The 144,179-nt window shown below is 42.8% G+C and overlaps 3 protein-coding genes across 5 annotated transcripts; 2 read left to right on the forward strand and 1 right to left on the reverse strand.

The window, feature by feature from the left end:
- Window positions 1-41,444: 41,444 nt before the first annotated feature.
- On the forward strand, window positions 41,445-95,356 carry POGZ (pogo transposable element derived with ZNF domain). Of its 3 annotated transcripts, none has more exons than XM_036271916.1 (19): window positions 41,445-41,747; window positions 58,407-58,531; window positions 59,524-59,682; window positions 73,144-73,319; window positions 74,274-74,382; window positions 75,614-75,904; window positions 75,985-76,203; window positions 78,659-78,765; window positions 79,452-79,789; window positions 80,184-80,338; window positions 88,973-89,073; window positions 89,545-89,691; window positions 91,014-91,148; window positions 91,243-91,415; window positions 91,563-91,703; window positions 92,443-92,499; window positions 93,115-93,227; window positions 93,499-93,523; window positions 93,654-95,356. In XM_036271916.1, the coding sequence occupies exons 2-19, from the start codon at window positions 58,408-58,410 to the stop codon at window positions 95,323-95,325; spliced, it is 4,242 nt and encodes a 1,413-aa protein (XP_036127809.1). In that variant the 5' UTR covers window positions 41,445-41,747; window position 58,407; the 3' UTR covers window positions 95,326-95,356. The 3 variants fall into 3 exon arrangements, with proteins under 3 accessions (XP_036127809.1, XP_036127810.1, XP_036127811.1); XM_036271917.1 differs by having other exon boundaries at window positions 41,656-41,747; window positions 76,012-76,203; XM_036271918.1 differs by lacking the exon at window positions 75,985-76,203 and having other exon boundaries at window positions 41,656-41,747; window positions 93,654-95,355.
- Window positions 95,357-98,295: 2,939 nt separating this feature from the next.
- Window positions 98,296-100,882, reverse strand: PSMB4 (proteasome 20S subunit beta 4). Its single transcript, XM_036271958.1, has 7 exons — window positions 100,725-100,882; window positions 100,327-100,533; window positions 99,991-100,137; window positions 99,727-99,808; window positions 98,930-99,046; window positions 98,618-98,706; window positions 98,296-98,413 (listed from the first exon to the last, which is right to left on the reverse strand). The coding sequence occupies exons 1-7, from the start codon at window positions 100,862-100,864 to the stop codon at window positions 98,401-98,403; spliced, it is 795 nt and encodes a 264-aa protein (XP_036127851.1). The 5' UTR covers window positions 100,865-100,882; the 3' UTR covers window positions 98,296-98,400.
- A 20,890-nt stretch (window positions 100,883-121,772) lies between these two features.
- SELENBP1 (selenium binding protein 1) lies at window positions 121,773-129,880 on the forward strand. Its single transcript, XM_036271945.1, has 12 exons — window positions 121,773-121,857; window positions 124,390-124,446; window positions 124,630-124,742; window positions 125,014-125,199; window positions 125,846-125,966; window positions 127,384-127,566; window positions 127,832-128,010; window positions 128,439-128,517; window positions 128,610-128,731; window positions 128,968-129,060; window positions 129,208-129,326; window positions 129,524-129,880. The coding sequence occupies exons 1-12, from the start codon at window positions 121,854-121,856 to the stop codon at window positions 129,684-129,686; spliced, it is 1,419 nt and encodes a 472-aa protein (XP_036127838.1). The 5' UTR covers window positions 121,773-121,853; the 3' UTR covers window positions 129,687-129,880.
- Window positions 129,881-144,179: the final 14,299 nt, after the last annotated feature.

Below are 144,179 nucleotides of genomic sequence, written 5' to 3' on the forward strand. Positions count from 1 at the left end.
TTATCTCCTGACGAGGGTGGAGGTTGGGGAAGGTGTTAAAATATATTTTTTTAAATGTGAGATTGTTGACTTCACCCAGATTTTGGAAAAGTGGAAACGCCTAAAGTCTCCTGAGTAATTAATAATTCGGATACTTAGCTATTTGTAGTAAATAAAAAGTAAAGGTGAAGCAGACACCCACCCCAGCACTCTGAACATAGACTACAAGGAAAAACCCCAGTCCTCTGAGTCACCATTATGTCATCTGTTCCTCAAGGAAGCACTGTCTCAGAAGGACACCATCAGGCACAGGTGGTAAAGGTGACACCAAGGTCTTTTTCCAGTTTGTGGTCCCTCTTCTTAAGAAATGTTACAATTGGGCAAAAAATTACCAGTTTATAAATATGGCAAAGGTAGAAAATTAGAGCAGATACAATATCCAGAAAGAAGAAAAAGATAATGTTGATATTCAAGAGGGTACTTTTACTTTTGTGAAATAGTGTAAAGAAAAATATTCTAGGTAAATTGGAGGTTTCATCAAAGAAGTGAATTTGGAGCCAAATTACTGTTCTACAATTCTTTCCTCACTTTCTTCCTGAGTTCTCCAAGACTATTACCAGGACCACTAACAATGCCACTGAAATTGTTATCTCAAAGATCACCTGTTAATCTGTGGCCAGTTCCTAAATGGAAAAGCAGAGAAGGATACACACAGGAAAATTAATTAAAGATAAATAACCAAAAGGAGGTGATGCTGCCCTGGTCCAGTGGCTTGGTTGGTTGGAACGTTGTCCCATACACCAAACTGTTTCAAGTTCCATTTCCTGGCAGCACACATACCTAGGTTTCGGGTTTGATCCCCAGGTTGGGGCACATGCAAGAGGCAACCAATCTATATTTCTCTCTTGCATCGATGTTTCTCTCTCCACCCTCTTCCTCTCTCTCTAAAATCAATTAATAACAACGACAACAACAAAAAAAAACATGTTCTTGGATGAGGATTTAAAAAAATGAGGTGATGCCATTGGCAGGCATAGAAAGGACTGGAGACAAAAGGTTTTGGGGAGGATCTAGAAAATGAATATAAATTAACTTTGGAACTTGCCATTTTGGAGGAGGTGGGACACACACACACACCCCTAGCAAACAACTGGAAATGAAGTTTAAAAGAGAATTTAGGGGTAGAGACAGATCTAAGAATTATCTTCATAAATGTGAAAGTTTGTAAGGAGGACCAAAGAACAAACCTTGAGAAATAAGGGACAAATGGGGGCGGGGGGAGTGATGAAGCATTCATAGAGATAGGTAAAAAAAATTATGAAAGATCATCATTCTAGTAGAAGATATTGGAATTTGGCATTTGGAATTTATGGTTGATCTTCTAGATGTCAGTTTCATCAGAGTGGTAGATCCTCGGCTCAGACTGCAATAACAGAAGTATATTGAGAAAAGAGGAGAAAGGTACCTTGACTTAAAGAAAAATAGGGTGAAAGGGGAAGTTTTATATCTGTTTTTTGTGTGTGTGTGTTTTGTTTGTTTGTTTTTGTTTTTTAGGAAAGAGAGCCTTGGTTTTATTTTGAGAACAAACCAGAAAGTGAGCAAGAGTCAAGAAATAGGGGGGAGAGAGAGAACAGTCAAAGCCTGGACCTAAAGGAAAAGGTAAAGTCTGTGTTCTAGAACTTAAATTGGAAGACCAGGCATGAAAGAGTGATGAGCCGAGGAAACTGAGTCAGATAATTTTAGTTCACAGAGTACTGGACATGCCAAGGATAACTGATTCTGAGGGCTGGAGATTTTGTAAACAAATTTTGAATCACCTGCAAGAAGGCTCTGATATGTGCCCAATGAGTGGCAAAAATGAAATGGTATCAGAAAGTCTCCCTAGGTGGTATCTAATCTGGGCCTTGAAAACACATGTAGTTGAAAGCAAAGGAGGAATGAAGTCAAGGTTCTTGGAATATGAAAGTGTAATGTCTGTCATGGAAACTGGAAAAAGCACCTGCCAGCTGAGCAAAAGGACAGGGGAGTAGTGGAAAATAAGACTGGAAAGGTAGCCTGGCTCATGTGGCTCAGTGGATTGAGCATCATTCCGTGGACTGAGAGGTCCTGGTTCAATTCCCGATCAGGGCACATGCCCAGGTTGCAGGTTCCATCCGCAGTAGAGGGTGTGCAGGAGACAGCCGATCCATGTTTTTCTCTCACATCGATGTTTCTATCTCTCTCTCTAAAATATCAGTAAAAACATTAAAAAACAAAAACAAAAAGACTGGAAGGTAAAATCTGGTATAGATGCTACAAGGCTTTGAATATCAGAATAAGAAATGTGGGCTTTATTTGTAGGTAATGAGAGCCATTGAAGAATTTTGAGCAAGAAGGTGGTAGTACTTCATAAGCTTAATCTAGTTCAATATGATAAATACAATGGCAAGGTGAGGTGGTGGCTAAGAAAGGGACCACTCACTCTGATGTCCTTTTAAGCACATTCCTTATCATTTCTTTCTCAAGTTTACAAATACTTTGCTTTTCAACAGCAATAATAATATGTAATTATACTATTGCTTGGGACTTTTCCTGATTGACTAAAATTTCTATTACAGGTGTTATTAGGGAAGATAATAAGAAACGGTCACTTTATATACTCACTTGATCCTGGGTGCAGGACCTCCAAGAGTCCCCAAAAGATATTTTATTCTTTTTTTAAATGTTTGTTTATTTATTTATTTATTTATTTATTTATTTATTTTAAGAAGGGCAGACTGCCACGTGCAGCGCCTCATTTGGGCGTGCCTGGAGTCTTGGAAGCTTGACTACCCAATGTTCTCCTACAAATGGACCTTGAGAGCTTGTTTGGAGGTTCTACCAGTATAGCGCAGGTACTCGTATACCCTTGACCGAACTTGACCGAACTTGACCGAAGACTGGTCCTCTCCTCTAGGGGGAAGGTCATCCTCTTCCACCGACGGAGCGCGAGGGCGCAGCTTCGGGAGGGACGCACATGAATCGGTGAGGGAGGAGGGGGACACCCGCCTAGCCAGGCAGATCAGCCGAATCAACCCTGGTGATCAATGGGGTGACAGATGTTGCAGCCAGATCGCCCTAACATCCTAAATACCTGCCTCCTACATGCCCCCACTGGGGATCGAGCCCAATGTGCCCTGACTTGGAATCGAATCAGGACCTCTCAGTCCACTGAGCCACACCGGCCAGGTGATATTTTATTCTTTTTGACCCATGTCCTCCACTCTTTCCTCAGTCTGACTAGGGAGGCAGAGCCACGGAGATTCTATGAATGAACACAACTGATTCAGAACAATCAGGAGTCAAGAGACCTATATTTAATTTTATTTTAGGGAATAATGCTGACCAAGTATCCTAAAATCCTTGGGATTCAGTTTCCTCTGAGAAATTAAGAAAATGACCCCAGATTTCATAATTATATTGTTTCCTTTGGACTTCTTGGGGAGGGGGAGGGAGTCACATTCTATCTTCCAGCTCCTCCTTTGCTCATTAGCTGGGAACATGAATAAGTGTAACCATATCTGGTACACAACTGGGTGACTATTTAGGACAAAGAATTCCAAGCAACCTGTTGAGCCTAATCAGTCACTCTCTGACAAGGAAAAGACTTATCCCCAAGCTCCTCAAATCTCTCCATAGCCTTTAACCCCTTTATCATCCCAGCTCCCCCACCTCTAATGCTCTGAGTAACTAAATTCCAGTATGTTCAAAGTCTCCAGCAAACATTTAAAATAAAGTATGATTTAGGCCCTGGCCGGTTTGGCTCAGCGTTTGGAGCGTCAGCCTGCAGACCAGAGAGTCCCGGATTCAGTTTCCGCTAGGGGCACGTACCAAAAAAAAAAGTATTATTTAAAAGAAAAAAAGAGCCCTGGCCAGTTTGGCTCAGCAGTCAGTGGTTGAAGTGCCAGCCCGGGGACCAATGAGTCTTGGGTTCGATTCTGGTCAAGGGCACGTACAGTTGTCCCTCACCACTTCGTGCTTGGACTTTCTCAGCTTCACTCTATGGCGGTTTTGTAAAAACCACGATAGAGTGAAGCCACGAAAGTCGAAGCACGAAGTGGTGAGGGACGACTGTATATAAATAAAGAATCCTACTTCGTGGAAATTAATTTATCGCAGTAGAATCTGGAACTGATTAACCGCAATAAACAAGGGTCGACTGTACCTCGGTTGCAGTTCATCCCGACCCCTGTCAGGGTCTTACAGGAGCAACCAGTGGATGTGGCTCTATCACATCGACGTTTCTCTCTGTCTATCTCTCTCTCCCTCCCTCCCACTCTATCTGATGATAAATAGAAAAGTATCCTTGGGTGAGGAATTAAAAAAAAAAAAAGAACGAAAGAAAGAGCAAGAAGGCTACATATTTCCAGTTCCAGTGGATGTTAAAAAGAACAGATTCCTTCCACATACTTATTTCCCTGAGTTGTTAAAACACCACTCTGAGGAGACAACCCGCTTTCTTCTGCACACCCAAAGAATGGCTGATTCCAACCCCCATCTCACTTTTCTTTCCTCATCAATGAAAGAGGCAGAAGCTTGGCAGCTTGAACTTACACATACGTTCTCTCACAGGCCACTGTGGCAAAGAGTTTCAGTGGAGTCCCGCTAATTGTCTGATTTCCTCAGCTTCTTTATCTGAATTTTTGGCAAAATAGTGTCTCAAATATAGAAGGAAGATGATATATGGACATAGCACTGGACTCAAAGACAAAATACCTGCCATGAAGGTGTGCAGCTCAGATCTCCTTTAAGAATCTGCTGCCCTGGCGAGTTTGCTCAGCGGTTAGAGCATCGGCCTGCGGTCCAGAGAGACCCAGGTTCGGTTTCTGCTAAGGGCATGTACTTCGGTTGTAGTTTGTCCCTGGCCCTGGTTGGGTCGTGTGGGTGGCAGCCACTCGATGTGTCCCTTTCACAGTCGATGTTTCTCTCTCTCTCTCTCCCTTTCTCTCCCTCCCGCTCTGTCTGAATAAAAAATGGAAAGATGTCTTTGGGTGAGGATAAAAAATAAAAAAAACGAATCTGCAACTCAACTGCCAAAGTGCAATTAGCTATCAGCTTCCAGCTACATCACCTCTGGGATCCATTACAGTGTCAGAGCTAATGCCTCAGTCTCCCTGAGTGGCCCTTAACCTATGACTAGGCACAGGGTAGGTATGAGGGCCTGGCTATTTTTGCCCACTGTTGGACTCTTCTATAGGACACTCTTTGCTCTGGAGCTTTCCATTAGGTTGACTGCAACTTGAAAGGATCTACATCATGGCTTGAAGTTCTCCTTGTTCAATTTGACTCCCAGCATTCTTTCCTTTCAGTTATCAAATCTGCATCACTATCTGAAGGCTTTCCCTACCCACTCCTACTTCCTTCCCCTTTATCTTTCAAAGGCATTACCACCCAGTGAACCTCTTGCACTCCTATTTCATCTCAGCATCTGCTTCCCAGATTACCTGAATGGACTCAGTTCTTTCCAGGAGTGGTCTGAAAAAGCAGGCAGTAAGTTAGGGCTTGGGATCTGCATTACTCACCACCTGGCTTGTAGTAAGAGCCTCTCTTGGACAGTGTGTGGGTTACAGATAGTCTCTGGGACAAGATGGGGACCAGTTGCTAAAAGTTTCACTGATGGTGAAGTGGGACAATGTTCCTATGGGGCAGGAATTCAGGCATCTTGGGTAGGTGGAGGGGGAGCAGTGAATACAGGGACAATGGAACCGACTGGCTGTTAAGTTGCATTGAGCCCTTCCAAGAGATAATGAAAAGCTGAGGGCAATTAACTGTGAAAGCCAGAGAGCCTCTTTGATGGGTTACAAAGAGGCTCTTGTCTATAGCAGCGGGAGAGCAAAAATAGCTGTGGACCAAATTCAGGCAGATCTGTAATCAAGGTCAAGGCCTCAGGTTTGGGAAACTCAGGACCCTGCCACATGGAATGGAGATCTAGGTGGTACCCCCAAAGATTTTAGCGCCCTATACTCCTCTTCACCCTCAGAATTTAAGAGGGCGCCCACCCCTCCCTATTAAGAGGTAGCATTACCTCCATGTGGGAAGACACTACAGGGGCCTCTCCCCCTCAGAATCTGCCTCTGCTTCCACTCCTGACTGCCAAAATCTTATTAGGGTTAAGTTATAGCATAGTCCAGAGAAAATATGCTGGTCCTGATGAGGGACCCAAAGTAGCTGCAAGAATTAACCAACATGTACTGGTAAGAGTTGGGGAGTATCTGAGGATTAGATTTTTTTTTTCTTTTTTGGTATGTGCCCTTAGCAGGAACCGAACCCAGGACTCTCTGGTCCACAGGCCAACGCTCCAACCTCTGAGCCAAACCAGCCAGGGCTGAGGATTAGATTTTGATGGTGCTTAATCAAGGGGCTGAGATACAAGACTGGGTAAGGGAGAGTTTATTGACTGGGGCTTACTCTCTTGGAATAGAATTTCACTTCTTGGTAAGGACCTGCCCCAATGGCTCCTAGAAACATGGAGGAAATGATAATCTTTGTTGAGTTCAAAGGTTGAATTGTCACAGTAATTGGGGGAAGAAAGGATTAAATGGCTCAGTGATATGGACAAGCTAAAATCAATGACAAGAGGCCAGAAGCCTCACCAAAGGATGGTCCACAAAAGGTCTAGAGGAACCCTATTTACCAAGGTCATCAAGAATGTGCAGGTAAGCCCTGGCCGAATTTGCTCAGTGGTTAGAGCATCGGCCCGCGGTCCAGAGAAACCCCGATTCGGTTCCACTAAGGATATATACCTTGGTTGCAATTTGTCCCCAGTCCCGGTTGGGGTTGTGCGGGAGACAGCCACTTGATGTGTCCCTTTCATGTCGATGTTTCTTTCTCTTTCTCTCTCTTCCTCTCTCTCCCTCCCACTCTATCTGAACAAAAATGAAAAAATGTCCCAGGTGAGGATAAAAAAATGTGCAGGTGAGAGGAATACCAATCTCACTGAGAAGCTGCAAGTCAGAGCTAACAACAAGAGGGGACGCTGTCACAACTTGTTTCTTTCATAGCAACAGGGATAATGGGGGCCCAAAGCAATACAGGCCAAGTGGCAGCACTTAACTACCAGAAGTCTGGGGTTTACAATGATTATGATAACTGGCAAGGTCAGAGGGACAGCCCAGGGAGCCTGACACAAAGAGTCCTGTAGATGGTTACTAAAACATGGAATCCCTCGGGGCAAAATAGATGCTCAAGTCAAAACAAGAGTATTGATAAATTAAAACAAATGAATAAACAAAACAAAGACAAAAAACAGGGTATTGCTGAATATATATAATAAAAAAGAAAGCAGACAGATGAGCAGGAAACTAAGGATGGAGTCCTAGTAAAAAATCATGATCCCTTACAATGAGTCAGTCCCCCAACTGAGTCAGTTTTTAGATCCAAACTTCATTGATTAAAGAGGTGGCCAGGTCTCCAAGAATGGCAGTATATACTGTAATGATTCCCTAGTTCTTCCATAAGGGGTCTTACTCGGATGACTGCAAATGGAAGAGAGGACATTTTGAGGACTGTTGGACACAGAATCAGAGTGGACATTACCTGGAGACTCACAGTATCATTCCCACACCCCTGTTAGAGTGGGAGCTTATGTGAGCAGGTAATAGAGTCCTAGTCAAAGTCCAGCTTACAGTGGGTCTACCCAACTTAGTCAAAGCAGTCTGGACTGTTTGGATATCCTGCAGAACATCCCTTTGATCCATTACATTGATGACATCATGCTGATCAGTCAAGATGAGCAAGACTTGTTAGTATATTAGAAGCCTTGGTAAGACACATGTGCTCCAGAGTGTGGGAGATAATCCCTACAAAGAAAGTTTCAGAGGCCTACCACATCAGTAAAGTTTTTAGGAGTCCACTGTTTAAGAGACATGCTGAGACACCCCTTCTAAAGTAAAAGACAAATTGCTGCATCTTCCTTCCTTACCACAAAGAAGGAATCACAGTACCCAGAGGCCTCTTCAGTGTGTGAAGGTAATACTTTCCACACTGGGAACACTGCTCTGGCCTGTATACTAAGTGACACAAAAGACTGCCATGACTGAGTGTGGCTTGGGGCAGGAAAGGATTAGAATCACTGGCTTAGTTAACCCATGCATCCTGTCATAAAACACCACTGACTGGGTAGCTTTTAAACAACCAACATTTATTTCTCACAGTTCTGGAGGCTGGGAAGTCCAGGATCATGGTGCCTGAAAATTTGGTGTTCAGTAAAGGCTTTCTAGTTCATAGATGGCTGTCTTTTCACTGTGTCCTCCCATGGCAGAAAGAGGGAAGGATCTCTTGGATCTCTTTTTACAAGGACACTAATCTCATTCATGAGGACTTCATCCTCATGACATAATCACTTCCTAAAGTTCCCACCTCCTAACATTATCACAACGGGCATTAGGATTTCAATATATAAATTTTGGAGGGTCACAAACATTCAGACCATAGCACCAACTTACCCTCATTCTCAATGACCCACTGGGCGACTTTGTGCTTCCTGTTCCTGCAGCTCTGGGCTCTGCAGGGTTAGAACTTCTTCTAATCCCCAAAGGGCCATACTCTTTCCACAGGGTCACATTACATTACATATTATGGCAGCCATGTAGGCACTTTGGACTCCTTGTATCAGGAAGCAGCAGGCAAGAAGAGAAATTACCACATTTTCAGGGGTAGTTGACCTTGATCAGAGAAGAAATAAGACTACTGTTACACAGTTGGGGCAGGGAGGAATGTGTGTGATGATTCCTCTGGGCACCTCTTGGTACCCCTTTGCCTGGTTGTTGTGACCAAGAGTGGACAAGTGCAGCAACTCTGTCCCGAGAAAGGGCGTCTGACCCATCGGGACTTAGGGTTTAGGCCACACTACCAGGTAAGCCACTGAGAGAAGTAGAGTGATGGTTGAGGGTAGGGGGATTTAGAGTGGAGAAAGGAAACCATGAGTACCAGTAGCAGCCCTGAGACCAACTGCAGAAATGGGAGCTGTACTTTATTCCACTGACCTCCCTAATCTAAGTTTCTTCTCAGGAAGAGAGGTCCATGGAATCCTTACCAAATATGTAAGAAGAACTGAATCCACATGACACAAGGGGTGGACTGTAGCAGCCATGGAGGTGTTCCATTTGGGCTTCCATCAAGACGGTACTTTCTGTTCAGCTACCAAGAGTGCAGTGATCTTACAGCTTCTACTATTGCACCTTCAGGTTTCACTGTTATATTCAAGTTGAGACCACACTCTTTCTAGGCAGCCCCCAGCCAATGCTTTGGCACTAGGACTGGCCATTTCTGTTCAATGTGATTCTCCCCTAACTAGCAATCTCTGCCCTGGGTCTCCCCGTTGGACTGGCTATGACATTGTTAGAATTGACCATTGGACAAGGTTCTCCTTGTCCAATCCTGTTTCCTCTCTCTTTATCTTTCACAGGTGTTAACACCAATAAATTTACATTTCTAACACTTTTTAAAATACTGATCTGAGAATATGATTTTTATTTTATTTTTTTAGAGAGGAAGGGAGGGAGACAGTGAGAGAGAGAGAAACATCAATGTGAGAGAGAAACATGGATCAGTGGCCTCCCCAACCAAGGATCAAAACTGCAACCTAGGTATGTACCCTGACTGGGAATCAAACCTGGAAACTTTTGGTGTTCAAGATGACACTCCAACTGACTGAGCCACCTGGCCAGGGCTTACACTTCTAACTTTGTCTCAGCATCTGTTTTCCAAAGGACCCTAACCAGTGCACCAGGCAATAAAATAATGTTAAACATAAAAATAGAAACTACAGCCAGGCTGGTGTGGCTCAGTGCTTGAGCACTGACCCATGCACCAAGAGGTCGCCAGTTCAATTCCCGGTCAGGGCACATGCTCAGGTTGTGTACCCGGTCCCCAGTGGGAGTCATGCAGGAGGTGGCCAATCAATGTTCTCTCTCATCGATGTTTCTATCTCTGTCTCCCTCTCCCTTCCTCTCTCTCTCAAAATCAATAAAGAAAAAAAATTTTTCTAAAGACTACATATATGTTTTTACACATACACAAACACACACACTGCAATTAAAAGATTTTTAAAATGTGAATTTATATATTTATATAGATGAAACCTGAAAGAAGACATAGAATAAAACTGGTTTATCGATTAGCGTAAATGAATTGTGAACAAATTTTTTTTCTTCAGCATGAATACTTTTATATAAACAGGGGGAAATAAGCCACAAATTTTGAAGATGAATCCACTGAGGAGATAATAGTACATTTTTAAAAGAAGGCTTCTATAATCAAGTGACTATTTCATTCACATTAAAATACTTGTAATTGAAGCTTTTTTAAAAATTTTATGTACAAAGAGTTTCTACAGTAAAGCAGATTCTTGAATGATGCATTCAAGGAAGTTCACTTAGTCCAACATAATGACCCCTATATCCTTCACGTCCTAATGGAAACACTGGCAGCACATATTGAGGTGAATTTCCAGATCAGATCTTGCGGATTTAAGCAGACACAGCAACAATGAGAACCCTGGCCCTGCCTGGGTAGCTCAGTTGGTTGGAGCATCCTCAAGATGCACAGGTTTGATTCCAGGTAGTGGCACATGCAGAAGCAACCAATGGCCCTGGCCGGTGTGGCTCTGTTGTTTGGGAGTCATCCCATGCAGGAAAAGGTTGTCAGTTCGATTCCTGGTCAGGGCACGTGTCTGGGTTGCAGGCTCCATCTCCAATCTCCCGTAGGGGGTATGCAGGAGGCAGCTGATCTATATTTTGTTCTCACATTGATGTTTCTCTCTCTCTCCCTCTCTCCTATCCTCTGTCTAAAAAATCAATTAAAAAATTCTAAAAAAAAAAAAAAAAAGAAGAAGAAACAACCAATGAATACATGAGAGGGTGGAGCAACGAATCGATGTTTCTCTGTCTCTCCTTTCCTCTCTCTCTAACATCAATTAAAAAAAGAAAAAGAATGAGAACCCTGGCTGAATTCTCTCTCATGGCTCCAGTAGAGCTGCTGGTGACCCATCTTGCTCTCTTTGATGCAACAAGGCAAAAAGTGAATGAATTTTTTTACCTGTCCTTCATAATTGACATAGTGTTGTTTATACATTACACCAAAAATAAGGAGAAAATAAGGATATTGGTTCTGAATCTACTTTCTGCCTCTAAAAAGCTATGGGACTTTGGGCAACTGAGTTAAATTTCCTTATCTACAGAATATGAATAATTGTGAAAATAAAATGAGATTATAAATATGAACATATTTTGCTATTATACATCGCTATAAAGTTGCAAAGTATTATTTCTATTATCAGCTGGGATCCCAGATGTAAGAATATTGGTCAGGCAACAAGTTTTTATTGAGCATCTACCATGCACCAAGTACCATCTGTATTAGTTTTCTATAGCTACTGTAATAAATTACTATATATTTAGTGACTTACGACAACACAAATTTATTATCTTACAGTTCTGGAGGTCAGAAATCCTAAAACTAATTTGTCAGCAGGGCTACATTTCTTCTAAAGGTTTCAGAAAAGATCTGTTTCCCTGACTTTTCTAACTTCTAGAAGCTGTCTGTATTCCTTGGCTCGTGGCCCCCTCCTCCATCTGCACTTTCTGTCTGCTGCTTCTGTTGTCACGTCTTCTCTGACTCTGATCATACTTTTTCCCTCTTATCAAGATGCTTATCATTACACTAGTCCCACCTGGATAATTTAGTATACTCTCCCCATCTTATAATCCTTAACTTAATCACATCTGCCAAAGGCCTCATGAGGTAACATATTAGGAGTTCCTAGGATTAGAAGGTGGCCATCTCTGGGAAACCATTATTCTGCATTATTGTGGTGATATAGTGGAGAACATAGGAGGAAAGATCCCTACACCCATGAAGAGTCAGATGCAGGAGAGACAGAAAATAAACAGGTAAGTTCATTAATAAGATGTTGATAAGGCTATGAGGACAATTTTATTTCATTTTATTTTATTTTTTGTACATGCCCCTAGCGGGAACTGAACCTGGAACTCTCTGGTCTGCAGGCCAACACTCCAACTGCTGAGCCAAACTGGCCAGGACTATGAAGACAATTTTAAAAGGGCATTGTGATGGTGACTATGTAGGAAGAATGGTCAGGAAAGTCACTCTTAGGAGGCTTTTGAGCCAAAGCCTGAAGGCAATTACTGATCCCCTTGGCTCTGTTTCCCAGAGAGTCTTTTGGAGATTCTTGGTAAATCTGAGACCTGTTAGTTCAGGAAGTGAGCTGACTGTTACCCTTCCCACATATGAAGGAGCTCTATTAAGCAGACCAGTTCCAACTTACACAGTAAATATTGATTTGTTACCACCATCCCAGGGATTTTAGTCTCTTGTCTTTCTGAATTTCAAGTCAAGGTTAAGAACCAACCCTGTTTCTTTAGTATTAAGAACAGCACCTGGCTGCCCTGGCCTGTTTGGCTCAGCGGTTAGAGCATCGGCCTGTGGTCCAGAGAGATCCAGGTTTGGTTCCCGCTAAGGGCACATACCTTGGTTGCAGTTTGTCCCCGGCCCTGGTTGGGTTTGTGAGTGACAGCCACTCGATGTGTCCCTTTCACGTCGATGTTTCTCTCTCTCCCTCCCACTCTATCTGAACAAAATATCAAAAAATGTCCTTGGGTGAAGATAAAAAAAAAAAGAACAGCACCTGACACTGTTTCATGTATATAATCTAGCATAAAAGCCTTAATACTGCAATACAGTGGCAGAGACCAAACTGGGAGTGATTTAAGTCCTTCACCATTAAATTGGAAATAATTTCCAAATCCTCTTCAGAAAAGTTCAAAATGGACTGGCCTCAGCAAGGGTCTGGTTTGTTGCTGAGTCCTGAGGTCAGGGAAACCAAGCCCTGCATCCATCCATTTGGTGTGTTGGGCTGGTATCTCTCAAGTTTTGTAGCACATCAAGAACACAAAGAACTGGGACCCTGCCCTGGCCGATTTGGCTCAGCAGTTAGAGCGTCGACCTGCGGTCCTGAGAGACCCGGGTTCGGTTCCCGCTAAGGGCACGTACCTCGGTTGCAGTTTGTCCCCGGCCCTGGTCGGTTGTGCGGATGGTAGCCACTCGATGTGTCCCTTTCACATCGATGTTCCTCTCTCTCTCTGTTCCTCTCTCTCCCTCCCACTCTACCTGAACAAAAAATGGAAAAATGTCCTCGGGTGAGGATAAAAAAAAAAAAAAAAAAAAAAAGAACTGGGACCCTAGAGAAAGAACTGAGACCCAGCAGAGAAACTGTCTTTCCTAGAGGACAGCCATCTTTCTTTCCAGGCTGTGAAAGAGAAGACAGGGAGAGAGTCAGCCAACTAAATAAGGAATTACATTAAGTTTACAAAAAGAACACTTCATTCTCACCCAGCTAACCGAAGACAATCTCCTCTTCAGTTCTTCCGAAGGAGAGGGTGTGGCTAATTTGTCTGGTGTGTGCCTGGGAATCCTACAATGAAACTCGTATTTTTTCCCTGGCCTGTACTTTGTTTCCCCAAAATAATTATTTTATTTCAAAATGACTTTCTCTTTGATTATAAAGATAAAGTAGAACAATTTACATAGCAAGTAAGCATATATAAATTATATATCCAAATTATGAGATTATAAATATTTTACATATAAGATTCTTTTCTCTTTTTTTATCCTCACCAGAAGACACTTTTTTTTTTTTTTCATTTATCTTCAGATAGAGTGGGAGGGAGAGAAGGAGGAAGTGAGAGAGAGAAACATCGATGTCAGAGAGACACAGCGACTGGTTGCCACCCACACAACACCAACCAGGGCCGGGGACAAACTGCAACCGAGGTACGTGCCCTTAGTGGGAACCAAACCGGGGATTCCCCGGTCTGCGAGCCGAAGCTCTAACCGCTGAGCCAAATCGGCCAGAGCTTTTCCTTTTTCTTAACAGCTTTATTGAGGTATAATTTACATACAGTGAACTGCACAAATGTACAATCTGAAAGTTTTGACATAATATATATCCATGAAATACCACAATCAAGATAGTGAACAAAGTGATCCACTAGAAATTGGGGGTGGGGGTGGGGTGTTCTCCCTGGATTTTAACCTCTTGTTATAAGCTCACAAATTTGTACTCTGAGTAATGAGACAGGATGAATCATTGATAAAAAATTTTTGTACAAAGTGGGAAGAAAAACAACTTCCCATCCACTTGGCAAATAATTAGTAAGTAGTTTATTAACCTAAATCATGTCATTGCACCCTTCAGTTCCTTTTTTTTTTAATTCTCACCTCAGGATATTTTTCTATTTATCATCAGACAGAATGGGAGGGAGGGAGAGAGAGAGAGACGGAGATAGAGAAACATCAATGTGAGAGAGACTCATTGACTGGTTGCCTCCCGCACAACCGACCAGGGCCAGGGCTGAACCACAATTGAGGTACAGGTAGGGGCCCTTGACCGGAATCGAACCTGCGACTCTTCGGTCTGTGGGCCGATACTCTAACCACTGAGCCAAACCCGCCAGGGCTCAGTTCCTTTTCTTTATTGTGCACAAGACTCAGCTGGAATGCAAAGGGCTAGAAAGTGCCCAGCTGGTGTCTCAGGCCAGCTCCTCGCTGCCCTATGGGGGGGCAGGAGGAGATTTTGGCCCTCAGCTCTCTAACAGGCCTGCCTTCCTGCAGTTCTTTCTCACTGGGTACCATTCAGCCTAGGGCTTCAGGCATGAGTTCCTTGGCCATCTCTACTCTTCAATCTTCCCTGTGGTCTAAGAGAAAGAAATGATTACTTATCCTTCATTCTAAAGCCACCTCTCCTCCTAGTTCCTAGACGTAATAATTCCCGCTCTTCTCCACTATTCAGCAATATGTTTTATATTCCTACCAGGTGACAGGCACTGTTCTAAGCTCCTGGAATATAGCAGAAGTCAAAACAGACAGGAATTCCTGCCTGCATGAGCTTACATCCTAGTGAAGTGGGGAAACAAAAAGCTAGATCTTAACTTCCACCAGTCTCCCTTTCTTCTCTATCATCTTCAATAATTTCCTCTCTGACTTTCCTTCTGCCCTCAGAGATGCATAGGAGAATCGTATCCTCATCCTCTTGCAACTTGTAGCTGCTCTCGTATTTCTTTCGTTTCTATCCTCCGTTGACTAAGGCAGTTTATAATCCATGGTTCCAAGTCCTCTTGTCCCTCCTCTGCAGTTGAGCTCAGAAACTGAACTTTTCCAGTCCTTCCTCTACCGAATATCCCTTGTTTCTCTGTACCTTAGTTTTTCACACTCTTCCTAGGGTTTCTACACCACTTTGTCTATGGCCTACAGCTCCAGGCCCTCCCATGGGACTTGGGACTTCTCCATGGACTTCTCCTATCCCTGACTGTGGACGAGGTTCTTTCTGCTGCCCTCTACTCTTCTCCCTCACTCTCCTGCTTTCTACTGTCACTCCAACAGCAGACAATTCTCAAATCTCTGTTTCAGCACTGAGCTCTCGTTGGTGTACAAAAGCTGTATTTCTAATGTTCTTCAGGAGTTCTGCTCTTGTGCATCTCACCTTTACTTCAGACACATACAAACCAGGTGCATTAACTTCCCCAGTCACCAGCTCTCCATCCCAGCTTCCTTGTCTCGACAATAATAGTCCTCAATTTCTCCAATACCAGAAGAATTCCTTGCTTAGAATTGTGCTAGACACTAATTATCAAGAAAACCAGCCTGCTCCCTGAATAAAGGGAACATTTTTTTTTTTATCCTCACCTGAGGACATTTTTCCATTTTGTTGTTCAGATAGAGTGGAAGGGAGAGAGAGAGAGAGAAATATCGACGTGAAAGAGACACATCGAGTGGCTTCCACCCGCACAACCCAACCAAGGCTGGGGACAAACTGCAACTGAGGTACATGCTCTTAGCGGGAACCGAACCCAGGTCTCTCGGACCACAGGCCGACGCTCTAGCCGCTGAGCCAAACTGGCCAGGACTATTTTTTTTTTTTATCCTCACTCGAGGACATTTTTCCATCTTTTGTTCAGATAGAGTGGGAGAGAGAGAGAGGAAGAGAGAGAGAGAGAAACATCGACGTGAAAGGGACACATCGAGTGGCTGCCACCCACGACCAACCAGGGCTGGGGACAAACTGCAACTGAGGTAAGTACCCTTAGTGGGAACCGAACCCGGGTCTCTCTGGACTGCAGGCCGATGCTCTAACCACTGAGCAAAACCAGCCAGGGCAAGGGAACATTTAATCAATTGATCAATTAAGTTTAGGGGATAATCTCAACCTCTGACAATGAAGGCTAGAAAGCAGCCTTTGGCTTCAAAGGAAGATTTACCATTGCTAGGTTTAATTCTGCAGAGCACTGGAGTGAACTGGGGGAAGAGAAGGGTGATTGGAGGCAAGGGGCGAGGGGTTTAGGGACCTAGAGTCAGTTCTTTATTGATTCTGTATCCTGGGCATGGCTACTTTGATAAGGTTTTGCTCCCATTAGTCAGTGAATTGATGTGGGATGACAATGATATAAAGCAGGAAACTCAACTGTCACCGTGAAGGGAAACCGAAGAAGACATTAATAGTAAATATTAAATGGTATCCTGGTTGGGAGCCTAGAACAGAAAAAAGATATGAGGCTAAAAACTAAGAAAATCTGAATAAAGTATGAACTTTAGTTAGTAATAATGTATCAGTATTGGCTCATTCGTTGTGATAAATTTATCAATCTAATGTGAGATGTTAATAACAGGAAAAACTGGGTGTAGGGTATATGAGAACCCTCTGTAGTTACTATCTTTGCAATTTTTCTGTAAATATAAAACTATTACTAAATCATTCATTAAAAAATAAAAGCAGTAATCTTTAATGAATTCTTGATTTTGAAACTTTGGCTCCCTAAGCTCATGGAGAAGGACCTGTCACTGGGAGGATCCCTGCTGAAAGGGACTGGCAAGGACACTATTATTATTCTCCAAACCCAGAAACACTAGTGTTACCTTAGATATCTTCCTCTCCCAGTCCCTCTACTTCTAAGTTGTTATCAAGTGCTATTGATTGAAATTTAAAATATCTCTCATCTATAAGTTTCAGTATAACATTAAAAGCTTTGTTTCTGTACAGGGAAAAAAAATGCCGCAAATAAAATCAAAAGACTCACTGTCCTGGCTGGTGTGGCTCAGTTGGTTGGGCATTGTACCATGCACCAAAAGGTTGCTGGTTGGGGCACATGCACATGTTGGGGGCATGCAGGAGGTGGCACACGGATATTTCACATTCACATCAGTTTCTCTCTCTCTCTCTCTCTTTTTCTCTCTCCCTCTCCCTCTTCCTCTTCTCTCTCTAAAAATCAACCAAAAAATCTTTTAAAAAATCAAAAGAGGCCGGCCAGTGTGGCCCAGTGGTTGAGCATCGACCCATGCACCAAGAAGTCACCAGTTCGATTCTTGGTCAGGGCACATGCCTAGGTTGTGAGCCAAATCCCCAGTGGGGAGCATGCAGGAGGTGGCCAGTCGATGTTCTCTCTCATCGATGTTTCTATCTCTCTCTCCCTCTCCCTTCTTCTAAGAAATAAAGAAAAAATTTATAAAAAAATCAAAAGACTCATGAGTCAGGAATAATATTTATAACTCAAATAAAAGCAAAGGGCTAATTAATTTATATGAAGAAATTCTAAAGACAAGCAACCTACTAGGAAAATAAGAAATGGATGACAACATGCAATGCACAAAAAAGAGAAAAAGAAGAATTATTAATAAACACAGAAAAAAGTTCAATTTTACACATGATTAAATAAATGCAAATTAAAACAACTACAGGATGCCATTTTTTGCCAGTCAGATTGGCAAATTTTTTTAAGTTTGGAAATTTATGGAGTTGACAGGTTGTGAAAACAAAATAAGCATTCTCAAATATTCTTGGTAGGAGTGAAAATCAATTCCAACTTTTTTGGAGAGCAACAAGCAATAATGCTCATTTTTTGAAATACAAATATCCTTTGACTTAGCAGCAATTCTACTGCTAGTGTAGTGTATGAATATAATTTCAAGATATGCCAAAGTGTGTGTGTGTATCTATATCTGCATCTATATCTATATTACAAGGATGGTCTTTTCAGCATAATTTCTAAAAGTAAAAATTCAAAGTAATGTCCATCAATAGGACATTCAAAACATAAAGTAAGATACATCTATACTATAGACGTTACAAGGAAGAAAGTAGGTTTATATATGTCAATATATAAAAAGTAGGTTTATATATGTCAATATGAAAAGATCTCCAAAGATAGAATATTGAGGTTTTTATTTTATTTATTTTTTTAAACATGTAAAAAAAAATTTTTTTTTCTTTTATTAATTTGAGAAAGAGAGGAAGGGAGAGGGAAAGAGAAATAGAAACATCGATGAGAGAGAACATCGATTAGCTGCCTCCTGCATGCCCCCCTACTGGGGATCTGGCCCACAACCTGGGCATGTGTTCTGGCCGGGAATCGAACTGGTGACCTCTTGATGCATGGGTGGACATTCAACCACTGAGCCACACCGGCCAGACTATTTTATTTTATTTTGTATTAATTTATTTTTGTTACAGATGTTTCTCCTTTTCCCCCCATTGACACCCTTCTCCTGAATCCTTATTTTTTAAATTCCTCACCTAAGGATACTTTTCTATTTATCATCAGATAGAGTGGGAGGGAAAGAGAGAGAGAGACAGAGGAAAACATCGACATGATAGAGCCACATCGACTGGTTGCCTCCCACACGACCAGACCAGGGCCAGACGAACTGCAACCAAGGAGGTATGTGCCCTTGACCAGACCTGAACCCTCAACTCATTGGTCCGCAGGCTGACACTCTATCTGCTGAGCCAAACCAGCCAGGGCCTGATCCCATTTTTTAATTGGATTTTTTGTCTTCCTTTTGTTGATTTGTACGAGCACTCTATATATTTTGGAAATTAACCCCTTATCTGATATATAGTTGGCAATTATGCTCTACCATATATTGGGTTCCCTTTCCATTTTGATGCGTATTTCTTTTGCTGTGCAGAAGCTTTTTAGTTTGATGTAGTCCCATTTATTCATTTTTTCCTTGGTTTCTCTTGCCTTAGGCGTTGTATCAGTGAAACTTCTGCTGTGTGTGATGTCTGAAATTTTGTTGCCTACATTTTCTTCTATGATTTTTATGGATTCACAAGTCGCATTTAAGTTTTTTATCCATTTTGAGTTTATTCTTGTATATGGTGTAACTTGGTCTAGCATCAGTTTTTTGCATTTAGCTGTCCAATTTTCCCAACACCATTTATTAAAGAGGCTGTCTTTACTCCACTGTATGCTCTTGCCATGTTTGTCAAATATTAATTGAGCATAATGTCTTGGGTCAATTTCTGAGTTCTCTGTTCTGTGCCATTGATCTATCTGCCTGTTCTTGTGCCAGTACCAGGCTGTTTTGATTACAATGGCTTTGTAGTATAACCTGATATCCGGTATTGTGATCCCTCCTACTTTGTTTTTCTTTTTCAAGATTGCTGTGGCTATTCAGGGTCTTTTTTGGTTCCATATAAACTTTGGGAGTATTTGTTCTAGTTCCATGAAATATGTTGTTGGTATATATATTTTAATCTTCACTCGAGGACATCCTTCCATTTTTTGTTCAGACAGAGTGGGAAGGAGAGAGAGAGAGAGAGAGAAAAACATCAACGTGAAAGGGACACATCGAGTGGTCGCCTCCCGCACGACCCAACCAGGGCCGGGGACAAACTGCAACCGAGGTACGTGCCCTTAGTGGAAACCGGGTCTCTCTGGACCACAGGCTGATGCTCTAAGCGCTCAGCCAAACCGGCCAGGGCTATCGTTGGTATTTTAATGGGGATTGCATTGAATCTGTAGATTGCTTTGGATAGAATGGATATTTTAATGATGTTGATTCTTCCAATCCATGAACAAGGTATATGCTTTCACTTTTTTATATCTTCCTCTATTTCTTTTTTCAATGTCCTGTAGTTTTCTGAGAACAGATCCTTTACTTCTTTGGTTAAGTTTATTTCTAGGTATCTTAGTTTTTTGCTGCAATAGTAAATGGGATTATTTTTTTAGTTTCTCTTTCTGTTAGTTCATTGTTGGTGTATAAGAATGCTGTCAATTTCTTGATGAATATTGAGTTTTTAAAAAAGGAAAATATGAGAAAGAAAGGATGAAAAGAAGAAAGGATGGATGGATGGAAATTAGGAAGGGCAGAACAATATAATATGATCTCATCTATGAAATAAAAAATACATAACACACATACACAGAGGGACAGCTACACAATTTGTAGCCCAGTGCAAAATAAAAATGACATGGGAGCCTGCGTTCAAAAGTTAAGAATTTCAATATACAACAACTACACAGCTTTAAACCAAGCCTAGGGCTTTTCTGAATGTAGAGCTCTATGCGCAAGTCATAGGCCATGAAGTTGGCCTCTCTCTCTATAAAGTTCATCCTCATTATTATTATTTTCAGGTTTTATATTTGCCGATTCTCCTACTCTCTGAGATTTATTTATAATCCCCAAATCAGTACTACTCGCAACACTTTCATGGTCATCCACAGACATACACAAAGCAACAAAAAGTTTTAATAATAAGAGCAGGCACATTTGCAGCTAAAGTCCAGCAAAGCAATGCCCTGCCTTTTGTTTCAGCTCTTATACTATAAACAAATGTCCTATTTGAGGTCTAGTCACTGCCACATTTTTTGCAATTAGCGTGCTTTTTTTTTTTTCTTTTTTCTTTTTGGTGCTTTTGCTATTTAAAATAGCCCCCAAATGTAGTGCTGAAGTGCTGTCTCATGTTCCTAAGCTCAAGAAGGCTGTGATGTGTGTTACAGAGAAAATACATGTCAGAAAGGCTTCCTTCAGACATGAGTCATAGTGCTATCGACCATGAGTTCCATGTTAATGAATGAACAATAGATATTAAATAAGGTATCTTTAAAAAGAAACACACATAGCCCTGGCCGGTTTGGCTCAGCAGTTAGAGCATTGGCCCACAGACCAAAGAGGCATGGTTTCAATTCCAGTTAAGGGCATATACCTCATACCTTGGTTGAGGTTCGTTCCTCGGGCCTGGTCAGGGTCATGAGGGAGGCAGCCAATAGATGTGTCTCTCTCACGTTGATGTTTCTCTCTCTCTCTCTCTCTTTCTCTCTCTGTCTCTCTCTCTTCCTCATTCCACTCTGTCTGAGGATAAATGGAAAAATATCTTCGGGCGAGGATTAAAAAAAAAAGAAACACACATGAAACAAGGTTATATTGATTCATTGAAAATGTTAGGATCAGAGGCTTGCGAGAACCTAACTATATTTCCCCCAGGAGCAAAGGTTCAGTATTTGCTAATTCAGTGTTGGAGGCAACGTTATAGAACATAACTACCATGAAAAACAGTCAACTGTATGTACATATATACTTAAAGTTTGTTTGAAATACACAAAGTCTCAACAATTCTCCACCGCCTATTATAGCAAATCCAGTGTTCAGAGTCTTAAATAATCAGGTCTCAACCTGATCTCTCCCTGTTCCCCAATTCCAACTCTACCCTCTGGCCTTCTCTTCTCACTCCCCACCTCATCCACCCCTGTACCATGCCAGTTTCTGCCTTCATACCTTGGCCTGTTGATCTCTGGATCTGGGCCACATCTCTACCAAAATCCTGCCCACTAGTTTCACTACCAGTGAAAACTTTCTTTATTTCTTTTTTCTTGTAATTTTTCCCATTTCTGATTTCTTACGGAGCTAAACCATACAATGAGTGTTTCATGTATGTGTTATCTATGATGCTCTAGTTGTATAATGTATTTATTTATTTATTTACTTTTCTTTTTTTTTTTTTTGCTTTATTGATTTTAGTGAGAGAGCAAGGGAGAGGGAGAGATAGAAACATCGATGAGAGAAAACATCAATTGGCTGCCTCCTGAATGGCCCCCCTGGGAATTGGGCCCACAACCTGGGCATGTGCCTTGACCAGGAATGGAACCGGTGACCTCTTGGTGCATGGGTAGATGCTCAACCACTGAGCCACACTGGCCAGGCTATAATGTATTTTATTTTTAAAAATACTTAAGCAATTACTAAATTCCAGACACTATCTAATTACTTTACAAATATTACCTCATGTAATCTTCACAATGTGGTAGGTAGTATTATTACCCCTATTTTAAGTGTGGAAACTGAAGCACAGAGAAAGTTAATAAGTTGCCCAAGGTCACACAGCAGAGCCAGAATGCACACCCAGACAGTCTGACTCTAGAGTCATGCTCTTAACTACTGTATATAAATTCTGCCAGTTGATGGCTCAAGTGAATGAATTATATATGACAAGTTGCTTGAGGAAAGGGACTATATCTCCCATTTCTTGTCTTGAGAGCCCCATGTCATGCTTAAGAAAGTCTTATTAACTGCTTTTCTGGGCCTCATTTTTTTTTTTATCCTCACCCGAGGACATTTTTGCATTTATCTTCAGATAGACCGGGAGGGAGAGAAGGAGGAAGAGAGAGAGAGAAACATCGATGTGAGAGAGACACATTGAGTGGCTACCACCTGCACGACCCCAACCAGGGGTGGGGACAAACCGCAACCGAGGTATGTGCCCCCTCCGGGAACGAACCCCGGACGCTCTGGTCTGCGGGCTGACACTCTAACCGCTGAGCCAAACTGACCAGGGCTGGGCCTAATTTTTTTTTTTCCATTTTTTTGTTCAGATAGAGTGGGAGGCAGAGAGAGGAAGAGAGAGAGAGAAACATTGATGTAAAAGGGACACATTGAGTGGCTGCTACCCGCACAACCAACCAGGGCCGGGGACAATCTGCAACCGAGGTACGCGCCTAGTGGGAACCAAATCCGGGTCTCTCTAGGCCACAGGCTGACGCTCTAACCGCTGAGCCAAACTGGCCAGAGCCTGGGCCTCATTTTTATTGGGGAGCTGACACTCCTAGCTCTGGGAATGGACTTGAGACTGGGAAGGTAGGCATTGAGCTAAGCATAGTTCCCTTGAACTTGTGAGCTGCCTCCCTCCTCCTTGAATACCACAGCTTTCTCCCATAAATGAAGGAGCCAAGCCTTTGCTGTCTTTAGCCCTCCCTTCTGGCTTCCTCCTCATTTCTTGCCAAGAGCTCACAGTGAGTCTTGCGAACACAAGGGGGTAAGATGGTATAACTGTCTGAAACTAATACAAAATAATATTGAATATAAAGTGTAATAGAAAAAAACAAAAATTTTAAAAGGAGGATGAGATGGATGTCGACTCCATTGGGAAGATTCACTGAGTCACAGGAGAGCTAAAGGCATGATTTCACTCACCCAGCCACCCTCTGGCCTCTCCACCCTGTAGCCTATCCATACTGGGTCCTTCCAGGGTCCTGGAGGGAAATTCATGGTTTTAGGATTCATGTGAGCCTGGGTCTGAATCTTGGCTCTACCACTTACTGTTCACTTTGAACAAGTCACTGAAGCTTTCTGAGCTACAGTGAGACCTCTGAATTTAATTATGCTATCGCTACTACAATAATGGCTAACAGTGAGCACTTGCTGTATGCCGAGTACAGTCCTAAGTGCTTTACATGTATGAACTTGTCCAATCTTTTAAGTCTATGAGGATGTGCTATTATTGTCTTTATTTTATAAAGGAGGAAAGTGAGGCACACAGAGGTGAAGTTACTTTCCCAATGACACATAGCTAGCAAAGAGCAATCTAGCCAATGTTTATAGCATTGTCACAAAAATTGGGGGGGAAAAAGGTAATATATATAAAAAATATCTGACATGTGAAGTCTACATAAAACAGATTATCTACATAAGAGTGACTTAAAGAAATTAAAATGAATTTTTCTCTTACATGGAAGAAGTTCAAAATAGGCAAACCAGGACTGGTAGGGTGGCTCCATCCTGTTAGGGAGTCAGGCTTCTGGACTCTGCTCTACTACCCTCAGGTCCTGCTTCCATCTTCAAGGTTGCCTCCTGGAAACAGGATTTGTGGCTGCAGATACCACATCCATATTCTAGGCAGCAGGAAGAGAATGAGGCAAAGATAAAAGTAGACACCTAGCTAATTTATAGATAGAGCTTTCCAAGAAGCCCGATCTAAATATTCCCACCCTTGCCTGGCCAATGTGGCTCAGTGGATTGAGTGTTCTCCCATGAACTGAGAGGTCCTGGTTCAATTCCTGGTCAGGGCACATGCCTGGGTTGCAGGCTCAGTCTCCAGTAGGGGACCTGCAGGAGGCAGCCCATTGATGTTTCTCTCTCATGTCGATGTTTCTCTCTCTCCCTTCCTGTGTCTCTAAAAATTCAATAAAAACATTAAAAAAAATAATAATAATAAAGTAAATGTTCCCACCCTTAGCTCATTGTTTCTCCTATCTATAGTGGAGTCTAAGAGATGTGGTTTTCAGCTAGGCACCTCACTACTCTAAAAAATAGAAGGGTCCTGTTAGTAAGGACGCACGAAAGATTAGACATTAAATAAGCAACCAGAAGTCCCCCTCTCTAGGCATGGAGATGTCACACCCCATCTTCGATGCCTACATTTTTTTTGAAGGAATGAAATTTGAATTTATTGCCTTTTTTTTTTTTTTTTTGGTACATGCCACTAGCGGGAACAGAACCCAGGACTCTCTGGTCCGCAGGCCGACACTCCAACCGCTGAACCAAACTGGCCAGGGCCGATGCCTACATTTTAGTGTCTTCTCATTTGACAGTCTTTCTGAGTCTAACCTTGATTTCTTCTTTTGTTGCCTCAGCTTCTTGTCCTGTCTTGCTCAGATCCTTTATTTTTATATAAGGGACAGACAAGAAAAGTCTTCATCTTCTGGATGGTTCAAACATTGAAAACCATTCATTCATTCACTTGACAAATATTTACCAGGTACCAACTATTGGCCAGAAACCACACAAAGTTCTTAAGATATATAAATGGGGGAAAAAAAAAATGCTCAGAGACTTCATTTAGCTTATAATCTGAGGGGGAGAAATACATTTTTTAGGGAGATAGCTAATCTTTAACAAACAATTGTGATTCTTATGGAGTAAGGGCTGCTTCACCAAGTGAGGGGCATCAAGGAAGGTTTTACAGATGAAGTAACATTTAACTAAGAACTGAAGGACAGTGGGAGTAGGCCCAGTGAGGACAAACAAGTCCAAGGCAAGGAGGCATGACAGCACATGCAGTACCCTTAGAATGGCAAGGAAGTTTATAAGAGTGGGACACAAAGTGCCCAGTGTTCAGTGCCCAGGAGGTAGGACGGGACTGGAAGGTGAATAGCCTTATAGGATTTTTATGACAAATGTTTAACTTAAGCCTGTAAGTGATGAGGAACCATTAAAAAGTAATATGGTGAGATTCACATGTTAGATGGGGTTGAAGGGGTGTGAGGCTAGAGGTAAGGACCTCTGTTAGGAGGTTATTTTGGTAGTTTAAGAAATGGTGAATTGCCCTGGCTGGTAGCGACGTCTCAGTGCACCGAGGTTGTGGGTCCAATCCCCAATCAGAGCACATACAAGAATCAACCAACATATGCATAAATAAGTGGAACAACAACTCTCTCTCTCTCCCCCACGTCTCTCTCAAAGTCAGTCAAAAAATAAAAAATGATGAATTAAGGCATGGCATGGAGAATGGAACGAAAAGTTAGAGAATGAGATAAATGAGCACAGTAAATAAAGACAATATTTCTCCTTCCCACCTTAGCAGCCAAAACCTCTGGTTATAATTAATGACGGTGGCTGGCACTGGTCTCCAGGCTGGATGAGAGTAGGAAGAATGTATGGCCCAGCCTAACCTCACCCTGTGGACTTAGTCTTCTCTCTTTCATTTCAAACTTTAGGCTGTGTTTCTGGGTGTGTGAGCTAGGGGTGCCAGATATTTCTAGTGCTCACCAACATCCACATTCTCCTGTTTTCCCTTTGCATACAGCTAGACCACACCTCCAGCCTCCACTACGGATAGACATGACCATGAGACGCGAAGTTCTAGCCAAAGGAATCTGAAGGGAAGTAATGTACACCAGGGCTTCCGAAACCATATGTGGCAAAAGACAAGGCTTTTCATTTTTCCCCTCTAATCCACTGTAGACCAACACTTTTGTAAAATACAGTACAAATGATTTACTAGAAAATTAAGTTAAAATAAAACATAAATGAAGCCCCAATTTTTTATTAAATTCAGCAGACAAGTAAAAATACTCTACCAAAATTGCTATAAGATTTTCTAAAGGCTTACTTTCCATTTCTGTACTTGTCATGTCATATACCAGTAACGAATTGTTTGCAAACTGACACCAGTCTGTGAGGCCCGTTTTGGGGGATGTACCCTACTTCTAGGCCCATGGAAACCTCCCATGTGTGCACCTCCATGCCTTTTGCAGGCAGGCCTTCCTTAACCTGGCTCCTAATGGCAGCGTGGAGGAGGGTTGCCCTGCCACCCAAGGAGCAAGAAATAAACTTTTATTGTAGTTGAGCCATTTTCCTTATATGGGTCTGTTCGTTACAGCAAATAGTCTGTCCCAACTAATAACAACATGCTTCTACTCTTTCTTTCACAAGAATAATTTTGTTCAGAAAGAAGTCTCAGTAAATCTTGGTAGTGAGAAGTCAAAGACAAGTGTTAGGATGGAATGTGGTCCACATTCTCTGAGTGTTTGTGGAGCAATGGTCAATGGTAAGAAAAATGTTTTAGGTTGTGGAGGTCCCGTAAACTAAAGTATTTCTGTAGTTGGTCTCACTCTGCAGGATCTCATTTCAGGATAAAATTTCACTTGGGAAAAAGTTGAAGGTTTTTTTTTTCTGAGGTTCAAATATTAAAATGGTTTAGTAGCAAGATGTCCATTAAAAAGGGCCCTGGCCGGTTTGGCTCAGCGGTTTGACCTGCGGTACAGAGAGACCCGAGTTCGGTTCCCGCTAAGGGCACATACCTCGGTTGCAGTTTGTCCCCGGCCCTGGTTGGTCATGCGGGTGGCAGCCACTCGATGTGTCCCTTCACATCGATGTTTCTCTCTCTCTCTCTCTTCCTCTCTCTCCCTCCCGCTCTATCTGAACAAAAAATGGAAAAATGTCCTCGGGTGAGGATAAAATAAATAAATAAATAAATAAAAAAGGGACTCTAGCCCTGGCCAGTTTGATTCAGTGGTTAGAGCATCGGCCTGCAGACCAGAGCGTCCTGGGTTCAGTTCCCACTAAGGGCATGTACCTCGATTGCAGTTTGTCCCCAACCCTGGCTGGGGTCGTGTGGGTGGCAACTAGTCGATGTGTCTCTCTCTCTCCCTCCTGCTCTATCTGAAGATAAATGTAAAAATGTCCTCGAGTGAGGATAAAAAAAAAAGAAAAGAAAAGAAAGAGGGACTCTAGTACACTTCTGGTAGGAATGCAGACTGATGCAGCCACTATGGAAAACAATATGGTGTTTCCTCAAAAAATTAAAAATTGAACTTCCATTTGACCCAGTGATCCCACTTCTAGGAATATACCCTAAGAAGCCTGAAACACCAATCAGAAGGAATATATGTACCCCTATGTTCACAGCAGCAGTAGATAAGTGGATAAAAAAGCTGTGGTACATATACACAATGGAGTACTATGCAGCTGTAAGAAAGAAAGATCTCTTATCCTTTGAGACAACATGGAGGGACCTGGAGAGTATTATGCTAAGCAAAATAAGCCAATCAGAGAAAGACAAATATCACATGATCTCACTTATTTACAGAATATAATGACTAATACAAGCTGATGAACAAAATAGACATAGAAGTAGGGTACAGACTGACAAACCTCAGAAGAGCGAGGTTGGGGAGGGAAGAGATAAACCACAGAACTTATATGCATGTATGCATAACCAATGGACATAGACAACGATGCTGGGGGGGTGGGAGTGGGAGTGGGAGGAGGGTGTCAATGGGGGAAAAAGGAGAAACATCTGTAACAAAAATAAATTAATAAAAAAAGAAAAGAAAAGAAAAAAAGATGTCCATGGAACTGCCTTGTATCTAGCATCTATTTAACAAATGTTTGTTGGTTCTTAATCTCAATACCCAAGTTCTACACAGAAACATTTTCTCTAGGATAAGACTCTCCCTCACTTGTTTTGTGTTGGTGTCTACTGTGCCTTATATTTCTATTGAACAGCACCATTATAGACTGTAAGAACTGACATATTTCCAAGACCTTGCGCTTAATAAGTGTGCGTTGAATGAATAAATGAATTATATTCAGCTAGCACATTCAATTTCTAATTACAGGTATGTATTCACAATGACAGCTTTCAGCTTCAATGTTGGCTGACATTGTTGACAATGTTGACGTCACTGTTGGCAAAAAAAGAATGTACTTTCAAAACCAGCTAGACCCAAAACCTGCCCAGAATTTGCCTAAATATTTTAGAATACTTCTGCAATTTATTACATGTCTCAAAAATTCCAGGGATATGGAATACTGACAGGTGTTATGTTATGGACATAGTTCACTTTCAGCTCAACCACTCTGGAAACTGAGTGGCACAGATATTGCTCTGTAACTGAGGACCATCTTAAGGTGTGAGTTCTTAGCAACAACTAAAATATGAAACCTAATGCCTACACATTAAAAGCTGTGAAGCTCTTCTGAAGTTGTGACTTCATTTTCACCAACTAGTTCAGCACCTTGCCAAAGTTTGTGCTTCTAGGTGCTTGAGGAAAAGGAAACCTGACTCTTGTCACAGCCAGTTCCAGTCCGACCCTTGCATGTCTTTGAACACAAGAGCGCTGCTCTTGTTTTATTCCCGCACATGCACTGTGCTCAGCTGTCACCTCACATCAATCAGAAAGAACAATTTTCTGAGCCAGTAGGGGTCCGGCATGTTGTATCTCTCAGAACCCTTTTAATGAATTCACTAAAATCTTTCATCTAAGCCTTATTAAGGAAACGGCACAGTAAATCTCTTCAACAAGTTTCCACCATTTAGCAGTCTGACAGCATTAAAATAAACTAGATCTTCATGTTCTGCTTTAGCTTTTTCCAAACATGCTGAAAACCAAATATGGCTCAAGACAAAAACACAAAGAAAATTCAGTCTTAATTCCTCCATCAAATAATAGGATTTGGAGCTCCCGGCCCACACTCTCCTAATGAATGATGTAATGGAAGCTGGGGCCCACTAATCACTTTCAACATGAATAATTTGAGGAATGTGTAGAAACCTTTCCCCCCGATTGGGGGTCAAGTAAGCTTAGCTTTTCCATATTTAAACAAACTTCTCAAGTTCCATATTGCCAAAAGGTTAGACCCTACCAGTCAAATTAAGCACACTTTTTTTTTCTCCTGAAAAAAATATTTTTAATATTTTAATTGATTTTTAGAGAGAACGGGAGGGAAAGAGAGAGAGAGAGACCGATGCAAGAGCAAAACATCAATTGGCTGCCTCATGCACACACCCCACCAGGGATCGAGCCCAAAACCCTGTCAGGTGCCCTGACTGGGACTCTAACCAGCAGCCTTTCGGTGCATGGAACCACGCTCAACCCACAGAGCCACATCAGCCAGGGCTTCCCCTGAAAATTTTTTTTTTTTTTTTTTTTTATCCTCACCCGAGGACATTTTTCCATTTCTTGTACAGAGAGTGGGAGGGAGAGAGAGGAAGAGAGAGAGAGGGAAACATCGATGTGAAAGAGACACATCGAATGGCTGCCACCCGCACGACCAACCAGGGCCGGGGACAAACTGCAACCGAGGTACATGCCCCCAGTGGGAACCGAACCGGGTCTCTCCGGACCGCAGGCGGACGCTCCAACCGCTGAGCCAAACTGGCCAGGGCCCCCTGAAATTTTAAGTGTCCACATTTCAAGATCAAGAGAGCCTACATCTGGAAAAAAGCTTCATCAGTGAAATCACAGGGACCCCAACCTGGTATTTTTTCTGTGTACAGTATGGGACGTGGCATGTTCATTCATTCAACTAATATTTATTGAGTGTTTGCCACGTAGAAAGCACTTTGGAGGATATCAAGATAAATGATAGTAATAGCTATCATTTAATGAGTCCCTGTTATACCCTAGAGCCTTTAAAATGAACAACACTGCAAGGAGATTAACTCCGTTTCACTGAAGAATAAAACAGGTCCTTACAGGAATTTACATTTCACAAAGATTTCTGGTATATAGCATGGTATAGACTGTATGTATATGAAATCCTAAATGCTGTTTCTAATTAAATTAACAGGTGTGTCAGATTGTTTAATTTGTAGTACCCAATAGCATCCTAAACCAAGTCCTCCCCAAATGTTTGTTGACAGTGCCAACCAGAAGAGAGAAAAGCTACTTTCTCTCCACACTAAGGTCAGCACAGCAAAAGATACTTACCATGCATGTAGCAAAAAAAAACCCCCAAACCCCCAAATCTGAACAGGGGAAAACTAGGTAAAGTATGTACCATTGAGATTTTTAAAAAATTGCCCTGGCTAGTTTTGCACAGTGGTTAGAGAGTTGGCCCTCAGACCAATGAATCGCGGGTTCGATTCCGACCAAGGGTATGTACCTGGGTTGCGGTTCATCCCAGGCCCTAGTAGGGATCCTGCGGGAGGCAACCAGTCGATGTGTCCCTCTCATGTAGATGTTTCTCTCTCTCTCTCCCTCTCACTCTATCTGATGATAAATAGCAAAATGTCCACAGGTGAGGATTGAAAATAAAATGAAAAAATAATCTGAATAAAACCTGAACTGAGTCCGGCAGGTGTGGCTCAGTGGTTGAGCATCGACCCATGCACCAAGAGGTCGCCTGGATAGATTCCTGGTCAGGACACATGCCTAGGTTGTGGGCCTGATCCCCAGTGGGGGGAGGCAGCCAATTGATGTTCTCTCTCATCGATGTTTCTCTCTCCCTCTCACTTTCTCTTTCTCTAAAATCAATAAAGGAAAAAAAAAAAAAAAACTGGACTGAGCTAGGTATAATCTTACCCACTTGAAACATGTATTAGAATGAAGTCACACAAAACTCCCAAGTCATCACCATGGAAATGTTCATTACTTACCAGGGTGATGTTCTGGGGAGTCAATCTCCACTTGGCAAAATTATCGTCACACCAAACTCTTATTCTAAGTGCCAGATGAGAGCAGAAGACAGAGCCTTGGGGCCTGATCTTTGGACCTTTCAAGTGTAATTCACATCTAAATTCATTTCGGATGGAAAAAGTAAGTAAAACTGTATTTTTTAAATCGCATTTTAATTTTTCTCCAGATCACCTCATTTTGTGCACTCAATGTGGCTACCTTCACGCAGCCTGAGCCCAAAAAGTCATGATGACAAAAGTTATCAATGAGAAAAGACTGGTCTTGACCACCCAAGCCCGCGGCAAGGTTCGGCACACCTCGGCCCCATCCTTAACTCCACGTCCGCCAGCGCCCCCTTCCGGGCGGCGGGCACACAACAGAGGAGCGCCAGCCGACACAGCCCTTCCCTGGACTCCAGGGCTTTCTCCTCTCCCTTCCAGCCTCCCTCCCTCCCGCCCCGTCCCGCCCCGTCGCCACGCGCCCCCACACCCGCGCGCCGTCCTGCCGGGGCCCACAGCGGCCACCGCAATCCCGGCCTGGACTGCCCATCCTCCTGTACGTCAAACGCCCTCTTCCCCCCTCGAAAAGTTTCTAGACAGCGGGGACTATTTTCTCCTAAGGTAACCTTCCACCAAACTGGAGGGAAAAGTTACCCGAGGCCGGAGGAGGGCTGGGCGCTCGGGGAACCCGGGGGAGCCTGGCTTTTAAAAGAGGTCTCGCTTCCAGGAAAATGAATAATTGGTCCTCCTAAACCCCATTTTTTTGTTGTTGGGATAATTGTAAAAGGTGCACGGTGATGCTGAGTATTTGAGGTGGAGATTTTTTTAAATTGAATATGAAAGAGATGCCACTAAGAAAATGGTTCTTGTCTTCAGAAATGGTTCGTTCTATTGATTCTCGCGTTATCTGCCCCTTCCTCCTCCGGCTCCCCAATCCTGTGCTCAGCAATCGGAAAACAAAGTCCCCTGGGAATGACTTCTTAAATCCTGGAGACAAAAGTCAAACTAGGAACTAGCTAGTTGGGCAGTTAGCTGAGTCCTATCCAGAATAGTATTCTATTCAGAATAGGTAAACTAGCCTGCAGAAACATTTAATAATTAGGAAAACTCACTAGACCTGTATTTTTCAAATTGTGAGTGGCAAAATCAGTTTGACAGGGAGACGGAGGGAGGGAGGAAGGAAGGAGAGTTGGAATAAAAGGATAGAAAAATATTACATAGTAAAGAATATTCTTTCATGAATATTCTCTCTGTATCACGAGAGAATACTATGTGTGTTTGCATGTACAGAGTTGAAATGTAGAATATATTTCTTACTGTGGGTTGCTGTAAAAAAATAATGTTTGAAAACCACTACACTAGACAGTGGAATTATTTTAGGATGCTTGATTGAAAAGGTTTGAAAAGTCGTGTAATGCATTCCTCTATATTTAGTATTTCATTTAAAGAATAGTGCAGCCCTGGCCGGTTTGGCTCAGCGGTTAGAGTGTGGCCTGCGGTCCAGAGAGACCAGGGTTCGTTTCCCACTAAGAGTACATACCTCAGTTGCAGTTTGTCCCTTTGGTCGTGTGGGTGGCAACCACTGGATGCGTCCCTTTCGCATCAATGTTTCTCTCTCTCTCTCTCCCCCTCCCGCTCTATCTGAACAAAATATGGAAAAATGTCCTCGGGTGAGGATTAAAAATAATAATAAAAATAAAGAATAGTGCAGACTTTATCTTTCTTGCTTATCATCTTTCCATCTCAACATCTACTATAATGATTTGTGAATAATTTATCTCTTTAAAACTATTATTTCAGTAAAGAAAGCTATAGCTTCAAGTATGAAGGCAAACCTATCAAACTACCCTTTTTTCAGTGGCTCCTCTTCTACCCTGTGTCCCTGGGCCCATGGACATATTCCAAATGTGTCCAAAAGAGCTGTCTCCAGTGTAGTCCTAGGAAACCTGGGTTGCTGAAATATCATGTAATCAAATATTCCCGTGCATCTATTTTATTTGTATTTATTTTAGTTGACCCTTGAACAATGCAGAGGTTAGGAGCACCATGCCCATGCAGTTGAAAATTTATGCATACCTTTTGACTCCTGGGGTTATCATTCAGTATCCTGGGGGATTAGTTTCAGGACCCCTGTGGATACCAAATTCTGCAGATGCTCATGTCTCTTATAAAATGGTGTAGATGAATGCGTACCATCAGATTCCCAACCATGAAAATACTGGTTTGGATCCATAGTTGGCTGAATTCACAGATGAGAAACCCTCAAATACTGAGGGCCAATTGTACATCTCTTGAAAAATATCTGCTTAAAAGTGGACCCACACAGTTCCAACCAGTGTTGTTCAGAAATTTTATTTTTCTCTTTCCCCTTATTGCTTATTTTAAAATTTTTATCTTCCTGTATAGGTAATATAAAAGCCTGAAATGTTTGAATTTTACTTTGTCCCTTCTCTTTCATGCTAACCAGGGCTGCAGTCTATGACCAAATCTTCTATCTGTATTTCCCCTGTGCCCCTATTGCCCACACTCATTTCATTCTTGTGATTTTCATTAGTTCAACATTCAGATCAGAAGGCCCAAGTGTATGTGTGGGTGAAGTTGCTGCTGGTAGCAGGGGAAATATTCCTAATTGTCAATAGAGGGCCACAGGCCCAACAACAACAATAATAGAATTACTATTATTCACAGTTATATTAGTGACCAATATTTACTCAACACTTTCTGTGCTAGGGATCTTACATGCATTAGGTCAGTGAAGTCTAATAATTTTGTCTTATAGTTGAAGAAACTGTGCTTAGATGAGGTTCAGTAATGTGCTAGGGACTCTTCTTTGGCTGCCTGGCTCTCCTTCACTTTTTTCCTTTCTTTTGTTAATCCTCACTCGAGGATATTCTTCCATTAATTTTTAGATAGAGTGGAAGGGGTGGGGGGAGAAAGATAAACATCGATGTGAGAGAGACACATTGATTGGCTGCCTCCCACACGACCCTGACGGGCCAGGGATCGAACCTGCAACCCAGGTACATGCCCTTGACCGGCAATCAAACCCTCGACCCTTTGGTCTGCAGGCCAACACTTTAACTGCTGAGCCAAACCGGCCAGGGCTCCTTTACTTTTTTTCACTCACTCCTGAATATTGGGCTTGAGCATTTTCCCCCAAAGACCTCCTGCCTAAAAGGCAGTTGTGCTATCAATGAGATATTTTATGTTCCTTGAAGTCATGCCTTGTTAACTGGCATCTGTGGTGCACCAGGCGCACTCCACAATCTCCCTACCAGGCAGGAGGGGATCATTGCAAAGGTGGAGTGAGGAAGGTAAAATGTTCACAAAGCTGTACATACGTGTGCCCTGGGAGAGAGCAAAAGCAAACACTGAGAACTTACTTAACTGGTTTTTTTTCCTCGGTGTGTTCATCATGGGTTGGAGCTGCTAATCAGCTAGTTGTTCCACATTTTGAGTATCAACCTAGCAATAAATCTTGGAGTTTGACCTACGAGGCTCATTAGCTTTGCCAATCAGTGTCTCTTAAATAATATTAATTTAATTCAAAGTTTAGCTAAATTATTACCTTCCATGAAATCACACAGCAACTCACAGAGAAGTCTTGATGACTAATGATGTTGTTGCTCATACATTTCTTGCAAAATATATTTTGAAGACAGAGACCTTCAATTGCTTCTTACTGAAAGCTAATGAGGAACTCTCCTTTTAGATACCCAGTCTGAAACTTACTTTGGCTATTTCTCACCTCCTGAGAATTTTCTAAGCCCCTAGAAAAGTCCTCAGCTCCTCTAAACATAAGGAAGTAGCAAATAATTTTCTTAAATAAAATCTAGCAGCAGCTCCTGAATTCCCCATTTTTTAAATTGAATTTATTGGGGTGTCATTATTTCACAAAATCATATAGGATTCAAGTGTGCAACTCAGCATCATCTGCACACTGCATCGTGAGACCATCACCCAAAGCAAAGTCTCTTTCCATCCCCATTTATCCCCCCTTTGCCCGCCTCCACCTGCCCCTACCCCCTTTCCCTCTGGCTATCACTACACTGTTGTCTGTGTCTATGTGAGATGTGTTGTGTGTGTGTGTATATATATATATACATATATATATATATATATATATCACTCATTAGCAAAGCTATACTTGTTTTATCTAGGTTGTTGCTACAGAGTAGAGCAGGTATAATTACAAAATAATTTAATTGATTCCATAAAGCTTCAAGGAAAAATGAGTTGGGTTATTTTATAGACACATTTGTTATGTGGCTTGTCCATTATAATAGATTGCAAAGTAAAATTTAATTAAAATTTTCTTTTTTTCCTCTCTAGGATTAATTCTTTTCTAATTCATAGTGTGTGTATTTTATTATAGTCGTGGATATCTCCTGTGATAGTCAGGATTCATTTTTTATGTCTTTATATTGCCTGAAACATAAAGGTAATAAAGTCTGAAAATGTGAACGTGCCAAGATATACATATATATGTTGTTGTTGTTGTTGTTTTAATCCTCACCCAAGGATATTTCTCCATCTATCTTCAGATAGAGTGGGAGAGAGGGAGAGAGAGAGAAACATCAATGTAAGAGGGACACATCGACTGGTTGCCTCCTGCATGGTCCCAAACAGGGCTGGGGATGAACCGCAACCAAGGTATGTTTCCTTGACCAGAAATGAACCCAAGACTCTTTGATCTGTGGGCCGAGGCTCTAACTGCTGAGTCAAACCAGCCAGGGCATATATATATTTTTTTGCTTAATCCTTTCACCTTCTTTCATCCAGCCCCCAAACACCCTCCCCTCTGACAGCTGTCAGTTCTATGTATCCATGCCTCTATTTCTGTTTTGTTCTTCAGTTTATTTTGTTCATTAGATTCCACATGTGAGATCATACGGTATTTGTCTTTCTCTGACTGGCCTATTTCACTTAGCACAATAACTTCCAGGGCCATCCATGCTGTTGCAAAAGGTAAGATTTCCTTCTTTTTTTTTTTTTTACAGCCAAGTAGTATTCCATTGTGTAAATTTACCACATCCTTTAAAAAAAAAATTTTTTTTCTTTATTGATTTTAGAGGGAGAGAGAGAGAGAAATGACGATGAGAGAGAACATTGATTGGCCACCTTTTGCATGCTCCGCACTGGGGATTTGGCCCACAACCTGGGCATGTGTCCTAACCAGGAATCGAACCGGTGACCTCTTGGTGCATGGGTCGACGCTCAACCACCGAGCAACACCAGCTGGACTGTACAACATCCTTTGAATCCACTCATTTACTGAAGGGCACTTGGGTTGTTTCCAGATCTTGGCTATTGTAAATAATGCTGCAGTGAACATAAGGGTACATATATTCTTTGCAACTGAGTTCTCCATTTTTTATTTGACAGAGGTCCAACAGAGATCTTCACTTGCCCTTTTTTTTTTTTTTTTTAATCCTCACCCAAGGACATTTTTTGTTCAGATAGAGAGGGAGGGAGAGAGAGGAAGAGAGAGAGAGAGAGAAACATCGACGTGAAGGAACACATCGAGTGGCTGCCACCCGCACGACCAACCAGGGCCGGGGACAAACTGCAACCGAGGTACATGCCCTTAGCGGGAACCGAACCCGGGTCTCTCGGGACCGCAGGCCGATGCTCCAACCGCTGAGCCAAACCGGCCAGGGCCTTCACTTGCCCTTTATTTTACGACAATTTCCCTGCCAAGTGAGGCATTTTATTGTCCTCCTTTCCACCCGTACATATTGACTTCTTTTGACCTCCAGGCTCAGTGCAAACTGCTTTCAATCCTGAACTGGGAGATGCTCAGATGGTGAAGATTTCTCCACTATTTTTCTAGGTCTTTCCAAGTGAGTAGCTCCCTTTGAGTTCCTGGGTTTGTCCACCCTGAGTGTGTGTTGTAGGGAACAGGATGCTTATTTTTTGTTTTTGTTTTTTTGTTTGTTAATCCTCACTGGAGGATATTTTTTCCATTGATTTTTAGAGAGAATGGAAGGGATGGAGGAAAGGGGGGAGAGAGAGAGAAACATCAATGTGAGAGAGGCATATCAGCTGGTTACCTCCCGCACATGCCTGGACCAGGGCTGGGTATCGAACCTGCAACCCAGGTATGTGCCCTTGATTGGGAATCAAACCCATGACCCTTTTGGTGCATAGGCCATCACTCTAAGGGCTGAGCCATATTGGCCAGGGCAGGATGCTCGTTTTTAAAGAAACCTGGCATTGTCTCCCATGAAGCTGCTTTCTGCCTGAACTGACTTCACAGTCCTCTCCACTCTGCACCCCAACACCTACCTGTCAGCTTCACACTAAACCTGAGCAGTCAGTGATTGATAGGCAAAATGACAGCAGTGGGGCCCCCATGGCTCACTGCTTTTGAAGACATGTTGAAATCATTTGTTTCTCTGTATTGACACTCTCCACGCTACAGGTGGTTTCAATTTTCAACTTGTGGCAGAAATCATAAGCCAAAGAAGCAAATAAGGATTTCCACAAAATGTAGGTAAGAAACACTCTTCTGCTACCCAACTGTGAAATGTCCAACTTGGTACTTCCATTAACCTTTGACCTTATTTCTAAGAAACCCATGAGAGGATTCAGTTTTTCTAAGTTGGCTACTGAAGATTGGAGTAGATTTTTAGCAACAGTATTGGGTCCAATTTCTTCAATATACTAGACTGGATTGACTTTCAGACCCCTCCGCAATATGTTATAGAGGCACATGTGAATTTCTAAGGATTTCATCCAGGTTATTTATTCTGCTACTTTGGTTTCCCATCATTATCAAGATGACTCTGAAGAGAGACCATAGCTATCAGTTCTATTTCTTCACTATAGAAACTTGTATTTAGCTGAAGACAGCAAAATATTCCAAAATTATGTCCAAATTAATATGGCCATTCCTTCTCTAGCATGGGGAATATGATTCTGAAATGGGAGCCCTAACTGTATAGTCCTTTTTTTTTTTTTTTTTTTGGTACGTGCCCCTAGTGGGAACCAAACCCGGGACTCTGGTCCGCAGGCCAACGCTCCAACCGCTGAGCCAAACTGGCTAGGGCTGTATAGTTCTTCTTGAGATACTGCTCCAGTTTTGCAAGGTGGTAGAATTTTCTCCAAATCCTCTGATGTTATAGAATGTCTCTACCCTTGATTTCTTTCAGCTACCAGTCATTCAGCTGTTGATCAATCCTTTCATACAGTGGCATAGTTAGGACACCTTTTATAATTTCAAACAGTTTACTTCATCCCCTGATTGTCCGTTGATCTTTACCCTTGTTTCCTGAACTCCCTCCTTGAAGGTGCCCCCAGTCCCCATAAAACTCCCATTTTAACATTCAGCCTGATATTCTTCCTATATATGGGGGCAGGCACAGCACCATCACTCACACACATTTGCTAGCCATTATAGGTCAAAACTATCTCCCAGAGCACAAACTAAATTACAGAAATATAGGTCAAAATGACATCAACAACACACTGCAGAACTCACTCAACTCCCCAGCTCCCACCCTGGTCCAGGCCACAACCATCTCTCACCTGGATTATTGCAATAGCCTCTTAACTCACCTTCCTGCATCTACCCTTGCTCCTACCAGTTATTCTCTACAAGCAGTCAAAGCGTTCTCTTAAAAGTGTTAGCCAGGTCATGCAACTCCTCTGCTCAAAACCCTTCAATGACTTCATTTACACTAAGAGTAAAACCTGAACTTGGCTTCACTTTCTTCTGGTCTTTGCTCAAATGTCACCTTAATGATGCAGCATCCTCCAACCACTCCACATAAAATAACAACTTCCCCACCCCCTCTGAACCACACTCCCAATTCCCTATCCTGCTCTTTTCTCCATCCATAGCACCAAATACCACATCACATATTATATATTTCTTTATATAAAGTGTGGCAGGTCGTATTTTCCATTCCACGTACTTTTCTTACAATGTGATGTTCTACTACTCCATTTGAGAGATGTTCCCCACCCACATGAATGGAGATGGGCCTGTAATTGTGGTGGAAGTGATGCTATGTGACCTGTGAGGTTAGGTTACAAAGAGCCATACAACCTCTGCCTGGTCCTCTTGGAGCAGGCAATCTTAGAACTCAGCCACTATGATATGAGGAAACCCAGGCCACATTGAGAGGTCAACAGTCTCAGCTGCTCTCCAAGCCAACAGTCATCATCAATCTTCAGGCATTTGAGGAAGCTTTTGAGATGACTTCAGCCCCAGCCACCACATGAGACTCTAAGTGAGAACTGTTTAGCTTAGCCTAATCATCTCCCAGAACCACGGGAGATAATAAAATTTTTGTTCTAAGCTACTAAGTTTTGGAACCATTTGTTATTTAACAATAGATACTGGAACAATTTGTTTATGTGTATATTGTCTATGTCTCTCCCCACTAGTGTATGTTTCATAAGTTTAAGGGTTTGTTTTCTTTGTTACTGTATTCCTAGCATCTAGAACAGCGCTTGGCATATAGCAAGTATTCAATAAATGTTTTCTGAATGAATGGATGCAAGATGCATTTTCAGTATGGTATGCTAATGGTTATTGGTCAACAGTATGTGGTACAGCCTGTTGGTCTAGACCTCATTGGCAGAGCAGAAGTTGGCACAGAATGGCAAAATATATGTTTCAACAAGACTATTTCAGAGGCAAATAATATTATAATACATTACAATATTTATTGCAGGAAAGCATAAAATAGGATTTGAGCTTCATGTAGAATTTGCCTTTTTCTGATTGATTCTATAATCTCACCATAGGCTTTTCCAATTCAGGTCTGGAAAGACTTCAGAAGTATTTTCAAAAGAATTAGTGATTCTCTCAATTCAAATAATGAAGTTCTAAGAATGACTACTTGAAATCATGTTTTTGGTATGGAATGGGATGAAGTCGAATGAAAATGAATGGTGGTGTGGGCACCCATGTATATGAGTACACAGTTTGGCATGCATTCATCTACTGCCTATTTTCATAGTCTGGTGGTTTGAATGGAGTGTATATATAAAGAGAAGGAATAACTATGATTCTGGATCTCCCCAATCTTTCACCAAGTACTTGATTTAGCATCTGGAATGGAGCAAATACATATATTTTAAATAACTTTATTGTTTTGTGTAAAACTTAAGTTGTTGTTGTTGTGTGTTTTTAAGAAACACCACCAAAAGTGGATTAGCTTAGTCCATCCCTTCCTCAGACATCTGCTTCCCACTGTCCTCCAAATACTATCCCCAAACATTTTGGGATCAGGAGGCGGTGTGGAGACAGCTAATCAGAGTCTGAGAGCAATACGATCTCCTCTGGATCACATTGTGTGGTCACACTCATCTTTTAAGTACCAAGCTGGGAGGGTTATAACTTGGGGGTTAGAGACAACTGGGCTGGAGATGGGCTACAGAGGAAGCTGGTCATCAGGCCATGGCTGGGAGAGTCCACCCTTGTTGAGGGATCAGCAACTAGGGCCATGGAAGCCAAGGGAAAAGGTGTTTTGGGCAGAGTACATATCTTCTTCCCAGTCTTCTCATGTACTGTCCTTTGCTCTTCCACATAGCTCAAAAACGGCCTCCTGAGGCAACCCTCACCAGGTATCAGAAGTTCCCCTGGTCCTGGAGCTAATATTTGTGTATTGCTCAAAGAGCAACAACATCTTCAAATATCTAAGAAAAATATTAACATTTTAACATCTTGGAGGTAATAAAGGACGATATTTCTTAGCTTCCTGGAAAAGAGGTTAGTTTTTGTTTGGGAAAAATAACAGGAGGATAGTCTTGAATGGACTAATCAATTTTTTGAACCAATCTATCTCAGCCATGATTGAAGCAAAAAGCACAGTTGTCGAGTCTATGGTTTCTTAGAATTGAGTATCTTTCCTGAGTTTATTCACAATGATTTCAAAGCAGTTTTCATATATGAATCACCCTGATAAGCAATCATATGTGGTTTTCAGAATCTAGAAGGGTTCAGGGTAAAATGGCTTTTAAAGTTCTTTACTAAAGGCTGCCATAAGGCTACTTGGCTGAACAGCTCTTGAGGAAGAGTGCCATTTTGCTCCCTTCATTCCAATGACAGTTGTTGGTGCCACTGGGCCTCACCATCTGGCCTGTGGCATCAGGGTCCCCTCTTGATGAGGTAGGTACAAGCCTTGAGTAGAAAGTGGGAATATACCCAAAATTTCCCTCCAAAGTCTAGACAAGTGAACTGGGGAGTATTTTCTTTGGCCATCCCATTTTTCTCACCCACCAAAATTTATCTATTTCTTCTAAAACTAATTATTCTTTATTTCATTTTTTAAAATGTTTTTATTTATTTATTTATTTGCAGGCCCAGACAAACTTGACTAGAAAAGAAGCCCGGGCAGAGGTTAGGCTGCGCCCATGACGTGACACACACCCCAGCCAATGGAAAGGCCACGAAAAGGGGAGGGCGGAAGTGACGAGCCGTATCCCTCCGCGGGGCGAGAGGGTCGGTGGGGGGAGTCGGCGTCTCTCTCCCCCGCGCCAGCTCCTGTACACGGAGCCGCATTCCTTGGCCCTCCCACCCCCCCTCCCTCGGGGGCCCCCCCGCCCCCCTCGGGAAAAAAAATCCACCCCAAATCACTCGAACCCGAGGGAGGTTTCCTTGCACCCTCAGGGAGACGAGCTATCAACGGTTCCCTCTTCTCCGTCTCCCCCCAAGCCCCCGTCCCCTCCCCTGCTCCCACCCCCTTCTCCCGGCGCCGAGTGCAGGTCCCTTTAAGGCGACGGCGCCTTCCTCGGGTCAGACTACCGGCGGCGACGACCACGGGAGGTGAGTGAGCGAGCCTTCTCTCTCCCCACCCCCTTCTCCCGGGGGTTCCGTTATCTTTTCGCTCGGCGAGGCGTTCGGAGGCGAGACAATGAGAGGGGGATGGGGCGGGTACGCGAGGGGTGGAGGCGGGGGCCCGGTGGCGCGCGCCCTCGCCCCCCGTGAGTGGCGTCGCGGCCCGCGGCGGCGGCTGGCGTGGGGTGCGGCGCGGTGCGCGAGCGCGAGTGTGAGTGCGTGCGAGCCGCGGGAGTCGCGCGGCGGGCCGGGCCGGGCGGCCCCTGCCTGCTGCCTGCCGGCGCCCCCGCCCCCCAGCGGCCGCCGCGGCGCGCGCGCGCGCACTCGCGCCCCACGGCCCCGCACACACCCGACGTCCACACGCACGCCCCGGCGCGAGGCGTCTCGGAGGAGTGGGCGGGCGCGGGCGCGGGCGCCGGCGGCCCACTGGGGAAGGAGTGGGGGCGCGGGCGGCGGCGAGACGGCGGGGAGGGGCGGGCGTGGAGGCCAGGGGGCGAGGCTGCGCTGGGGAGGCGGGCGGGAGGGTGACGTCCCCCAGGGTGGGGGAGTGGTCGAGGAAAGATTGGGGTGCTCTTTTAGAGTGCGAGGAGGAAAATGAGTGATGGCTTAGCCTCTCCCTTGTATTATGTAATCCCCACTTGGTCCATTAGTACATCCCATGCCTTGGAGCACTGCAGTTAGTTTATCAAGTCTCCTCCCTTAGCCCTGAATTTATGAGTGTGTTGGGGGGAGGGTTGGGGGGTGGCGCCATGACTTATAAAGTGGGATGGGGCGGAAAAATATTTTCTAGTGATTATATTCTGCCGCGGTGGGCGCCATGTTTATCCTAGGGACTATTTTCTCTGAATTCTTAGCACCTAACTCTGAAAAGGAGTGATGTAAATCCACCTGCTTTCCCTCCTTTCTGCGAGTTCTGATTTCTCCTGTTAGATGGCGGGATTCCCTCATACTAACTGGACGTTTCTCTGCTCACTGGTCCTGGACATTCTTAGATCAAAAAGGTGGAGTTGAAAAGAGCCTTGTAAATCATTGAGCACAATCTCATTTTTGAGATGGAAATTGAGGTAATGTACTGTCTCAGAACAGCCTTCTTGTTGCAGACTGTAGCCCAGTTCACACACTCATTTGATACCTTCCACCGAAGCTCAAACCCCACGTATCAGCTATGTTGGGGATGTATCTCAAACTACACTAAAGGAATTCACTGAATAAGAAAGGAGCAGGGAGGGCTGCTGCTTTGTGAAGGACATTGAATTTTGAGACTGCTGTTGCTCTTGGCATTGGGGAATTGTACTCTTAAGTTCCATCCATTTAGCACAATCATGCTTAACTTTCGGGTGCCTAAAAAGTACCTTGGAGATTGTTAAAGCAATTTAGTGGGGACTCATCCCCAATTCTGTTTGGGAGGGATGGCAAGGGAGGTGTTATCTCTTCATTTTTAACTTGTTGTTCTTTGGTTGAGACTGATTAAGGGAACTTCTAGATTGAGAATTGTTAGTCCAGCATGAAGGTGCTCAAAATAGAATCTTGAAACAATTAAAATGGCAATCTATGTCCTTGGTTTCCTGCTCCTTTCCCATATTGGTAGTGTATCTCAAACTAATTGAACTAATGGAATTAAGACTCTTGGGGTGAACAGGGTTTTTGTTAGTGTTTCCACCCCCAGTGGTATAATCTAGGAAAGCAGTTCTCAAAATGTGATCCACTGACACCTGGGATGTCCTCAGACCCTTTAGGAGAGCCAGGAGGTGAGAACTCTTTCCAAAACAACACTAAGATACCATTTATCTTCTTAACTGACATTTACACTCATGCTCCAAAAGCAAGGATGGTAAAACTACTAGTGGTGTCTTAGCACAAAGCAAAGAAGTTGTACGAAACTCTACTGTACTTACTTGAGAATATTTTGATGAGGCAATAAAAATGATTAATTTGATTAAATCTCAGCCCTTGAATATATATCTTTTAAATTTTTTAAGTGTTTTTGACCAAATGGGAAGTATACATAAAGTACTTATGCTGCCTAACAAGGTATGATCTATGTTATAAGAAGTACTTGTGAGATTGAGTTGTGGAACAGCATTTGTTTGTTTCATGGAGTAACATTTTTACTTGAATGACTGACAGACTAGATTTTTACTCTTGAGTGTTTGGTGGATGTTTTCCTGAATGAAGTGAGCTTGTCACTTCTAGGAAAACAACTGGCATCATTTGTTACCAATGATAAAAATTTGAGAGTGAAATTAGAATCCTTTTTTTTTATCCTCGCCCAAGGACATTTTTGCATTTATCTTCAGATAGAACGGGAGGGAGAGAGAGAGAAGCATCTATGTAAGAGAGACACATCTAGTGGTTGCCACTCACACAACCCCATCTGGGGACAAACTGCAACTGAGGTACGAGCCCTTAGTGGGAACCAAACCTGGGACTCTCCAGTCTGAGGGCCAACGCTCTAACCGCTGAGCCAAACTGGCCAGGGTGAAATTAGTATTCTTAAAAAGTTGAAATCTCAAGTTTGACAGTTTCTTAATATTTAACAAATCTTTCTTATAACATCAATGTTGATGACTGATTAAAAAAAATGTTTTTTATTGATTTTAGAGGAAGGGAGGGGGGGAGAGAGAAACATCAATGAGAAAGAACCATTGATGGGCTACCTTCTGCAAGGCTTCTATTGGGGATTGAGCCTGCACATGGGCATGTGCTCTGACTGGGAATTGAACTGGTGACCTTTTGATGCATGGAACCACACTCAATCTGCTGAGGCACAGGGGTGAGGCCAATGACTGATTTTTATGTTTTTGTTGTTGTAGTTGTTTTTAATTTTTTTTAGAGAGGAAGGGGGAGAGAGAGACATCGATGTGAGAGATACATTGGTTGATTGGTTGGCTGCCTCCTAAACGCCCCCCACTGTGTGTGCGGGTGTATATATGTTTATGTGTATATATATAAATATATATAATGAAATGTGTCAAGGTTTGGAAGATGGGTGTAATGTTTCAAAATCAGCATGGGTAAAAGGCCTTTCAAAAGGCAAGATACACCAGTGAATTTTAATGTAGCAAAATACAAAAAGTTCATTGATAGGGTTTCAGATTCCTAGATGCAATTATCCTTTAAGAAACTACCTTTTTTTTTTTTTTTGCCCTGGCCATTTTGGCTCAGCGGTTAGAGTGTTGGCCTGTGGACCGGAGAGTCCCAGGTTCGGTTCCCACTAAGGGCGTGTGCCTCTGTTGCAGTTTGTCCCAGGCTCCAACTGGGGCCATGTGGGTGGCAACCACTCGATGTGTCTCTCTCACGTTAATGTTTCTTTCTCTCTCTTCCTCCCTGTCTCCCTCCCGCTCTACCTGAATGAAGATGAATGCAAAAATGTCCTTGGATGAGGATAAAAAACAAAACAAAATAAAAAAAAGTCATTTTTGAGTTTTATTATTGTTTCAGTATACATAGCTATCTGTAAAGTTTTTTGTTTTTTTTTTAAATACTTCTCCCTTTTCCTACCAACTGTGTGAGGCCAAATCTTCATTATATAATTTAACCAAAACAACAAACAGAGCAACAGACTGAATGCAGAAGCAGCTATGAGCATCCATAAAAGGTTAAACAGTGTTATTCTCCTCACTATTTGGGGGAAAATAGTATTAAAAAATGTTTTTATTGATTTTTTTTTTTTTAATAGAGAAAGGAAGCCCTGGCCGGTTTGGCTCAGCGGTTAGAGCATCGGCCTGCAGTCTAGAGAGACCTGGGTTTGGTTCCCACTAGGGGTGCACACCTCAGTTGCAGTTTGTCCCTGGCCCCGGTTGGTCGTGCGGGTGGCAACTACTCGATGTGTCCCTTTCACATCGATGTTTCTCTCTCTCTCTCTCTCTCTCTCTCTCTCTCTATCTTCCTCCCACTCTGTCTGAACAAAAAAATGGGAAAATGTCCTCAGGTGAGGATTAAAAAAAAAATAGAGAAAGGAAGGGAGAGGGAGACAGAAACATCCATCGGCTGTCTCCTGCACACCCCTACTGAAGATTGAGCCAGCAGCCCTGGCATGTGGTCCCACTGGAAATCTAAAGGAGGCAAGTTCTAGGTTCATGGGATCATGCTCAACCTACTGAGCCACACTGGAGCAGAAAAATAGTAATTTTAGTAGAAAATGGTAAATGGTATTTATGTCAACATGTAATGTTTTTTTTAAAAACTTACTGATAAGTATTTACATTTTTCTGTTTTAATTTCTAATATGGCAGATATCAAAAGATAAAGTTCACATAAATCAAACAACTTTGGTGTCCTTGATAATTTGAAGAGTGTGAAGGGGTCCTGAGACCAAAAACTATGAGAATCACTGTGTCTGCCCCATGTGTCTCTCCTCCTCCTGAGATCATCCAAATCTGCCTCCATTTAGGAACATCTAGAGACTTTACACATGTTAGAGTTAATAACTTAAGAGGTAGTGACTCGGGAAATAATTCTAGGGCAATCCTTGGTTTGAATCCTGGCTGGGATATTTACTAACTGGAACCTTGGGCAAGTTACTTAATCTCTATAAACTTCAGTTTTGACCTCATCTGTAAAATGTAGTACTTAGGACAAAACGTGGGAATTCGTTGACATAATGAGTGTAAAATACATAATAATGCCTGGCCATATCACTGTAAAATAAAATATATTTCCAGATAATGCTTGAGTCTTTATTCTCCATATATGCCTTTTTTTTTTTTTTTAATCCTCACCCGAGGACATTTTTCCATTTTTTGTTCAGGTAGAGTGGGAGGGAGAGAGAGAAACATCGACGTGAAGGGACACATCGAGTGGTTGCTACCCGCACAACCAACCAGGGCCGGGGACAAACTGCAACCGAGGTACGCGCCCTTAGCGGGAACCGAACCCGGGTCTCTCAGGACCGCAGGCCGACGCTCTAACCGCTGAGCCAAACCGGCCAGGGCTCCATATATGTCTTTTTGTTGAAGGTGGAGACCTCTGATTTAAATTACAAATCCTAGAGCCTTTGTCATATTAATATAGTAAGACTTTGATTCTTCGGCATTCTGGTTTGTGACATTAAGCCATAGGCACCAAAACGTTTTTGTTGTTAATACTCATCCGAGGATATTTTTCCATTGATCTTTAGAGAGAGTAGGAGGGAGGGAGGGAGAGAGAGAATACTGATGGGAGAGAGACACGTGGATTGGTTGCCTCCTTCACAACCCCAACCTGGCCAGAATCCAACCTGCAACCGAGGTATGTGTCCTTGACTGGGTTTCCGGTGACCGGTTTGGTTAGAGAAACTCTAACTGCTGCGCCGCACTCACCAGGGCCACAAAAACATTTTTACATGTAACTCTGGGGAGGAGAGAAGAGCAAGGTTTTGCTAATATTTAGCAGAGATAAATGCAGTAGAGGGACTAGAAATGGAATTTACAGCACATACAACTGTCAGTGAAGAAAAGTTTTTCTTGGGAAAGGGACTCCTGAATATTAAACCCTTTAAAAATAGAGAACTTTGGCAGTGGCCAATTTGGCTCAGCGGTTAGAGCGTCGGCCTGCGGTCCAGAGAAGCCCGGGTTCGGTTTCCGCTAAGGGCACATGCCTTGGTTGCAGTTTGTCCCCGGCCCTGGTTGGTGGTGCTGGTGGCAGCCACTCGATATGTCCCTTTCACATCGATGTTTCTCTCTCTCTCTCTGTTCCTCTGTCTCCTTCCCACTCTACCTGAACAAAAAAAAATGGAAAAATGTCCTCTGGTTAGGATAAAAAAAAAAATTTTTTTTAAAAAAAATATTCTTGAGTAAAGATAAACCAAAAAGATAAATAAAAATAGGGATCTTATTGCTTACTTTAGTTGTTTTAGTAAACAGTATATAACTAATATTTGGGTGCTTCTTGATAGGAGATTTGTTGTCACAAAATGGAAATCATTTTGTGTTTGGGAATATTAGATTATTAAAACTAAGAACCCATTGTGAATACTCTGTAACAGATCCTTTGAGTGACAAAATGGCTATGCAAAAGATTGGATAAATAAAAGCTTCTTTTTACAGGTTTAACAATAATTCGTTTTATAGCCATATTAAGGAGTCAGCCATGTAGTTAATTTTTTTTTAAACCTCAAATTGAGGTAACTTGAAAACAAATATCAGTTTTTTTGAGCATTATTATTGCTTATTTCTCACCCTAGAGCAAGAGAGTGGTATTCTTAAAGTTTTTGTTTTTTTAAAACATTTTTCCTGTTTCAAATGTTCTTTTTATATTGATTTATGAGCTTGGTATGTACTAACAGTGAATTGAAAATGTTAGATTCTGAATTTTCATCCCTGGAGTTGACTTTACAGCTATGAAAGAAACAGATAAATTGAAGGAATTCAAAGCTTCAAGAGCCAGATCTGTCAGGGGAGTTTTGATAGAAACAGATGTTTTCCTAATCTTATTTGAGATGAAGATAGGTAAACATTTACTGCCTATTAAATACCTCATAAGTAGACTGACAGGTATATCTGCAGGATTCTTTTTGCTTCTTTTTAAATAACAGATCATTTATAAAGAGGCTCTTTGTATCTTGCCTTTTCAATTATATAGGCTTTTACTGATTAGCTGATAATATAGGACCCTAGTATAAAATAGACTACCATATTTTCCAGCATTTAAGGTATAATCCACTCCTCCCTAAAAAGGTCCGTACCTGGTACACCCATATTATGGATGGAAGGATGAATGCCAAAAACTTAAAAGACTGGGAATTGATAATAGTCCTGTGTGAGCTGCAGTGTTGAGTAAAGCCTACCTAGTGCACAAAAATCATGTTACTAGTATAATTGCTACTATAAAATACAGAAACCATATAGGTTACCAAGATGTTGAATAATGGATTGGATTAATGGAACATGGCAGTATTCATCTCATCTTACAGTGTCTTAACCCACCTTAGATTAATTTATTTTTCTAATGTTATTTATTGTTCTGCATCTTAAGAAATATGTATATACAATCTGTATGAAAATTGCTCCTAGAAATAAGAACAAGTTAACAGAAAAATTTAATCAACAAAGTTACCAGCTTGATTAATTAAAAAAGATAGTGACAGCCCAGCCGGTGTGGCTCACTGGTTGAATGTTGATCTATGTACCAAGAGGTTGCTGGTTTGATTTCCTAGTCAGGGCACATGCCCAGGTTGTGGGCCCAATCCCCAATGGGGGGCATGCAGGAGACGGCCAATTGATGTTCTCTCTCATTGATGTTTCTGTCTCGCTCCCTCTACCTTCCTCTCTCTCTCAAATCAATATTTTTTTTAAAAAAGAATATTGTAGTATAAAATACCACAACCAAAATATGAGTAGGTAGTTTTGCTCCCAGCAGGAGGTAGAAAGGGGGGAAGAGAGAGAAACATAGATGTGAGAGAGACACATCGAGTGGCTGCCACCCACACAACCCCAACCAGGGCCAGGGACAAACTGCAACCAAGGTACTGCCCTTAACGGGAACCGAACCCAGGACCTCTGGTCGGTGGGCCGACACTCTACCGCTAAGCCAAACTGGCCAGGGCCTGGCTTTTTATAAATAAAATTTCATGTATGTATAAAAGGGTAAAAGAATACTACAAGGAGTACCTACAGCACCTAGATACTATAATTAATAATTTTTTATTGATTGATTTTTTTTTTTTTTAGAGGGAGAGAAAAATTGGTTTATTGTTCCACTTATGCATTTATTAGTTGTTTGTTACGTGTGCTCTGACTGGGGATCGAACCCACAACCTTAGTGTATCAGAACGATGCTCTAACCAACTGAGCTACATGGCCAGGGATTAGATGCAACAATTTTTAACATGCTGGCATATTTTATGTCTCCTAAGAAAATGCCAAAACATCTGTATATTTGCTGAACCAGTTGAAAGTCACAGTCATAATACTTCCACTAAATATTTCATGGATTTGATAAGAATACATTCTGCTACGTAACTCTAAATACCATTATCCTTTCTAAGAAAATTAAAAATAATTTCCAAATGTCATCTAGTATCTACAGGCATGCCTTGGAAATATTGGGGGTTTGGCTTGGTTCCAGACTATCATAGTAAAGCAAGTCACATGAATTTTTCTGTTTTCCAGTGTATATAAAAGTTGTGTTTACAATATACTGTAGTCTATTATAAAGTGTACAGTAGCATTATGTCTCAAAATACAATGTGCTGGGAACTGGAAACAGGAAGGAGGGGGGTCAATGGGGGAAAAAGGGGGGACATATATAATACTTTCAACAATAAAAAAATCCAAAAAATGAAATAAAAATACAATGTGTAGACCTAAATTAAAAATACATTATTGGGCCCAGCCAGTGTCAGTGAATTGAGCTTCGTTTCATGGACTGAGAGGTCCTGGTTCAATTCCTGGTCAGGGCATATGCCCAGATTTTCCAGGCTCAGTCCCCAGTGGGGGGCATGCAGGAGGCAGCTGATGGATGTAGCTCTCTCACATCGATGGTTCTCTTTCTCCCTGCTCTCTCTCTCTAAAAAATCAATAATACATATTTAAAAACTATAGAAAATACATTATTGGGGGGGAAAAGGAGGAACGTCTGTAATACTTTCAACAATAAAAATAAAAAAAAATACATTATTGCTTTAAAATGCTAACCATCATCTAAGACTGTTAGAAAAATGGTGTTAATAGACTTGCTTAACACCGGGTTGCCATAAACCTTCTATTTGTAGAAAATACAGTATCTATGAAGCGCAATAAAACAAGATATGCCTGTAATCTATATTCAAATGTTCCAGTTGTCCCAAAATATTATTTATAGCTTTTTTATGAACCAGAATCCAATAAAGGTTCACATGTTGCATTTTGTTATGTCTCTTTAGGTTTTTTTTTTGGTGGTGGTACGTGCCCCTAGCGGAACCGAACCCTGGACTGTCTGGTCCGCAGGCCGACGCTCAGCCACTGAGCCAAACTGGCCAGGGCTCTTTAGTTTTTTTTAATCAGGTTTGGTTATCTCACTGTGTGTGTGTGTGTGTGTGTGTGTGTGTGTGTGTGTGTGTGTGTTTGACATTTTTAAGGAGACCATTTCTTTTTTTTTTTTTTATCCTCACCCGAGGATATTTTTCCATTTTTTGTACAGAGTGGGAGGGAGAGAGAGGAAGGGAGAGAGAGAGAGAAACATTGACGTGAAGGGACACATCGAGTGGCTGCCACCCGCACGACCAACCAGGGCCGGGGACAAACTGCAACTGAAGTACGTGTCCTTAGCGGGAACCGAACCCGGGTCTCTCCAGACCGCAGGTCAACGCTCTAACCGCTGAGCCAAACCGGCCAGGGCGAGACCATTTCTTATATATAATATTTCATACTCTGCATTTGTCTGATTATTTCCTTATAGAAGGTTTCACCTTCTGAATTTATCTCATTATTTCTTTGTGGTGCTATTTACATTTCTATTGCTGTATTACCTATAAACCAGAAATCACATTTAAAGGCTTGCTTTAATTTAGGGTACACATTGCCAATGACTTTTCTTGTTGTTTTACAAAAGAACAAGTCATAGACCAAACAGCTGATGACAGGTAGAGTTTGGATTGTTGGCTAACATTTTTCTGTTTAACTTATTACCCATTTAACCTTTGGCTTTTGAGATATAGAGCTACTTCTGTAACTAAGTTCAAGCATAACAATAAGACTTTGAGAAAGAACACAGAAATAGGATTGCATCATGATTTTGGTTCACTGCCCTCTGAGAAAATGATTCAGAAGTTGAAGAGGAAAGAAGAATTGATATATTTAACAAAAGCAACCCACAGAGGAATTATAAAGGGGTTACAACCAGAAATTTTGGAAATGGTGATTAGTTTAGAGGTCTTTGGGAAATTGTTTTCACAAAAAATTTTCACCAGTCAACACTGATAATGACACATACTGATAGTAAAAATAATGATAGTAACCATAATTTTGGAGAGTTAACATCATGATGCTTCAGTTTTATGAGGAGAAATTACGTACCTGGGCCAGAAGTATGTAAAAATGGCACAAAAGTTGTTAGATGAACGTGAAGATAAAATCTAGTTTTACAGGTAGATGATTATAGGGTGAAATAAGCTACATGTATATGAATTTTATAAAAGTGTTTTTACTGTGTAAGATGTAACCAGTTTGAAAAATTTCTAGGAACCTATTCTGATCATCTTTTCTGTTGTAGTGAGGATAAATATATATATATATATTTTTTTATCCTCACCCGAGGACATTTTTCCATTTTTTGTACAGATAGAGTGGGAGGGAGAGAGAGGAAGGGAGAGAGAGTGAGAAACATCGACGTGAAAGGACACATCGAGTGGCTGCCACCCACACGACCAACCAGGGCCAGGGACAAACTGCAACCGAAGTACGTGCCCTTAGCGGGAACTGAACCCGGGTCTCTCCGGACCGCAGGCCGACGCTCTAACCGCTGAGCCAAACTGGCCAGGGCGAGGATAAATATTTTAACAAGAAATGATGGTTCTTTGCATAGAATGTGGAATGGTTTTTTTTGTTTTTTTGTTTTTTTATCCTCATCTGAGGACATTTTTCCATTTTTTTGTTCAGATAGAGTGGGAGAAAGAGAGAGAGAGAGAGAAACACCGATGTGAAAGGGACACATTGAGTGGTTGCCACCCGCATGACCCAACCAGGGCCGGGGACGAACTGCTACTGAGGTACGTGTCCTTAGTGGGAACCGAACCCGGGTCTCTCTGGACCGCAAGCCGACACTCTAACCGCTGAGCCAAACCGGCCAGGGTATGGAATGGTTTTGTTTTTTGTTTTTTGTTTTTAATTCCCCCTTTTCAGGACATAGATTCAATTTGATCAGGGTTTCTCAATCTTGGCACTGTTTACATTTTGGGCGACATGAGTCCCCAGCTGGCTTGTGCATTGTAGGATGTTGAATAGCGCTTCTGGCCACTACTTAATAGATGCCGGTAGCACCCATCTCCACCCCATCCCTAGTTATTTACCAAAAGTATCGCTAGACATTGCCAAATGTCTTCTCAGGGCAAATTATCTCTCTTTCAATATCACTAAGTTAGATAAAACCCACTGGCATACGTGAAGTCTCTTTCATGATGTCCTTTGTGCACTAGGTTTGCTGTTATATAAGCTGTGAACAGCTGTTGAACCCAAGTCCTTTTGGCAGATGTGCTGCACAACTTTTAGCTCTGTTGGAAATTGTATTGAGGGTAGAAATGAGCTCTTCATTTGTAAGTCAAGGTCTAGCCTTTTGCTTTATCAGCCCCCCCCACCCCCAGCCCCCAATTTGCTTGGAAAAGAACTTTATTGTGTTTATATATATATAAAGTTTTTTACAAGTAGTTGAGAAATTTGTTTGGTATCTTTGAGGTGATCTGTGTATATTTTGGCTGGAAAAGATAGTTACTTACTAAACGACTTGATTTAACTAATTATATCTTCTTTGTTAACCTTTGATTGTCCTTAAATTTTTTAAACTGTATATCAGTTCTACCAGTCATGAAAATGATCAAGGCATCTTGTTACTGGAAGGGAAAGGGAATGCATACAGTTGGGATAGGGTAAAAGCAAAAGTAATGAGAGTTGTTTGTTGTTGTTTTTTTCTCTTTCTTGACTTTAGAGGAAGGGAGAGGGAGAGATAGAAACATCGATGAGAGAGAACATCAACTGGCTGCCTTCTGCAAGCCCCCCACTGGGGATTTGGCCCACAACTTGGGCATGTGCCCTGATTGGGAATTGAACTGGTGACCTCTTGGTACATGGGTCAATGCTCAATCACTGAACCACACCTGCTGGATGCCTGGAACATCTTGTCTATCAGATACAAGAATTTTATTGAACACGGCAAAAGTTTGTGTCATGACTTGGGAGCGGATTGAAGAAGTTGTTACTGGTCAAAATAGGACACCTCGAAGTTATCAATAAAGATAACTATGGTGGCCCTGGCTGGTTTGGCTCAACAGAGTGTTGGCCCGCGGACCAGAGGGTCCTGGTTTCGGTTTCCACTAAGGGCATGTACCTCAGTTGCAGTTTGTCCCTGGCCCTGGTTGGGTCGTGTGGGTGGCGACCACTCAATGTGTCTCTCTCACGTTGATGTTTCTCTCTCTCTCTTCCTCCCATTGTATCTGAAGATAAATGCAAAAAATGTCCTCGGGTGAGGATAAAAAAAAAAATACTACAGTGCATCAAAATATATATCAAAACTGTTTAAGACTGCTAGTGCAATAACTCATTATTTTGCAAACTGGTAAATAAAGGGAAAGAATCACAAAAAATAGAATGATCAAAACTTTTACTATGTGAATTGTACCACTGGATGACCAGATAGTAGCTGTATATATATATTTGTAATAAAGGCATTCCAGTTAAGAGATGAAGAAATGAGCTCTTGGCCAGGTGGCTCAGTTGGTTGGAGTGTTGTCCTGTACACGGAAAGATTGTGGGTTTGATTCCTGGTCAGGGCACATACCTGGGTTGCGGGTTTGATCCCTGTTGGGGCCCATATGGGAGGCAACCGCTGGATGTTTCTCACATCAGTGTCTGTCTGTCTTTCTCTCCTCTTTCTCTCTCTTCCTCTGTCTCTAAAAGTCAATAAAAAACATGTCCTCAGGTGATGATTAAAATAAAAAAGAAATGAAGGGGAATGATAGATTTAGACTGACTGGACCCAGGCATTGAACATGCCTCCTGATGTAAGAAAACACCACCCTTAAGAGTAGATGGGGCCCTGGCCAGTTTGGCTCAGCGGTTAGAGCGTCGGCCTGCGGTCTGGAGAGACCCAGGTTTGGTTCCTTCGGTTGCAGTTTGTCCCCGGCCCTGGTTGGTCATGCGGGTGGCAGCCACTCGATGTGTCCCCTTCACGTCGATGTTTCTCTCTCTCTCTCCCTTCCTTTCTCTCCCTCCCACTCTATCTGTACAAAAAATGGAAAAATATTCTTGGGTGAGGATAAAAAAAAAAAAGAGTAGATGGGGTGGGCTCTCCCTCCTAGGAGCATGCCCATGCCTTTCCCTTCCCCTTCTTCTTTCCCTACAGGTATACATCTCCTAAACTCTAGGGGACCTCACAAGACTTGCAACCCAGAAGCAGTTAGCAGCTAACCCTCTGAACCTGACCCCAAGGCTCCCTTTTCTCTGACTTTAGTGAGACAAAGCAGCCCAGCCTAGACTCTCCTGTTTACTTCTACCCTAGGCCCTTTCTTGCTTCACTGTCCCCTGCTTTAATAAATGTCTTCTAAAAAAAAGAGAGAGAGTAGACAGGGAATGGGAAGGTGATGGGGGGGTGGGGTTCAACCTGTATCTAAGAAACTTATCAGAGAATCATAATAAGTGGACCTTATTTGGGTCCTAATTCAAATAAACTTTAAAAGTTGGTATTTGAGAGAATTTGAAATTTGAATGCTGACTAGATATTTGAAATTAAGGGACTATCAGTTTTTAGGCATGTAATAGTACTATAATTTTTATGGTATATGATTTTTTCAAGTCCTTATTTTTTAGAGCTACATACCAAAACATTTACGAATGAGATATTAGGGATTAGCTTCAAAATAATATGAAGGAAAGGGGGTATAGATGAAATAAGATCAGTGTTGAGTTGATAATTTTTGAAGCTGGATGATAGATTCATGTCTGATAATTTTGTATTTAATTAAAAGTCTTATCTTCAAAATAGCAGAGGAAAAGAATCACTACATGTGGAAAGAGATTAAACATGAGTAGAAAGGGAAGATCTGTACATTTTAGTACCGCATATGTAGTAATTCCTGTCTTTAGTAAAAAATAGTGGAAAGGTGACTATATGCCATGGATCACTTGAAAGACCAAAGAGAGTAATGGTGTTTTTTTCTTGAACCTCTTGGTGAAGATATTAAATGCAGTATTTCATCATATTAATGGGTTTTTTGATAATGAGAACTACAAGAAGAAAGCTAGATTTGCATTTTTATTTTTAAAGTTTGCAAAGTATTTAGGTTGATATCTACTGTGGCATGGCCATCTTTCCAAAAGAGTTAAATTTTTGGACTCTGAGCTAAAATGGTGAAATTAAAGGAATCATTATATTTTGAGATAAGAGTCTAGGTCAGACTTGAGGACTGAGAAACTTGGTTTCTGTGTGTCTTTTAGAGATGTTCTGGATATAAGTCTGTAAAATATGCCCAGTCAGCAGATTTATTTATCCTTATTGGTTTATTCCCTCTTATTCTCTGTAAAAAAAATCGTGAAAAATATTTTCTTAAATTTTTCTGTTTTGAATCTTCAAAAAAAATTTTTTTTTCTTTATTGATTTTGGAGAGAGAGTAAGGGAGAGAGATAGAAACATTGATGAGAGAGAACATTAATTGGCCGCCTCCTGCATACCCCCCACTGGGGATTTGACCCACAACCCAGGCATGTGCCCTGACTGGGAATCGAACTGGTGGCCAGGCAATGTTTTGAATCTTTTAATTTACATTGGCTGCCCTTTCAAAATCTACCTTCCCACTCTGTCTCTTAGAGTACTTTTTTCATGGGAGGAATAACATAATTTTACTTTGGTCAAATGGAAGAAACATTCAGTATTCTTTTTTTTTTTTTATCCTCACCTGAGGACATTTTTTCATTTTTTGTTCAGATAGAGTGGGAGGGAGAGAGAGGAAGAGAGAGAGAGAGAAACATTGATGTGAAAGGGACACATCTAGTGGCTGCCACCTGCACAACCCAACCAGGGCCGTGGACAAACTGCAACCAAGGTACGTGCCCTTAGCGGGAACCGAACCTGGGTCTCTCTGGACCGCAGGCCAGCGCTCTAACTGCTGAGCCACACTGGCCAGGGCTCAATATTCTTATTAAAAGTCTTTGTTTTGCCTGGCCAGTGTGGCTCAGTAGTTGAGCATCAACCCATGCACCAAGAGATCCCTGGTTCAATTCCCGGTCAGGGTACATGCCCAGGTTCCCCAGTGAGGGGCATGCAGGAGGCAGCCAATCGATGTTCTCTCTCATCAATGTTTCTATCTCTCTCTCCCTTCCATTCCTCTCTCTAAAGTCAATAAAGAAATAAAAAGTAATTGTTTCATGAAATTAAACAAGAACTCAGTCTCTTAAGATATAAATACTTGAGATAAAAGACCAGCCTTTGGATATGCTAATATTTTAATGTCCACGGGCATGACATTGAAAACCACAGTTTGCCTTCAGATAGCTCTATTTATTTTGAAGAAAAGTTTCTACAGATTGCTCAGCCTACAAATGGAGAGTTTGCTTGCAGCTGGTCAGAGCTGAAATAAGATCCTTGAAAACCACCTGTAGAGGTTATCTATAGCTTATATTTATTCTGCTGGGTGTTTGATATTTATGTGTTAATCATCTGGTGGCTGTGGCTTCGCAAAGTTATACAGCAAAGAACATATATAAAATTAAGTAATAAGGGGGGAAAAGTTTAGTGTGGTATCTTTTTCAGTGGAATTAGACTGGAAAATACAGAGGTGTGTGGTGTAGTTTTGGTTCAAAGAATGTGATATGGACTTGGTTTCTTTTTAATTCGGTTTATGGCTGGCTAGCATTGTCTTTAATATATGTAAATTAAATATGAAACTAAGAAAATTTAAGTTGATACCTTAGATCTCTTTCTTTTTGTGCTCATTCCTTCTCCCCCTTGTCGTTTTAGAAAGACAAATAATTAAACAGAACGTTAGAAACCTCTTAGAAACAAGTTAAGCACTTTACCCATTAGAACCGGGCACTTGGCTATAGCTAGGTAACTCACTGGGACAGGCCTGTATTTTTTAAATTTTAAAGGGAAAGATGCCATCTGTTGGACATCTCGCAAACTGATGGTATCAAAATGTATGGACCTAAATACTTTGTTTGGTTGGTTATTTTGCTTTGTTTTATTTTTTGGCTTGGGGGGTGTGGCGAAACTTTTACTGAGATACTAAGCACTGAGAATCTGTACGAAAGTCTTCCTTCCTTTGAACATTGAGCAGGAGTGCTACTCCCATTCCAAGACAAAGAAATTGATCTTTAGTCAACTGATATTGGAGAGCAGAAGAGCAATAGCTCTTTGTTTACATTGTAAACATGTAGGCTTTGTTTTTGAAAGAAGCATGCAGCTAACTCAAACCAGGGTGGAGTACTAGACAGTAGTAGGGCTGGGACTAGAGTGTGACAAGTGAGGTTTTCTTGAGTGCAAAGTTTAAGAGGTTGCAAAAAGGCTCAGTAATAAACAAAATAGTATATATTTTTGAAAATATATTTATATATATTTTTTTCTCCTCACCCGAGGACATTTTTCCATTTTTTGTTCAGATAGAGTGGGAGGGAGAGAGAAGAAGAGAGAGAAACATCAATGGGAAGTGGACACATCAAGTGGCTGCCACCCGCACGACCCAACCAGGTCTGGGGACAAACTGCAACCGAGGTACATGCCCTTAGTGGGAACTGAACCTGTGTCTCTCTGGACCGCAGGCCGACGTTCTAACCGCTGAGCCAAACCGGCCAGGGCAGAAAATAGTATTTTAATGTATTATAATTTTGGACCCTTGGAAATAGGGGAGGTTTAGGGGACATGGTAGAAGGTAGCACAAGGGGATAGGTTATCAGTGGATTCAAGAATCAGATTCTGTATTTTGTATAAAACATTTTTGTCCGTTCTGAGGTCAATATGTTATTTAATTTTTTTTTTTCCTTGTAGCATGGCGGACACCGACCTGTTTATGGAATGTGAGGAGGAGGAGCTGGAACCATGGCAGAAAATCAGTGATGTCATTGAGGATTCTGTAGTTGAAGATTATAATTCAGTGGATAAAACTACTACAGGTAACAAAAACTCTTTTAATCTTACATTGTTTAAGTTGAGTCAATTGAAGGGAATATTTGTTAAGAAAGTATGAGGTGGAGAAGGCCTAAGAATCCAGGGATGCCTCATTGTGACACTGATGCTGCCTTTATTTTCCAATGTCTAATTTGTATGTGCCTCAGTTTTCTCATATGTAAAGCTAGACACATTGTATTTAATTTGTTAAAAACATTGAGCGTTGTATTAACCAATATTTACCAAACATCTAGCAGTCCTTTTACCTTATGATGTATGAATGAGAACGCACAGTGGTGATGTATGTCAGTGCCCATTTAAGCACACAGTCAAAAAACAGGTTCCCATAGTTTTGCCTTTTTTTTTTCTTTGTTTGCTTATTTTACTTGAACTTAGTTTGATCTGTGAACTGAGTAGAATTTGCTTTGTATATGCCTTCAAGGACAGTTTACAAATTTAGGCTTATTAGCTTATCTTTCAAAAAGGTGATTTTGCAGGGTCAGGTTTTAGCCCTGAATTCATAAAGTGGGTGGTAGTCTCCCTCCCCCCAATTGTACCTGTTGCTCTCTTTATTTTTATTTCCTTGCCTTGGGACCTGAAGATAGCATTGATTTGGGCTAAAACAGGATATAGTTTAGGGTCTTGTGGATGGCTTACTATGCATGGTTATGAATACTAGTCGTGGTGATAATAAACCTTTGAGTCCTAGTGGTTTGCTTGAGCTGTATAAGCAACACATTAAAATCCTGGTTCAGTGAGCTTGTGATTTAACTTCATTAATCAGGAAATGTGACACAGAGAAGGTGGCATTGTGTCTAATTGGTGGAGTGAGGGACAGATAGGAGGAGAAATAGATCAACAGTTGGATTTACAAATAAAGCAAGGAACTTTTTGGCTAATAGAGACCTACAATTAGATGGAAAGGGAAGATTAGAACACTATTCGTTAGTGTCAACTGTCCCTGCCTCCAAGTGACTGTGCCTCCCCTTCCCCACAGTTTCTGTGAGCCAGCAGCCAGTCTCGGCTCCATTGCCCATCGCTGCCCATGCTTCTGTTGCTGGGCACCTCTCTACATCCACCACCGTTAGTAGCAGCGGGGCACAGAACAGCGACAGTACAAAGAAGACTCTTGTCACACTAATTGCCAACAACAATGGTAAGTGGGATTATTGGGAAATTCTTCCTGGGTTAGAGGGATGAGAGAATAAAAAAGGTCTTAGAAATAGCTGTTTTTGTTTAGCTTTACTTAGGAACTGATGTGGTTCTGTTAGTTTGAGAGTGAATTTAGTAATGGTTTTCTGATAGGGAAGTGATTCAGTAGGTGGTGCTGTTCCTTCTGAGTTAGTGCTGATTTGATAATGGTGTTTCAAGTCAGAGTGCAGCCGATTCTTGCCGCTGATAATTTCTAGGAGAGAAAATGTAAACCCAAACTTTGTGATCTGGGTTGACTTTTTGTTGTTGTTTGATTGTTTTTGTTTTGTTTGTTTGTTTTTTAATTAGAAGAGCCCCACTAGTTTGTTAAGAATCCTCCCAGAGCAGATTTATTTTGTATTTTCTCTGACAGATTCATTGGGTTATTGGTTCCTGGTATGGAAAACAGGGTAAGGGTTGTTGTCTACTTGAAGGAACTGGTGAAAGAGTATTGTTTTTAGTGTATTTATTGACTAGAGAGACTGTATAGTATTGGGTTTTGTTTCATTTCTGATGACTGTTTCTACACTCTGAAGATGAGTTGTTGGCAAGTTATGGCTCAAGATTTAAAACTAGAATAAGCACCTTCATAGAATCATTGCATTGCTGCAAAGGACTTATTTTTAATTATTTTCTTTTCTTTAAAAATAAAGTTTATTTATTCATACAAGAATAATATGTGTACTGTAGAAAAAGTAGAAAGAAAAAAATTAAAGGAAGAAAAAATTTTTAAAACGATAATCCCACTTCCTGGATATAACAATTTCTAACTCTTTTTCTGTACATGTGTGTACTTTTGTATACTTCTTTATGCTATACTTAGTAATTCACTTTTTACAAAAATGAATCATACAGACTCTATATTACTCTTTGCCTGCTGTTTTTCTTTAGTATGTAGTAAATATCTTCTTGTTTTACTAAATATTTATCTGTACCATTTTGATGACTATGTCCCTTTGCTTGGTTAACTATTAATAGGTTGTAAGAGGGGTATATTGCTCTTTTATTTATTTATTTTTATTTTTATATTTTTTATCCTCACCCGAGGACATTTTCCCATTTTTTGTTCAGATAGAGTGGGAGGGAGGGAGAGAGAGAGAAACATCAATGTGTCCCTTTCGCGTCGATGTTTCTCTCTCCCTCCCACTCTATCTGAACAAAATATGAAAAAATGTCCTTTGGTGGGGATAAAAACAAAAAAAAGAGCTATTGTGACCATTTCTTTCTATCTTTTCTTATCTTCTTAGTTTTGAGAATATAGAACTAAATGAAATCGTTGGACCCAAGGTCATCACAATTTTAAGGACTTTGGTCAATACTTTTTTTTGGATTGGCCGTCTAGAAATGTGTCAGTTTATATTTCCATTAGAAGTGCATATGGTGTTCTTACTTTTGTATGTAACCACTTATTTCCCTATTGTTGGACATTTATTACAGTTCCAATTTTTTGTGATTACGTACTACTATGGTGAACATTCTCAGGCATTTTATCACCCACTATATAAGCGTATCTGCAGTATAAAGCAAGATTGTGAGATCAGGCATTTAAAATTTGATAGTGTCAAATTGCCCTAATTGGTTGCTCTAAAAAAGTGCCCACCAGTAGCTCTTTCCCCAGATTATTGCCAACTTTAAGTATTACTAAACTGAAATCTTTGTAATTTCCATAGGTATTTTTTCAGTCTTTGGGTACTGAAAATATATTTTTATCATGTGGAAAATCCATAGAATTTTTTTCTACTTAGAAATAGGGACCCTCGTATATATAAAGATGAGGCACCACTATCTGGAGAATTCTCTCATTTTTACAGATATGGAAACTGAGGCCTATAGAGTCTACATAATTTGCTTAAGGTCAAATAGTTAGTTACTGACTAAACTAGATTCGAATTATCTAGACTTCAAAGCTTGTGGCCTTTCCACTATATTTGACTGCTTTTCTTGGTTTGTCTTAAAATAATCTATCAGAGTTCTGTTAGCAGTCAGTTTAGCTAAACTTTTCTTTCATCTGAGGGTTTTTAGGCCTGTGATAAGCATCTCAAAACCTAGTCTCCTTGACTCCTTAAATAGACTTCATTCCTGAGCCCACCTAGAGCCTGTGTGCAAAATTTTAAATATACAGTGTATATAAGTTGGTTATATTTATTTCAGAAACCTCTAATTTTCAAAATAAAATGTTAACCCAAATTCATGGTTTACAAAAAGTGGGTATGGATGTATGTCTCTGTATTCTTCCAAAAACTGTTCATGCATAGATAAGCATAGATAAAATATATTCCCTTTTAACAACCCAGTTCTCCTTTTAGCCTTCAGTTTAATTATATTGGTATATTATCTACTTATTTCATTAATAACGTAGCAAGGAAGAATAACTTTTAAGCAATTTTTTTTTAAAAAGCCCTTGCCAGTTTGGCTCAGCAGTAGAGAGTCGGCCCATGGACCAGAGAGTCCTGGGTTCAGTTCCCACTAAGGGCATGTACCTCGGTGGCAGTTTGTCCCTGGCCCTGGTTGGGGTTGTGTGGGTGGCAGCCACTCGATGTGTCTCTCTCACATCGATGTTTCTCTTTCTTCCCCCCTATTCCCCTCCTGCTCTATCTGAAGATAAATGCAAAAGTGTCCTCAGGTGAGGATAAAAATATATATATAGCCCTGGCCGGTTTGGCTCAGCGGTTAGAGCGTCGACCTACAGTCCTGAGAGACCCGGGTTTGGTTCCCGCTAAGAGCATGTACCTCGGTTGCAGTTTGTCCTCGGCCCTGGTCGGTTGTGCGGGTGGCAGCCACTCGATGTGTTCCTTTCACATCGATGTTTCGCTCTCTCTCTCTCTCTCTGTTCCTCTCTCTCCCTCCCATTCTACCTGAACAAAAAATGGAAAAAAATATATATATATTTATATATTTTATTTTATATATATATATTATTAATATATATATTTATATATATTTATATATTTTATTTATTAAATATATATATATTTTTTCTTTATTAATTTGAGAGAGAGAAGGGGAGAGGGAGATAGAAACATCGACGAGAGAGAACATCGATTGACCGCGTCCTGCATGCCCCCCCCACTGGTGATCAGGCCCACAACCTGGGCATGTGCCCTGACTGGGAATCGAACCAGGGACCTCCTGGTGCATAGGTCGATGCTCAACCACTGAGCCACACCAGCTAGGCTACTTTTAAGCAATTTAATATTGTTTTACTTAGTGTACCAGGTTCTTTAGAAAGCTAAAAAATTGTTTGTTTTCCTACTCCCCTCCCCTCCTTTTAAACCTGTTTTAAAGTCATTCTAGCTCCTGATTACCAATAGCCACCTTCTCCAGTAATTATATTTTAAAAGACTCTCTTGCCCTGGCCAGTTTGACTTAGTGGTTGGAGCATCGGCCTGCGGACCAGAGAGTCCTGGGTTCAGTTCCCACTAGGGGCACGTACCAAAAAAAAATGCTCTCTCTTTTTGGGGTATTGATTGACTTTTATAATATACTCATTTCTCTTATTGTCCTTGCCCTCTCTCCATAAAAAAGCATTTACTTGACTCTTGACTTTAAGAGACATTTGTATATGTGTGGGAGGGAAGCCAAGGGTTGGGAAAGGAGCACATTGATAGTATTTATAATGGTCTAGTCCTAAGCTGTATGATGTTTGTTTTATCATTATATTTTATAACTTAAATTTATGTGATATTTTATATGGATCAAATGTTAAAATACAATTAAAATAAAGATTATTTTAAAAGAGTGAGTGGGACAAGGGCAGGGGAAATAGAGACAATTTGTCCTGTACTCCAAAATGCCTGTTGTTCTTGGAGTATGAAGTTGGTTTAAAAAAATTGAATTCAAAAAAAAAAAAAGAATTTTTTCCAGTACAATGGGGAAAGAATAGTTTCTTGTTTTTAACAAATGATACTGGGACAACTAACTGGGTGATTTTCCATATTGAAAAAAATGAAGTGCCACCCTACCTCATACCATATACAAACATTGACTGTAAATGGTCAAAGACCTAACTGTAACAACAGCTAAACTATAAAAGAAGCAAACATAGGTGTAAATCTTTATGACCTTGACTTAGGCATGTTTTCTTAAATGGTGCACCAGAAACATAAGTACAGGAAAATTATATGAATTGGACTTCATAAAAATTAAAACCTTTTATGCTTCAAAAGACCCAATCAAGAAAGTGCTGGCTGGTGTGGCTCAGTTGATTTGAGTGTCATGCCATGCACCAAAGTCGCCAGTTCAATTCCCAGTCAGGGCACATGCCAGGGTTGCAGGCTCGATCCCCAGTGAGGGAGGTGTGCAGGAGGCAACTGATGGATGGTGAATGGTTCTCTGTCTTTCATCAGTGTTCCTTTCTTCTCCTCCACATCCTCCTCCTCCCACTTCTTCTCTCTCCAACATCAATAAAAACATATTAAAAAGAAAAAAGTGAAAACATACAACCCATAGAATGGGAGAAAAATTTAGCAAATAATGTATCTCATAAGGGACTTGTATCTAGAATAAAGAACTAGTATAATTCAGTAATAAAAAGATAATTCACTTGTTATTTTTTTATCATTAAACACAATTCAATTTTTTTAATGGGCGAAGGATCTGATTTTACGATTTTCCAAAGAAGATATATAAATGGAAATAAACACATGAAAAGGTGCTCAACATCATTAATCATTAAGGGAAATGCACATCAAAACCACAATGAGATACCACTTTACACTCACTAGGATGGCTATAATAAAAAAGATGGATAATAACAAGTGTTGGTGAGAGTGTATTTTGCTGGTGGGAATGTAAAATGGTGTGGCCTCTTCGGAAAATAGTTTGGCAGTTTCTCAAAAAGTTAAATGTAGAGTTATAATGTGACCCAGCAGTTATACACCTAGTTGTATACCCAAGAGAATTGAAAACATCTTCACAGAAATACTTGTGCACAAATGTTCAAAGCAGTATTATTATTATTATTTATTTATAATCCTCACTAGAGGACATGCTTAGAGGAAGGGGGAGAAAGAGAGAGAGAAATATCAATATGAGAGAAATATTGATTGGTTGCCTTCTGTACATGCCGATTGGGGATCAAACCTGTAACCCAGGCATGTGCCCTGACCAGAATCAAACCAGCAACCTTCAGTGCACAGGACCACACTAAACGAGCTGAGCCAGTCTACTGAGCAATATTATTTTGTTATAGCCAAAAAGTGGAAATAATCTAAGCTGTTGAATGGATAAACAAATATAGCGTATCCATTCAGTGGAACATTATGAGGTCATAAAAAGGAATGAAATACTGATATGCTACAACATGAATGAGCCTTGAAAACATAATGCTAAGTGAAAGAAATCAGACACAAAGGCCTCATTTATATGAAATGGCCAAATTAGGCAAATCCATGGAGACTGAATAGATTAGTGCTCACCAGAGCTGGCGAAAGGAGAATGGGTAATAACTACTAATGAGTGGAGGTTTCTTTTTGGAGTGATGAGACATTCTAGAATTAAATAGTGATGATTGTTGCACAAACTTTGTGAATATACTAAAGACCTCTGAATTGTACACTTTAAATGGGTGATATGTATGTATGGTATATAGATTATATTATTTCAATAAAGCTATTTTGTGTTTTTTTTTAAGTCTTAGGAATAAAATTTTGGAACAGTTTTACTATTCTTTTCACTATTCTTCAGAATCTACCACTCAGCATTTGGAAATTATTTATATAGCTCTGACTGATCATACATTTGCATTGGAAAGAAACATGAGGTGAAATAAACCACTGCTTAATTTTGAGCTGTGAGAAATGTAAATTTAATGTTATAAGTTTTTTTTTTTTTCATAACTAGTAATGATTTTCAACTCCTCTTTAGTTTATTTCAACTCCATTTTATCCTTCCTATCTCTCGGTTTTGAAACTATGTAAGTAAACTTACAAAAATGAAGGAAAAATATCAAGACCTTCAGGGTTGTAAAACAGACAACATTCTGAGAAAAGCTGCTGTGAATCTCCTTCCCTTATTTAATCAATTTATGGCTCTGATACCTAATACATGTTGAGAGCAAACTTAGAGGCAGGAGATTGGTTGGATAATTCTTTTCAAGGCTTTTTATAACCCTCATGATTCTGATTGTCTCTTTTATCCTCTAGTAATTAAACTTTATATGACCTTTGAGTTGTCAGAATTTCTTTGAAAAGAGAATTAATATGAATGCAGAAATCATCTAAAAAGTTACTAGAATTATAATTTTTAGAATTTGTTTAAATAATTCATGAGAAATTATTAAAATAAACAATAGGCTTCTGGTCAAGATGGCAGCATAGCCTGGCTGGTTTGGCTCAGTGATTAGAACGTTGGCCTGCAGACCGAAGAGTCCCGGGTTCGGTTCCCGTTGGTGGCATGTACCTCGGTTGCGGTTTGTCCCCGGCCCCTGTTGGGGTTGTGTCAGTGGTGGCCCCCCCCACTGGATATGTCTCTCATATCGATGCTTCTCTCTCGTCCTCCTTCTCTCCCTCCTGCTCTATCTGAAGATAAATGCAAAAGTGTCCTCGGGTGAGGGTTAAAAAAAAAAAGATGGCGGCATAGGTAAACACAGTACTGGCCTCCTCCTACAACCACATCAAAATTACAACTAGCCCTGGCCGGTTTGTCTCAGCGGTTAGAGCATCAGCCTGCGGTCCAGAGAGGCCCGGGTTCAGTTCCTGCTAAGGGCACGTGCCTTGGTTGCAGTTTTTTCTCAGCCTTGGTTGGTCATGCCAGTGGCAGCCACTCGATGTGTCCCTTTCATGTCGATGTTTCTCTCTCTCTCTCTGTCCCTTCCTCTCTACCTGAACAAAAAATGGAAAAATATCCTCAGGTGAGGAAAAAAAATTACAACTAAACTACAGAACACCAATCATTCAGAATTGCCTGAAATTACCCTGGCCGGTTTGGCTTAGCGGTTAGAGCATTGGCCTGCAGTCCAGAGAGACCTGGGTTCGGTTCCTGCTAAGGGCATGTACCTCAGTTGCGATTTGTTTCCAGCCCTGGTTGGGTCGTGTGAGTGGCAACCACTCAATGTGTCCCTTTCACGTTGATGTTTCTCTCTCTCCCTCCCACTCTATCTGAACAAAAAATGGAAAAATGTCCTCAGGTGAAGATAAAAAAAAAATGCCTGAAATCAAGCTGAATGGAAGTCCTATAGCTATGGAATTAAAGAAGAAGTCACATCAAGATTGCTGGTTGGCTCAGCAGTTGGAGCATCGGCCTGTGGACTGGAGAGTTCCTGGTTTGGTTTCTGCTAGGGGCACGTACCAAAGGAAAAAAAAAAAAAAAGACTGGTAGGAGGGGCAGAGGCATGAACAGGCTGGTCTCACACCCACGTGTGGTAGATAAAAATCAGGATGGAGACCTGACCGGTTTGGCTTAGCGGTTAGAGCATCGGCCTGTGTACCAGAGAGTCCGGGTTCAGTTCCCGCTAAGGGCATGTACCTCCGTTGCAGTTTGTCCCTGGCCCTGGTTGGGGTCATGTGGGTGGCAACCACTTGATGTGTCTCTCTCACACTGATGTTTCTCTCTCTCTCTTCCTCCCTCTCTCCCTCTTACTCTATCTAAAGATAAATGCAAAAATGTCCTCGGGTGAGGATTAAAAACAATTCAGGATGGATACCTCAGCTTAAAGGTCCTCCCAGAGGAGTGAGGGGTGCCTGTCTCACACCAGACCCCCATGCCCAGGGTTCTAGTGCCAGGAAGAGAAGTCCCCATAACTTCTGGCTGTAGAAACGAGCAGGAATTGAGGCTGCTGGAGTCCCAGGCAGTTCCTCTTAAAGGACCCAAGCAAGGACTTACTTGGACTCATGCTCTTCGGGCTCCAGCATGGGGGAGGCAGCTTGAAAGGCGCCAGAGACATATGGGGAAGAACTGAGTTCTTTGGCATTGGGGTGAGAGCTGGAGAGGCAACTTTCTCCTGGACATACATGCTGTTGTAGGCCGTTGTTCCTTTGGTGAGCTCTTCCCCCAGGGCCTGCAGACAGCCTCCATATCTGGGACTCCAGCCACCTGGCTCATACTGTTTGCTCCACCCTGGTGATTCCCTGAGGCCCTGCCCCACCCAACTTTCAGGCCCATCCAAGCTGTTTCCAGTGGCTCTACCACAGGAATGGCCTGTCTTGGCTCCTGTTTCAGATTTTCCTAAATTCTCTCAAACAAACAGCATCTGGTCTCAGAGAGCCACATACCTCTTGCTAAGTGGCCCCAGGCCAGGCACTAGAAGCAGCCACCCTTGGTTCATAGCTTGGCTTTTCCTGGGCACCTCCAAGCCCAGCTAGAAGCATCCATCTGCAGATCACTTTGTAGCTTATGCCTGGTGATCCCAGGTAGAACACGGGCAGTGGCTGACCTTGCCCCAGAACCAGCACAGTCAAGTGGACAGCTTCAGACCACATTGAAGCCCCACCACCCAACCACCTCCACAAGCAACACATTCAAGGAGTGGACTCAGTGGGTACCAGAGCTCTGCTGAACCAAGTCTTGCTCTGTATGGTGGTCCCCTGCACAGCTGGTCCCCCAAGGTAGTCAGAGGTCAGTGGTCAGGGGGCACAGCCAGCCCTTGCAGCTTGAAAAGCCTGAGTAAATCCCCCCCATTGATGTGCCAACAGCAATCAGGACTCAATTACAACAGAAGGGTGTACAGTCCACACGAGGGGTTCACCTTGAGGGCCCAGCTGGGGTGTCCAGGGAGGCTGTGCCACTAGACCCTACAGGACACCTACTATAATAGGCCCCCTACATAGCCTAGGAGATAGCAATTCTACATAGGAACAAACACAGGGAGGCAGCCAAAATTTGACAGAGAAACATGTCCCAAATGAAAGAACAGAACAAAACTCCAGGAAAAGAACTAAATGAAATGAAGATAAGCAATCTAACAGATGTAGAGTTCAAAACATTGGTTATAAGAATGCACAGTGAACTTTGTGAGGGCCTCAGGAACATAAAAAAGGACCAGTCAGAAATGAAGGATGCATAGTCAGAAATTAAGAAGGCACTAACTGAAATAAAGAATAATTTACAGGGAATCAATAGTAGAGTATGTAAAGCCAAGAAACATACTATCAATTTGGAATATAAGGAAGCAAAAAAACCCCAATCAGAACAGCAAAAAGAAAAAAGAATCCAAGAAAATGAGAACAGGAGTCTCTGGGACAACTTCAAGTGTACCAACATTCGCATCATGGGGGTGCCAGAGGAGAAGAGGGAGAGCAAGAGATTGAACATCTGTTTGAAAAAAATAATGACAGCCCTGGCTGGTTTGTCTTAGTGGTTGGAGCGTCAACCTGCGGACCAGAGTCTCGGGTTCGGTTCCCGCTAGGGGCACGTACCAAAAAGAAAAAAGAATGACAGAAAACTTCCTTTACTTGGTGAAGGAAACAAACATACAAGTCCAGGAAGCACAGAGTCCCAACCAAGACACATCATAAAATGCAGAAAGGTTAAAGACAGAGAGAATCTTAAAAGAAGCAAGAGAAAAGCAGTTAGTAACCTACAAGGGAGTCCCATAAGGCTGTCTGGTAATTTTTTTTTTTTATCCTCACCCGAGGACATTTTTTGCATTTATCTTCGGATAGAGCCGGGGGGTGGGGGTGGGGGGTGGCACGGGACACTGATGTGAGAGAAGACACATTGACTGGTTGCCACCCACACAACCCCAACCAGGGCCGGGGACAAACTGCAACCAAGGTACATGCCCTTAGCAGGAACCGAACTTGGGACTCTCTGGTCTGTAGGCAGACACTCTAACCGCTGAGCCAAACTGGCCAGGGCTGTCTGCTGATTTCTCAACTGAAATTTTGCAGGCCAGAAGGGAGTGGCATGAAATATTCAAAGTCATGAAAAGCAAGACCTACAACCAAGATTACTCTGTCCTGCAAAGCTATCATTTAGAATTGATGGACATATAAAGAATTTTCCAGATAACAAAAAGCTAAAGGGGTTCATCACCACCAAACCGGTATTATATGAAATGTTGAAGGGTGTTCTTAAAGAAAAAAAGTGTCGAAAATATAAACAATAACCTGGCCAGTGTGACTCGGTGGATTGAGTGTCGTCCCATGGACTGAGAGTTTTCCATTCGATTCCAAGTAATGGCACATGCCCAGGTTGCGGGCTCGATCCCCAGTGGAGAGGCAGCAGATCGATGTTTCTCTCTCTCATTGATGTTTCTATCTCTCTCTCCCTTCCTCTTTCTCTAAAAAATCAATAAAAACATGAACAAATAAAATGGCAATAAATACATATCTATCAACAATTGAATCTGCAAACAAAATGAACAAACATAACAGAAACAGACTCATAGATACAGAGAACATTTTGTTGGTTGCCAGTTGTGGGGCTGGAGATTGAGTGAAAAAGGTGAAGGGATTAAAAAGTACAAATTGGTTGTTAGACTGACAAACCTCAAAGGGAAGGGGGAAGGGAGGGGGAAAAGAGATAAACCAAAGAACTTCTATCATATATGCATAACCAATGGACACAGACAATAGTGTGGGCAAGGCAGGAGCAGGGTGGGAGTGGGGAGGAGGGTGTCAATAGGGGGAAAAGGGGGGACATCTGTAATAATTTCAACAATAAAGATAAGTTTAAAAAAATAAATAATAAATAAGTATACTTTAATTTACCCAATGCAACATGCCATAGGCTGGCTTTTGCTTTCACTTGAATTGTGAACCTAATCTGGGCATAGAAATCCACTTTTTTTGTTTGCACTGTGTTTTTTGGAAAGTCCTAACAATCTACCAAAATTCAAACATGACCCTAAAATGCTTTTGTTGACATTTTCACTTTTTATTTATTAATTGCTTTTAGAGAGAGAGAGAGAGAGAGAGAAACATTGATTTGTTGTTCCACTTATTTATGCATTCATTGGTTGCTTCTTATACATGCCCTGACCAGGGTTCTAACTAGCAACGTTGGTGTGTTGGGAGGATGCTCTAACTAACTGAGCTATTCAGCCAGGGTGACATTCTTTACAATAGTCTAGTTTGTGCAGATTTTATGGGAACCATGCCTGTCTTTGGAGACTTACAAATACTGGTTGATTTCACGTAAATGCAAAACATTTCATTCCTGAATTTAGTTGGAATGTTGAATTCAGTGATTATCTTAAGAATTTTTAGGCTTAAATAAATAACAGATAATTTATTTTCTTTAACCCTAGCAGTGAAAATAATAAATAGAAAATGCATGCTTTTGTTTAGTCTGTATTTTTCAACCATAATTTGTAAAGGGATAAAATAAATAGATGGGGAACCTATAGATTAAAAAAGACTTCAGACATGTGTCCTTCAGTTACACTTTATGTGGACCCTTTAGTAACCTGATTCCGACAAACTTTTTTTTAAAAATTATAATTATCAATTTGTATTCTGACTTGGTATTTGATATTAAAGAAGTATTATATATTTAACTTTATTGAGTATAATTGACAAATATAATTGCAACATGTTCAAAAGTACACTGTGGTGATTTGATTGATATACATTGTGAAAGGATTTCCACTGTCTGGTTAATTAACACATCCATCACTTCATATATTTATCTTTTGAAGGGGGAGGAGTGAGAACATTTAGGTTCTACTCTCAGAAAATTTCAACTGTGTAAGACAGTGTTACCAACTATAGTCATAGAATTATTATATTTTTTGGAGTGATAATTGTGTTCATATTCACTCTTTAAGTTATCATTTAGAGACACGACATTGAGATATTTATAGGTAAAATGATATGATCTAGAATTTGTTTCAAAATAATATGGGCACTGGTAAGTGGGTGGGAAGTATAGATGAAACAAGATTGGCTAATTGTTGAAACTCGGTGATGATACATGGGATGCATTATAGTGTTCTATTTATATATTTTTAACATCCATAATGAAACATTTAAATTTAAAATATATATAGTCAGTAAATTGCCTAGTTAGCATAGATAGAGCTTGTTGGAATTTTTTTTTTTATCTATCAGCCTCTATAATCACTAGTTTCTGCTGGCCTAGTAACTGTCAGGGTCATCTAGTCCACTAATGGGCTCTCAGTTTCTCAGACAAATCACTGTTGGCCCATTAATAGTCACCTTATACTTACTCTGCTGGTCTTGCTTTGTAGCTAACTGCAGTGACTCCATTTGTCAAGTAGAACATACAGTTCAGAGGAGTCCCTCTCATTCTGGTGATTTGAGGTAAAAAAGTTGAAGCAATATTTTGCTTTAATCTTTGATTTAGGTATATTAGCTCCCTAAAATTTTCTATCTGGTTTTGGAGTATTTATAAATTAGGAAATACAGTATTGAGGAGTTTTTAGCCAAATATAATACATAGAGGACTTAAAAACATTTACAAAATTACTTTTCTCACAAATGAAAAAGAATGTAAAATATTTCAATAACAATGAGCCCAGTTTATTAGTATTTATTTGTTAATATTTATTCACAAATGAATCATTACCTTCTTAGGTCATCATTTTTATTTAGTATTGTTTAGTTTTTGACCATTTCTTTTCTTTTTATAAAAAATATTTTTTCTTTTTATTGATTTCAGAGAGGGGAAGGGAGAGGGAGAGAGAGAGATAGAAACATCGATGAGAGAGAGCATCGTTTGGCTGCCTCCTGCATGCCCTCCACTGGGAATCAGGCCCACAACCTGGGCATGTGCCCTGACCAGGAATTGAACCAGTGACCTCTTGGTGCATGGGTCAATGCTCAACCACTGAGCCACACTGGCCAGGCGACCATTTTTTTTCTTTATCAGTTTTGATGACGTAAAGAGAAAGAAGGTAGCCTATCAAACCCTGTGTTCCATACCTATGAAAGACCATCATTGTTTAGAGAGTCCTTTGCATTTCCAAGATTTTACTCATTGGGAAGAGATGCCATTTTTTAACGTCTCTGTGCTTGCTGAATTAATGTTTGGTCATGAATAGCCCTCTTATAAAAAGATTAAGGTGGGTTAGCAGCAAATTACATTTTGAAAAAATAGATTTTAGTTAAAATGTGATGTTCTTGTTTTTGTGAGTTTTTTTTTTTAAGAAAAATATTTTATTTGTAAGAACAATAGGCTTATATATTTTGTTTTGCTGATTTGGTATGGGGAGATTATGTGTGGTCACTTAAATAATGAGTCAAAGTGATAGATACGTAGAAGTCTTAATGTGTTAGGACATTCTTAGATATATAGGGGAGATGTTAGTGAACTTCCTCTATCTACCTGTTTTTTCTGTTAGTTGTAAATTTGGGTGAAGCTTAAATTTTTAGTGAGTTTGGTGACATTAAACCCGAGGTGAGTGACAGTCTTGGATATTTTGATATCTGGGACACCATTTCTTATCTAAGATCATAATGTTTCTTATAAAATGTGCGTTTGTTTTCTATTACATTCCTATTTTTTTCTCCTTTTTACACTTTAGCTGGCAATTCTTTGGTACAACAAGGTGGACAACCGCTGATCCTAACCCAGAATCCAGCCCCAGGTCTGGGCACAATGGTTAGTCAACCAGTATTGAGGCCTGTCCAGGTCATGCAGAATGCCAATCATGTGACTAGTTCTCCTGTGGCTTCACAACCAATATTCATCACTACCCAGGTGAGTAGGACTCTGAATTCTGGGACTGGTAGATAGGAGAGAAAGACTATGTGAACCTTTGGAGTCTCTGACTTAGAGTCTTTAGCATTATTAGAAATGGTTCTAAGTCCTGTCTTTTGACCTGGCTTTCTCATTTGTTGTTTTGTAATTTGATGCTGACTTTTGTAGAAAGCCTAACATGGCTTACAGCTGGGTAATTTCCTCTTCATACCCCTTAGAGGGCTATTAAGTCATTTGAGGTCTGGGCAGAAATTAGTGGGAAAACTTGGATTCAGAAACCTTAACATTTGGCCCTCAAGGCTTCTTGTCCTTGCTTGGGCTGCTTTTCTTAAAATAGGGTAATTTGACTTTTGGAAGTCTATTTGTGAAATTGGTGAAGTGTGGACAGATCTTTGGAAGAGAAGAAAGATGACTTATTTGATAAATAATGTGAATTAAAGTTGAAAGCCTAATGCTTATGTGGAATGTAAAGGCAAAAATGCTTCTCTTTGCCTTTGGCTTCCTAAGTTACAAACTCTTCTCTTAGAAATTTGCCAGGGATTTATGGCCTTTGAAGTGGACTTTAGGAACAATTTCTTAAAATTGTTTGTTGGTTGAACCATTCTAGTGAATACTGTTAGTGTCATTTTTTTTTTTTCCCCTTCTATGCCTTTAGCAATTTAGGGGCCAATCTTTGATTTAATTTTTTTAAACTGAGATTTTCTTAAAACAGGAAGTAGGTTTTCATTTTTCTCATATGTAACAAAGCTTGTTCTTCAATTTTGATATTTTGTCACTCAAAAGTTTGCCAGAATTCCTAAATTTCTCCATCTTAGTCATTTAAAAACTCTAACTCTAGAGAGAGAGAGACCATTAGATAAGAGTGTGGGAATTTTTTTGGATGTCGGCCTTACTGCAGTCTCTGCTAGTGTTAGCTGATCTCCTTGTTAAAGATCATTTTGCTTTTTAATGCAGGGATTTCCTGTAAGAAATGTCCGGCCTGTACAAAATGCAATGAATCAGGTTGGGATTGTGCTGAACGTACAGCAAGGCCAAACGGTTAGACCAATTACACTAGTCCCAGGTAAGGAAAAATGTCTGTCCATGTATAATAAACTCGCATCCTGAAGATTTGTTTTTATTGTCTCAAAATATTCCAGGTCATTTAAAAATTGTATTTAAGGAAAATCTAAAATTATAAAATTCATATTGATTGAAGTCTATTTTTTTGAAAACTATTTCTAACCTTTGGCCAGGGTGGTGGTTTTATTTATTTATTTTTAACTTTTTACCACCCTTCATGAAATAGTAAAACAGGGTTTACACAGTCATTTTTATGTTTCTCATGTTTTAGTCAGCTATGAAGTTTGTTCTCCTGAATAATTATTATTAATGCAAACTCCCAAATTTCATATTCCTTATAATTCTACTCTTATACATGCTAGGATAATAAACTTTATTTTGCTTTAATTTTAGTATAGATTTTTGGATATAAATTAAACAAATAACATATCCTTTGAGGATAAATATTGCCAATGAGTAGTTAGTATTTCTTTTTAAGTCTTGTAATTTCCCCCCAGTTCCTTATTTAGTACCTAACTTCATTATAATTCAGGCCAAAAAAGAATATCTTAGTTGAGTTGTTGTAAGGGTATCTCTGTAGCTTGTCTTCGGAGCCCACAGAGTGTTGTTGTTCTTGGAGCCCACAGAGAATTTTGGCCTTCAGTCTGTTGAGCTTATCAGCTATCTAGTTCTGATATTTCCTAAATGTATGTCAGTGGAATTGTCTGTAGCTGAGCCAGGAGACTCTCATCTTTGAGACAACCTAGTAGAGTGACATAGCTGTTCTTCTGTTTGAATTTATATAAGAGAATAGAAGACCTCTTTGGTATTCTGAGAAAGATTGCTTTTTTTAGGACCAAGTCTACCCTTTGGACCTATATATACTCATACTGCCTCCCACTCTATACCCATTTTTTCTCTTCTAATACCAAGGTCAAGCTCCTTTTATCATATTCTTAGAATAGAAAAGGCAGTGTGGTAAAGTGTTTTGGGAGGATTGATGGGACTCTTCTTTCTTTAGTTTAATCTTTTTAGGGCTGGTTATCTAAACTAATTTCTTTTATCAGCTTGCATGCCTGTTATCTTCTTAAATATTAGAATCTAAGATATTCTTGGTAACCTCTGATGGTCACCAGTCAGTTTGGGGAAATGATAATTTTCTATGCCAGTATTTCCAGTAAAGACAGGGGCAATGTATTATAGGTGAGCTTATTGACCAAGATTTGGTACTTTTCTTTGTCTCTCTTTTGAAGCTCCAGGTACCCAGTTTGTTAAGCCGACAGTTGGAGTCCCACAAGTGTTCTCTCAGATGACCCCAGTGAGGCCAGGCTCCACAATGCCTGTGCGGCCCACCACCAACACCTTCACCACTGTCATCCCAGCCACTCTCACCATTCGAAGCACCGTCCCACAGTCCCAGTCCCAGCAGACCAAGTCCACTCCCAGCACTTCCACCACTCCTACCGCCACACAGCCAACCTCATTGGGGCAACTCGCTGTTCAGCCTCCAGGCCAAGCCAACCAGACCTCAAATCCCAAGCTAGGTGAGGTTTGGGAAGAGGAGACGGTAGAGCTGGATGGGGTGGTGGGTGGAGAACAGATGATTATCACTTGGCCAACATAGCTCCCTCCTTCCCCTCTCCACCTGCAGTGAGCATTACCAGCTTTGTCACTGTGAAGCGACCTGGGGTTACAGGTGAAAATAGCAATGAAGTGGCCAAACTGGTGAATACCCTTAACACCATCCCTTCCCTGGGCCAGAGTCCCGGGCCAGTGGTGGTATCCAACAACAACTCTTCCCATGGCTCTCAGAGAACCAGCGGACCTGAGTCTTCAATGAAAGGTACAATAACCTGAAAGACTCTGAGCAGCCAATTATTTAAAAAACAATAATAAATATATGTTGTATCAGAACTTTATACTATGAAATAGAGAAATAATATAGAATATAGTTGCTACAATCTGTTCTCACAGAAACTTTAGTATAGTAAAGGGGATAGCCATTTGTGAAAAGTAACTGAATCAACTACAAGGAATTCTGTAATTGTACTTTGCAGATTAGTGAAATGGATCGATTGATCAGATATGGGTGGGTCAATCAAAAGGTGGCTTCATAGATGAGATGGATTTCTGAACAAGGTTTTAAAGTCAGGATTTGGTAGAGAGGTTTGCAGGTATAGAAAGATATGAGGATGAGGTTTTTTTTGTTTTTTTTTTTGTTTTTTGGTGGTACATGCCCCTAGCGGGAACCAAACCCAGGACTCTCTGGTCCAAAGGCCAACGCTCAACCGCTGAGCCAAACTGGCCAGGGCGAGGATGAGGGTTTTTAACAGTCTAGAGTAGGGGTAGGCAAACTTACTCTGTAAATATGTTAGGTCTTATGCACAATGTGGTCTATGTCACAACTACTCAACTCGACCGTTGTGGTTCAAATGCAGCCACAGATAATATGAAGGGGAGTGAGCATGACTGCTTCACCAAGACTATCTATGGACTCTGAATTTTGAATATCATTTAATTTTCATGTGTCCAAAGATCTTATTCTTTTTTTGCTTTTATTTCAACCATTTAAAAATGTAAAAACCTGTAAGCAAATGGTGTTGGGAGAAACGATTATCCACATGAAAAAAATGGAAGTTGGACCCTTACCATATATAAAAATTAACTGAGTGAATCAAAGACCTAAACATGGAGCTAAAACTATAAAACTCTTAGAAGAAAACACGGGGGGAAAGCTTCATGATATTGGATTTGGCAGTGATTTTTTGCATATGACACCAAAAACACAGGCAACAAAAGAAAAAAGAAAAAAGTAAGACTACATCAAAACTAAAGTCTTCAGGGCAACAAACGACTCTCAACAGTACCGAAAAGGCAAGCCACTGTATAGGAGAAAATATTTGTAATCAAATACCTGATAAGAGATTAATGTCCAGAATACATAAAGAACTTCTACAACTTCACAACAAAAGAACAACCATTCAATTCAAAAATGGGCAAAGGTGTTGAATAGACCTTTCTCCAAAGAAGATTTATTATACTGAGCCCATGAAGCGATACTAAACATCACAAATAATTAGGGAAATATAAATCAAAACCACAATGAGATACCACTTCACAGCCATTAGGATGGCTATTATCCGAAAAGCAAAATAACAAATGTTGGTGACGATGTCAAAAAAGTGGAACCATTGTGCTGTGCTGGTGGGAATGTAAAATAGCGTGATTTTTACTACTGATAATGATATTTAAAAAAAAAGAAAAAAGAAACAAAATTACCATATGAGCCCTGGCCAGGTAGCTCAGTTGGTTAGAGCGTCATCCCAATATGCCAAGGTTGCGGGTTCCATAGCCAGCCAGGGCACATACAAGAATCAACCAATGAATGCATAAGTAAGTGGAATAAATTGGTGTTTTTCTTCCTTTCTCTTCCTCTCTTTCTCTCTCTCAAATCAATTAAATAAATAAATAAATAAATAAATAAATAAATAAATAAATAAATAAATGAAATTTTTTAAAAAATCACCACATGGGTAATATATCTAAAATAATTGAAAGCATGGACCCAAACTGACATTTGTGCACCCATCTTTATAGCAGCATTATTCATAATAGCCAAGAGGTGGAAGCATGTCAGATGTCCTTCAACCTATGAATGAATAAACAAATGTGGTATATACATAAAATGTATACTGTTCAGCCTTTAAAAGAAAGACGTTCTGACACATGCTGTAGCATTCATGAACCTTGAGGCCATGATGTTAAGTGAGCCAGTCACAAAGGATAAATACTATATGATTCCACTATGTGAGGTACCTAGAGTAGTCAGATTCACAGAGACACAAAGTAGAGAAAGGTGATTGCCAGGATGAGTGGGGAATGGGGAGTTAATGGGTATAGAGTTTTATTGCAAGATGAGAAAACTTCTGGAGATTGCTTGCACAACATTGTGAATGTACTTAACACAACTGTACACTTAAGATTGGTTAAGAAGTAAGTTGTATGTAATGTATCTTTTACCATAATCAAAGAAAAAAAACAACAAAAAGTAAAAGTCATTCTTAGCCCATGAGCCAAACAAACTGGCTGCTGGCTAGATTTGGTCTATGAGCCATAATTTACTGACCCTTGGTGTAGAGTTAGAAGAATGGTAAAAGAAATTACCCTCATAGTGATCTTTCATGCTTGCCTACCAACCTTGATATTGCCTCTCGTGGAGTGTAACCTTTTTCCAAAAGGCCAGTAATATTACCCAGTATCATCTTATTAATCTTATCAATGCTTCTCACTTCTTCCAGTGACCTCTTCCATCCCCACGTTTGATCTCCAAGATGGTGGCCGGAAAATATGTCCACGGTGTAATGCTCAATTCCGTGTAACTGAAGCTTTGAGAGGTCACATGTGTGTAAGTGATATCACTTGTGATGGGGATCCCGTTTAAAGAGCTACCACTGTATACCTATCACATTAGGAGCTTGTGAAGCAGGGACTTGAAAATGACTTGGAAGCTTTTTAAAGAGTCGCTTTGTCTTTTGAACTGTTTTAGAAGAGTTATATACTGTGAAATGTCATAGGATACATTTTAAAACCCTGAAATAGATCAGAATTTATGCATCCTTAATTCCTTAGTTGTGGTAGATTTTGAAACTGCACATGTCAAGTGTGTTAGATAACCAGAACTCAAACCAAGTTGGCCTCAGTTCATTTTCTGCTTATGTGTCATTGATGAATTAGGAGCTGTTAACCAGTTCCCATTTCTAACCTTTTTGTTTTTTGATATTAGTCTAGATGCAGAGGTTGGAACTTCTTCCTGCCAGAGAGCTCAGAACCAAATTATGCTAGTGAATGGTTACAGGAGCTAAAGCAGGAAGGAGAAGTACAAGATAAGGTGTTTGGAGTGGCATGTGGCTGTCAATACATATACACTAGAAAAAAAGTGACACTTGGAAGTACTATGGAGAACTTGAGGGTGAAAGCTGGATGAGACCACCTAGAATCAAACTTAGTCAATGAATATTAGTGAAGTTGGGGAGTTAGCACACTCTAGCCCCCAGGATAACCAGAATGATTAGAGGTCATCTTTCTTTATAGTACTGTTGCCCAGAAATGGTTGAATACCAGAAGAAAGGAAAGTCTCTGGATTCAGAACCCAGTGTCCCATCAGCAGCAAAGCCCTCATCCCCTGAGAAAACAGTTCCTGTTGCTTCCACACCCTCTTCAACACCAATTCCTACTCTGTCACCACCTACCAAAGTACCAGAGCCAAATGAGAATGTGGGTGATGCTGTTCAGACCAAGCTCATTATGCTAGTAGATGACTTCTACTATGGACGGGATGGTGGCAAAGTAGCCCAACTCACAAACTTCCCTAAGGTCGCTACATCTTTCCGATGCCCACATTGTACCAAAAGGCTAAAAAACAACATCCGGTAAGTGTTAAAGAGCCTTGGAGGTTACCTTGGACAAGAAACGAATGAAATTTTCCTAATATGTTTAAGTCTTTCTTTGTCTTCGGAGAAAGACTTACCTAAATTTTAGCTATTATATCCAGTCTTAGCTAAGGATTATCATTAAATCATAGTTAGTACAATAGAAGGACATATTGTAGTAATAAATAAAAAATAACTGGGTAGAGTGAGGGAGACCAGTGTATCTCCTTCCACAGAAGTCTTAGTTTCAAGAACCCTTTTCTGGGTTCTTTAAGAGAGGAAGTGGAGAGGGCGGGAGGAGCAGGTAAGGTCTGTTTTGTGATTCTGCTGTTACATGTCTCCAAGGCTGTTGATTTTTATGTTTTCTGTACTTTCTCTTTGTGCTATACTACAGATTCATGAACCATATGAAACACCATGTAGAACTTGATCAGCAGAATGGTGAAGTGGATGGTCATACTATCTGCCAACACTGTTATCGCCAGTTTTCTACTCCCTTTCAGCTCCAGTGTCACTTGGAAAATGTTCATAGTCCTTATGAATCAACTAGTAAGTTTGGAAACTCAAATTCTAAGGATATACTTAGCTCTTTATCATTAAATGGCAGTAGGGGGAGCTGTTTATATTTATTTATATGTGGGTGACAGTGTAGAGGAAGTTCTTTGCCTATTTGTAGTCAATTCCTTACCTCACTTGCCCTGTTTTCTTTCAAGCCTGACTTATGTTCTATTCAGCATAAATTGAGTTCAGTGCTAGATCCTGAATTAGTAGGGGCTTTGGTTTAGGGACCACTGGAGAAAGAAACATAGTGGATTATTACCTAGATCCTTTTATAGAAGGAACATGTATATTTGGACCTCCATTTTAGTTGGTCTCCTGATGGGGTTTATGTAGGTTAAAAGATAATATTTATTATAAAGTACTTTACAATTGAGAACAGTGCCTTCAAAAAATTTAGTCATTTACTTAGGACCATATGCCTTAGTAAGATGACATTATGAGAATTTGACCCCGGTCTTCTAGAATATTTTCTGTGTCCATTAAGAGAGTCCTTGTTTTGTCGAAGACATAAACACTATATAAATATAGGAAAATGTAAGAACAACACAGTATATTTATTATAAATATAAGCATGGTATGTTTCACCATGAGTTGGTGAAACTGTTCAGAGAAGGGAAAAAATCCTTGTGGCCAGATTGCACAGAAAGTCATGCTTAAGTTTTTAGGGTCTTTAAATACAAGAAGGGTTTACATGGATGGTAAGTAGTAAGAAAAGCTTTTAGGTGATGGGAAAAGCATGAGCACAGGTGTAAAGACCAGAAACATGCATAGCATGTGGATGCTTTTGCGGCAAGTTAAAATTCTTGACTAACGTAATTAAACAATAAGGACATCTGTCATTTAACTGAGAGGGCTTGAAGCTTCTCTGTTTCTCTTGTCTCTGGCGGTGTTAATCTTAGGCATTACATTCAGACACAAAATTGTATGGGTAAAGAAGAGACCATGTCTTCCCTGAATCTGTTTCTTACACGGCAGAATTGCTTTTCCTTTATACTTCCTTGGCCTTGGTCATATTTGCAAGGGGGATGGGATTGCCATGAGTGGCTTGAACTGGTACTGGTCAAATATGTGAGCTACACATGTAATTTAAATTTTTTAAATAGCCATTTTAAATAAAGTTTTAAAAAGCTGAAATTAATTTTAATAGTATATTTTATTCACCTCATATCCAAAATAGTTATTTTAGCATGTAATCACAATTTATTATTATTTTTTTATTACTATTATTTTTTTATTCTCACCGGAGGACATTTTTCCATTCTTTGTTCATATAGAGCGGGAGGGAGAGAGAGGAAGAGAGAGAGAGAAACATTGATGTGAAAGGGACACATCGAGTAGTCGCCACCCGCACGACCCAACCAGGGCCAGGGACAAACTGCAACCGAGGTACATGCCCTTAGCAGAAATTGAACCCGGGTCTCTCTGGACCATAGGTCGACGCTCTAACCGCTGAGCCAAACCTTAAACATTAATGAGATAGTTAACGTTTTTCCCAGTAAAGAGCAGATTTTTTTTTTTTTTAATCCTCACCCGAAGATACTTTTTCCATTTTTTGTTCAGCTAGAGTGGGACGGAGAGAGAGGAACAGAGAGAGAGAGAGAAACATTGATGTGAAAGGGACATATCAAGTGGCTACCACCCGCACAACCCAACCAAGGCTGGGGACAAACTTGCAACCAAGGTACGTGCCCTTAGCAGGAACCACATATGGGTCTCTCTGGACCGCAGGCCGACGCTCTAACCACTGAACCAAACCAGCCAGCGCTAAAGGGCAGATTTTTAATATTGTGGTAAGTTTGCATGGTAACAGATGATTGCTAGACTTAGTGTGATGATCACATTGTAAGATTTATAAATGTTGAGTTACTATATATTATACGCCTGAAACTAATATTGTATACCTACTAAAATTAAAAAAAGAAAAGAAAATTAGCCCTGGCTGTTATGGCTCAGTTGGTTGAGCATCCTCCCATGCACTGAGGGGTTGCTCGTTCAACTTCTGGTCAGGGCACATGCCTGGGTTTCGAGCTCAATCCCCAGTTGGGGGCTGTGTATGAGGTAGCCAGTCTGTGTTTCTCTCTCACGTCGATCTCTCTAAAAATAAAAATATATTTAAAAAATGGAAAATAGATTTTTTAAAAATCTGGTATATATATTACACTCACAGCAAATCTCACTTTGAGCTTTCCACATTTCAGGTGTCCATGAGCAACATGTCACTGGTGGTTACCATACTGGACAGTGAAACTTTGGACTAATCATTTGGGATTGATGTAGATACTGAAATCAACCAGTGTAGTGGCAAGAGTAGCCAATTTGGTCTAGGATAGGACCCCAAATTCTTCACTGTCAGTGATAGGAATCCTGAATAACTCACCTGCACATCCCAGTGAAAATACCTAGCTCATTTTAATATTGAATCTGGTCAGTGGGTTTTTGTGTGTCTATTTATGCATGGACTGTACATAGCAAAGATAAGTGGAAGTTATTTCTTTTTTTTTAATCTTTACCCAAGGATATTTTTCCATTTATTTATTTTTTTTCAGATAGAGTGGGAGGGAGGGAGGGACAGGGAGGGGGAAAGAGAGAGCGAGAAACATCAATGTGAGAAAGAGACATCGATTGGTTGCCTTCTGCAGGACCCTGACCAGGGCCAGGGATCAAACCTACAACAGTCCGTGGGCTGACACTCTAACCACTGAGCCAAACTAGCCAGGGCTGGAAGTTATTTCTTTATGGAAAGAGGAAACAATACAGAATCTCTTCCGTCTTTCACTTGACTTACCATTCTGTTATCCCTGACTTTTAGTTGTTGAGTATCTTATGACTTAAAATTTACACAAATTGAAATTTGAGAAATTGTTTAACCAAGCAGTAAATACCTTTTATATACTTTAGTATATCTCAATTTTATTATTAGATTCTTTTGTAACTCCCTTTTCTGCACCCAAGGCAGATCCTGAATGAAAAAGCTTATTTTTTAATGTTAATATTTTGGGACCCACTACTTTCTTTTCAGTTTAGAAATTTCTTTAATTTTCTAGTGTTTTTAAATTGAATTATGGATATAATGACATTTTGTTCCTAAATGATTTAGTATGTGTCTCTAAAAAGTGAGGACATTTTTCTCTGTATAGCCATAGTACCTGTGTCAAGACTTAACAACATAAAACTTTAATATTATCTAATACCTAGTTTCCTTTTCTAATTTCCTGAATTGTCCCTAAAATATAATGGATCAGTATATTTAATTATGGTAACAATGTAATCTTAATAGCATTGTGTTTTTCTTCATACTTGTTTAAGGGCAGAAAACTGAGGAAGAGGTAGAATTGAGAGAATGCTTCAGGGTGCTTAACCAAATTCAAGTGTTGGGAGGATACTGTATAGTAAAAGACTCCAGAGAGGGAAGATTAATCACTTGATAAAATCTTGGAACACATGGAATGATGATATTGGATGAGCCTTAGAAAGGCATAAGGACTCTATCCTTCTGTAATTTGGAGAATAGGAAGCAGAAACTACAGTAGTTTACAGTACACCTCTTTATCAAAGTAAGAGACGGGTTAAATGTTAAGATGGTGAGGGTAATGGTGCTGGGAGGGACAGTGTTAGGATAGTCACTTTGGAAAATCAAGTCTCCCTCTTGAATCTTTTCCACACCAGCTTCTTCCCCTGTCCAACAGATGTGAAAAGATTATGAGAGATCTTTTAAATCCACTATATCTTAGATTCCTATCGCACAGATTTTCTTGGTATATAAGATAATATGCATAAATCTTAGCGTGGTATTTGTGCATTAGAAATTGCTTTATATTATTATGGACGTTATGTGACAGCAGTAACAATAGAGCTTGATACGTAGGTAATAAGAAAAGCCTTCGAGGTTGAGATTGTCCGTGGAAAACATGTAGTATAAGGGTTGGACAGCAGGTTGCAAAACACCCATGTTTTGAGGAGTTCTAGAAAAGAAAAAAACAAGTGGAACGAATGAAATTAAAAGATAAGGGGACAGAACAGGAGAAAATATTGTGCCACTAGTTATGGTTTTCCAAACATGCCATGCACTTCCATACCTCCATGCCTTTGCTCCTGTTCTTCTCTTGGCTCTTCTGACTGCAAACTCCTATTTTTCTTTCAAGGTTCAGCTTATATAGCTTACAGCTTTTCCTCATTCCTCTAGGCAGAGTGTTTCATGTCTGTATATGTCCTCGTAGCACCTAATGTACCTTTAGGCAGTGGTTCTATATAGGTTTCAAACCCCTTTGAGCATGAACACAAAACTTGTGAATTATCTTCCTAGAAAAATAGACATTATTCTTTTCTACAAATAATTTCAGAGGATACTTGGATTTCCTGAGACCTCATTTCTGGACTCCAGATGAAAACACCCTGGGTGTTTTACTTTAAAGAATTATCTTGACTTCACTCATCTTTGGGGTGGGGGGGCAGGGATTGGACATTGTCCAGTAAATGTTTATTCAAATTTATAATTTCCATACTTGCAGAAACTTGAAAATAATCTCAGTGACAGTAAAAATATAAATAACCACCTTTATTTTGCTTATATAATTGAAATATGTAGGTTAAATTAAAAATGTTACCAAAAATTCAGAATTGCAGCCCTATAAGCTTAACAAAATGGTCAGTTACAAAGTTATCTTAAATTTGTTAATACTGTGATAACACAACTGATAACAAGGCAAGAACTTCTGTTCATGATTCTCAGTTGTTTTTTTTAAACATCTTTATTGTTGTATGTATTACAGATGACCCCTTTTTATCCCCCATTGACCCCCTCCCCAATCCTGTCCCCCTCCTGCCTTCCCCACACTATTGTTTGTGTCCATTGATTATGCATATATGCATAGAAGTTCTTTGGTTTATCTCTTCCCGCCCTCCCTCCCCCCTTCCCTCTGAGGTTCATCAGTCTGACTGACAACCAATTTGTACTTCTTAATTCCTTCATCTTCATCACCCATCCCCCCAACCCCCTCCCATTTGGCAAGCAGCAAAAACTTCTCTGTATCTATGAGTCTGTTTCTGTTCTGCTTGCTCATTTTGTTTGTAGATTCAGTTGATAGATATGTATTTATTGCCATTTTATTGTTTATGTTTTTATTCTCCTCCTTTAAGAAGACCCTTCAACATTTCATATAATACTGGTTTGATGGTGATGAACTCCTTTAGCTTTTTTTTTTTGTCTGGGAAACAATTTATATGTCCATCGATTCTAAATGATAGCTTTGCAGGATAGAGTAATCTTGGTTGTAGGTTGTTGCTTTTCATCACTTTGAATATCTCTTGCCACTCCTTTCTGGCCTGCAAAGTTTCTTTTGAGAAATTGACTGACGTCTTATGGGCGCTCCCTTGTAGGTAACTAACTGCTTTTCTCTGGTTGCTTTTAAGATTCTCTCTTTGGCCCTGGTTGGTTTGGCTCAGCGGTTAGAGCGTCGGCCTGCGGTCCTGAGAGACCCGGGTTCAGTTCCTGCTGAGGGCACGTACCTTGGTTGCAGTTTGTCCCCGGCCTTGATTGGGTCATGCGGTTGGCAGCCACTTGATGTGTCCCTTTCACGTTGATGTTTCTCTTTCTCCCTCCCACTCTATCTGAACAAAAAGTGGAAAAATGCCCTCGGGTGAGGATTTAAAAAAAAAAAAAAGATTCTCTCTGTGTTTAACCTTTGGCATCTTGATGGTGATGTGTCTTGGTGTGGACCTCTTCGGGTTCATTTTGTTGGGACTCTTTGTGCTTCCTGAACTTGGATGTCTGTTTCCTTTACCAAGTTAGGGAACTTTCCTGTTATTTATTTATTTTTTATCCTCACCCGAGGGCATTTTGGCATTTATCTTCAGATAGAGCAGGAGGGAGAGAGGGAGGAAGAGAGAGACACATTGACTGGTTGCCACCCACACAACCTTAAGTGGGGCGAGGGACAAACTGCAACCGAGGTACGTACCGTTAGTGGGAACCAAACCTGGGACTCTCCGGTCCACGAGCTGATGCTCTAACCGCTGAGCCAAACTAGTCAGGGCTCCTGTCATTAGTTTTTCAAATAGATTTTCAATTGCTTGCTCTTTCTCTTCTCCTTCTGGCATTCCAATGATGCGAATGTTGGTACGCTTGAAGTGGTCCCAGAGGCTCCTTACGCTGTTCTCATTTTTAAAAATTATTTTTGCTTTTTGCTGTTCTGATTGTGTGTTTTTTGCTTCCTTATATTCTAATTTGATGGTTTGCTTCTTGGCTTCCCCCTCTCTACTATTGATTCCGTGTAAATTATTCTTTATTTCAGTTAGGGCATCTTTCGTTTCTGACTGGGTTTTTTAAATGTTATTGATGTTCTCACTAAGTGTCTTGGAGGTCTCCTTAAGTTCCTTGAAAGTCTCACTAAGTTTCTTGAAGGTCTCATTAAGTTCCTTGAGCATCCTTATAACCAGTGTTTTGAACTCTGCATCTGATTGATTGCTTATCTCCATTTTGTTTAGTTCTTTTCCTGGAATTTTGTTTTATTCTTTCTCTTGGGACATGTTTCTTTGTCTCCTCATTTTGGCTGCTTCCCTTTGTTGTTTTTATGTATTAGATAGAGTTGCTATTTCTCCTAGACTTTGTAGGGTGGCCTATTGTTGTAGGTGTCCTGTAGGGTCCAGTGGCACAACCTCCCTGATTACCCCGGCTGGGCCCTTGAGGTGCACCCTTAATGTGGACTGTACACCCTTCTGTTGTGATTGAGTCTTGGTTGCTATTGTCCCATCAATGGGAGGGATTTACTCAGACTAATCAATTGCAAGGACTGGCTGTGCCCACTGACCATTGGCCTCTGACTCCCATGGAGGATCAGTGGAGTAGGGGCCCAACACACAGAGCAAGACTTAGTTCAGCAGGGCTTTGATACCCACCGAGTCCACCCATTGAGTGTGTCACTTGTGGAGGTGATTGAGTGGTGGTGCTTTGATGTAGTCTAAAGCTGTCCACTGAATGTGCTGGTTCTGGGGCAAGGTCAGCCACTGCCTGTGTTCTACCTGGGACCACCAGGCATAAGCTACAAAGTGATCTGCAGATGGATGCTTCTTGTGCTGGGCTTGGAGGTGCCCAGGTGAAGTAAAATTGTGAACCAAGGCTGGCTGCTTCTAGTGCCTGGCCTGGGGCCACTTAACGAGAGGTATGGGGGTTGCTGAGACCAGATGCTGCTTGTTTGAGAGAATTTAGGAAAATCTGAAACAGGAGCCAAGACAGGCCATTCCTGTGGTAAAGCCACTGGAAACAGCTTGGGTGGGCCTGAAAGTTGGGTGGGGCAGGGCCTCAGGGAATCACTAGGGCGGGGCAAACAGTGTGAGCCAGGTTGCTGGAGTCCCAGATATGGCTGCTGTCTGCCGCCCTTCACTTAAGGAACAACGGCCTCCCACAGCAAGTCTGTCCAGGAGAAAGCTGCCCCTCCAGCTCTCGCCCCAATGCCGAACAATTCAGTTCTTCCCCGTATGTCCCTGGCGCCCCCCAAGCTGCCTCTCCAACGCTGGAGCCCAGAAGGAGCTAGTCCAAGTAAGTCCATGTGTGGGCCCTTAAGAGGAATTGCCTGGGACTCTAGAAGCCTCAGCCTCCCTCAGCTTCAGTACCTGCTGGTTTTTACAGCCAGAAGTGATGGGGACTTCTCTTCCTGGCACTGGAACCCTGAGCTGGGAGCCTGATGTGGGACGGGGACCCCTTACCCCTCAGAGAGGACCTTCACAGCCGAGGTATCCTCCTGATTTTTAACCGCCACACGTGGGTGTGAGACCAGTCCGTCCACGCCTCCACCCCTCCTACCAATCTAGACGTGGCTTCTTTAATTTTGTAGTTGTAGCTTGATGTCAGGCTATTCTGAATGATGGTTGTTCTGTAGTTTGGTTGTAATTTTGATATGGTTGTGGGAGGAGGTGATACTGCGTTTACCTACATCGCTATCTTGACTGGAAGTTGATACTCAGTTTTTTTTAGGACAGATTCTTATTTGTACTAATTTAAGATGTTTAATAAATGTTTGTTGAATTATTCATAGGAGATACTCATTGTCTGTCCTTGAGCAAAAGAATTAAGTAATGCATTATTTTGAAAGAATTGATTTGGTAATGATATGAAAAAATAGATACTGTATTTATTGGCGAAATAGAAGGAATCAGAGTTTAGCCGATTAACAGTAGGAAATCGTCTGGGCTTCTACCAAGTTTGTGCCTGTAAGATTGGAGAAGTGGCAGTTCCTAGATGCATTTTGAAATAATGGTGTCAACACAGGGGTATGGAGTCAGAGATAGTACCTGTGTTTCAAGCTCAGGAAGAGATAGGATAGTGAGAAGAAAAACAGTGGGAAGCAGCAGGATGCTGCTTTGGTTAGATTTGATGGTGGAATGTCCAATTAAAAAGGTCTTGTAGGTAATTCAAAATCTAGAATGGAGCTTTGGTAAGAAGTCTGAGCTAGAGACAAGGTTAGTTGTTATCAGCTACACAGACAATAAGATGGAACCGTTTTAAAGAAAGAGACATTGATTTCCTATGTATGGAAAATGAAGGTATAGAACTCAGAAAATAGTGCAAGTCACGAGGACCTTGGTCTTATTTTCAGGTGGATTTATTAATTATTTTTCTTCTCACAGCCAAGTGCAAGATCTGTGAGTGGGCGTTTGAGAGTGAGCCACTATTTCTGCAGCATATGAAGGATACTCATAAGCCTGGAGAGATGCCTTATGTTTGCCAGGTATTGCCTTTCTCCCTAGAGAGCTTCAGCCCCTTTGCTCTCAGGCTGAAAACAAAGAATCCACTCATGACCATTGCTGAATACCCACCACACACACTCAGTTTTAGGAACACAGAGGAGATACATAAGAAATAGTAAACACAGGTCCTGTTTTCAGGATTCTCCACACAGGAGATAAACATAAAAGAACATATGCATGTAGTAGTGAGTATCTGTATTCTGAACTTGCCCTTTGGAGATGGACAGAGAAAACTTTGCTCTAGAGAACATGAATTGTTCTCAGACTTTCCTGTCTTTCCTCATTTTTATCTCAATTCATTGCTGATTTTTATCACAAAGTCAGAAAAATGACTTGATCTATACATTTAAGAAATTTTGTTTTCATATTTTAACATTTTTGTTGCTACCTCTTTTCTGAGGCCTCAGTTCTTGGCTTTACTCTTAGCTTACTTTGCCTCTTATGTGACTCAGGTGTGTCAATATCGCTCCTCACTCTACTCTGAGGTAGATGTTCATTTTCGGATGATCCATGAGGATACTCGGCATCTGCTGTGCCCGTACTGCCTGAAGGTCTTCAAAAATGGGAACGCATTCCAACAGCATTACATGAGGCACCAGGTATCAGGCACCAAGCAATGACCATATTCTTATTTCTAAAATTTATGGATGCTGGGATCAGGGCTGAGCTAGGGAAATGATTTTGATAGAAAAGAATATACTTGTGTTTGCAAAAGTTGATTGAATTTTGATTATATACATTGTACTAGGTTTAGGTGCTAAGAGATTTACTGGCAAGCAAGATAATTAAACAGTACAATAAAGCGTGAAGAATGTTTCTGTTAGGGGAAATACAGAACATAGAAAAGCATATATATATTCTGGGAGTCTAGTAAGGCTTCCAGGAAGAAGGGTGTTGAAGACCTGAATGAAGGATGAGTAAGGATGAGCCGGATGAAGTGGAACAGAACAGTGTGCTCAAAGGCACAGAGTGAGAGTATGGAGGTTCAAGAAGTTCATTGCGAAGTGTGGGGTACAGGGGCAGGTTGTCAGATAGGGTATAGATTATGGAGAACCTTATAAGCCATGAAAAGGAGTTTAAACATTATAATAAGTCATTGGGAAGCCATTGAAGGGGTTTTTAAGTCCTGGACTGATATGCTTAATGTTCACACGTGTGTACAAACATGCCCACACTCACTTGTAAACACCCTCTTAGACCATACACTCATTTGCACAGTAGTGACTGCTGACAATACACCACAAATGTATTTTCAAACAGCAGCATGGAGATTGTCACTTGTAACTCAGCTGACGTTGTACAGCCTCCTATCCTAGGGAAGAAAATCATAGACATGGATCCTTTTGTTGAAGGACTTTAATACACAGCAGTCTGGAGAGGAAAAAGAGAAAGGTGTAGAAAAGTACTATCATTTCAGTTGTCAAAGAAAGGAAAAACAGGGAGGTGGTAATTGGAGAGGTATGTGTTTGTAAAATGATTGTTCATGAAAGAAACCCAAGAAACTGGTCCAAAGTTGTATTTGTGCAAAGGGACAAAGGATCAGAGTTGAAGACAAACTTACAGAAGAAAAAGTATGATTTTTTTTTTTACCATATACATTTTATTTTATTAAAAAGAATAATGTCCAGAAGCAGGTAGCACTGTCCACATTGTAAATATAAAGTATTGGCAAGTAAAGCTTGAGCCAGTCATCCAGATTATTAATGCAAGTCAGGAAGAGATGGTATGAGGACCTAGTCATCCTGGCTTTGAGTCCACCTTTCTTTGGGAGAATGGGAAGTGTGTATTCTCTTCCTTTGGTAGGTTTTGCTGTTGTGTATCAACAGAAAGATGTGAAGAATGGTATGGTTGGCATTGATCTACCATCTTGGAAGAAAATTCACTAGAAAGCATTAAAAGATCCTGTTTTTTCTCCCTTCAGAAGAGGAACGTTTATCACTGCAACAAATGCCGGCTGCAGTTTCTCTTTGCGAAGGACAAAATTGAACACAAGCTTCAGCACCATAAAACCTTCCGTAAACCCAAACAGCTGGAAGGTTTGAAACCAGGCACCAAGGTAAAGGGTTTGTCAACATTTCCTTTACAGATTCAGAAGAGGAATAGAGATTTTCAGTATCTGATGTCTAATTGTTCCTTCCCTTGACCCACAGGTGACAATCCGGGCTTCCCGAGGGCAGCCACGATCTGTTCCTGTCTCCTCCAATGAAGCACCTCCCAGCACCTTGCAGGAGGCAGGACCACTGACCTCGTCAACGGACCCTTTACCAGTCTTCCTTTATCCCCCCATCCAGCGCAACATCCAGAAGAGAGCTGTTAGGAAAATGTTAGTGCCTTCTGCTGGGGCTTGGGTGGGCACAGCTATTCTTCATCCCAGTGTAATCTGGTAGCCTTTTAATAGGATCTGTGGTCTAAAGTTCTTACATTTGGGGTGCCCAGAGGCAGTTATAAAAATCTTCCTATTTCTTGACAGGAGTGTTATGGGCCGGCAGACGTGTCTGGAGTGCAGCTTTGAGATCCCAGATTTCCCAAATCATTTTCCTACTTATGTTCACTGCTCTCTGTGTCGCTATAGCACCTGCTGTTCTCGAGCTTATGCCAATCACATGATCAAGTAAGTCATGATAAAACCAGTATTTCTCTCTGTGAATTCAGATTCTCCAGAACTCTTTTTATTCCTTCTCCTGTTTATGGTATATTTTCTCCTTCAGTTCTTAGAGCTGTTTTGTCCTTCTCTCTGAGCAGAGTGAGAAGCCAGCCCATGTTCATTTGTCTTTGATGGACTGTGCTGCGATTTTGTGGAACCTTCTACTCAAAGTGTGGTTCAAGGACCAGCAGCACAACACAGAAGCTCATTAGAATTGCAGCCTCTGGGTCCAGCCCCAGGCCTTCTCAATCACTCTTTGCATTTTCATAGACCCTAATCCTAACCTTCCCTCACTGTGATTCATATGCATATTAATAAAAATACTTATATGATAGGAAAAGTTTTGAGGCATCTCTCTTTTTTTTAATTCTCACCTGAGAATATGTCTTAATTGATTTTTTTTTTTTTTTTTTTTAAAGTGAGAGGGAGGAAGGAGAGAGGGAGAGAAAAACATCAGTATGAGAGAAACATTGATCGGTTGCCTTATATATTCACCCTGACCAGGGGTTGAACCCACAACCTAGGTATGTGACCCAATGGGGAATCAAACCTGAAACCTTTTTGGTGTACAGGTTGATGCTCCAACCGACTGAGTCACCTGGCCAGGACAAGAGGCATCTCTTTTGTTGGGTCATTGTCAGTCGCTGGTGATCTCTAGTTTAGTCAATGGAACCCTGTAACTCATACCACTTTGTGTCTTTCTCAGCAATCATGTTCCACGGAAGAGCTCCAAGTATTTGGCTTTGTTTAAAAATTCTGTGAGGTAAGGAAAAACTTTTTGATGGTCTCTGGATTTTTCATGTTTTTACATTAGATCCTTTTAACTCTTTTGGGATGGGTGGGTATGTGAATTAATTTGTGAGAGAGAAGAAAGGATACGCCTTATTAGAGATATTAGAGAGAGAGGGGAAGGGAGAGGGAGAGAGAGATGGAAACATCAATGAGAAAGAACATCAGTTGGCCACCTCCTGCATGCCCCCCACTGGGGATCAGGCCCACAGTCTGGGCATGTGCCCCAACTAGGAATCAAGCCAGCAACCTCTTGGTGCATGAGTCAATGCTCAGCCGCTAAGCCAAACTGGCCTGCCCAGGCTTCTTTTTTTTTTTTATCCTCACCTGAGGACATTTTTCAGTATTTTGTTCAGATAGAATGGGGGGGGGGGGGGAGAGAAACATCAACATGAAAGGGACATATCAAGTGGCTGCCACCCGCACGACCCAACCAGGACTGGGGACAAACTGCAGCCGAGGCACATGCCCTTAGTGGGAACGGACCACAGGCCGACGCTCTAACCACTGAGCAAAACTGGCCAGGGCCAGGCTTCTTTTTTAAGTCTCAAAGCATAACTGCTGTATTTGACTCTTGGCTCTTTCTTAGGGGAATCAAGCTGACTTGCACTTCTTGTACCTTTGTTACCTTTGTGGGAGATGCCATGGCCAAGCATTTGGTTTTCAACCCTTCTCACAGATCCAGCAGCATTCTGCCACGAGGTAAGTAGGAGAGATCGGGGTTAGCAGGACAAGAGGAAGAAAAGATAGGAGTACAGGTGATGTTACATGAATTAGGAGCATCCCTACCCGGCTTAATTCATTCACTGTTTCGACATACTCCACAAAATTGGCAGCATTCTAACCTGAAGTTTATATAAGACTTGAGTAGAGATAGTACGTTTGCCTTTTTAGTTAAAATGCCAAGATATTGTCCCTAGACGACTTGTTTCTTCACTGAGTTAACTTTTTTTTATTGTCTCATTTTTCATAGCACTCACTTGGATATCTCACTCAAGGTAAAAGAAACTCACTTCATGGTTTAATTTCTATTTTGTAGTGTGTTTGGTTTTTATTATTATTACTATGCTATTATTTTGTATTCCTGGTTTAACTGAGGTTTTTCTTCCTCTCTTTCCTAACCCTTAGGCATGGCCAGACTCGTGACCGAGTGAATGACCAGAATTTGAAGAATATGTACCCTCCTCCTTCCTTCCCCTCTAATAAAGCTTCCACTGTGAAATCTGCGGGGCCCACTCCAGCTGAGCCTGAAGAGCTACCAACACCCATGGCCCAGGCACTCCCGTCACCAGTTTCAACTGCAACCCCACCACCAACCCCCACTAACCCCCAGCCATTAGCCCTTCCACCCTTGGCTATAGAGGGGGCCGAATGTCTGAATGTTGATGATCAGGATGAAGGGAGCCCAGTCACCCAGGAACCTGAGCTAGCCTCAGGGGGTGGGAGTAGCAGTGGGATTGGTAAGAAGGAGCAGCTGTCTGTGAAGAAGCTTCGAGTGGTACTGTTTGCCCTATGCTGTAACACAGAACAGGCAGCTGAACACTTCCGAAACCCACAGCGACGCATCCGCCGTTGGCTTCGGCGCTTCCAGGCCTCGCAGGGGGAGAATCTGGAAGGCAAATATCTGAGCTTTGAGGCGGAAGAGAAACTGGCTGAGTGGGTGCTGACCCAACGAGAGCAACAGCTACCAGTAAATGAGGAGACCTTGTTCCAGAAGGCCACCAAAATAGGACGTTCTTTGGAGGGGGGGTTTAAAATATCTTACGAGTGGGCTGTGCGTTTTATGCTGCGGCATCACTTGACTCCCCATGCCCGGCGTGCTGTGGCCCACACCCTACCTAAGGATGTGGCAGAGAATGCAGGACTCTTCATTGAATTTGTACAACGGCAGATTCACAACCAGGACTTACCTTTGTCAATGATTGTGGCCATTGATGAGATCTCCTTGTTTCTGGATACAGAGGTATTGAGCAGTGATGACCGAAAGGAGAATGCCCTGCAGACAGTGGGCACAGGGGAACCTTGGTGTGATGTGGTGCTGGCCATTCTGGCAGATGGCACTGTCCTCCCCACCCTGGTTTTCTACCGAGGACAAGTGGATCAGCCTGCTAATGTACCAGACTCTATATTGCTAGAGGCAAAGGAAAGTGGCTATAGTGATGATGAGATCATGGAGCTGTGGTCAACCCGAGTGTGGCAGAAGCACACCGCTTGTCAGCGCAGCAAAGGCATGCTCGTGATGGACTGTCATCGCACTCACTTGTCAGAAGAGGTGCTGGCTATGCTTAGTGCCTCTAGCACTTTGCCTGCAGTGGTCCCAGCAGGTTGTAGCTCCAAAATCCAGCCATTAGATGTATGCATCAAAAGAACAGTCAAGAACTTCCTGCACAAAAAGTGGAAGGAGCAGGCTCGGGAAATGGCAGATACTGCATGTGATTCTGATGTCCTGCTACAACTGGTAGTGGTCTGGCTGGCTGAGGTGTTGGCTGTCATCGGGGACTGTCCAGAGCTAGTTCAGCGATCTTTCCTTGTGGCTAGTGTTCTGCCTGGCCCTGATGGCAACATTAACTCACCTACAAGAAATGCTGACATGCAGGAGGAGCTAATTGCCTCCCTAGAGGAGCAGCTGAAGCTGAGTGGGGAACAGTCTGAGGAGCACTCGGCTTCCACTCCCCGACCCAGGTCATCTCCTGAAGAGACAACTGAGCCTGAAAGCCTTCACCAGCTCTTTGAGGGTGAAAGCGAGACCGAGTCCTTCTATGGTTTTGAAGAAGCTGACCTAGATCTGATGGAGATTTGAGTGTTAGGGTCTTGAGGGCGTGGGGGTGGGAAAGTGTGAGGGAGGGTAGAGGGGTTTAGGGAAAAGGGGGTATACCAGGTGGAGTATTTGGTTTATATTTTTTTAATTTTATGCCACCACTGCCCCCTGATGTTGACTTATACTTCCCTGTGGATTTGTGGATTATTAGGAAAACCAATAGTGATCACGTCTGAGCCGAGGAGCTGGCCCATTGGTCATTCATTTATGATAAAAACAGGTTTTTGTGACTTTTTAAAAAAAAAATTTAAATCACTGTGTTTGGTATTTTTCTGACAAAATCAAGAAAAGAAAAAAAAAATCCTTTGTGGATGAATGTTAAATTTTTTGTTTCCCCTTTTACCTCAATTGTATCATAGTACATCTGGGTTTGTTTTACTATGTGGCCAATGTCTTTGGGCATGATGCTATCCAACCATTGTCAATGTGAGAACATTTCTGAAGATGGGAAAGAAAAATATGTAGCTCACAAACTGGTTTATTATATATATGGATAAAAAACTTTTTTCATTGTGGTCTTAACACTTTTATATAAAAATGAAAATGGAAAAAAAAAATCCCACTGAACTCTCTCTTCCTTCTCCTTTCTTACCTTCCCTCTCCAGAGAAGTTGGTTTCTACAGCAACTTGATATAAAATTGTGGCTTTAAAAATGCATGAAACCACCTTTAATCATCCAGAATGATGAATAGATTTTTTTTTCTTCCCAACAGAAACATGACAAAACCAATACTCTTTGCACTTGCAGTCCTTGGCCCCTTTCCCCCTTCTCACACCATCACTCTGGACAAAGGATCATACATGTCATTAGCAAGCAAGAGGTCCTGAGGTGATCAGTGTTAGGGCGGAAGCCATTCACAGCCCCTACTTTGTTGAACTTCATCTTAAGTGGACAGTGCTTGTTCAAGAGACCACATTCCTACAGCCAGGAGCTAAATTGTGCAAGAAGTGTTGAACTTGAAAAAGGAAAGACAGACCACTTGTTGAAATCCTGCTTACCCAGTGGCTTTCTCCTATTTCTCTTAATGCTTAGAGAAGAATCTGACCTGAAGAAGAAATACATGGGGGTGTGCACAAAGAAAAAGACATGAATCTATTTTTCACTGCCAGCTTCAAGGAAAGAAAAAATTTTTCTACAATTTGCATGAGGGATTAAAAAAAATTTGTACTCATGGTTATAAACTGAAATGTACTGTAACATAGAAAAGGAGCAAAAATCCAGGTCCACCTTTCCCACAGCTACACCATTCTGTCCATCCTGAGTCTCTCAGCAATGTTTCCTTCCTGAGCCAAGAAGGCACAGGCTTGTAAATGATTCATCTTTAAAATGTACATAAGTGGAACATTTTAATAAAATGAGGGGAAATGAGTTTATAAACAATTTTTCCCCCCCTAGGTGAACCTATTTTAATAGGCTTTCACAGACTGGCAGATGCTAAGATGTGATGGGCCTGGTGGTACAGGTGTGACATTTGTTACCACCTGTTTCTCCTCACCCCCATTTTTTGTTTTTAATCCCCAGAACACTATAATATAGTGAACTGGAGGGATCCCTCCCATAAATAGCTTGGCCAGCTTTGTGAACCTGTGGCATCTAAAAACTGAACTGAGGAACTGTCTGGGCTTCTCTTCCCCAGCTTTTTGCCTGATGCCATTTTGACAGAATTATGGAGTTTCAAGTCAACCCTTTGCCTTTCAGGAAGATCAAGAACTATGGTCAGCTCTATCTACAATGACCTAATCCTTCTCTTTGGTAGTCTCCACAGCAGCTCAGCCTTAGCAGAGCTGGGTTCCTGGCCTCTGCACACTGAATGACTTTCTTGATGGGTAATTTTTTTTAAGATCATATTACCAACAGTGGGTCTGCTGGGTTTGGCCAGGAAGTTATTGTGGATTCTGCCTGCATGGCTTAGTAGTAGAAGGTTGGTTTTTTTTTTGTTTTGTTTTGTTGTTTTTTTATAACTCAGTTTAATCAATAAACAAGTATTTATTGACTACTTTCTGTGTTGAGATTGTGTAGAATATTCACACTGGAAGCTCATGGTTTTCTTTTACTTGAATATAGTTTGTTGTAATCATGGATTATAATCAAAGTGATGCTTTGTATTTTTGGGTTTGCTGTCTACTACTTTCTCAAAAAGAGATTTAGGATATGTATCAGAATTACCTGGGGTGTTTATTTTAAAATTAGGGTTTAACACCATTCCAGGGGTGGAATTCGACTAACAACTCCCAACTGATTTGACACAGCTACACTTAGGACATTTTAGTGAACACAAAATGTGTAAAAAATGTTTGAATTTTTACTTAATCTTTATTGTTGAGAGTATTACAGATGCCCCCTCCTTTTTCCCCATTGTCCCCCTCCACCTGGTTCCTGCCCCACCCCAGGCCACCATCACCACTCCATTGTGTCCATGGGCAATGCATATACATAAGAGGTTTTCTGTTGGAGCTAGAAAATAGCAATACATTTCAACAATAAACTTTCAGGTTAAATGCTGAAATTACTTAGTCTATATGGAAGTTGAATGGGAGAACTGAGACTATATTTCCAGTTTGGGGGTAGCCTTATGCGGAACAGCTCTACTAGCTGCTACATTTTCTCTTTGAAATGGTGTTTTAACCAAAACTACACTCACAGCCAACATTAACCAGAAACTGCATTTTAGAATCTAGTGCATGGGTGGAAATGTCGAAGAAAAATATTAAACACAAAAGCCAAAATTAGGTTATCCCACAAGGATTAAGCCTGGCTTCTATACAAAGCTGCCTTCACAAATGAAGACAGTAGTGGGTCTTATTGTCATACAGAGAACTTTGTGCTGTAAGAACTATAAGAACCAAGAGCCGAAGGGTTCTCTGATTAGGGACAGAGATGGCACATGGCAGTACTTAAGTGTTTTCACTCTTGGTGTGACCTAGTCAGACAAAATACAACTACTCAGCAAGTGTTTCAAAAGATTTATTTTACAAAAGAAGAGTCTACCTTTGACCCAGCCAAATTCAAAGTTGGAAGAAGGGTACAACTTCAGTTCTAGACAATGTGTCTGTATTTCATTCAAAGCCACTAAAAAGGAAGAGAGCAAAGTAAGTTTGTGAAGCAACAGGGAGAGGAATCAATTCCTAAAAGCAGTTTTATGCAACCAAAATGCATTCCACCCAGAGAATTTTGGGGTTGAGATGTCAAATAAAAACCGGCTTGGTGCAAGCCAAGGGGCTTCCCAACTCTTCTACCACTACTTTTTTCTACTATAATTTTCATTTCAATCACCTGATCATGTGGGCAATATCCCAGTTGGTTTCTGCAGACAGCGGTCCCTCTATTTCAACACCTTTTTCGGTTACTGTGGCGATTTGAAACTGAAAGAAAGCAGAGCTCTCAGTAAAAAGGCCCACCCCCAAAAGAAAGAAGTCTCTGGGGCCTGGTCAAAGATCAAGCAGAGAGCCTCTCCCTAATATGAAAATACGAGACAGAGAAATGGGGCAAACTGTTCTTCAAAGCGCAGAGACCCCAGGCATTTGCAAGTATTCAGAACGTGCCAATTAGATCCCCTTCACCTTTCTTATTCACTCCCCTCCTCACCCGGTTATAAGAACGGGCATCTCGATAGTACAGCACTCTCATGCAGCGTTCCACTAGCTCTCGGGCCTCAGTCTGGCTCAGCACTGGTTGCTTCTCCAGAATTTCTCGAAGCAGAGGCTAGGGAGATTAGGGAAAAAACATGGGAGATTATCAGGGACTGAATACCAGGCTATATCTCTCAAATCCATGGTGTAATATGCACAAAGGAATGAAAATATAACATTCCACCTACTGCCTCACCAGAATAAACTTTATCTGTGCTAAGACCCACGTGAATAAGTTCTAGGGTGTCCTCTCTTTTTTTAATTTATTTTTGTTACAGATGTTTTTCCTTCCCCCCCCCTCCCCACCCCGTCCCCAGCTGTGTTGTCCAAGTCCACGTTCATGCACACATGCATATAAGTTCCGTGGTTTATCTCTCCCTCACCACCCCTTCTTCTGGGGATTGTCGGTCTGTACCCCACTTCCACGTCTCTGGGACTACCCCATTCCTCAGACTGTTATGTTCATTATATTCCACAAATAAGTGAGATATGATACTTGTCTTTCTGTTTGGCTTGTTTCGCTTAGGATGATTAGGGTTTCCTCTCTTTGCACGTGTCTACTGACTCCTGGACATCCTTATCAACAAAATGTAAGTGCCACCCACATAGCCTCTGGACTACAAAGAGAACCATCTGCCCAGCAACAGGGATCCTATCCTGTTCCTCGTGTCAGAATTATGTCAGAACAAGTACACAACCACTAACCCCCATTGCCTTCTCTCTTCCCCTCTTCCCCCACCTCTCATTACATACCTGAGCCAAGTATGCACCATAACCAGTGGCCAGTGAAGGGGCTTCATAGGCTACACCAAGCATGTCCACATAACCGAGGAAGCTAACAGGACACAATAGATCAAAGAACTAATTTCATTTTAGGTTCTTTATCTTAGCTTAAGTATGGGACCATGGGATCTAAGTTAGAACTGGGATTTACTCAGGGGGTAAAGATACATATACACACTACACAGGCACTACAGGGTAGGTTGTCAAGGAAATGTTATTTGTATTCAAATCAACCTCTCTCCGTCAGAATAGCCTCCAATGACCATGGTGTTCCACAGGGGGTTCATCTTGGAGCGGCGGCTGTACATGGCCCTAGTCAGCCATGAATGAATAGCTCTAGGACTATAGCTGTGTCCATCTCCCAACAACTCCTCATCAATCCTTAAAAAGAAATGGTTGTGAGAATATTAAAGCTGGGATCTCCACTCCACATCTTTCACCCCCAACAATTCTCCCTTTATTCTGCAGCAGCCTCAAATCCCTGCACCTCAGAACTTCTTGAGGAGATTAAAAAAACAGCGGATTCCCCTCCCCACTTGGGAACTACGCTCTATTCTCTAGATGACTTACACCATCTGGCCGAGAACTTGCTTCAGATATTGGAAATCAGCGTAGTCTCCAGAAGCACCCAGCATGGTGCTGTCGTTGACTCGCATAATGCGAGAGATGTTGCGGAACCGGGCCAAGGAACCGTAGGAACCCAGCATGTCTGCTGCAATCACCACTCCGCCATCAAACTTCACGCCCAGGACCGAGGTCCCGGTCACCATGGGGTTCCTGGAGACCGAGAGGAGGGTCTGGAGGGGCGGCGCGGGGGAAGAGGCTGCGTCCTCTCTCTGCGCAGTGGGTTCCCCTTCGGATTCCCCGGGACCCTGTGCCCTCACTGCCCCTCGCCTTCCCCTGCTCTCTCGGAACCACCCGGCCCACCAGGCCCACCCCCTGCGCAAGCTGAGGCGCCCAGAACTTACTGGGTGCGCGTAATTGGACCCCCGTAGAGCGCGGACCCCGGGTCCACTAAAGAACCGGGAGTTGGCGGAATGCGATAAAACTGCCCGGGGGCAGGACCCCCAGGCCAAAGGCCAGACCGCGACTCCCAAAACGCTTCCATCTTAGTCACGGTAGCAGAAGAAATGAAAGCGCTTGCGCCAACGGAAGCGGAACTGATCCTTCAGTGCCACACCTTTCTTCTTCCTGCCAGCCACTGCCAGCAGCCATGTAGATGAGGTCCGGGCCGGGCCGACCGTTCTCCCCCCGGAGTGGGATTGCGCCACGTCGCACTCATCGCAGTCAAGTGTGGACTAACTCCGAGTGTTCAGACGCACAAAGTTAAGGAAGGAGAGGGTGGTGTGGGAGGTGGGGCGGGTGCGCTTCAAGACACTTACCCTGAGCGAGGAGGCAGAATTTCTCCTGTCCATTTTGGGTCTTTCTCAAAAGCCCCGCATGAAGCTAACAGCGGGTCGGGATCGCCTGCACCGTTTCTCAGAGGAGCCCAGTATGGAAGGCTTGGTCGGCCTGTATTATAGATAAAGAAACTGAGGCCTGGGTTGTACTGATTTACCCGATCCCAGAGCTGGTCATGGCAGATCTGTCTTCAAACCAGTCTTTCAAAAGGAATCATACAGTTAGTTGTGTGTGACATCTCCCGTGGATAACTCACTCAGTAGGACCCTGGACAAATCTCTGAAAGTCGTCTTGTTAGAAAAGGCTCTTGCCACCGCTGCAGCAGCCGAAAAATTCCATTGACTGTGGGAGTGAAACTCAATTCCAGGGCTTGGCCTTTTAGCGGGATTCTGTGGTAGGGGCCGGACGCAGTGTCTAGGATCCGACTGGTGAGCCTAATACACTGCTTTGGCAGTCCTCCCTACGCAACTTTAATTTCATTTTTTTACTCAGCAGGAAACTAGATCGATTTCGTTTCTTAAATTCCCTGAGTTGATTAGAACCAAAGCAATGTTAACTTTTTTTTGGTCTAATTAATAGCCACCCACTCTCCACGCCCCACATTCTAGGTGACTTTTGGGCCGGTCATGGCTTACTTGAATAAAAGCCTGGTGCTCAGTTGTAATGACAATGGGCTTACTGGAATTCCTCGAAAACCATAAGTACCTCCCTCTTCGACACTGGAGCCCTCATCATATGAATTTAAAACAATCAACCAGCAATGAACTGGCTATATTCTTGTTTAAAAGTGGCCTGAGGTGGCTTGCTGGTTTCTGGTCTCACTTTTTAAGTCTCTAGGACTCTGCTGGGCCAGTTTTGTTCCAGAGATCTGGCAGGTAGCCAAATGCCATATAGTCTTACAGCAGAAAAGTGAAAGGCTCTGGAATTATCCAGCCTGAGAGGATGACACGGAAAGCAAACCACTAACATTTGATGATGCATATTCAAAAGGTGACCAGCATGTGTTCTATCACCACCACCCCGTGGAATATGAATCATCAACTACAAAAGAGTTATATAAGGATCATTTCCTGAACTGCTCAAGGCTGGCCCCACGGACTATAACAAAAAGATGAGAAAGAAAACATGTCCAGTTTGCCCATGGCTACACTGCTCTGTGGCTCTCCTCTGAGGATTTTTGCAGTTTTACATCCTCTGTAATTCAGTTCTACGACATCCCTCTGAAGACTGTCTGCCTTGCTAAACTAAAAGTCCCACCAAGGCAGGAACTGAGATTGTCTTTCAACAGTGTCCTTTGAATTTTGATATAGTCCTATTTATCTAATTTTTCTTTTGTTCCCATATTTTTTATGTCATACATATCTTTGATGTCATATTCAAGAAATCATTGCCAAATGCAATATCATTAAGATTTTCCACTGTGTTTTTCCCCAAAAAGTTTTAGCTCTTACATTTAGATCTCATCTGTTTTGTGTTAATGTTTATATATGGTATAAAAAAAAAGGATCAACTTCTTTTGCATGTGGATATCTAATTTTCCCAGCACCATTTATTGAAAACTGTCTTTTCTTTTTTCTTTTTTTTTTTAACTTATCTTTATTGTTGAATGTATTACAGATGTTCCTCATTTTTCCCCTATTGACCCCCTCCCCTTGACTCCCGTCCCCCTCCTGCCTTTCTCCACACTGTTGTCTGTGACCATTGATTATGCATATATACATATAAATTCTTTGGTTTATTTCTTCCCATCCTCCAAACCCCCTTCCCTTTGAGGTTTGTCAGTCTAACAACCAATTTGTACTTCTTAATCCCTTCACCTTTTTCACCCATTCCCCCAATCCCCCTCCCATCTGGCAACCAACAAAATGTTCTCTGTATCTATGAGAATGTTTCTGTTCTGCTTGTTCATTTTGTTTGTATATTCAATTGTCGATAGATATGTATTCATTGCCATTTTGTTTGTTCATATTTTTTATGTTTTTCTTCAGGAAAACCCTTCAACATTTCATATAATAATGGTTTGGTGGTGATGAACTCCTTTAGCTTTTCCTTGTCTGGGAAACTCTTTATATGGCCATCGATTCTAAATGACAGCTTTGCAGGAGAGAGTAATCTTGGTTGTAGGTTCTTGCTTTTCATCATTCTGAATATTTCTTGCCACTCCCTCCTGGCCTGCAAAGTTTCTTTTGAGAAATCAGCTGGAATCTTTTGGGAACTCCCTTGTAGATAACTAACTGCTTTTCTCTTGCTTCTTTTAAGATTCTCTCTTTGTCTTGAACCTTTTGCATTTTGATGATGATGTGTCTTTGTGTGTGCCTCTTGGGGTTCATCTTGTTTGGGACTCTCTGTGCTTCCTGGACTTCTATGTCTGTTTTCTTCACCCAGTTAGGGAAGTTCTCTGCCATTATTGTTTCAAATAGGTTTTCAATTTCTTGTTCTCTCTCTTCTCCTTCTGGCACCCCCAAGATGCGAATGTTGGCACGCTTGAAGTTGTCCCAGAGGCTCCTTACACTAGCCTCATTTTTTTGGATTCTTTTTTTCTTTTTACTGTAGTAAGATACCACTTCACACCTCTTAGAATGGCTGTTATCAACAAGACAAGTAGTAACAGGTGTTGGAGAGGTTGTGGAGAAAAAGGAGCCTTCATTCACTGCTGGTGGGAATGTATACTGATATAGCCACTGTGGAAAACAGTATGGTGGTTCCTCAAAATATTAAGAATAGAGTTACCCTATGACCCAGCAATCCCTCTTCTTGGTATCTACCTGAAAAACTTGAAAACACTTATTTGCAAATATATATGAACCCCATATGTTCATTGCTGCATTATTCACAGTGGCCAAGACATGAAGACAACCAAAGTGTCCTTTGATAGAGAACTGGATAAAGATGTGGTACAGCACTGGCCAGGTAGCTCAGTTGATTGCAGCAGCATCCTGTATACCAAAATGTTGCAGATTTGATTCCCGGTCAGGGCACATACCTAGGTTGTGGGTTCAATCCCTGGTAGTGGTGCATACGGGAGGCAACCAATTGATGTTTCTCTGTCACATCAATGTTCTCTCTATATATTAAAAAAACAACAACAATGAAAACATATCCTCAGGTGAAGATTTTAAAAAAAGATGTACACATATACTAAGGAATATTAACTATAAGAAAGGATTAAATACTGTCATTTGTGACAACATGGATGGACCTTGAGAATATTACGCTAAACAAAATAAGTGAGTCAGAAAAATCTAAGAACCATACAATTTAACTCAGATGTGGGATTTAAAACTGAAACTCGCCCTGGCAGGTTTGGCTCAGCGGTTAGAGCGTCGGCCTGCGGTCCTGAGAGACCCGGGTTCGGTTCCCGCTAAGGGCGCGTACCTTGGTTGCAGTTTGTCCCCGGCCCTGGTCGGTTGTGCGGGTGGCAGCCACTCGATGTGTCCCTTTCACATCGATGTTTCTCTCTCTCTCTCTGTTCCTCTCTCTCTCCCTCCCACTCTACCTGAGCAAAAAATGGAAAAATGTCCTCGGGTGAGGATAAAAAAAAAAAAACTGAAACTCATAGACACAGACAATAGTATGGTGGTTACCAGAGGGAATGAGATGGGAAATAGTAAAGGGTAAAGGGGGTCTAATATATAGCAACAGAAGATGATTTGATTTGGGGTGGTGGGCACACAATGCAATATACATTTTATGTATCAGATATGTACATTTGAAACCTATATGATCTTATTAACCAATACCATCCCAATACATTTAATTTTAAAATATATGTTTTTTGTAATTTATCTAGCTTGTTCTTATTGCAGTAATGAGAACTGACCTGCACAACATGCAGTTTACTGGGTGCATTAGTTTCTTGTGGATGCTGTAACAAATAACTGCAACCTTAGTGGATTAAAACAGCAGAAATTTATTCGGTCACAGTTTTAAACGCTGGAGGTCTGAAATCAAGGCCTCAGCAGGGCCATACTCCTTCTGGAGTATTTATCTGGAAAAGTTATTCCTTACCCACTCTAGCTTCTGATGGCTGCTGGCATTACTTGGTGTTCTTTGGCTTGTGGGCACATAACTCCATATTCTGCCCCCATATTCACCTCGGTCCATCTGCCTTTCTCTTATAAGCATACTTGTGGTTGCATTTAGGGCCTATAGAGATAAATTCATTATAATCTCTTATTCTAAAGATCCTTATTTATTCATATTCAAAGGAAAAAACAAACAAACCCTTTTCCAAATGAAATGACATTTACAGGTTCCAGAGATCAAGGTTTGGAAAAATCTTGGACCACATCTAGAATTAGAACCATGATTTGTTCTTATTTTATTTATTTTTATTAATATTCACCCGAGCCCTGGCCGGTTTGGCTCAGCAGTTAGAGTGTTGGCCTGCGGTCCAGAGAGACCTGGGTTCGGTTCACGCTAAGGGCGCATACCTTGGTTGGTTTGTCCCCGTCCCTGGTTGGTCATGTGGGTGGCAGCTACTCGATGTGTCCCTTTCACGTCGATGTTTCTCTCTCTCTTCCTCTCTCTCCCTCCCACTCTATCTGAACAAAAAATGGAAAAATGTCCTTGGGTGAGGATAAAAAATATATATATATATATTCACCCGAGGATATTTTATCATTGATTTTTACTTTATTATTTTTTTAAATATATTTTTATTGATTTTTTTATAGAGAGAAAAAGGGAAAGGGAGATAGAAATATCGATGTCAGAAACACTGATCGGCTGCCTCCTGCATGCTCCCTACTGGGGATCAAACCCAAAACCCGGGCATGTGCCCTGACTTGGAATTGAACCAGGACCTCCTCAGTCCATGGGACAATGCTCAACCCACTGAGCCACACAAGACAGGCTTCCATTGATATTTAGATAGACTGGAAGGGAGGGAGGAAGAGGGAGAGGGCGGGGGGGAGAGGGAGAGAGACATCGATTGACTGCCTCCAACACAGGACCGGGGATCAAACCTGCAATCCAGTTATGTGCCCTTGACCTGGAATCGAACCTGTGACCCCACCCCCGAGGTTGTAATCCCCTGCCACCATCAGTTGTGGCCTGATGCTCTAACTGCTGAGCCAAACTGGCCAGGGCAGAACCATGATTTGTTTTCTCACCTTTTTTTTTAAATCCTCACCTGAGGATATTTTTTTCATTTATCTTCAGATAGAATGGGAGGGAGGGGGAGAGAGAGAGAAACATCAATGTCGGAGAGACACATTGACTTGCTGCCTCCTGCACGACCCTGACCAGGGCTAAGGACAAATCACAAGTGAGGTACGTGCCCTTGACTGGAATTGAATCCATGACTCATTGGTCCGAGGGCCAACGATTTAACTGCTGATCCAAACTGGCCAGGGTGTTTTCTCACCTTTATAAATGAAAAATAAAATACATACAGAAAATCACACAAAATAAATACATGACTTAATGAATTATTATAAGACAAATACCTTTGAAACTACCACCCAGATCAAGAAGTAGAACTCCAGCTACCTCAGTCCCAATCATAATGATCTTCCTTCCCTAAAAAGTAGCCACTATTCTGACTTTTATGATAAACACTCTCTTGCATTTTTTTATAGTTTTATAATTCAGTTATTTTTCCCTGGACACTATACTTCAGTCTTTCTTATTTCTTTGATTTAATATGTATTTTGAGCTTCTTAATCTATAGATTTCCTCCTCCATCCCTTTCTTTTCATAACAGTTTATCTGTGGAAGACCCCAGGATATTTGACCTGTGTTTCCTACCTTCTGCCTGAAGTCTGGGTTTTGCTGATTACATATTAATAGTGTTGCCCACCCTGGCCAGTTTGCGCAGTGGTTAGAGCGTCAGCCTGTGGACCAGAGAGACCCGGGTTTCCCGCTAAGGGCACGTACCTCGGTTGTAGTTTGTCCCCGACACCGGTTAGGGTTGTGTGGGTGGCAACCAGTCGATGTGTCTCTCTCACATAGAGTTTCTCTCTCTCTTCCTCCCTCACTCCCTCCTGCTCTATCTGAAGATAAATGAAAAAAAAAAAAAATAGTGTTGCTCAAATTGTTCCTCTGTCTTCTGCATTCCCTGCACAGAGCAGTTTAGTCAGAGGTCTGGTCATACCCAGGATTGATGCCTTTGACAAGACTTTAGGTCGTGTCTATTCTCTTATGTGTGACCAACCATCCATCACTGCCACCATCTCCATCCCTGCACCAATGGCCTTCTCATCCCGCCCAGGCTCAGTACTACTCAGTTCCATTACTGCACTGTCCCCCTCCCCCCACCAGCTCTCTCGTTACTTTCCTCCGGCTCCAACAGCCTACAGTGGACAATCCTCTCCTGAAGATATCCTCTGTGCCACAGTCAGGCTCCCCCGCCCCACACTCACTACGGGCCATCTCGCCAAGTAAACACCCTCTTTACTCTTCCGTGGCTCCAACAGTTTACCTCAGGCCACTGCCACTGCTGTCTCCCTGCTTAGATGTCCTCTTCAAATCCCATGCTGGACCACTGGCCCTGCACCCATCTCTGCTTCACAGAGATGCCTGGCCCCAATTTTTTGATGTGAGAGAAACAATTGCTTGGCCCCAATTGTTCACAAAAGGAAAGATTAGGGGAAGAGGAAAATAAGTTTATGTGTGCATATATAAACACCCTATGAATTCACACTGATACTTCCACTTCAAATAAAGTACCACAGGCCCCTTACCTAACCTAGACTGCATTTTTTTTTTTTTTTTATCCTCACCCGAGGACATTCTTTTCCATTTTTTGTTCAGATAGAGTGAGAGGGAGAAAGAGAGAAAGAGAAACATCGATGTGAAAGGGACACATCGAGTGACTGCCACCTGCACGACCAGGGCCGGGGACAGGCTGCAACCGAGGTACGTGCCCTTAGCAGGAACTGAACCTGGGACTCTCTGGACCGCAGGCCAACACTCTAACCACTGAGCCAAACCAGCCAGGGTTAACCTAGACTGTATTATATCTGTATCTCTTTTTTCCCACAATGAGAAGAGAATGTATTTTCTTAAGGACATAGGAGGTTTTAGAATTAGAATATCCTATGATTATTCATTTATTTTTATCCCACATGACACAAAGAATTATCTTAGGATAGCAATATTTATATTACCACCAAGAATATAATTTCTAAAAACAGTTAAAACAGTTTTTGTAATTCTTTTTCACATTGTCCTCTCATTCCAATAGATGTATTCACATTGTCAGATCATACAGTCATTATACCTTAGCCTTTCCTTCAAACCCCCATTTATTCTTTTTTTTTTTTAATCCTCACCTGAGGACATTTGTTTTTTTGCATCTATCTTCAGATAGAGGGGGAGGAAGAAAGAGAGAAAAACATCGATGCAAGAGAGACACATCGAGTGGCTGCCACCCACATGACCCCAACCGGTGACGGGGACAAACTGCAACCGAGGTACATGCCCTTAGTGGGAACCGAACCCAGGACTCTGGTCCATAGGACAATGCTCTAACTGCTGAGCCAAACTGGCCAGGGCACGTTCTTTGTAGTCCTTACACTTTATTTTGTTTATATGTCTCACTTTTTAAAATTTGGATGATTAGTCCCTGGGTTTCGTTTTCATAAATGGTATGAGATAGTGAAGTCAATTTTTTTTTCAGATCATTATACAGTTATTTCAACACCTTGTTATTTCAACAAATAAACATCCTTTTTCTTTGTCTACCTTCATCAAATAAGTCCTTATAATACTGTTGTAATAACCCAGTTATTAATAACAGGGAGGAACAAAGGGAAGCTGCAATTTAGACACATGCCCAGTAAAATCTGGGTGACGTAGGGGCGGGTGCTTGCCTGTCAGTCACACCAGGGAATGGGTCATTGGCCAGAATAGACATGGCTACTGCAAGCATGGGAAGATTTGATATTTAAACTCCCAAACAAAGGGGTTCTCTCTCTCTCGGGCACTGGGCTCCTAGCTCTTGTTGCACTCCCCACACAGTGGACTGATGGACTGGAACTGCCTGATGCTGTGCCAGACTCAACTCCACCATGAAATGGAAACTTTGGACACTAGCTTTGCTTTCAGCTCTTCTGAATCCCTAGCTGCACGTTTTCCAGGACTGATTCAAGGGAAACAGGGCTTTGGAATCCCAGGGATGTAATTCCACAAAAATAAAGCTTTCTACAGCATCTCATCCTCCCCTGGGAGCCTCTGGAAATGTTTATTCCAGTGGCCACCAAGAGCCCCTCTCTCACTAGCAATGGAGAAGGACAATCGATGTAATTCACTTATATATTCTTAAATCTCTTTGTAGACTCTGTTCCAGTTACTTTGTAATAAGTTTTAATAGTAAGTAAAGCAATAACCCTCAAGAAAGTTTTTAGAACTTTCTAGACATTGTTCACTCATTTATTTTCCACATGAACTTTAAAATGATTTCTTTCGCCCTGGCCAGTTTGGCTCAGCGGTTGGAGCGTCGGCCTGCGGTCCAGAGAGACCCGGGTTCAGTTCCCGCTAAGGGCACGTACCTCGGTTGCAGTTTGTCCCCGGCCCTGGTTGGTCGTGCGGGTGGCAGCCACTCGATGTGTCCCTTCACGTCGATGTTTCTCTCGCTCTCTCTTCCTCTCTCTCCCTCCCGCTCTATCTGAACAAAAAATGGAAAAATGTCCTCGGGTGAGGATAAAAAAATAATAATAAAATGATTTCTTTCATTTCTTCAATTCCATGTTATTCCCTAATGGAAAATAATTACTAAATAATTTGAAAAGGATTTTTTTATATTAAATTTTCCCAGCTAGAAATGTTATTCACCTTTCCATAGAGTCATTTTTTGATCTTTATTTATTTTTTTATCCTCACCCGAGGACATTTTTGCATTTATCTTCAGATAGAGCTGGAGGGAGAAAGGGGGGAAGAGAGAGAGACAAACATCGACGTGAGAGAGACACATTGACTGGTTGCCACCCGCACGACCAACCAGGGCCGGGGACAAACTGCAACTGAGGTACGTGCCCTTAGCGGGAACTGAACCCTGGTCTCTCTGGTCCATGAGCTGACACTCTAACCGCTGAGCCAAACTGGCCAGGGCTCATTTCTTGATCTTTAAAGTCAGAGTTCATCTTTTTCTTCATATAGTTTATGGATGTTAAATGTATTATTTTTAATAATTTTGTGAACATAATTCACTACATCAATAAAGCAAGGCAGAGAGCCCATAGGATCATATCAATAGATGCCCTCGAAAAAGCACTTCATGAAAATCAGGAGCCATTCCTAATAAACCTGCAAAATAGGAAAGTAAATAGAAGACATAAACATGAAAATATCTATTTGCAAAAACCAATAACACATTAATTGCTGAAGTATTCAAATCAAAAACTAGACGGGGAAGTCTGTTACAAGGGTGCCCTTTTCTCCACATCCTTGACAACACTTGTTTATTTCTTCTTTTTGATAATAGCTATTCTAACAGATATAAGGTGATAGCTCATTGTAGTTTGATTTGCATTCCTCTGATCAACAATGTTAAGCACATTTACATGGACATGTTGGCCATCTGTATGTCTTCTTTGAGAAAATGTATATTCAGATCCTCTGTCCATTTTTAAATTATATTCTTTTTTGTTGCTATTGAGTTGTATGATTTTCTTATTTATTTTGGGTATCAACCCCTTAACAGATATATGATTTGCAAATATTCTCACCCATTCACTAGATTGCCTTTTCATTTTGTTGATGGTTTCCTTTGCTGTGCAATAGTTGTTTTTGTTTTTGCTGGGTAATCTTCATGGTGTGGATGTACCACAGTTTGTTTAATCAACCACATGTTGAAGGACAACTTAATTGTTTCTTTCTAGTTTTTGGTTATTACAAATAAAACTGTTATAAACATTCTGTTACAGGTTTTTGTGTGCACTGTTCTCATTTTGGCAACTGATCCTGATACTGGTATTTATGACTTTCCTCTCTCTTCCTTGCCTAAATAATAGCTAACATTTATAGAGCATTTGCTACATGCCAGACCCTGTCCTAAGTGCTCTACAAGTATTACTCACTTAATTCTCAAATAGCCACTAAAGGTATGATTATTATCCACATTTTACAGGCGTGGAAACTTTTTTTTTTTTTTAATCTTCACCTGAGGACATTTTTTCATTTTTTGTTCAGATAGAGCGGGAGAGAGAGAGGAAGAGAGAGAGAGAAAAACATTGGCGTGAAAGGGACACATCGAGTGGCTGCCACCCACATGACCCAACCAGGGCCGGGGACAAATTGCAACCGAGGTACACACCTTTAGCAGGAACCGAACCCGGGTCTCTCTGGACCGCAGGCCGACGCTCCAACCGCTGAGCCAAACTGGTCAGGGCCAGGCGTGGAAACTAAAGTATAGAGAGGTACAGAGCATGCGTGTGTTAGTGCCCAGATTGGAGCCCGGGTAGTTTAGGTCCAAAACTCAGCCTCTATGCAGCGACCTAAACCTTCACTTGTGGAGGATCTAACTCTCGGTTTTCTTACTTCTGCTGCTTTAGTTTTTTGTTAATTTAACCACTGGACCTAAAGGTACAAACTGTCCCTGGGGTATCTTCCTCCATGACCCTGTCATGTAACAAAACATTATTGTCTCCCATCCAAGTACTAACCAGGCCCGACCCTGCTTAGCTTCCGAGATCAGACGAGATCGGGCGCGTTCAGGGTGGTATGGCCGTAGACCAAAACATTATTGTCTATAAATCATCCGGATCAATCATCCCAGCTAACATCTTGTCCCACTTTTCTGCCTGTTCACTGGACAGAATAAAAAGTCCAAGATAGCCAGGTAGGTGTCCCAGGTTCCAGTTCAAGGAACCATTGGTGTCTGCTCTTTGTACAGGATACCAAACCTCGAAACCAGCAGAGCCAGTCAGGGACGGCAGCAAAAACATGGACGGATTATTAGGGGACATAGTGAGAGGCCCCACTCCCACCTCACTCTGTTCCTGGGCCCATCTGTTCTGGGTGCTGGTTCAGAGGATAAACTGCACTCTACAGTCAGCACTCTAGACTTGGAAGGTTTTGCCATAACTGTCTTCCTGTAATATAAGCGAGAATGGTTTTTCTTTTCAATATCTTTCCTGCATAACTTCTCCTGAAGCCATTGGAGTGAACAGAGGAAGGGGGCACTATTTGTCAAGAGAAGGCAAGCTAGAGAACACACCAGGGCATCTGTGGCTTCTTTCTTTCTCCAGGATACTCCCAGGCTCCACTTAGCTCTACTTGAGGTTGAGGAGCCCTTGGGACCTGTGAGACCAGGCCTGGCTAGGTGGTCTTGGGTCTCAAATCACCTGGTGTCCCATGGTTCTGTGTTTGCTTTCGATTGGGACCAGAAGCTCTCAAAAGACTATCAAGAAGAGAACTATTACTTGCTCAAGTGGCCTGGGCCTCAACATCCTTTGGGGCCACCAAGCAACTCTCCTTCTGGGTTTGCTTGCCACAGCCTCCTGGATCCCTCCGATCTGTCAAGCCCCGTTGGTTCCCTGAATCATAGGGCCTCAGTGGCGGATATGCTTGAACTGCAGCCCGGAGCAGCCAGAGAGCCTGTTCTTATCTGAGACCCCACTCCCAGAACACTACTGCTGCCCCTCAGATTCCCAGGGCAACCCTGGGCGCACGGCAGCGCTTGAGCCTGGAGCCTGGCAGCTTGCTGCCACCCCACACTTGCCTGCCCCTCAGCAAGCAAAGCCCAATCCCCACTGTCCCTACCTCTCTGTGTCAGAGTCCTCTTTGGGCACACCTGGCTGTCCAGCAAGTCGCCTGCTTGCTCCTAGCTGCAAGGGCACCTGGGAAAGTGAGTATCTGACCTCTTTGGTTTCTTTCTATAGTGGTGGGTGGGTTCTGTCTCCCAATAAACATACAAAGGGTTATATGTGCTAGCCAGCCCCAAACAAGACAGCACAAAAACCTATCTCAAGGAGCCGTTGTGAAGTTTGTGTGACTTACTATAGTCCAGCATAGTGGTCACAGGCACAGAGTCTGAAGCCTGATCACTAGCTTCATGACTTCGGTCCCGTTTATATGCTGTAACTTCCTTATCTGTACAATGGGTATACTAAGCGTGCCCGCTTCATAGGGTTGTTGTAAGGACTGCATAAGGCAGAGCATGTAAAGAGCTTAGAGAAGTCCCTGGCACAGAGCAAGCGTTTATGTGAAGGTGTGTGATTCACTTCCAGATGTTTAGGTGCGTAGATAGCACCAAGGACTTATGAAGCATTTCCTATGGGACAACTGTGGTTGTTGTCATCATTATTACCTGTTTCTTGTGTACTTGTCCAGGTATTTCTATGGACTGCGTCCTAGAAGTGGAATTCCTAGGTAAAATGGTGTGCATGGTAACTTGGGATGGGTACTGAAAGATTGCATTTGTTAATATGGCACCAATTGACACTCCCAAATTCCGAATGAGTGTGCCTTTTCCTCATATTCTCACTAGTACTAGATTTTAAACTGTTAAATGTTTAGTCATCTAAAAGGCAACAGTGTTATTGTATTCATTCAATTTTTAATTTTTTTTCTTTTATTGATATTAGAGAGGGAGAGGAAGAGAGAGAAACATCGATGAGAGAGAACATCGATTAGCTGCCTCCTGCATGCCCCCCACTGGGGATCGAGCCCACAACCCAGGCATGTCGCCTGACCAGGAATCAAACTGGCAACCTCGTGGTGCATGGGTCGATGCTCAACCACTGAGCCACACCGGCTGTACTCAATATTTCAGTTTTTAAATTATGCATGTATTTCAAGTTTACTATAAAATTTTAAGAATGCAATTGATATATGATGTGAAAAATAAAAATCACTCTCTATTATCCTCAGAGGTAAACACTGTAGTTCCATTTGGTATAATAAAAAAGCTTTATCTCAACAAATCCTCTTCTATAAACATATAATCCCATATAATTTAATTGAATTCATTAATGCACATAACAAGTGGAGATTATATATAAAGTTGTATGTAAAATAATCAAATTAATTAGTTAAGACTATATGGTTTAACTAATTAATTTTATGTATAGCTTTAATTAAATGGGATCATACTGTTTTCTGCTTTTTTCCCTTCAGCAAAAAAGCAGATTTCTTTCAATGTCAGTATATATAAAGCTTCACATTATGGATGTTTCGTGACATATGTAACTATTTCTCCATTGGTTATTTCCAACTTTTCACTATTGTAAACAAATTGCAGTAAACATCCTATTCATATATTTGAGTACTTGTCTATTTCCACACAGTAGGTCACTAGAAGTGGATTTCCCTTTATATATTTATTTTTATCCTCACCCGAGGACATTTTTCTATTTTTTTGTTCAGATAGAGTGGGAGGGAGAGAGAGGAAGAGAGGGAGCGAAACAGCGCCGTAAAAGGGACACATCGAGTGGCTGCCACCCACCCAACCCAACCAGAGCCGGGGACAAACTGCAACTGCAGTACACGCCTTTAGCAGGAACCAAATCCGGGTCTCCCTGGACCACAGCCAACACTCTAACCGCTGAGCCAAACCGACCAGAGCTGGATTTCCCTTTAAAATGATGGTTGGTGTTGCTGAATTGTCTTCTTAAAATGTTCCACAATTTGCCCTGGCCGGTTTGGCTCAGCGGTTAGAGCGTCCGCCTGCGGTACAGAGAGACCCGGGTTCGGTTCCCGCTAAGGGCATGTACCTCGGTTGCAGTTTGTCCCCGGCCCTGGTTGGTCGTGTGGGTGGCAGCCACTCGATGTGTCCCTTCACATCGATGTTTCTCTCTCTCTCTCCCTCCTGCTCTATCTGAACAAAAAATGGAAAAGTGTCCTCGGGTGAGGATTAAAAAAAAAAAAAAATGTTCCACAATTTAATACTCTTGCCATTCAAGTACAAGAATGCCTTTTCCTCACACTCCCTCCAACCTATATATATTATAAATCTTTTTTTATTTTTGAAGATCATATATATTCACAAGCATTTCTCTCGTTACTAATCAGATTGGAAATCTTTTATTATGTTTATTGGCCATTTCTTTTTTTTTTCTTTTTCAGCTTTTATTTTATTTATTTTGCATTGTTTATTGTTTTATTTTTGTTACAGATGTTACACCTCCCCCTGTAGTGGCCATTTATCTTTCATTTTTTATATCCTTGGAATATTTTTCTTTTGTGTTGTTTGTCTTCCCAATTGATTGGTTGGAGATCATTGCGTATTAGGAGCAATAATTATTTTTCAATGTAAGCCTCTTTAAACTCCGGTTTCTGAGCAGACTTTTGATAAGCGGAAAGAGGAAATCCCACATCATTCTATTTCCAGATGGCAGTTTTCATACTTCTACACATGCTGTGACCCTGGGGGCATCCTAGTGGAAACAGCAGGTGAGACGTGTGTGGAAGATGGAATCCAAGTCAGGCAACAAGGTTTTCCGCAGGCCTCCCTCGGATTCCAGGGAGAGATGAAGACAGGTCTGTCAAAGCCTTGGGGATGCTGGTCTTTCTGGGAACGTTGGCGAAGTATCTCCCACCTTCTTCCAGGGCAGCATCTTTGTGCTGAGGTGACAGAACCCAGGCCCGGGCCCCCCCAGGGAACTGGAGGACTATGTTCCTGCCTGTCTCAAGCCTCAGTAGAGAATCTGGCTCAGGGATATGACTCCAGGGAACAAAGGTCTTTCAAGCCTCAAATAGAAATGGCTTTTAATTTCCTTTGGATGTTTTATTTACAGTATTGTAAAATGTCCAAAATTGAGGCTTTACTAAGGGTTTTGGTGGATTAATTGGGGCCATTAACCAAGACTGATGTAATTCTTTCTTTCCAGGGCTCTTAACTGACAATGTGAGATCCAAGTGGGCCTCTGTAAAGGTGGAGATGGTTGCATAAAAGCCATTTTATGGCTCTCGGCTCAGCTCTTCTGGAGCCAGGCGTGGCACAGGAGGGGCGGGGGGCGGGGGGCGGCAGCAGACTTCCACCTGTGTCCTGTGACCCGTGTTGCCGGTACCTCTTCTAGGCCACATGATTGATTTTCAAACCTACTTTACCTTTTTTCCCATAGATTAGATGTGTAACAAGATAACATGATTTCTATTCTGATCAGACCTTTCTCTTTATTTATTTATTTATTTTTTATCCTCACTCGAGGACATTTTTGCGTTTATCTTCAGATAGAGGGGGAGGAAGAGAGGGAGGAAGAGAGAGAGAGAGAAACATTGATGTGAGAGAGAGACACATCGAGTGGCTGCCACCCACACAACCCCAACCTGGCCGGGGACAAACTGCAACTGAGGTACATGCCCTTAGCGGGAACCGAACCCGGGACTCTCTGGTTCGCGGGCTGATGCTCTAACCACTGAGCCAAACCGGGCAGGGCAGGTCAGACCTTTCTTCACATAAACAGAAAATCTGTCTTCAGGGTACCTCCCTTTCTCACCTATGTAGGTGAACAAGATTTAAGAGATTTATCAGATGAGACAATAGAAAGGTATGGACCCTCTTTAGATCTCGATTGAAATAAACAAACTGTAATACAAAAATTTATGGGACATTAGGGGATATTTGAACACTGAAGGAATGTTGGATAATAATAAAGACACTGATATAGGTGTGGTTATGGTATTGTGGTTTTAAAAAAACAATTCTTAATCTTGAAGAGATGCGTACTGAAACAGTAATGTAAGAAAGGGTATATCTAGGGTTTACTTAAAAAAATACAGGCGGGGAGGAGGCTGGGAGGTATAATTTTAACAGTATGGGTTATAGGCCGATTTTTTTTTTTTTTTATCCTCACCAGAGGACATTTTTCCATTTTTTGTTCAGGTAGAGTGGGAGGGAGAGAGAGGAACAGAGAGAGAGAGAGAAACATCGACATGAAAGGGACACATCGAGTGGCTGCCACCCGCACAACCGACCAGGGCCGGGGACAAACTGCAACCGAGGTACATGCCCTTAGCGGGAACCGAACCCGGGTCTCTCAGGACCGCAGGCCGACGCTCTAACCGCTGAGCCAAACCGGCCAGGGCTATATAGGCCGATTTTTATTGAAAGTGGGACTTCAGTGAACTTGCAGGTTAGTTATATTACTTTTAGATATATTGACATTTTCACCTGAAAGAGCAACAAAGAGAGAAAGAGAGTCTGGTCGATATGGCTCAGTGGTTGAGCATCGGCCCATGCACCAAGAGGTCGCCGATTCGATTCCGGGTCGGGGCACATGCCCAGGTTGTGGGCCCGATCCCCAGTGGGGGGCATGCAGAAGGCGGCCTATCGATGTTTCTCTCTCTCTCTCTTCCTCTCCATCTCCCTCCCTCTCTCTCTAAAATCAATAAAGGAAAAAAAAGAGAGAAAGATCTTCCTCTGTGTCTATTCTTCTCTCTCAAGAGACGGGGATAAAATACTTAAGGTAACAGTTGCTTTTAAACACTTTGAGTCCCCCTTTTAGTGTCTTGCTTGCTCTGGTCCTTAGGCCACTAGCCACTCAGGGTTGCCCAGGGGAGGCAGCGTCTGTCTGTTGAGACTGGTCCTGCTGGCTTAGGAGCAGGGAACACCCCAGGGGGGCCGGCAGCCTGGAGGTGAGAGGAGGTCATTCCCCTCACACAAGAAAGACACTGTAATGAAGCTTCAAGCATCAATACACAGCAGGCCAAAGAGAGGAGAGTCTTTTTTTTTTTTTTTTATCCTTACCCAAGGATATGTTTTTATTGATTTTTTAGAAAGAGAAGAATGAGGGAGAGAGAGAGAGAACGGAGAGAGAGAGGAACATGGATGTGAGACAGAAACATCTATCGGTTGCCTCCCAGATAAGCTGACTGGGGATCGAACCCTAAACCTAGGTATGTACTCTGACCTAGAATTGAACCCACAACCTTTTGGAGTATGGGACAACTCTCCAACCAACTGAGCTACCGGGCCAGGGCAGAAGAGTGGAGTGGAGGTGGGGAGGGAGCCCTCCAAGTGCCTCCCATGCCATGCCTTTTGGGGGACCCTGGCAGAGGACACTGTTTTTTATGTCATTTATCTTCTCTGAACTTTGTTGTCACCCAGAGCAGCAGCTTGAACCCAGAGAGGTGCTGCGAGATGGGGATGTGTGCCAATAGCTGGGTGAATTAGCAAAACTCTGTTTCTTTGATGTGAGATGAAAAAGCCATTTAAGTGTCCCTCCAGGTGTGCTGTGGGCGGGAGCTGACTAGCTGCTGGGGTCGGCTCAGGCTGGCCCCAATCACACCTGCTAGCAGGTTAGTAAATGCTACTCCCTTTGAGATGCTGTGGTTGGTCTGTTAAATGTTAAATGTCAAATGTTAAAATGAGCGTTTTTAAGTCAGTCATAGAAAGACAAATACCACGTGATCTCACTTATTGGTGGAATATAAAGAACAAAATAAGCTGATGAACAAAATAGACCCAGAGACATAGGAAGGAGTATGGTTCAGACTGAGCCTGAAGGGCGGAATGAGATAAACCAAAGAACTTACAGGCATGTATGTGTAACCAATGGTCACAGACAACACTGGGGGGGGGGGGGGGGGCAGGATCAGGAGGAGGGTGTCTGGGGGAAAAAATAAAAAATAAAATGAGCGGGTTTGGCCTCAGAAGCTGCTTAACTGGCAAAAACCTCAACCCGTCCAGCCAGCCCTGCTTCAAGCCCCCACAGGCTGCTGCCTGATCCGCTACAGGCATTTTGAGAGCCTCTGTGTGTTGGTTTTTAAATTTATATACACTGTTCCTTGCATGCAATTCTGTACCTGTCTGTACCAGCCCTACCTAATGTTGCACTCTCCGCCACCCCTACATTTTCCTACTTCCTTCATAGCACTTATCTGAAATTATTCGTTTGTATGTTTGCTTGATTGTTGGCTGTCTTTAGAATGTTATCTCTCTGGCGCCAGAAACTTTGTCTTGTTCACCACTTCCTCTGCCCAAACAGGTGCTCCAGAAACGTGGAGTGCAAGACTGAGTGCATGACTGCCCGGGCACCTGTGCGTCTCCCCAGGGACAGGCCCGGCGGCACCTGCACCACGTATGACCTTCCAGCCTTCTTTTCTTTAAATATATACCTTTTAAACCTTTCATTGGGGTTTTGGTTACAAATGTAATACGTGCTCACTAGTTTTAAAAGATACAGAAGAAAATTAAATCCCTTCTCCAAACAACCCTGGTTTAAGCGCCTGGATGTGTGTCCTCGGGTCTTTTCTGCCTCGCGGGGCCCCGCACCTCCTCCAGGGAGGCGTCACTGCTCGGTCAGGACTCCTCTTCTTCACCCCGCGCCCCACTTCAGAGCAAGAGCCTCTCCGTCCTGAGACTTCCAGGAACAAGGCACAAACCCTCCGTATTCCTTCTGGTTTGGGGCCTCCCCACCCTCCTCGCCATAAAACCAACAAAGCAAAACAATCAGGAAAGAGCAGAGCGGGGCTGGTCAACGGAGCTTGGAGGCAGGAATCGGGTAGGAACCCCGAGGTCAGGCTGCCGGATCGGGTAGGAACCCCGAGGTCAGGCCGCCGGATCGGGTAGGAACCCCGAGGTCAGGCCGCCGGATCGGGTAGGAACCCCGAGGTCAGGCCGCCGGATCGGGTAGGAACCCCGAGGTCAGGCCGCCGGATCGGGTAGGAACCCCGAGGTCAGGCTGCCCGGTCGGGTAGGAACCCCGAGGTCAGGCTGCCGGATCGGGTAGGAACCCCGAGGTCAGGCTGCCGGATCGGGTAGGAACCCCGAGGTCAGGCTGCCCGGTCGGGTAGGAACCCCGAGGTCAGGCTGCCGCGGAGGAGCGCAGCGGCCAGGCCAGCAGGGCGCGAAGGAACCTGCGTTCACGGACAGCCGCGAGGATGAGCAAAGGAACAGCCTTTGGGGAGTTAGAAATTCCAGAGCCGGTGGTAAGAGGCTGGCGATGGGTTTCTTTCCCTCTCAGATCTTGGATGTGGGATTACCTCAAGCCGACAAGCAGGGGAGTGGAGAGAAGGCAGGAGGTGGAGGCCTCGGGAGAAGGAGAACCAGAGGGGCATGATGGAGGCAGGGTGAGTGCGGGCAGCCAGGGGACAGAAAGCGGCAAAGGTGAAGAAGCAGCCCTCCGGGTGGCCGGCCTTGATAGAGCCTGGCTGACCGTGCAGTGGTGAGGATGCAGACACAGGAAAGAGCCAAGGGAGTTAATGAGGGATATTGGGGAGGAGAGGAGAGCCTTGCCCTGGGCACCCACTGAGGATCTTCCTCTGTGGACTCATGACCCCGCCTCCCCGTGGGAACCAGGAGGACACACACCCTTCACACCGAGGGCCGGGCCGGCTAAGAAACCCCCTGGCTCTTTCTACCGGCAACCTCAAGTCCAAACGTCGTCCCTTTCGGCCCCCAGTGAAAACTCACCCCCGAGCTTTCATCCAAGGAGATGAAAATGGCTCTGTAGACAGTGTCATGAGGTTCCTGGAGGAGTGGGGCAGGGGTTACCCTGCCAGGCGGCCAACTTGGAGGAAGAGGGAGCCTTGGAGACCAGTTTGGTGGAGTTCCCTTGTCCAGCCTTCAACCCTGGGGACTCCAGAGGAGGGCAGCCCCAGAGAGAGTTAACAGATCAGGCCTCGATCCTGCTTTGGTTCTTCAGCAAGCAGTTGTCATTTGCTGGAGGACCATGGCATGTCCCTGGGACCCTAGGAGTAGGCTCAGCACCCTGGCATTCATTGAATCCTCAGCTGGAGGACTCCCTCCTGGATAGATGAAGACCCTGAATTTTGTGACTTGTCATAGTTCAGCTAGGGACAGTGGCATTGTGATGGGCTGCCCTTGGGCCCTGGGGAGCTGTTGAGGAACCAGCTGCGACATGAGAGGAAGGCACCCCACTTCTACCTCCTGAGGTTTATGAAGGTAATAATGGGCACTGAGGAGTGCCCCTCATTTCAAAGCTCAAGGGGAATGAACGGGTCGGGAAAGTGGAACCTGGACACTGTGCCGTCCTGGTTGCGGGCAGGCAGCTGCGGCAGGAAGACGTGGGTTTGCAGGCCTTGGGAGGGCAGGGCTGTGCCTATTGGAGCACAGATGTCTGGAATAAGAGGATCATCTCGAGGGAGAGTGACTGGCTGTGCAGGGAGCAGCAAACAGGCCCTCAGCCCTGGGTGCTCCTAAACGCCGACAGATGGTCCAAGGCCAGACATGAGCATTTAGAGGCCGGGGAACAAGGGCAGGACATGCTCACACGAACACGAACACGCCACCCACATGGGCATATATGCACATGCACACACAGACACACGTCACAGAATCACACAGAACACACCCAAGTCCAGACACACAAATACATTCACATAGCACACACATACATACAGAAGCACAGATTTTTGCACACAGGCACATATTCACACATAGACACAGAGACACACCCATGCAACCACATACATAGAAGCACCCACACAGGCAACATGAAGTGTACAGGGGCGTGCACAGGCTCAGACACACACACACACACGCTTGCACACACACACACACACACACACACGCTTGCACACACACACAAATACACTCCCCTAACTCAAACACTAGCTGCCAAGGCCATGTGAGAAGTTCCTGGCCAGCTGCCCTTAGTCGTTCACTTTGGCTGAAGCCCAGTTCCTCCCCCTGCTCCGCCCAAACCTAATGGTCAAATAAATGCCTTCCCTTCGCTCCTGGCCTGGGACAGCCTCCCAGGCACTTACTTCCTGCCTCTGAGTGCAGCACAGCTTCCCCTCTGCCCTCTCCTGGCGACCCAGCAGGACCAGAGGAACCAGCCAGCAGCATGGGTAAGGAGGGTCTTTCTGACCACCACAACCACGCAGTGTCCACCCCTGGCCCACCCTTCAAGAACTGGCAGAAATCCTGGTGGGGGTAGCTGGATTCTGTTCCTCTGTCCCCACTCCCAGCCCCACCCCCACCCCTGCATGTCTCAACTTAGCCAAAGTTCTGGCTTCTGGCTGTGCTGGGAAGGAGGGTGGAGGGACTGCTGGGAGGGGTGATCCTGGGCCACACACGGCCAGCTCCCCAGCTAGGATGGAGGGGTATCAGGGTGCCTTTCTGCAGCTGAGAAAATCAGGTGCTGGGCACTTAGCAGTGGAACCTCTATGCCCCTGGCTGTCACCATAGGAGACACAATCCTGATTTCAGCCCTGGGCTTTTTTCCGCAGGGAGTAGGGAACCCAGGCCTTTAACCCACAGGGGTGCTCTCTCTCTAGCTGTGCCGAATCAGCAGCCCTCTTGGCACCGGGGGAAGCCCACAGTCTCTCTCTGGGGCCTGATGCCCTGCCACCCCTCTACCCTCTCAATCCCCGAAGTCCTTCTACTCCCCCATCCATGGGAATGTATGTCAGGCAGAGGAGGAGTTGGGTCTGGTTGGAAGTGTCAAGGCACTTGTCCCCTTAAATCTGGCTCTTTCCTGGGCTGGCAGAGTGCCCGGCGGCCAGCCTGCCACTAAGAAAACTTAATGAGCTTCCCTGGGTTCATCTCCAATCCAAAACTATTCAGAGATCTGCCTTGAGATGCTTAAGAGAGTAAGAGAGAGGTGTTCCCCAGGGAAAGGACTGATGCTCGCTGGGATGGGAGACCGTGCAGGTGGCACACATCCTTCACGCCCTCACCTCTCTGTCTCTGTTTGCCTTGGCAGTGTTTGTATCTCTGCCTTCACTCTCTGTGTCCAGACCCTCCTTCCCCTGCCCCTCGTCGTCCCCTGCCAAGCCCTGACCCAGCTTGGTTGTGTAGCAGAACAACTCTCCTTAATTCCTCTGGACTGGATCTCTGTCTCACCCTGTTCTCCCCACCCCAGCTCAGGCCACCAAGGATTGCCTGGGACCCCACCCCTTTTCTGGTACGGCCCTACCCTATGTATACAACTCTTCTCCTTTCTTAAAGTCCTCCTGCACACTTTGTCTTATTTGACCTTCATAGCCACCTAGAGAAGGTCAGATATTATCATCCACTTTTAGCAAATAAAGGGGAGAAAACAAAGAGAGTAGATATCACACCTGGAGCTTGAAAGCAGGTTTCCGGACTCAAACGCTGCAGCTGCCTGTCTGCCCTTGAGTCCTCGGTGGCCTGTCTGCCTCCTGAGTCCTCGGCGGCCTGTCTGCCTCCTGAGTCCTCGGCGGCCTGTCTGCCTCCTGAGTCCTCGGCGGCCTGTCTGCCTCCTGAGTCCTCGGCGGCCTGTCTGCCTCCTGAGTCCTCGGCGGCCTGTCTGCCTCCTGAGTCCTCGGCGGCCTGTCTGCCTCCTGAGTCCTCGGCGGCCGGCAGCCGTGCGACCTGCTCCTGGCTGGAGGCCCGGGCACCAGTGCAGGCTCCACCCTGGCTGCCCCGTGCTGCCCCAGCGGTCAGGGCACTGGACAGACTGGCCCTGGGACAGGGCAGGAGTGACCAGGCCCCAGAGCTGCACCCTGGGGTTTCCTTCAGCCTGCAGCTCCCTCTGTGTTGTTCCTCGGCCCTTCCTCCTGGTCAGGAGCCAGATCCTGAGGCCTGGTCCCGGCAGCCCTCCTCGGCCGCTGACTTTCTTCCCGTAGATCAGTGCGGCTTCTCTAGCCAGAGGAGAGCTGCTCCCTACAGCTCCGGGGGGTGGATCTCTGGGCTCCCCAGAGTGGGCCAAACGCCCTATTGTGCACGGTAAGAAAGTGGGGTCCACTCTGGGGTAAAACTGGTCTAAGGACCTGCGGCACGAGGAGCCCAGCATCCTTAAACTTCAGCTTCCTAAGCTTCACCAGACCCTCAGTATGGTCCAGGCGCTGGCCAGCAGCCTGGGGCGGGACCCAGAGGGTCCTGGGGGAGAAAAGCACAAAGTGACCCAGTCCCTGGAACAGACACATTTTGGGGAAGGAAGTGAGCGGGCATCGCCTCAGCCTGCGGACTCTTCCTGAGGAGCACCCCGTTTCCCTGGCTCCGCCAGCAGGCCCAGAGCTCCTCGCCCGCCCGCCCGCACCTTCCTGCTTACCTCTGGCAAACCTGGATACTGGGGAGATCAAGTAATGTGCCTAAGCTCCCACATCTACTGAGTGACCAACTGAAAATGGGACCCAAGTCAATGTCATAACCACTGCACCATCCAGTCTCCACTGCACTGGGCCTTCTCCCGCCCTCCCCTGGGGCCTGTGGAGTGTCTGTCCACACCAGGCGATATGTCTGCAGAGTTTCTGGTCACACCCGACACCACCAGGGCTTTGGGGAGCTGAGAGGATGGCTGCAGTGATGGGCTGGAGCAGGGTGGGGCCTGGACAGCGCAGGTCCTTGGTGCGGTGGGGGAGGAGCCTTCACCCTCGGGAGCGTGGTCCAGCCGCCATGCCCCATTGTCTCCGCAGCTACCAGATGTGGGAAGTGTGGACCTGGGTACGCTACCCCTCTAGAGGCCATGAGAGGTAAGGGGGCGATGTTGGAGACTCAGCACCTGGGGAAGGAACTGTGAAGGCCAGCGCCCTCCATTGATGCGCCAGCTGCTGGGGGTGGGGGACTTCAAACCCCGGCCTCCGCCCCCAGGCACACCAGCACCGCCCCTGCCATTCCTCCCATCCCCCATCCCCACTGCGGCTTTCTGCCCCCAGGGCCCAGGGAGGAGATTGTCTACGTGCCCTGTATTTACCGAAACACGGGCATTGAGGCCCCAGATTATCTAGCCACAGTGGATGTTGACCCCAAGTCTCCCCAGTATTGCCAGGTAGGTGGGGCTTGGACAGCAAAGTACCCAGAGACCCCTGCTATAGCTCTGGCCCCGGGGATGCCCTTCCCCAGCTCCATGCTTCTTCGCCCTCCCTGGATATGGTGGTGCAGGCTGTTCACTGCACAAGGGCACCCCAGGGGCGAGGGGAGTGTGGAAATCCAGCCCACACTGCATCGTAAGCCACAGTGGATCCGCTGGGCACCTATTCCCTAAACAAGCAGAGGCGTGGTCTGGCTGAGCATCACCCCCTGTCCCTTTCCCATCCGAGGTCATCCACCGGCTGCCCATGCCCAACCTGAAGGACGAGCTGCATCACTCGGGATGGAACACGTGCAGCAGCTGCTATGGGGACAGCACCAAGTCCCGCAGCAAGCTGGTGCTGCCCTGTCTCATCTCTTCCCGCATCTATGTGGTGGATGTGGGCACTGAGCCCCGCGCCCCGAAGCTGCACAAGGCATGTTCTCTGCCCCTGCTGCTCGGGGATCCTAATGTGCCCACCACCCTGAGCAGGGTCTGGGCAGGTAGCCATACCTAAAGCAGCTGCCTCCACTCCCGGGCAGGGTCTGGGCTCAGTGGCAGAAAGGGGGTTAGGCTCCGAAGAGCTCTAGGAGGTCACCATTCAGCACCGTGGGGCAGGGAGTGGGAGGGCAGGGGGGAGGCCTCTTGTTTTCACTCTGAGTGGGGAGGAGCCATTTTTTCCCAGCCAGTTAGGAGCCCATGTCTTCTCTTAGGCAAGGGCCTCCAATCCTTCCTCTCTGCACTGTTGTTTCCTCTTCAGCCTGCACTCACTACGGTGCTGGTGATACAAAGTTGACACGGGCATCCCCATCCCGCGAGGAGCTTACGGTCCCACAGGCCGTGAGTGCTTCAAGACAGACAGGGGGAGAAGTCAGCGCTTCCTGACTTGGGAGTCGCCAGTCTCTCCGACTCCCTCCGCTCTTTTGCATAAGTGAGCAGACTGAGTCTCTGCCGTATTTCTACAGGAAAAACGGTGTCGTTTTGAAGGAAAAGAGGACTGGCCAGCAGATAGAAGTGGGGGAGTGAAGGAGTAGAGACTCCCTGTCCTGTAAGATTCTACTCCATTCCTTACCCCTCTCCAGGTCATCGAGCCCAAGGACGTCCATGCCAAGTGTGACTTGGGCTACCTTCACACCAGCCACTGCCTGGCCAGTGGGGAGCTGATGATCAGCGCCCTGGGAGACCCCAAGGGCAATGGCAAAGGTATGTGCTGGCATTATCGCACCTCTGTGGGGGCAGCAGGTCCCAAACTGGGGAAGGGTGGAATGACCTTCCAGGGAGAACCAGGGGGCTTGGTCTCATCCAATGTTCTATGAAAATGAACCTTGACTATGAATTCACTTTAAAGTTATAGTTAGAACAGTCTGCCATGGTGAATGTGTGAGCGCAGATATGGACCCAGAAAACACACAGATTTAAATCAGGCTTTGTGAATTTATGGGCAAACCTCACAGTTCTTGGGATCCTTTATCTCCACATTGGCTATCTCTGTTACGGTGATCGGAGCTGATGCTTACAAAATGTCTTCTGTGGCAGACACAGCCTAGAAGTGGGTGCCACTATGATCTTTGTTTCACACATTAAAAAGGGGGGCCAGATTGGTTAAGTAATTTACCCAAAGTCACACAGCTAGTGAGTTGCAGAGCTGGAGCTCAAACCCAACAAGCAGGCCCAGAATCCACGTCCCATCACCGTGTGTGCTGCTCCCCTCCAAGGCTGGCCTTTTTCACCAGAACTGCCATCCAAGGGCTTGGACTGCGCTACCAGTTAAGGTCATCCAGTTAATGTCACTGCACTAGGCTCTACGAAACTGATTTTTTCCAGGAGATGGGAGGATTATGACATTCCTAGATTTTTTTCTTTTAAAGAATGCTTTATTGATTTTTTTAAAATATGTTTTTATTGATTCTTAGAAAGGGAGAGAGAAATAGAAAAATCAATAAAAGAGAACATTGATTGGCTGCCTCCTGCATGCCCCACACTGGGGGGATTGAGCCCACAACCCAGGCATGTGCCCTGACCGGGAATCGAACCAGGACCTCTCAGTCCATGGGATGACGCTCAATCCACTGAGCCACACTGGCCAGGGCAACATTCCCAGATTTAATGACACTTAGGAGTACACATCAAGTTGTATTAGCAAAGAAGTGTCACCTTGTCATTACATACACAGCAAGGGGAAAATGTATTGGGTGTTCAGGTTGAATTACAAATAAATATAATCTGTCTGCTCTATTAAAAAAAGTAATAATAAAGTGAGCAGAATGGAACTTAGACACTGGCAGGAATTCCAAACCGAAAGTGGGAGCTAGATGAGGAAGCACAGGGTGCTGAGTCCCGGAAGCTCTCTTGGCTCAAGGGGAGAAATATTTCCACTATGGTCTGGGAGACGGATGATGTTGATGTGAGGCAGGGACAGAGTAAGTCCTCACCTCCCACCTGACCTTCTGGGTGAGACCCTTTGGACACATGAAATTAAGGAGCTGACAAACTCAGTGGGAGGAGAGGGTACCAGGTAAGGGACTTGGTGCACAATGGACATGCCTGCGGTGAGGGCTGGGCAGGGGTAGTCAGCCTCTTGACTGCCCCCTACTATCACCCTTCTTGCTTCCCTGCTCAGGGGGGTTTGTGCTGCTGGATGGAGAGACCTTTGAGGTGAAGGGGACATGGGAGCAACCTGGGGGTGCTGCACCTTTGGGCTATGACTTCTGGTACCAGCCCCGACACAATGTCATGATCAGCACCGAATGGGCAGCTCCCAAAGTTTTAGGAGAAGGCTTTAACCCTGCTGATGTGGAGGCTGGTAAGGATTCCCCCATGGTTCCGCAGGAGCATGGGCACATACCTGTCATCTTTCTGCTCCCAAACCCCACTCTCCAGCCCCTCACTTTCCCCACGTGGACCCCAGACTCTCGATCGATGGTATAGGATGTGCTGGGTGCTCTGACTAATCTGGTGTCCTGATCCCACCAACTGGCATTCAATGTTCTGCCCGTGGTTGGGCCCAGCTGCTGCCCGTGCTCTCTTGCTCCAAATCTGAGCCCATCCTCCGGCCCGTTCCCACCCAGGACTGTATGGAAGCCACTTATACGTGTGGGACTGGCAGCGCCGTGAGACTGTGCAGACCCTGACTTTACAGGATGGGCTAATCCCCCTGGAGATCCGTTTCCTGCACAACCCAGCTGCTGCCCAGGGCTTCGTGGGCTGTGCCCTCAGCTCCACCATCCAGCGCTTCTTCAAGAATGAGGTGACGTGCGCCCTCTAGCCCTGTCCAGCAGTCCTGTCGTCACCTCCGCCCAGGCTTCTGTAGCCGCGATGCTCCCCTCCCCCAGAAGTGACCAGGCCTCTCTGCCTGGCCCCACCAGTCCAGACTTCTCCTGCCTCTCTACTCTTAGTCCTAGGCTACGTCTACCTTAACCCTAACTGGCCATTGTTCATTCATTTATTCAATAAAAGATCGTGGAGCTTCTGTCAGGCACTGTGCTGGGTGCCGGGCACACGGTGGTGGAGCAGACACGATTCCTGTTGTAAGGAGTTTGCTTTAGATCTAACCCTAGTGGCAAAGAGGCCCTGTATCCACTGTCTCCTTGGACACACAGGCCCTGGGGAGACCCAGATCTGCCCCCCACCTCCAACTCTGACAGGCTCACCTCTCGCCTCCTGATCCCAATGCAGGGAGGCACTTGGTCAGCAGAGAAGGTCATCCAGGTGCCCCCCAAGAAGGTGAAGGGCTGGATGCTGCCAGAAATGCCAGGTGGGTGCCCAGGGGAGTGTGGGAATCAGAAGGCTGATATTAGCCTGGGGATCAGGAGTCCTTAAAGCCTCTGAACCACACCCCCTGCCCAGGCCTGATCACTGACATCCTGCTGTCCCTGGATGACCGCTTCCTCTACTTCAGCAACTGGCTGCATGGGGACCTGCGGCAGTATGACATCTCTGCCCCACAGAGGCCGCGACTCACCGGGCAGGTGGGAGCCCTAGAGGGTGGGACAGGGAGGGAGGAAGGAGAAGAGAAGCTACGTGAAGAAAAGGGTATGAAGGGGCTGGGGGTGATAAGGGAGGTACAGGAAAGGCCAAACAGAGGCTGAGGGATGGTGCAACCAGGACTGTGGGGAGCCCAGCATGGGAGGAAGGGAGGCATCCAAACTGAGGCAAATGGGTCTTTCTGCACTGTTGTCCCTCATTCTCTGCCCCTTCCCCCCAGCTCTTCCTGGGGGGCAGCATTGTGAAGGGAGGCCCTGTGCAAGTGCTGGAGGACCAGGAGCTAAAATCCCAGCCAGAGCCCCTGGTGGTCAAGGTGAGGATCCCTCCCCTGCTCATGGGCACACAGATCCATGAAGTATGGGGCAGGGGAGGAGGAGAGCATGCAAGCAAGCTCTTGGGGTTTGGGTGGTGCCTGTGATCCCATCCAGGATCCTGGGGACTGAACCCTGGTTTTCCCAAGGGGAAACGGGTGGCTGGAGGCCCTCAGATGATCCAGCTTAGCCTAGATGGGAAGCGTCTCTATGTGACCACGTCGCTGTACAGTGCCTGGGACAAGCAGTTTTACCCTGATCTCATCAGGTGAGGAGCAGACAGCCTGGGCTCCTAGAGGGCTCCTTGGGCTTTCTGAAGGGTCCTCGGGCACCCACCTGCCCCCGCCATACAGACCCTGCTCCCTCCTCAGGAACCCACCTGTGCACTCACAAAGCCTTGGGAAGCCTGGGGGGAGGGGACGGCCCCCTCTGACCTCTCTCTTTTGTCCTCCTCTTTGACACCAGGGAAGGCTCCGTGATGCTGCAGATTGATGTAGACACAGTAAAGGGAGGGCTGACGTTGAACCCCAACTTCCTGGTGGATTTTGGGAAGGAACCCCTTGGCCCAGCCCTGGCTCATGAGCTCCGCTACCCTGGGGGCGACTGCAGCTCTGACATCTGGCTCTGAAGTTCACGCCTCAGAGCCCCACACCGTGTTCTGGGCCCACTCTTCCCCAGGGGCCCGGCTTCACTCTGCATTCTGCCAAACTGAGGCTGTTGAAATGTATTGAGCGATGTTTCCATTTACCAACCACTGTTAACACGTTGCTCATTGTGCTGTCTTTACATGAGCTCTTCAAATTATTTTACCAAAAAAATAAACTGGTGAACCTACTCCTTAGGTCATCTTGTCTTTGGGGTCCTGGGGCCTGTGATTTCTCTTCTGTTGCACCTTCGTGTCTTGACAGGAAAGTCCCAAAGAGGCCTGAGAGGTCCCGTACGGTGATTCCAACATGAGGCTAATGGTGCCCAAATCTCACTTTTATAGCCAGACAGAACCTGAAGAGTTTGGATGTGGATATAACAAGGACACCTTGAGGAAGACAATGTGAATCATTGTTTCTAAACTCTCTTTTAAAAATCTGTGCTTTCTTTTAAAGAAGCTAAAATCTCACCCACCATCCCCAGGAGAATGTAATGTGTCCCCCCACACAGGAGACCCTAGACCCCTGATGAACACAGGTAGTGCAGTCTATTCCCACTGCTGGTGGAACGACCCGGCGAACAGCCAGTTGTGGGAAGTTCGGTGTGTCACCTCCCACCTGGAAGACACACAGGAGCATCACCATGCAGGAGGACTGGGAACATCGACAGGAATCCACCGAAGACCAGGCCCTGGCCCTCCTGTCTGCTCGCCAGGACTGTGTTATAGAACCTGACCCAAATCAGAGGTATCTCCTTTCAATGTGCTATGTCTTCAGTTGTTTATAAAAGGTATGAGAGCCCTGGCTGGTTCGGCTCAGCGGTTAGAGCATCAGCCTGCGGACCAATGAGTCGCGGGTTTGATTCCGGTCAAGGGCAGGTACCTTGGTTGCGATTCATCCCTGGCCCTGGTTGGATTGTGCAGAAGGCAACCAGTCGATGTGTCTCTCTGCCTCTCTCTCCCTCCCTCCCACTCTATCTGATGATAAATAGAAAAATACCCTCTGGTGAGGAATAAAAGGCATAAGATGGGAACTTTAGGAAGCTAAGAGACGGCAACCACGTGGTAATTCTGTTGCCCACTTCCCAGGGCAAGACCAAGCCGCATTTAGGGATTAAGCTACATTCTTTTCAGTCTCCCACAAATGTACCTTTGTTTGAAACACTGGAACCGTCTAGGATCCCCCACAAGATGGTCAGGACATCCCAAAAATGCACTGTGCTTTCTTTCCCTTTGAGGTCTTTTAATCATGCTTCTGAAACATCTACCTGACTTGCTTGAGTCCTGGCTCCCTCCTCCTGCCTTACCTGCCATCTGGGTCAGTTATCATACCCTTGGGAAAGCCTTCTTCCCCGACCCGTCCAGGTTAAGGGCCCCCTGTGCTTAACTTCAGCACAAACATGTCACATTGAGTTGAAGCTCCCTGCTTATTCTCAGCACTTAGCTGGGATATTAGCACACAATGCACTTTAATGAATAAAAGAATATAAAGCAGGTGCTTGCTATGATTAAGGAGTTACAGGGAAACTTGGGATTCACTGTGTCTTACCCAAAGTTTCTCTTCTAGGTTTCTGCCCCATCCTATTCAATAACCAAATTTCTTTAGAAAGATAAAGGATCATATGGCTCTTCGTCATTTCTATGTACTTCCAGAAGCTTAACAGTCCATTCAACAAGATGAACCTGGAGCACTTTTCATACCAGAATGCAAGGAAACTATTGAAGGCTACAGGAGTTATGTCTAAAGAACACATTACATATATGACAAAGGACTTGTATCTATAATACATGAAAACCTCTCAAACCTCAACAGTAATAACCCAGCCATCCCATTTAGAAAATGGTCCAAAGACATGAACTGACATTTCACCAAAGAGGATACACAGATGACAAATAATCACATGAGAAGATGGTCCACTTCATTAGCCATTAGGGAAATGCAAATTAAGATCATGTGACATCTCTACATATCTATCAGATGGCTGAAATAGAAAATAGTGATAATACAAAATGCTGGCAAGGGTGAGAGTTAAAAAAAAACCCAGATCATTTATACTTTACTGGTGGGAATGTGAAATGGTACAGCCATTCTGGAAAATAGTTTGGCAGGTTCTTACAAAGAGTAAACATGCACTTATCAAGTGTCCCAACAATTGAACTCCTGGGCGTTTATCCCAGAGAACTGACAACGGTCACATAAAAACCTACACAATCGTCCATAACAGCTTGACTTGTAATAGCTCCAGACTGGAAACAGCCCAATGTCTTTCACGGCCTACTACTTGGCAATAAAAAGAAAAATACTATTGATACACGCTGCAACTCTGATGGATCTCATGGGAATTATGCTGAGTGAAAAAAGCCAATCTCAAAAGGCTACATATCGTATATTTCATTTCCATAACATTCTTGAAATGACACAATTACAGAAGTGGAGAATAGACTGGTTGTTGTCAAAGGTGAGGGATGGGAGTGGGGTGGGTACAGAGGGTGTGGCTATACTAGGTTAGCACAGAGGATCCTGTGGTGATGAAAGCATTCAGTATCTTGATTGTGCTGGTGGTTATACAAATCTACAATATGAGAAAATTGCACTGTACTAAAAACATACACATATACATGTAAATGTGTGTATGTAAAACTGGCAAAATCTGAATAAGTTTGGTGGATTGTACCAAAGTCGGTTTCCTGGTTGTGATATTGTACTATGGTTATGGAAGATGTGTCCCCGGAGAAAATGGGTGAATCATTCATGAGATTTCTCTGTGTTATTTATTGCAACTGTATGTGAATCTGCAAACAATTATCTCAAAATAAAAATAACAACACAGGAGTCAAAGGAGCTTCCACTGGCCAAAGATTGAACAATCTGAGTATTAAAAAGAACAATAATCAAAACAGATGAAATACACCAAATATGTTAAAATCCAGAAGTTCATGATAACACATATAGACCCTAATTGGTCATGTTTGAAAGGTGCTGGAAACCATTTCATTATTCTGAAAACTAGAAAATAAGTGGAAAGAATTCAGTATTTATCTTGCTTTCCTCAGGAACTTACCTCCCAGTAAGTAAATAGGGAAAGTTAATCAGGGAAAAGTTCCTTTTAGAATCCCAGCTAGTAAATTCAGAAGGAATGATAGAATTTGAAAAGCACCAATTTGTAACTTGTAATGACAAGTGGATGAGTCAATGATCTTCTTCAGTGACTGCTGACAGCTTTAAACAAAAGCCTGGAATGGAACTTAGAAAGGGCAGATCAGACTGACAAACCTGAGCACACTCGTCAGCCTTTACATCACAAAAACAGAGACAACCAGGTATCAGGTGCACTAATGTATTGCAATGGGAAGTCCACAATGCCAGTGAGTATTCTTGCCAGAAAATCAAAATGAATCTCATCAAGCCTCTAGGTCACATAATCAGAGGAAACATGGGAGGCAGAAAAACAAGTTTTAACAGTTTAAAAACACTTTCAAGTTTCTGGTCAAGATAGCGGGTAGGTAAATGCGGTACCTGCCTCTTCCCACAACCTCATCAAAATTACAACTAAACTACAGAACAACCATCATTCAGAACCACCTGACATCCAGCTGAATGGAAGCCCTACAACTACGGAATTGAAGAAGCCACATCAAGACTGGTAGGAGGGCGGGGGCGGATGGGCTGGTCCCACACCCACTTGTGGGGATAAAATTCAGGAGGGACACCTGAAGGTCCTCCCTGAGGAGTGGGGGGAGGTCCCCATCCTACACCAGGCCCCCAGCTCAGGGTTCCAGTGTCAGGAAGAGGAGTCCCCATCACTTCTGGCTGTAAAAACAAGCGGGAAGGAAGCTGAGGGAGGCTGAAGCTTCTGGAGCCCCAGGTAGTTACTCTTAAAGGGCCCGAGCACAGACTTACTTGGACCCGTTCCCTCCAGGCTCCAGTATGGGGGAGGCAGCTTAAAAGGCACCAGAGACATGGGGAAGAACTGAGATATTTGGAATCAGGGCAAGAGCTGGAGAGGCAGCTTTCTGCCTGACAGACATGCTGGCAGAGGCTATTGTTTCTTTGGTGAGCCCTTCCCCCAAGGGGCAGGTGCACAACCGCCATATCTGGGACTCCAGCAACCTGGCTCACACTGTTTGCCCCGCCCTGATGATTCCCTGAGGCCCTGCCCCACCCAACTTTCAGGCCCACCCAAGCTGTTTCCAGTGGCTTTACCATAGAATTGGCCTATCTTGGCTCCTGTTTCAGATTTTCCTAAATTCTCTCAAACAGCATCTGGCCTCAGTGAGCCCCATACCTCTTGCTAATTGGCCCCAGGCCTGGCACTAGAAACAGCCAGCCTTGGTTCACAACTTGGCTTTTCCTGGGCACCTCCAAGCCCAGCTAGAAGCATCCATCTGCAGATCACTTTGTAGTTTATGCCTGGTGGCACCGGGTAGAACATGGGCAGTCGCTGACCTTGCCGCAGAGCCAGCACACCCAGTAGACAGCTTCAGACCACATCGAAGCCCCACCACCCAACCACCTCCACAAGCAACACACTCAAGGAATGGATTCAGTGGGTACCAGAGCCCTGCTGAACTAAGTCTTGCTCTGTATGGTGGTCCCCTGCACAGCTGGTTCTCCAAGGTAGTCAGAGGTCAGTGGTCAGTGGGCACAGCCAGCCCTTGCAGCTTGAAAAGCCTGAGTAAATCCCTCTCATTGATGCACCAACAGCAATCAGGACTCAATTACAACAGAAGGGTGTATGGCCCACATGAGGGGTGCACCACAAGGGCCCAGCTGGGATGATCGAGGAGGTGTGCCACTAGACCCTACAGGGCACCTACTACAATAGGCCACCCTACAAAGCCGAGGAGACATAGCAACTCTACCTAATACATAGAAACAAACACAGGGAGGCAGCCAAAATGAGGAGACAAAGAAACATGTCTCAAATGAAAGAACAGAACAAAACTCCAGGAAAAGAACTAAACAAGATGGAGATAAGCAACCAATCAGATGCAGAGTTCAAAACACTGGTTATAAGGATGCTCAAAGAACTTAGTAAGGACCTCAAGAGCATAAAAAGGGACCCGTCAGAAATAAAGGGTACACAGTCAGAAATGAAGGATGCACTAACTAAAATAAAAGATAATTTGCAGGGAGTCAATAGTAGAGTAGGGGAAGCCAAGAAACAAACCATCAATTTGGTATATAAGGAAGCAAAAAACACCCAATCAGAATAGAAAAAAAAAAAAAATCCAAAAAAATGAGGATAGTGTAAGGAGCCTCTGAGACAACTTCGAGCATACCAACATTTGCATCATGAGGATGCCAGAAGGAGAAGAGAGAGAGAGCAAAAAATTGAAAACTTATTTGAAAAAATAATGATGGAAAACTTCCCTAAGTTGGTGAAGAAAACAGACATACAAGTCCAGGAAGCACAGAGAGTCCAAAATAAGATGAACCAAAGAGGCCCACACCAAACACATCATATTTTCAACAATTAATTTCTGGTTTTGTTCATCTTTCATAAATTCTGCCTCTTGCAAAAACTCCATAAGTACTTGGTTTTTGTTGTCTTCACCACCTGCCAGGATTCCCTGCCTCAGCCCTCCAAGTACTGTGCCCTAAGGCCCAAAGTGCCCCACCTTCCTGGAAACCTGGTGCGGTGCAGGAGGGGAGCCTGTGTGCTTTTTTTTTTTTTTTTTTCCCTGCTTGTAATTGATTTCTAGTTTTATACCATTGTGGTCAGAGAAGATGCTTGATATGCTTTCAATCTTCTTAAATGTTTTGAGACTTGATTTGTGGCCTAAAATGTGGTCTATCTTGGAAAATGTTTCATGTGCACTTGAAAAGAATGTATATTCTGCTGCTTTGGGGTGAAATGCTCTAAAAATATAAGTTCAATCCATCTTGCCTTATGGGTTATTTAAGGCTGCTGTTTAAGTGTTGATTTTCTGTCTGGAAGATCTATCCAGTGATGTTAATGGGGTATTAAATTCCCTACTATGACTATATTACCATTGATCTCTCCTCTTATGTCCATCAATATTTGCTTTATATATTTAGGTGCTCCTATGTTGAGTGCATAAATGTTTATAAAGGTTATATCCTCTTGTTGGATTGACCCCTTTATTACTATTTTTTAAACTTATCTTTATTATTGAACATATTACAGATGTTCCTCCCTTTTTCCCCCAATGACCCCCTTCCCCACACTATTATCTGTGTCCACTGCATGTATACATATAAGTTCTTTGGTTTATCTCTTCCTGCTGCCCCCTTCTTCCTTCCATTTGAGGCTGTCAATCTAACAGCCAATTTGTACATATTTACAAATGCAATAAGCACACTGTATTTATTTATTTATTTATTTATTTTTTATCCTCACCCGAGGATATTTTTCCATTTTTGTACAGATAGAGTGGGAGGGAGAGAGAGGAAGGGAGAGAGAGAGAGAAACATCGACATGAAGGGACACATCGAGTGGCTGCCACCCGCACGACCAACCAGGACCGGGGACAAACTGCAACCGAAGTACGTGCCCTTAGCGGGAACCGAACCCGGGTCTCTCCGGACCGCAGGCCGACGCTCTAACCGCTGAGCCAAACTGGCCAGGGCATAAGCACACTGTATTTAAAAAAAGCACAAACACATGGAGGCTAAATAACATGTTACTAAACAATCAGCGGATTAACAATGAGATCAAGGAAGAAATCAAAAGATGTCTTGAGACAAATGAAAATCATAACAAAACAACCCAAAATCTATGGGACACAATGAAAGCAGCCCTAAATGGGAAATTCACAGCAATACAGGCCTACATCAAGAAACAAGAAAAATTGCCCAGCTGATGTGGCTCAGTGTTTGAGCATTAACCTAGGCACAAAGAGGTCACTGGTTCAATTCCCAGTCAGAGCATGTGCCCAGGTTGTGGGCCAATCCCCAGTGATGAGGTGTGCAGGAAGCAGCCAATTGATGTTCTCTCTCATCGAGGTTTCTATCTCTTCCTCTCTCTTCCTCTCTCAAATCAATACCAAAAAATATCTTTTAAAAAACAAAAACAAGAAAAATCTCAAATAAAAAAACCTAACCTCACACCTACAGAAATTAGAAAAAGAACAACAAACAGCCCCAAATGAGTAGAAGGATGGAAATAATGAAAATCAGAGTGGAAATAAACAAAATAAGTCTAAAAAGATACAAAACAATCAATTAAACCAGGAGCTTGGTTCTTTGAAAAGATTGGTAAACCTTTAACTAGAATCATCAAGAATAAAGGAGAGAGAGAGAGAGAGAGAGAGAGAGAGAGAGAGAGAGAGAAACAGAGTAAGAAAGAACTCATGGAATTCTTTGCAACAACTCAATGATGTAAGTGCTATGATTGTGCTACCTATTCAAACCCTTTTTCCTCTATTCTTAAACTGGATTGTTTTTCTTCTTTTTTAAAAAATGTTTTTGTTTTCTTTGGTTTTCACTGATTTTTTAGAGAGAGAGAGAGAAAGGAAAAGATGTGAGAGAGAAACATTGATCAGCTGTCTCCTGCATACCTCCCACTGGGGATCGAGCCTGCAATCCGGGCACATGCCCTCACCAGGAGTTGAACTGGGACCTCTCAGTCCATGGGATGACGCTCAATCCTCTGAGGCACACTGGCCAGGTTGGATTGTCTTTTTCTGGTTCAGTTGAAAGACTCTATAGTATTTTGAATACTAGACCTCCATCAGTATATGATTTGCAAATATTTCTCTCATTCTGTGGATTTTCTTTTCACTTCCTTGACAGTGAACTTTGAAACACAAAAGTTTTGCCTGGCCAGCAGGAGGGAATGCAGGAGGTGGCCGATCAATGTTTCTCTCTCACATTGATGTTTCTATCTCTCTCTCCCTTCCTCTCTCTCTAAAAAAATCAATTAAAAACATTTTTAAAAGCCCTGGCCGGTTTTGCTCAGCGGTTAGAGCATCAGCCTGCGGTCCAGAGAGTCCCGGGTTCGGTTCCCACTAAGGGCATGTACCTAAGTTGCAGTTTGTCCCCGGCCTTGGTTGGTTGTGCGGGTATCAGCTACTCGATGTGTCCCTTTCACGTTGATGTTTCTCTCTCTCTCTCTCCCTCCCACTCTATCTGAACAAAAAATGGGAAAAAATGTCCTCAGGTGAGGATAAAGAGAAAAAAAAAAAGAAACACGAAAGTTTTAAATTTTGATAAAGTCCAATTTATTTATTTATTCTTGGCTTGCTTGTGCATATTTAAGAAATTAATACCTAACCCAAAGTCAAAAAGAGATATACCTATATTTTCCTCAAAACATCACTTTTTAAATGAGGACCTTCCTGAATTTTAGTGTGAGTGTGGGGAGGTGGAAGTAAACATGACTTAATTATGTCTCCTGTCCATTGACTGGTATTTCCCTTAATTGAAATTCATATGCCTGTCACTCCTTCCTATGGAACATCCAATGCCCTATAATAGAGATTTGGGAAATGGTATCCATTAATATCTTGACTTTGATTCAGTTGAGAGTCCTGATCCCATAGTTGAGCTGGTCTTAATCCAACCCAGTTTCACAAATTGCTCATAGTCGTTAGAGTTAAGTGATTGATTGTCTTTCCAAGGAAAAGGTTACGGAGTCCAGGTTTTTCTAAGGCTAGAGTGGACTTCTTGAGCCAGATAAGATTCCAGAATTGGACTTAGTCAAGATTTCCATCTCTGGTCCTAAATGAAAACTAGTCTTGCTTTAGGGTTTTCAGATATAAATTGGTTTCTCTCCAATTCTTTTTACTATATACATAAATTATTTCTAGAAATGATGGAAGGATATTTGTTTTAGAACATCCTGTCTGTTCTTTGCCAGTTGTTATCTGTCTGCTATTTTAAAATTGATCAAGGAGAATGCAAAGTTGAATATAGTCTTAGCAACTATTATGCTTCATATACACTGTCAGATGATCATACTTAATCCTAGGAATTATCTTATTACTCAGATGTTATTTTTTTCCTAATGACATAAAAATAACTCAGAAAGATTATAAAATTTCACAAGGTCATAAACCTAAGTTGAAATGTGAACATTAAAGAACTAGTTCTGCCCTGGCAGGTTTGGCTCAGCGGTTGGAGTGTCGGCCTGCGGTACAGAGAGACCCAGGTTCGGTTCCCACTAGGGGCACATACCTCGGTTGCAGTTTGTCCCCGGCCCTGGTTGGTTGTGCGGGGGACAGCCATTCAATGTGTCCCTTCACATCGATGTTTCTCTCTCTTTCTCTTCCTCTCTCTCCCTCCCGCTCTATCTGAACAAAAAATGGAAAAATGTCCTCGGGTGAGGTTAAAAAAAAAAAAACTAGTTCTGTTGGCCTTCAAAGTCAACCACGATATCATTATATCGAATTGAAGGACAGTACTTTTGCAGGAGTAGGTGTCAGTATTTGTGTTCTAGGGTGATTTTGCCCAGGCAGCAGTATGTCATTTTAATATACTTTGAATTTTTAAATTTCACATTTTTTTCCTTAAATTATTCTTTTAACTGCTTGTCCTGTTGTTTTGTATTTCTTCTCAAGAAATTATTATTTGTATGATGAATATTTGTTACCTATCTTCTGTCACTTCTTTTAGTCTTTGTCATCTCTCTCTTCTTATGCTAACAGTTCTTTATTGAAGTATAATTTGCATGAAGTAAAATAAGCAAAACCTAAGGGTATATAGCTCAAAGAATTTTCACACATGTATGCACTGTGCAATACCACCCAGTTTAAAATACAGAACATTTTCCATCATCCCCAAAAGTTCTTTTGTATTCCTTGTCAGCCAATACTCATCTTCCAAAAAACGACTGTTTTCTGAATTCTCTCAGCAAACGTTAATTTTGATTATTTTTGTGCTTCATAAAAATGGAATCATACTCTATGTTCTCTTTTCTTTTGACTTCTTTTACTCAACATCTGGTTTTTAGATTCAATGCCAGGTGGTTGTATATGCCCATAATTTGTTTGTTTGTTTGGGGTTTTTGCCATGTCATATTCTATTGTATGATTATAGCACAATTGATTACTGGTTTTTCAGATGATGGACAAGTTTATTTTTTGGCTGTTATGTATAAAATAACTATAAATATTCTATAAATATTCTCTCTATAAAAATTCTTTTGTGGAGGTATACACTCATTTTTCATGGGTTATAGTTAAGGGTGGGATATCTTGATGAAAGGGTAGAAACTATCACAGAGTTTTGCAAAGTAGTTGTTATTCTTTTATATACCCTGAAAAGGGTAGTTTATGTCCTTGTTCTACATTCCCACACACTCAGTATTTTTAATTTTTTTTAAACATTTTTTTTTATTGATTTTAGAGAGAGAGGGAGAGAGAGAGATAGAAACATCGATGAGAGAGAACATCAGTTGGCCACCACCTGCATGCCCCCCACTGGGGATCTGGCCCACAACCTGGGCATGTGCCCTGACCGGGAATCGAACCGGCAACCTCTTGGTGCATGGGTTGATGCTCAACCACTGAGGCACCCCAGCCGGGCTTTTTAATGGTTTGTTTTGTTTTGTTTTGGGGATGTGCCCCTAGCGGGAACCGAACCCAGGACTCTCTGGTCCACAGGCCAATGCTCCAACCACTGAGCCAAACTGGCCAGGGCTTTTTAATGTTTTTAAGTCTAGCCATTTTGCCAGGTGTGCAGTGATATTGTAACCAATCTCAGGTTCAGCTGCCTGTCAAACAAAAGCCAGACTCATGAGACAGGTGATGGTGGAAAGGAAAGAGGTGCCAGCCACGTGAGAAGCTGGGGAACTCTCATCCCAAAGCCCTTTTTTTTTTTTAAATTTTAACTTTAAGGGAGAAGTAGAGAGAGGAAAAGGAGAGATGCTGAGGGAAAGGAAGGGGACAGGAAGGGTTGGGAGGAGAGAAGTGGAGGGAGAAGAGGCGAGGAGGAAGAAGAGGAAGAGGAGGGGGCAGAGGTGTGGAAGAGGAGGAGAGCCCAAAGCCCATTTTCACATCTCAATGCAGGCAGAGGTATTTATAAGGAGGGAGAAGAAGAGGAAAACAAAGAAATCAGGGGGAGGGGCTGTGGACATACAGGCAGTGTCCTTGCTGCTTCTAATGTGGATTTTCAACATCAGCATCCTTTTATTTGTTTGTTTGTTTGTTTATTTATTTATTTATTTATTTATTTTTATTTATTTTTTAATCCTCACCCGAGGACATTTTTCCATTTTTTGTACAGATAGAGTGGGAGAGAGAGAGAAGAAGGGAGAGAGAGAGAGAGAAACATCGATATGAAGGGACACATCGAGTGGCTGCCACTCGCACGACCAACCAGGGCCGGGGACAAACTGCAACCGAAGTACGTGCCCTTAACGGGAACTGAACCCGGGTCTCTCCGGACCGCAGGCCGACGCTCTAACCGCTGAGCCAAACTGGCCAGGGCTATTTATTTATTTATTTATTTTTGTTACAGATGTTTTTAATGTCAGCATCCTTGAGTTGGCCATCTGTTTTTTTGTCAGTTGAATTCCTGCATCTGGTCAGTCAGCATTAGCTAGGGTCTTGAAGTCAGGCTGCTCACTAGGGTCACATAGGAACTGAAACTGCTGAACTGAAAAATATACTAAAATAAACTTTTAATATGCAAGCTCCAGTTTTGAAAGAAAAATCAGGTTAGAGTAACAAACTGGGTTTAACATTTACTAAGACTAATATGGGTAGCTTTTATTTTCTTTATTAAATTTTTAGAGAGAGAGGAAGGAGAGGGAAAAAGAGAGAGAAACATCAATGAGAGAGAACATCGAATGGTCACCTCCTGATGCCCCCACTGGGGATTGGGCCCACAACCTGGGCATGTGCCCTGACTGGGAATCGAACCGGTGACCTATTGGAGCATGGGTCGATGCTCAACCACTGAGCCACACCAGCCAGGATATATGGGTAGCTTTATATAAGTATAGTGTATTCATTCCCCATTACAGTATCTTATTTTGGTTTTCATTTGCTTCTTGATCATTTGGATATCTCCTTTAGGAAATGGCCTTTTCAGATCTTTTTGCTCATTACTGTACGGGGTTGTTTTTCATTTCCTTTGTGATTTATAGGAGTTCTTCGTATATTTTGAATGAGTTCTTTGTCAGATACATGTATTGCAAATAATCATTCCTGGTGTATAGGTAGCCTTTGCATTTTTAAAACAATGCATTTTGGCCCCAGCTGGTTTGGCTCAGCAGTTGGAGCATCAGCCTGTGGACCAAAGAGTCATGGTTTTGATTCCAATCAAGGACACGTACCTCAGTTGTGGTTCGGTCCCTGGCCCTGGTCAGGGTCACGCAGGAGGCAACCAATCCATGTGTCTCTCTCATATTGATGTTTCTCTCTCTCTCTCTCTTTCCACTCTATTTGAAGATAAATGGAAAATATCCTCGGATGAGGATTATTTTCAAAAAGTATATGTATATATATGTACAGAAAAGCTTTTAATTTTTATGAAGTAAAATTTAATTCATTTCTTATGATGGCATGTGCTATTATATCCTGTCTTATTCCAGTCGGTATTTGCACCAACAGTGCACAAGGATTCTCTTTTCTCCCCATTTTTGCCATCACTTGTTGTGTGTTGATTTACAGATGATAGCCATTCTGACAGGTGTGAGGTGATATATCACTGTGGTTTTAATTTGCATTTCTCTGATGATTAGTGATTTTGAGCATCTTTTTGTATGTCTATTGTCCATCTGGATGACCTCTTTGGAGAGGGAACTGTATCTATTCAGTTCCCTTGCTCATTTCTTAATAAGGTTGGTTGTCTTCTTGATGTTGAATTGTATAAGTTCTTTATAGATTTTGAAAATTAACCCCTTATCAGATGTATCATTGGCAAATATGTTCTCCTATTCAGTGGGTTTTCTTTTCATTTTGTTGATGATTTTTTTTGCTTTGCAAAAACTTTTTATTTAATGTAATCCCATTTGTTTATTTTGTTTGTTTGTTTCCCTTGCCTGTGGAGATATATCATAAAAGATATTGCCCTAGCCAGTTTGACTCAGCAGTTAGAGCGTCAGCCCATGAACCAAAGAGTCGCAGGTTTGATTCTGGTCAAGGGCATGTACCTTGGTTGCAATTTGTCCCTGGCCCTGGTTGGGATCGTGTGGAAGGCAACCACTCGATGTGTCCCTTTTACATTGATGTTTCTCTCTCTTTCTCTCTTTCTATCTCTCCCTCCCACTCTATCTGAACAAAGTGGAAAGATGTTCTCGGGTGAGGATAAAAAAATAAATAAATATATATATATATATATATATATATATATATATATATATATATTGCTACAAGCAATATCTGAAATTTTACTGCCTATGTTTTTTTCTAGGATTTTTATGGTTTTGCAACTTTCATTTAAGTCTTTAATTTATTTTGAGTTTATACTTGTATATGGTGTAAGCTGTAGTCTCGTTTCATTTTTTTGCATGTATGTTCAATTTTCCCAACACCATTTATTGAAGAGACTGTCTTTTTACCCCATTGTATATTCTTGCCTCCTTTGTCAAATATTGATTGTTCATAAAGGCATGGCTTTATTTCTGTGCTCTCTACTCTGTTCCATTGATCTATAAGCCTGTTCTTGTGTTAATACCATGATGGTTGGACTACTATAACCTTGAAGTATAGTTTGATATCAGGTAGTGTGAGTCTTCCAACTTTGTTCTTGTTTCTCAAGATTGCTGTGGCTATTTGGAGTCTTTAGTGGTTTCATATAAATTTTTGGAATATTTGTTCTAGATCTGTGAGATATGCCATTGGTATTTCAACAGGAATTGCATTAAGTCTGTAGATTTCATTGAGTACTATGAACATTTTAATGATGTTAACTTTTGCTATCCATGAACATGGTGTGTGCTTCCACTTATTTGTATCTTACTCATTTTCTTTCTTCAGTATCCTTAATTTTCTGAGTATAAGTCTTTTATATCCTTGGTTAAATTTATTCCTAGGACCCTGGCTGGTGTGACTCAGTTAGTAGGAGTGTCATCCTGTGCACCAAAGGGTTGCAGGTTCGATTTCACTTGCGAGATGTGTATGGGTGGCAACCAATCAATTTTCTCTCTCACATTTGTAGGGTTGGGGATTTGTTGGATGAACAAAATGTAACCTTGAGATATGCATTCTCACAACCTGGCCAGCCAAGGATCAAAGTATGTGTGTGAATAGATAAGGTTTGCATGTCAAAGGGTTCGGGGGTGTATAAATTTGTTTTGATGTATCTCTGCTGAAAAAAGCAAGAGACAGGTAATATACTGGGCTTGGCTGTATGGTCAACGGAGACCCCACCCATCTCAAGGACTTAATTACCTACAACATCATGTAACCTAGGGAACCACTTTGCAAATAAATTGGGCTGCATCCAGAGATCTGGAGCATTTGCTCTTTTGCAACGCTCACCCTCACTCCAAGCTTATAGTTCATTGCATTGCAATGACCCCAGCAGGCCAAGAGAGTCGGCAACATTGATGTTTCTGTCTCTCT

The sequence above is a fragment of the Molossus molossus genome, unplaced genomic scaffold (assembly GCF_014108415.1).
Source record: "Molossus molossus isolate mMolMol1 unplaced genomic scaffold, mMolMol1.p scaffold_m16_p_20, whole genome shotgun sequence".
Taxonomy (NCBI): Eukaryota; Metazoa; Chordata; class Mammalia; order Chiroptera; family Molossidae; genus Molossus; species Molossus molossus.

Coding starts and splice junctions, on each gene's coding strand:
- POGZ (XM_036271916.1), top strand. CDS start 58,408: ATGGCGGACACCGACCTGTTTATGGAATGTGAGGAGGAGGAGCTGGAA. Junction 59,683..73,143: donor ACTAATTGCCAACAACAATG/GTAAGTGGGATT, acceptor TTTACACTTTAG/CTGGCAATTCTTTGGTACAA. Junction 80,339..88,972: donor TAGTCCTTATGAATCAACTA/GTAAGTTTGGAA, acceptor TTCTTCTCACAG/CCAAGTGCAAGATCTGTGAG.
- SELENBP1 (XM_036271945.1), top strand. Junction 124,743..125,013: donor AGTCTCCCCAGTATTGCCAG/GTAGGTGGGGCT, acceptor TTCCCATCCGAG/GTCATCCACCGGCTGCCCAT. Junction 125,200..125,845: donor GCGCCCCGAAGCTGCACAAG/GCATGTTCTCTG, acceptor ACCCCTCTCCAG/GTCATCGAGCCCAAGGACGT.
- PSMB4 (XM_036271958.1), bottom strand. CDS start 100,864: ATGGAAGCGTTTTGGGAGTCGCGGTCTGGCCTTTGGCCTGGGGGTCCT. Junction 100,138..100,326: donor CAAGTTCTCGGCCAGATGGT/GTAAGTCATCTA, acceptor TTTCTTTTTAAG/GATTGATGAGGAGTTGTTGG. Junction 99,047..99,726: donor ATGGTGCATACTTGGCTCAG/GTATGTAATGAG, acceptor TAATCTCCCTAG/CCTCTGCTTCGAGAAATTCT.